The sequence below is a fragment of the Wolffia australiana genome, chromosome 5 (genome assembly GCF_029677425.1).
Source record: "Wolffia australiana isolate 7733 chromosome 5, ASM2967742v1".
Taxonomy (NCBI): domain Eukaryota; kingdom Viridiplantae; phylum Streptophyta; class Magnoliopsida; order Alismatales; family Araceae; genus Wolffia; species Wolffia australiana.
Window position 1 is genome coordinate 6,101,262 of NC_135839.1, and position 138,739 is coordinate 6,240,000.

The following is a 138,739-nucleotide window of genomic DNA, read 5'->3' on the forward strand; positions in this document are numbered from 1 at the left end:
CTCCAGACGTGGCTGACTGATAAGTCAAAATTTAGGGGTTTTATGTCGTTGTTTTGATTCAGACTTAACCAACAATATTTATGAAAATTTTCCACTTAAATACTCTATAATTAATATAGGGCAAGTAAGGGGTCGATCCACAGAGATACATAAATTTAATGTCATAATATTTCTCAAGCTTGGAATGAAGGAAATAAGTTTAAAAGTGAGAAATATAATTTCTGAGATTTTTATACATTTTAGTCAATTTATATAATTCTTTATGATCTCAATTGATGCACAAATACAAAGAAAAAACACTAAAAATATTTTAGACTAATTTTCATAATTTTAATTAACACTAGAAATAGAAAATAAATATTTTCTTGAATTTTATAGAATTTAATTAACACCAAAAACCATTAGAAATATTAAGACGAGAGTTAAATATTTTTTAGATGTAGATGTTAAATACACTGAAAATTTATTATATTAATTTTGGGGATTTTTTCTGATTTTTTTGGAATTTTTAAATGCAGAAAATAAGGAAAATACCTTTTTCCGGCAATTGCCGGCGGCGGACCGGATGGGCCGACAAGCCTTGTGTGGCTCGTATAGGACTGTCCTTAGTGGGTCAGCCCACTAACGTTCAGCCCAATTTGGCTAAGTCAAGACTTAGCCAAATGGGCTAAGCCCTATTGGGCTTGACCCAATATGGTTAGGACTCAGTCAATTTGACTAAGTCCTGTACACTCCAATTTATTTGCCCAAAATGATGGAATTCCAACATAAATTTTTGTAAAAAAATTGAAAGGAAGAATGAAGGATGATTTATAGAGATACTGGAATTTATTTTAGAGAGAGAAATAAATGGTTTTAGAGAGAGAAAATGACTGAAATGAAGAGATAGAGAGAAAATGAAGAGAGAGTGTAGAAGAAGTTTGAGATGGAATTTGAACGTGCAAATGAAGGAGATTTTTATGAAATTTTTAAGGCATGAACTGGGGATATGGATGAAGATCTAGAGAGATAATGAAATGATTCTAGAGAGAGAAAGTAGGGAAAATGAGTGTTTAGAGTGAAAAAATGATGGATTTTAAGGGTAAACGGATGGATGATGACGTGAAAATGGACATCTAGGTTCCTAAACCCTCAATGCAAGTCTCATGAGCCCTCAATGCTTCCTCTCAAGTCTGTATCCTTATATTTTGCTAAGATCAAGCGTTTTTGAATGCAAACAAGAGACGAGATTGAATGAAACTTCAACAAACTTACATGAAGCAGGTTGAACAACCTGGATTCTGAAATTTGCCTTGTCCTGCCGGCCAGTCACTTGCTAGAGCATGTCCATAATGAGGGAAATGAGGCAAAAAAGAGTATTTATATATTTTAAGAATTACTAAAAATACCCCTTTGGGCATTTTCTATCCTCTTTTCTTGCCATTTTGCCTCTTTTTCTCCATTTGTTGAGAGTTTTGCCTTATAATTTCCGGCTTGTTTCTTTTTTAAGGTGTTTGAAGGCCCAATAGATAGGTCAGGTCATGGCCCAATCCCCTCTGATTTCTCTTTTAAAAACCCACAACACCATTTCATCATTTCAGCCCATTTTGACAATCACTAAGCTCCCAAAAGTTCTCCAACTCCCTAAGAATTGTATCTTATAATTCCAGTAAATTTCTGCACATTTGGAACTATGAAATACTCATCAGTAATCAAACTTCTTGACTTTATAGAAGTCAATGAAGTTAGATAAAAATAACCATAATGTGCAAAAGTTGGAATTTCGAACTAATGCATACATATTTGGTTAATTCAAATGATAACATGATAAATTATAAATTAATAATACCAAAAACATATAAAATGTACAGAAATATATATGCATTCAAATAATTCTGATTTTTTGGTTTTAATTTATTTTAAGGGATTTTTTCAGCATCATATTCCTTTTATATACTTTTATGACTTAGAATTCATTTAATAAATATTAATTTATATACCTAAGGTAAAAAATTAAGCCCCCACAGGTTTCCATTTGATTCGATCGAATGGGGACCAATCTAGAGTTTCTCCAATGAGTGTTGACGATGTGCCCCCACGTGGCTAATCTTGATTTCCCAACAGTATCATCTTAATGATTGGCTGATATTAATCATCAAGACTTACTGATTGGATGTTTCCAATCATTAATTGGAATAATCTATTGATCGTCATTTGAAGAATCAAACAAAGACAACTGACGTGGCGGAAGTAAAACCCAAAAATACATTAATAATTCATATAAATGTAAAGCCAAAAATATAAATAAATATATCTTTCAACTTAGAAAAATCATATTTTCATAAATATAATGTCTGAAAATTCATGAAAATTATATTCCAACTAAGATATTATTTTATTGCATAATATCATTATAAGAATGAATTTAATAATTTAGGCTTTATAAAAATCAAATATAACCATAGTAATCCAAATAAACATGTAAATATTTTCATAGTAACCCATTAATAATTTATGTTACCATCCTTGAGCACAAAATGACTAAGAAAAACTAATCTATGTAATGCTTTAAAACTTTGACGCTGCGAAGTGGCAGCATCCACCACATTGTTACTCTGTTTATTTGTGTCATTCACATATGGACATGTGTGCACCATGTTTACACATGGTGCCACTTGTATACATGTATATGCTTTGCACCCACCACGTGTCTGATTCTGGTATTGTTGACTTTTTAAGTAATCAAATAATGTTTAACATATCTTTTTGTTGACCTTTAAATCTCATTTATTGTGAAATAAGTCCAGCCTCTTTTTTCTTGAGCCATGCCACCCCCTGAAATTTTTAAAAAATAATAAAGCATTTTCCATGATTACCAATTGTGGCATCTAAATTTTTAATTCCATAATGTCATCTTTCCAATGATTGGAGATGCCAATCATTGTGAAAGTTGGTGATTCATAGCGGTTTGGTCATATCAAAAGGGACACGTGGCATGGTAGTGATCCTAACTAGAAAATCCTTAATTATTTTATAATATGTTAATTATATGCTAAAATATAAAAATATATTTTCTGACTTATAAAAATAATATATTCATGAATTTAATGTCAAGAAATTCATTAAAAGCATATTTTGACTCAAAAAATAATTCTATTTCAGAATATGACATAAAAAAGTGACTTAAAATACATAAAATCTAAAAAAATTAAAACATCATTATCCTAATAATGAGAACGAGATAACAAGGGAAGAAAAAGGTCAATGGAAACGCGACATATATTTTCTCTCTATATCTTTCTATTTACTCTTCAGTGATTCATTGTTGTCCAGTTCTCAGCAGTCATCATTATTCTCCATTCAAATAAGTATCATCCTTGATGATGATAATGGAAATAAAAAATGGAAGCTTATATTATAACAAGGTCATCTCTGAATGGAAAGCCCTAGTGTGCACCAAAAGGGGAGGGATTGGCAGTCCTTTGGATGACGTATCAAAATAAGTAGAAAAAAATGTTTGACCAATTTTGTCATCATGGGAAGATTGAGTTTTTACTTTCTTAAATACACAAAAATAATATTTATGAACAAATGTTTTGAAGCGAATTCTTTGACTGGGAGCTGTATTTGACTCAGCCTACCAAGAATTGTTGTATCCCAAAATTCTTGGCTTCCTCTTCCTCTCTTCTTCTACATAATGTCTCAAGCACCTCCCATTGATGTTTGATAGACTCTTCCAGTCTATTAGCTTGGATGATGGTCAGCCTAGGTGTGTCTCTTTATATATTTTATATATTATCCTTATAAGATATTATGTGAGCCAGTGTTAGGCCCCTAACTAGGCGGCATTCCTTGCCCAGAGGCCTACGTGCTTATTGGGAAGGTTTGTCCGCATTTTTTTGGCTCACGACATTTTAAGGACTAAGTCATAATGGATAGTGATATCCAAATACCTGATCTATTAGGCCATTTCCACTGTCGTTGGTGATTCACGGCAGCCTGCGCACGTGCCTGTCCACGCCCCTAGCGGGACGGATCAGGTACTGTCCGCGCGTGTTGGGCGTATGGGCTGATCGGCGTGTGCGCGCGCCAAGCGCCGAGCGCCAAAGCCAAGCGCCACGCGCGGGCGCCAGCGCCGAGCGCTGCACGCGGGAGCGGGAAGTGCTGCGCGCGAGTGGGGCACGCGCAGGCCGGGCGGCATGCCGTGGGTGCAGCGCGCGGAGTTGTGCGGGATGTCCCGCAGCGGCCGCGCGGGCAGCGCACGCATTGCGTGTGCGGGGCGCGCAGTAGGGAGACATCCCGCCAGGAGACTAAGGCAAGTGGCGCACAGAGAGCGCCGAGACGGCACAACGGGCGCGCAGCGCTCCTGCAGGTAGTGTTGGGCGCGCAGCGCCCAGCTCGGGGGCGTCGAATGCGGCGGCATCACGCAGACTGCGCGCCAGAGTGTAGACACGGGTGCTGGTGGCGTGTGTGATCGTCAAGGCAGGGGTGGCGTGTGTGATCACCACGCCCGCAGGCGCGCGGTGCCCGGCCCGGCGCACGGCTGAGCGGCAGAGCGGGCGCACTCGCACGAAGCGGCGGCTCTGAGGCGGTGCGCCGACATTACCTTGGCGCAAGGCGCCTCGCCTCGTTCCTTGTAACAACCCTCGTCTTCCCCCATGTATCCGTGATGTAATCTTCAAGATATTAATGCAATGACCAAATTCACTGACGGTGCCTAGCACCACCATTTCCTCTAACCCTCTATGCGATCTTAAGCAATCCCAAGAGCTTACGCTGCAAGAGATCAAGGCGGCTCAGTGTTCTGCCCAAGCACTGAGGCCGGCACACGCCAATTCCGTGCAAAGAGTCCTAGCTCGAGATTTGACCGTGTGACAACTGGTTTCAGAAAACCAGGTTTGTCAAAACTACCCTATACAAATGTATGGATTTACATTATTTAATTCCATGAATCCCTCTGAGAAAGGTTAATGAAGTATTCGTAAAATTGTATTCTCCAATCATCCAGGGTTCAATGAGAGAGAGCAAGAGAGAAAACTAAGGTAAAGTTGGAGTTCTTCATTGATCCTTCTCAACAAGTTTCTTAACATTTTTATCTAAATATCAATGCATAAAACATAGATCTATACATCTCCATTTATGATATTACTCTGACTTTTAACTTCATCTCCGTACAGATACGCATCGGAATTTATGATATTACTATGAATTTTAGCCTTCTTCTTCGATGTATAAAATATAGAGATATACACCTCCATTTTGGGCTTCTTATCCAGGATACTCTGTGCAGCATCTAGTCCTCTTGTACAGACATTCGTACACATATATGCAATTAAAAATTGGGAATTTGTAATAAAATTCTCAACCTTCATGAATAATACTGAGTCTAGTCGTATATAAATGAAAAAAATCTAATAAATAAACTTATACCAAAGTTTCATAATAATATAATGTTTTCTCAAGAGTTGACTTAGAGTAAAATTCAACCTATTTAACTCCACTCTTCTAGTCAGGCCATTGAATCAAGGATGACAGCAGATCAATTTATTAAATGAAGCATCCATATATTACAAGTGATCCATTTCAATGAAGAGAAGACCTAATCAGTAGCCTTCCATTTCTCTTAAAATGTGGACAGTGGTCCATCTACTATCAAAGAAACAATGGCAAAACACTACGATAGACTGGGGAAAAAACACAACTATATGTACTTGGGGAGGCATGAGAATTTGTGAATTTTTTAACACACATGTACCTCAACCCATAAAGTCAATGGTATCCTCTGTGGCTTCTCTGAAAAGTAGAACACTCTAGAATGAGACAGCTAAATTAATTTCTCTCAAAAAAATAACAGTGAACCACAGGACCCGTACGGCGGCAAAGAGAGATGAAGAGAGATAGAAAAGAAGACAAAAATATATGTTAATAGAGAGGGAAGTAACCTCAATCCGGAAAGTATGTGGACTCTTCTTTGGTTTCTGCTAAGTAGAACACCAGATAATGAAAAAAAGAAATGACCCATCCATTAATCTCTCCTAAAACATTGACAGTTAACCAAAATATATCAACAGCAGCGAAGAGAGAGAGAGAAGAGAGAAAACAAACATAGAGAGCACAAATATATGACCGGAGAATCAGTGGAGTAATACAGAACGTAATATAGTGGCTATTCAGCGAACAAGATACACAGCCAGCTGAATTTCAGCCCACTTAAGTCACTTATTCCCTTGTGGGTAAAAGTCACTTAAAAAACATGTCACATGTGGTCCACATGGGAGTTCTAAAAAGAAGCAAAAATACATGGGATACTTATACTACGTGGGGCAAGTACACTACGAGAAACACAATAAACTTCTCTGGATCTTCTTTGATAAGTAAAATACAAGTGAAATGGAAATCTGAATGACCCATCCATTAATCTCTTTGAAAACATTGACAGTTAACCACAATACCTCAATGGCGGGAACGAGAGATAGGTAGAACACAAATACATGTGCATATAGAGATGGATGAAACCTCAATCTGGCAAGTCTGTGATGTCTTCCATGGTTTCTGTTAGATCATCACGGCCCAGTTAAATCCTAGGGATCTAATGGAAAAACTAACATAAAATGGATTTAAATAAAGGCCCAATAAGGGCCCATTAACGGCCCACTAAGGACCCATTAAGGGCCCAATAGTGAGGGGCCCATTTAGGGAATATATTAGGTCCATTAAGGACCTAATATATGCTGGGCCTGATTTATATCGGGCCCAGCCTCCAACAGCTATAAATATAGCTGTTGGAAGTCCTTTTTGAAAAAGGGATCTCTTCTGCAGCTTTTTCCAACGGTCAGTTTTTGACCGTTGGACAAAAGCATTAACCTCTCTCTCTCTCTCTGTGAAAATTTGTATAAAAGGGCATCTGTTTAGTAATAAAGATCAGTTCATTTTGCCCCAATTTCTCTGTCTCTTCTCCACACTCTCAATTCTCTCTGCAGTCCACTATCTCATCTTTTCCTACAATTTATTACAAGGTATCAGAGCATTTCCGATCCTGAACTCAGCAGAATTCAAGAGTGCAGTGTGGTTGGAGGCTTCTCAGAGAGAGTTATCTCCCTGATCCAAGTGCTCCTTGTAGTTTCTTCCCCTGTCTTCCGTCACGAAGCAGGACATCAATTGTGGGTGGCTTTCTCAGAGGATTTCTCCCTGAGTTAGCGCATCTTCAGCAGCTGAAATTCCCTGCTCTTAATCCAAGAGGCAGGCCCCTTCTTTTTGGTGAGAATCTACTCTTATTTTTGGAAATTATGGGTGGCAAAACCAGAACCAGAATGGCGGCAAAAGCAGAAAAGTGGAAGAGCTTTCATCCAAGGCTACTCCCACAGCTCCAAATGCTCAAGTTACTGCCCTCGTCACCGCCCCAGTCCAGACCAGACTTGTTTTGCCCGATTCGGACATGAAGTACAATGGCCTTAACGGCCAAAAATGGGTGACGATCGCTGAGAGAACCCTCAAGGCGATGTACCTGGGCAGACACTTGTCTGATGAGGCGCCTGCAGAAGAAGATCCGCGCAGTGAAGTCTGGGAGTCCGAAGAGGCTCTCATCACGAATTGGATGATCAAGAACATGGAGGATGAACAGCGAGATGATTATCTCCTGATCAGCTGCGTTCGAAACCTATGGCAGGAAATTAAGAAGTCGTGTGCAGAAATGTACGGCGATTTTCGAGTGTATGATCTGCGAGAACAAGAACGTACACTAAAGCAAGGGAGCTTGACGATCTCCACCTATTCTGCACGACTGAAGGCCATTTGGAGAGAGCTAGATGTCCTATGGCCCACAGGTGATAAGAGTTCACTCTCTTACACTAGAGAAGTCAAGTTCAAAACCCTTCAGTTTCTGATGGGTCTGAATCCGGAATATGAGACTCTACAGAGTCAACTGCTGCATAGGGAACGATTCCCTACATTGGCAGAGGCAATTTCTGAGCTTCAAGGAGCAGAGAGCCGGAAGAAACTCGGCACTAAAAATGGTGAGGCCCCCACCCCTACTGCAGCAGCTCATCTAGCCAAGAAGGAGCCGCAGAACACCTCTGTGCCATCTCCGGCACCCCAACATCAGAAAGCAACACCGAAGGAAGGTAATACTTCGGACCTAGTCTGTGGATATTGCAGGAAGACCGACCACATCAAAAAGGACTGTCGGAAGCTGGCGTGGAAGGAAGAACAGATACGGAAAGGCACCTGGAATCCAGGGCAGCACAAGAAGGCCTACGTGGCTAGTGAAGGGGGGGAACCTCTCTCTACTGAAAGAAATGAGGCAGGAAGCGAAATCCAGAAGATGATACAGTCTGAAGTAAGCAAGATTTTGCAGAAAATGAGCTCCGCATCATTGGTACAGTCGGGTAAGCACTTTGCATTTACAACATTTAAGAACACTACGTCAATTTCGGCATCTTGGGTTTTAGATTCAGGGGCGACAGACCATATGTCACCTCACAAGACACTGTTTCAATCCAATGAGATTGAAACAAAGGATCTTAAAGTATTTACTGCAAATGGGGGAATCTTAGAAGTAGCAGGAAGAGGGAATATCATGATTAAAGGAAAGAGATTGGAAGGAGTGTTACATGTACCAGAATTAAAGGCTAATCTTCTGTCTTTAATTCAGTTGGTAGATGATACGGGGTGGCGGTTTATTTTAGACTCTGATTCATGTTTTCTCTGCCTAAAGGGCACCGGGCAGAGGATTTCGTCTGTTAGCAGGAGAGGAGGGCTTCTCTTGCTAGACGATCTATGGGAAGATGGGGAGCAGAAGGTGACCTATGCTGCCCAAAGCGAAGAACGGGTCATCCTTCTCCATAGGAGACTAGGACACCCCTCATTTCATATTTTGAAACATTCACATCCTCAATTATTTAAAGGAATTTCGTTTGAGCACCTTAATTGTGAAAGTTGTCAATTCGCTAAACATAAACGGTCACCCTATCCAAGTACAAATCTTAGGGCCCTCTCTGCATTTGAATGTCCATAGTGACGTATGGGGACCTTGCTCCATATCCGGCTTGGCACATCATCGGTGGTTCATCTTATTTGTGGATGATTTTTCTAGATATACGTGGGTATATCTACTGAAATCTAAGGGCTGAAGTCCCATCTATTATTACTCTGTTCTGTGAAATGATTCACAATCAGTTTGGTAAGAAGGTTAAGAACTTCAGATCCGATAATGCTAGGGAATACTTCTGTGGAGAAGTTAATCAACACATGGAAGCAAATGGAATAATTCACCAGTCATCCTGTGTGAATACTCCTCAACAAAATGGGCTTGCTGAGAGGAAAATTGGGCATATTATGTCATATGCCTGAGCACTTCTATTCCAGGGAAATTGCCCTAAGAATTATTGGGCTGAAGCAGTAGCAACAACCACCCATCTGATTAATAGGACAGTATCAAAAACATTGAATTTTTATGCACCTATTCACCTTTTATCTTCTGAATTTCCAAGTGTTTCTTTGAGAACTAATCTGCCAGCCAAGGTGTTTGGTTGTACAGTGTATGTCCACGTACATCATGCAGGAAAATTGGACCATAGGGCCATGAAATGTGTGTTTCTGGGATACTCCACCACTCAAAAAGGCTACAAGTGTTATCACCCAAGCTCCAGAAGGTTCTTCATTTCATCAGACGTTAAATTTGACGAGTTTCGAATGTTTCATGATGAAACAGTTAGGTCGGATCTCTATCTGGACTCCAGTGAGACAGACATTGAGGATGGTGAGCCCAGCCGAATTCCATCACCGGAACACAGTGAACAAGAACCTGATGAGAGCACAGCTCCAAGTCCGGCTGAGGAGGAGGAATTCCATACACCAGAGGAAGTTCCAAGTGAAGAAATATCCCCTGCTATTGAGGATCATCCAAGTAACAACGGGTGGTCCATTGCCATCAGCAAAAGTGAGCGAAGGTGCACAAAAACTAAACTTTATCCAGTAAGCAATTATGTTTCGTACATTCGGATATCTCCAGAATATAATAGAGTTGTTCAAGCATTAATGACAGTATCGGTCCCGAAGAACGTCAAAGAAACTATGGCCTACCCCGAGTGGAAGAAAGCGATGGATGAAAAAATGGAAGCACTAGAAAGGAACGGTACTTGGGAGTTGTGCCCACTCCCGGCTGGAAAAAAGGTAATAGGCAGCAGATGGGTATTTACCATCAAACATCACTCGGATGGATCAATTGCTAGGTACAAGGCCCGACTGATAGCTCAAGGATACACCCAGTCCTATGGTATTGATTACAATGAGACATTTGCCCCGATAGTCAAACTAAATACGGTAAGAGTTTTGATTTCCCTTGCAGCAATACTCAGATGGAAACTATACCAGTACGACGTAAAGAACGCTTTCTTACATGGAGACTTAGCGGAAGAGGTATACATGGCACCACCCCCTGGATATTCCGTGAGTGAAAGAGCTGAGGATGTATGCCATCTCAGAAAGTTGTTATATGGACTTAAACAGTCTCCCAGGGCCTAGTTTGGTAAGTTTTCAAAGGCCATGATCGCAGCTGGATACCTCCAAAGTGAGGGAGATCACACCCTCTTTATAAGCCATGGTGAGGAGGGAAAATTAGCAGTTTTAAAAGTGTATGTAGATGACATCATTATCACGGGAAATGACCATGAAGAAGTCCAGAGGCTTGAGAAGCATCTTTCCTCATCATTTGACATCAAAGCTTTAGGGCTTTTGACATATTTTCTAGGAATTGAAGTTGCATATTCAAAATCGGGGATTTTACTCACTCAACATAAGTATATCCTGGATTTACTAAAGGAAACAGGAAAATTGGACTGCAGACCATCAGCTACTCCAGTCGATGTCAATGTGAAGTTAAAGGCAGAACAACATGACAAAGACGCCCCAATCGACAAGTCATCATTTCAAAGACTCATTGGCAGGTTGCTCTATCTGAACCACACAAGGCCAGACAGCTTTTGCTGTGAATTCCCTCAACCAGTTCATGAACGACCCACGAGAGTCACATCAAGGAGCAGCAGATCGGATTCTGTCCTACCTCAAGGGTTCTATTGGACAAGGCCTACTGTTCCGATCAGGAGGTGAGCCTAGTGTAGTTCTTTTTACTGACTCTGATTATGCAGGTTCCTTCGAGGACAGCCGATCCACATCCGGCTATTGTAGCTTCATTGGAGGTAACCTTGTTACATGGCGCAGTAAAAAGCAGAAAGAAGTTTCCCTTTCGAGTGTTGAAGCAGAGCTTCGGGCCTTAAAAAAGGGCGTATGTGAAGGCATGTGGTTGAAAGGCATCTTACAAGACCTACATCTATACCAAGGCAAAGGTATGACTCTTCTTTCAGATAGCAAGTCGGCCATCGCCATGGCCAAGAACCCGGTTCAGCACGAACGCACCAAACACGCACGAGTGGCTAGACACTTCATCAAGCAGAGCATTGATGATGGCTTCATCATCCCACAGTATACTCCCACCTTGGAGCAGACTGCAGACATTTTCACGAAGGGGATCCCAGGACCACAATTCCAGGCCTTGGTGTCCAAGTTGGGCATGATTAACATCTATACCCAACTTGAGGGGGGGTGTTAGATCATCACGGCCCAGTTAGGGCCAATTTTACTAACTTATGGGCCTGAGGCCATGTACGTGTAATAGACTAATCCTAGGGATCTAATGGAAAAACTAACCTAAAATGGATTTAAATAAAGGCCCAATAAGGGCCCATTAACGGCCCACTAAGGACCCATTAAGGGCCCAATAGTGAGGGGCCCATTTAGGGAATATATTAGGTCCATTAAGGACCTAATATATGCTGGGCCTGATTTATATCGGGCCCAGCCTCCAACAGCTATAAATATAGCTGTTGGAAGTCCTTTTTGAAAAAGGGATCTCTTCTGCAGCTTTTTCCAACGGTCAGTTTTTGACCGTTGGACAAAAGCATTAACCTCTCTCTCTCTCTCTGTGAAAATTTGTATAAAAGGGCATCTGTTCAGTAATAAAGATCAGTTCTCTGTCTCTTCTCCACATTCTCAATTCTCTCTGCAGTCCACTATCTCATCTTTTCCTACAATTTATTACAGTTTCTGATAAGTAAAAAAAACCAGAAAATGAGAAAATAAACGGCTCATGCATTAATATCTCAAAATGTTGACAGTGGACCACAGGATCATAATGGCAGCAAAGAGAGTCTAAAAGAGAGCAAAACACATATGTGCATAGAGAAGGATATAACCTCACACCCAGCAAGTCAGTGGCGTCTTCTATGGCTCCTTGACCTCTCCCGTGATCTCGAGCGCCTAGAGGGAGATCGCTTTCTCCTCTCATGGTGCTTGGAATGACTCCTGCTTCTGTGGGAGGAATGTTGCTTTGAGTGCTTCTTCTTCCTCTTGGAACCCGAGTCAGAGTGACTGCCAGAGTCGGTGTCTGAGTGAGAATTCTCTGAATCATATCCATCGCTTGCCCTCCGTCGATCAATGGCCTGATCTGTTGCGTTCTGTTGAGCTGATTTGCCCTTGGACGAAGATTCCACCAGCTTCGTGGGATCTCCAATCCCACTAGGTTTCCTTGAGACGGGCACGGATGGATGATCAGGAACTGCTAGCCCTAGCTCTTGTCCCAAGGACTGAAGAAAATCTCCAGCAATCAGTTTGTTTAATGTCGAATTCGCTCCGGCCTTCGACTCTGCAATGGTGGCAGAAGAGTCCAAAGCTTTTTTTTCTCCCTCCTCCCCATCTTCTTCATCATCTGAGAATATCGCCTGTCAAAGAGAAAGAATAATCAGCTTAACAAGAGTCAAACAAAGGAGAAGGAGAGAGGGGAGGGGACCTTGTACAGATCGACAGGCCTCTCAGTGACCGCGGTATCAGGCTCTTGAAGATCTGAAGGCTGAGAAGGGGCCGCGTCAGCGGCAGCCTCCTGCAGCTTAGACTTGAGAATCTCTGGCATGATGATCAAAGTCTCCACCTTGCTTCTTGCTCTGGGAGGAGGTGGCGGCTGCGAGATTCCCATAATCAGTATTTTAAAGACCCACCAGACCAAATACAAAAATAAACGATTTCAAGAAGCCCATAAGAGTCACCTTTCCCATGAACGGGTCGATGAGGTCGAAGCGCTTGCACAGGATGGGAGCAGGCCGCCATTGGAATTCCTCCCTCTTCGGGTAGTTCTTCTCTTTTTTCTTCTCTGCCACAGCCGCTGCATTCTATATCCAGAGAAATCAACAGTCTGTTTACATGGGTTTCCAAGGTAATAATGGAAAATGAGAATGGTATACCTCCTCTTTGGTGCCGCTAGACACAAACTGCATTGCCGCCACTGGTGGCACCAGAGTAGAGGAAGACCTCTTGTTCTTCCCCTGAGACAGGGCCTCAGCAGCAGCTTCAAAATCCAGGCGCTCTCTTGCCCGCTCTGCCTCCGACATGCTGCCGACAACAGAAGAAGATATGGATCGGAGCCCTCCCTCATACTTGTCCTTGATGAACTGCTCAAATCTTGCCTGCTTCAATGGATCATCCCTGAAGGGCTTCTCTGACTCTGGAACGCCCGCCTGCAAAGAAATATCACAACTCTACTCCCAAAGAAGAAGATGATGATGAAGAAAACACAACTTACCAGAGACGAGGGCATGGTGAAGGAGTCGGCGAGGTGGTACTGAAGTTGGACGGGGGTAGTGGTTTCCTCTGTTCTCTTGAGAGGCTTCTCACCAAGGATACGCCCACGAGCCTCCGCAGTGAGCTTCTGGGCAGAGGAGGCAGGAGCGGGGATCAACCTCTGGTGTGGCCGCTTCTGCTGCTCTTCCCACAGCTTCCTGACGTAGAAATCATAACCATTTCCCCCGCGGAGGAAGGAGAAGAGGGGATTTGTCTTGTTTTTCTCTTGAGAGAGGTCTTCGTAGATCTTACCGCAGCGAGAGACCAGGGCCGCAAAGCCCTCGATGAGGATCCTCTGGTCTTTCTCCTCTGGCGGGGGAGCCTCGGGAGGGGGAGGCATATCATCTGTCTTCCAGGGAGCTTGCAGAGGAGTCAGGAACTTGTGATACGGTCGAAATTCTCCCGGAATCGCTGGTGGAGGAAATCTGCAAAAACCCATTATCCAGCATGTTGGAGATAGATAGAAAGATAGACAGGTAGGCAAATAGACAGACAGATGAATGGACAATTAGACAGAAAGAGAAAGAAACTACCTTTCGATGAAGTAATCTACATCAGTAGCCAGCCTGAAGCCGACTAGCACACCATGTTCCTTGTCAGTCAATCTCAGCTTGGAATCTTGTTTGGTTCTCAAGGTTTCCATGGGTTCCTCCTCAACATAAGGTTCTTCAAACTCAAAACCTGAGGAGCAAAGGCGACCGTTTCATTGATAATCTCCAAACAAAGAATGACAGCGATTCGGTGAGAAAGCAACAAATTTCTTGCAGTGAAATTTTCATCAGGACCTAAAAACAGCAGCAAACACTAATAGGGATGTGTAATTTCATCATGTATCTCCCGGAATCAACCATGATTCCATTGCAATTCGGTCCCCGCGAATTACCAGATGAGAAGATATCTTCGTCTTCCACACCAGACTCTTCCAACGCGCCAATTCCAAACCCAGGTGCAGCTTTTCCTGCTGGTGGTAGGGCGATGAAAGATAAATCAAATTAATAAAGTTGAAAACCTTCAAGAGCCACTGGGAGTTTTAATAGAGTTCAGGAGGATGCATGTGGTAAGAGAGAAACTTGCAGTTAGTTGTAAAAAGGCCCCTTTTTGTCCCCTGAGCTTTGCTTCCAAATACCATCGCGGCCTTCCTATCTGGAAGAGAAAAAAAAATATAATATTTATAACTGAATTTAAGACTTACATTATATTTAACGTGTTCTCAAATAGACTCAACCTCTAAACTCTGGTGCGTTTTTAAAAGGGTCAAATCCTAATCCATGCAGGTCTTTCTTAGGCTCAAGAACGAATACCTGAAACATAATTTTAAAAAGGAAAGATGAAAATGGTTTGGATTTCTCGCTAAGGAACACTAAAGGATCATGAAAGGAGTTCAAATCAATTGCCTTCGACAAATGAGTCAAAGTAACCAAGGTAGCTGCTAAGAGCTAAGAGGCTCCCAGAAAATTAAAATCGATAAATATTCAGCATAAATAATATCAGAGATTTTTCTGGGAATTCAAATCCTACACAAAAAAAAAGAATGATATGAAAACCAAATCGTTCAAGTTGACCTTAAATACTGCAATGAAGTTTAAAAGAGAAATATAAGATATTTCTCGCACTGTACACAAAAACCTACAGGCGTATCCTTGTGTATCTCAAAAATATCGACAGATTTAACAGCTCCGGGGTCATCTTCTACAACGTCTGATGTTCCATTGTTTCCAGTGAGAGCAAGAAATGCTTTTCGTGCTTCTCTGCGAGCATCTATTTAAAAAACAGATTTAATTAGTTGCAGGGGAAGTCAAGGCAATATATTCACGCATATCCTACATAATTCTGGTTTGAAAGAGCATATTCCGTATAATATCATAAAAAATCACATATTCATTGAAACATGATCTAGTACACAAACTATACTCGAGTAAGAAGAGTGAATGTAGCTTCTGAAATTAATCTCAACCGTAAGGTTTGAACAAACACCATACCATACAATTTTCCAGAGTGAGAATTTTTTATAGAGTGCCCGTGACGCCATCCCATTTTCATCAACAGCTTCACACCTGTTATCATCATATTTATTTAATTTTTCTCCTATTTCCGTACAAAATGACGATAGGAGAGTAGAGGACAAAAACATACCAATAGAATTAGCCGCTGGTAGAACTATCTCGTCAGGAACTGGACCAGGAATAGCAGATGGTCTAAAATAAAAAATGAAACAAGTAAATCAACGAAACGGGGGAAATTTTGATAAAAATGCTTTAAATAAAGAGGACAAACCTCATTTTCTGATCCTTTTCAGCTTGTTTCCGAGCAACCTCCGCGGCTGTGAAGCCAAAGGTATCAAATTGAGAAGAAGTTTCAAGTCCATGTCCCCCCATTTCCTAAAAATAACAGTTTGCGCCAAATGTTAAGAAAATATGACAAATCATAGTTATCAGAGAAGCAGATCCCGAATATTATTTTTAAAAAGAGACTTTTGGACGTACCACTTTCTCATCATCATCTAAGAAACTATATACGCTCTGTTTCTTTACTTCTGCTCTATTCTTTCGTGAAGAAGTAAAGGTCTGAGGAGTCCAGCCTGAAAATTAAAGTCAATAATAGTTACATATTTTTAAGGAAAACTTCAGCGTCTTAGGTTTTTATAACACTAACCCTCTTTTGAACCGACTGTGTTGTAGTACCCGGCCGAAAATCCTCCAGTAAAAGCACCATGAAATCTTCGCCGTCCTTCCTCATCGGTAACCTGAAGATATCACCAAATTAACAAAAAGTTCATTTCATCAATGCATTAAAGATGAGAAACTTCATCTTGACTAGCATATGAGAGACTTTTCATGCAAAGTGAAGAACATTTTGAAACATGATGGGTTGATGAATTGTTTCATATAGAAAGTACAATCAGAAAAGCAGAATTTCGCCTTAACACGTGCAGAACAATGGGAGAAGTAAACAGTGAAGCCTGATACTTCTCATAATAGAATGGCCAAAATTCTTTTAGGAAGTAATTTCCAGGACATAGAGAGGATTAAGAGACGAGGAAATGAAGAAAACTGGATAAAGAGACGCATTTTGATGGATTCAAATCACTAGAAGCCGGACATCAATGGAAATGATCGTTATCTGAGATTTAATAAAAAGAATTTCTTCAATGAAGGAATCAGAACTAAAAAATAAAAATCGAGTAAGAATGTAAAATGGAGAAACTCGAAATCATTAGTGAATGTCATTTATGAAGTATTGAAATAAATTATCAGGACAAGCGATTTTAAAAATATTTTATTTACAAGTCAAAAATATCAGCGACTGTGTTAAAAAAAAAATCATGCTTTGAATACAAAATACGCAAAGCCTTAGACATATGTGTTCAGCGTTATTTGAAACATGAAACAAACAACGGAGTAGAATGAGTAAATAAGAAAAAAGTTAAGTTTATCAACATACTAAAGATGAGAAACTACATCTAGACTAACCTAGAGGGACTCTTAATTCGACGTGAAGAATGTTTGTCAACATGACTGATTGATAAATTGTTTTATGTAGCAGACATTTTACCCCAAAAAATGCTGAAAAATAAGAGCCAACTGCGAAGCCTGATGATTTTTAAAGTTGAAAGGCAACACTTGCTTTCAGTGCGAGTTTCCAAATCATAAAGAACTAAAGAAACCAGGATGTGAAAAAGAGAAAAATAGAAAAACGAAACAGGGAAAAAAAGAAAACATGACGATTCGAAGAACGGTTCCACAGAAAGTACAACCAGAAACGCAGGAGAATTACACTAAACGTGCTGAACAATGGATAAAGCTAACTGCGAAGCCTGATTCTTTATTTATAATTGAAGGGCAACACTTACCTTCAGAAGGATTTTCCAATGAATAGAAAACTTTAGAAACCAGAAAATCAGAAAATAGGAAAAAACGCCATTCGATGAATTCAAATCACTTAAACCCTTAAATGGACTACAAAAGACGCAAAGCCCTCGAAATCCGTCCATATCGTTTAAAAATAAAACATTAAACCAACAACAGAGAAAAATACAAGGCTCAATGGGGAAAATTCCAAAGAAGAAGGATAGCAACAAAAGAGAGAAACTGAGATGCTCAATATGTAAAACCAACTACGAAGCCTGAAGAATTGTATAATTAGTGGGTCCAAATTATTTTCAGATGGAATTAACAGAACATTGAGAGATTTTAGGAAAAAATCCATCTTTCGACAAATTAGAGACACAAAAGCCCTTAAAAACGAATATTAAAACAAGCAAATCCTTCGAAAACCACCCATCTTCGTCGCTTGATCAAAAACATGAAATTAAAAACAGAACAGAGTACAAGGCACAAGATTAAAAGCACAATCTAAGAAAATAAGAGCTAAGAGCCGACCTCCTGCTTCCAAACAGGCAGACTCCGCATCTGCCCGGCATCCCCAACAGCCTTCCTCTTCCGACGGGACATCTCCTCTTCTCTTTCGATCGGCGTGCCATAGAAGACGAAATCTTCATCGCCCTCGTTCATCTTCCCTCTCGAGAACGCGAATCCAGACACATCCACACGAAGAACTTGGCAAGAACTAAGAACTCCCACAAAATTAATACAAGGGCTTTTTATTAGCGATTTTGGCCCATTAACTTCTTAATGGGCCACCATTTTGGCCTTGTTGGGCTAGTCTTGACTTTTAATGGGCTGGAACCAACCAAAAACCATGCCAAAATAGTGGGTGAATGAATTGATCAGACCATCTCAATCAATCTACTTTTTTTTAATAGTGCTGGATAGATCATCTCAATCAATCTACCTTTTTTAACAGTTCTGGGTAGATCATCTCAATCAATCTACTTTTTTTAATAGTTCTGGATAGATCAGATCATCTCAATCAATCTACTTATTTTTAACAGTTCTGGATAGATCAGACCAGCTCAAGCAATCTACTTTTTCTTAACAGTGCTGGATAGACCATCTCAATCAATCTAATTTTTTTAATATAGCTGGATAGATTATCTCAATCAATCTTGTTTGTTTAGCAGTGCTAGATAGATCATCTCAACCAACCTACTTTTTAAACTGTCCTGGATAGATCAGGGTTAGTGAATGACGGCATTGGTCTCGGTTTAAGCAAAAACCTAAACCCATGCCTCAAGGTCGGGTTGATCTTGGTTCGGTTTGGTTTGGCTCGATTAAACATATTATTTCAGTCTGAGTCGTAGGCAGAATAAATAAGTTCAATGTGATCATTAAATCTTGGTCTTGTTCTGAGCAAAAACCTAAGCCTATACCTAAAGTTTGGGATGATCTTGGTTTGGTTCGGGTTAACATACTATTTCAGGGCATAATAAAATACACGGGGAACATTAAATCGACAAATAAAAATATTAGACTACAATCATTTCCACAAAGTAAAATTGGGATGAATTTTGTATTTTGGAACTTCAATAAGAAGTTAATATATTAGAAAATAGGTTATTAAGTCAATTTTGAAGAACTTAAAGTCCAACTATTAAGAGGCTCCCCTGCAAATGTATCCCCCAGGTTCTACTTGGCATTGTTTTGGTTCACCTTGAGTTCACTTGGTTGTTGAATAATTTACAGGACCTCCGCAAATAATATGGCTCCTCGTGAACCACTGTCAATTATGAACAAGGAAAATCAACTCATGATTATGAGTTAATTCAAAAGGGAGATACTTCTAATGATATAACAGGGACAATTTTCTAAATATTTCCGGATGTATAGATATGTTATGAGTCTGGTTTTGTAACTGAAAGGATGATGAAAAGTTGAGAGTTGAAAGCTTAAACTGAGTTGTTCCACTTGTTGTAACAACGTATTGTTGATGGACCATTTTCTAATAAACCAAATATTTTTGTGAATAATTGCTGGGTAGTAATTTGGATAATTATAAATATCAATTTTGTCGAGTCTCGTCAAGAATGTTCAAATAATCTAATTCTTTGGTAGTTCCTCTGGATGATGCTTCAAAATCTATGGACGACAGAGTGCCGTCATTCAGATATGATGAAGTTCTTGAATTTGTCCTATCAGATTCTGAGAATTGAATAATCGATAATCAATGAAATTAATATACTAAAAGTCTAAAGATATATATTTTATGTAGTTAAAGAGTTCCAGGTCAAACATAGGGAAAATGCTTAATCCATCTTGACAATTCTGGTATAATATATTTGGATAGTTTAGACAATAAAATAAATGTTTTAATTAAGGTTATTGTTGAGGTTTTTGTGTTTTAATGTACATTAAATTAAAATAGTAATCATGACTTTATAAATTAATAAGTTCCTTGAAGTTAAAGGTTTTTGAATGCTTTAAAAAAGTGTTTTAAAATTTTAAGAGCTATTAATATAATTGTTAAAGAAATTGTTAAAATATTCTGTATAATAAAAAATGCTTTTTAAATATTCTGAAAATGTTTTTAAATGTTTTTAAAATGTTTTAAATAATATAAAGGGCGTTTTAGGTTTTAAAATGTCTTTAAAACATTGATTTATATTTTAAAATGTCAAAAAAAATAAATAAATTAAAAGAATTTTTATTGAATGAGAAATGGTTTTTTAATCACTTTTTTTATTTTATTTTGGGTTATAAAGGGCCCAATAAGGCCTAAATGGGCGGAGCTCATTAGCCTTAGTGGCGGACCCGACGGGCGGACTAACTAGTTAAGTCCGTGGTGGGGTCCGCAGTAGAAAGTTTAAATAAAGAAAAAAAACGGGGCGGGCGGGATTCAAACCCGCGACCTCCGCCCTGGCAACGTGGCGCTTGACCAGTGCGCCACGTGTGCACTTTAATATAGAAATAAAATTTCTATATTTAACTCACTTCAGACCCGATAAATCGAATTAGGAAATTCGATTTATTCCAAAGGTCGGGTCCGACAGTTGACTTTCCAAAATTCATTTGTCATTTCTAACAATCATATTTTTTCCGACTTTTGGAATTCCTATATTAATCCTAACTACTTTAATTAGCACTAATTACTATAATTAAATTTTAATTAAGGAAACTTTCTATAAAACTTTGAAAGATCATAAAAAATTAATTACAACTCCTTTTGAGCTTGAATTTTTTTAAAAATTCTCAAAAAATTACAATCTACCCCTCTAGCCCTATAAATACCCCTTCAGAGCAAGGGTTGAGGCATCCACTTTGAAAACCATCTCTCTTGAGCTCCTTTTTGAAGAAGAAAGTGCTCTCTCTTGTGAAGTTCTTCCCTTGCAATCAGTGTGCTTGTGCTTCTCGACTCTCAAGGGAAGTTTTTCATTTTCATCATTCATTCATTTACTGAATAGGGTGATAGTTTCCTCCACAATCATTGAGTTAGTGGTGATTTTTATGAGATTTTGTGAAGGATAGTGAAGGGATTGATATTATTTTTGAAAGTGATTAAAAGGAATTGATTTGTTGATCTTGAAAGTACTTATGAGACAGGTTTTCAGAATTGATCTTGATATCACATTTGAATCTTAGTGTGTTTGATCATTCATACATCATTGAGAGCGGTGATTGACCTTTGATCAATCACGGGTAGCGGTATATCGTTTCTTCCACTAATCTGAACAGGTGTTGAAGATCGAGAAGGCAGGGAGGTGACGTTGGTGGCACCAAGGACTTTACGGTGACGAGGGAAGTGGACTACGAGGAAGAGCTCGTGACGGTCTACCCGAAGGCGATTCGGGGGTGAAGCTCGTGCACCCAAGGACGTGACGTACCATCGGAAGACTCCTCTGCAGAGGCAACTTGGTGAGTTGGGTTAGGGTGCCTTACAATGGAGGATCCTTAGTAAGGTTATCCTGAGTCCTAATTTGGACTCGAAGGGGGGGGGGGGCTTGGATTGACTCGATCACTAGCGGATCAAGGAACCAAGTAAATCTTGTGTTCGAGAGAAAGAAGGTGAGCGACAATCCAAGGAATCTTAAAAGTAATTTAGGCAAATTAAAAGTAGATAAGCTAATTCAACCCCCCTCTTAGCTTCCAACAGTTATAAACCGCCAGCAGTGAGTGAATTATAGGTAGTACATGATTTTTAGAATTAGTATATATTGCAGTAGAATTATAGACAATAAGGGAGTATTAACATTTTTTAGATAGATCAGACTTTGCATAGGAAATCTTTGTTGGGTTACTGTGGGTCAACCAAGAATGGTTAAGCTTTCCACAGTAAAAAAGAGAGAATATTATATTTTTCATAAAATTAAAATAATATAATTCAGTACAGTTGTTCCATTGATTTTTGAAGGACATGTCCGTGGATGAGTGTTTATAATATTTTATGAATAATTATGATTTATACCGGTTCGTGAATTATCAGTACATGTCACTAGTACCCTTGCACTATTAGGACTAACAACGTGTGAGAGTGAGCAAGAATTTATTTTTTCTCATTTCAACTACAACTTTGATGCAAATGACAATTTAATATTTTTGACAGCTTAACACATTGGATTTATTTTTTAGGCACTATTTGAGAATGGAACAATCAATGAAGAAATATTTGACAAATGATATTTAATATTCACAATCAACATGTGATTAAGACCGTAATTTGAGTTGTAGAAATTGCATTTAATGGGCTCCCTATGTCAAAATTTAATTGTGTAACTAGGGATGGGCATTCATCATTCATACACCACCCATCAAACATCGTCTGCCAAAGATGACGGTGACAATGATGACTGTCAATGCTGTGTATGTCATTGTCAAAACATATACGGTATTCTCAATGACGATGGATGGTTGCTCTCATGATTTGTAGTGTACTTTACTAGTAATTTTTGTTTAAAGATTACGTGCTTTTATTCACAAGATCATTGAAATTTGGAGAAAAATCCGATATCCAAATATCAGAAAAAAACGGATCCCGAAAACTTGATTTCCGGTATCAGGTACGGCATTCGTCCCTATACCGTAATCTGATGTTGGTATCTGGACGGGCGATCCCTACCGATAATCATCCATTGGACTCGGGACGAGATGTTTTTTGGATATCGAAAAAGCCCTTCTATGTTGGATACCGAAATCTGATATCCAACTCCGATATCCGATATCATCATCCTCCCGAGAGACGGAGTCGGATGACGACATCGAGACGGATAGCGATATCGGATATCGGTACTGTAGCAACCAATATCCGATATCGTTCTCCAATATCCGATATCGTTCTCCAATATCCGATATCGTTCTCCAATATCCGATATCGTTCTCCAATATGTGGATATTGGAAAAAATGGATACCGGAAATTTGATTTCCGGTAACCAGTACAGCATCCGTCTCGATACCATAATCCGATGTAGGTATTGAGACAGGCGATCCCTACCTAGAATCATCTGCCGGTCTCCGAATGGGATAGTTTTTTTGTCCACGGACAAAATAACTGCCCCGTTAAGGGCCTTGGACGGCGAACGTGACAGTTTCTGCATCCCGTAGGAGTATAGTAGGAGCCTGAGAGCTCCAGCTGGGCGGCGCACATGCTGTGCCACGTGTCAAATTCTAAGTGGCGTAATGCTGATGCATGGTCGGCATACGCACTGCTTCGTCCTAAACGTCAGATGGGACAAGAATGCTTTGGACGGGACAGTTTCGGACGGGACGGGACAAATTATGGACAGGATGACTCGGACTAAACTCTAGAAATTGGGATGAAGAACGGGACGATCTTTGTCCCGTTCCGTTCTTCGTCCCCCTCCTGGACGATTGTGATGATCATCATACAGACATGCCTAGCCCTAAGGATGACGGGTCCTGATCCGGCCCGCTAATATGTTTACCTGTCGGACCCAATAGTGGAGATCTGACGATCTGGACCAATAATATAGCGCCACGTGGGCCGGAGAAAGTATAAATAAAGAATCTCGCCCAATCTCGTTAGCTTTATGAATCTTCCTTTCTTCTACGCTGCTTTCAAAATCTTCTCAAGAACGAAGTTGGCAGATCGATTCCAACTCCGCGCGCAGCAAATTCTTGGAAATTGAAGTCGAAATTGCTTGATTTATCCGCAGTAGCAGTCGATCGCTATCGCTCTGGATCTGCGGTGAGTTTTTCATCTACTCTGCTCTCAGAATCTGCTCAAGAACTAAGTCGGCAGATGTATTCCACCTCCGCGCGCAGCGAATCAGTGGAAATTGAAGTCGAAATCGCGCGATTTATCTGCGGTTACAGCCAATGGCGATTGCTCTCGATCTGCGGTGAGTTTTTTATCTACTCTGCTCTCAAAATCTGCTCAAGAACTAAGTCGGCAGATGGATTCCACCTCTGCGCGCAGCGAATCATTGGAAATTGAAGTCGAAATCGCGTGATTTCCCCGCTGCAGCTGATGGCGATGGTTCTTGATCCGCGGTGAGTTTTTGCTTCTCCGGAAAGTGGAAATTTCTCGGGGCGATGCCATGTACGGCACTGCATTGACGTTGAGGACGAAGGATTCGTTCTACTATCGCCGCCAGGGCGCCGGCTGCTGCGGAGGCGGCTGCCTTCAGGGAACTTCTCTCGCTTCCTGCTGCGCGAGTAAGGGATTCGTGTATTCGTGCTGGTTGAGGCAGGCGTCTTTGATTCGATGGACGCCGTTCAGAATTGCTGTATGTGATGGAAGAGCTAGGGCTAGAGCCCAGCAGTATGCGAGATTGGCAGCTTTGTGGAATGAAGGCCAGGATTTCACGAGATTTCTCGGTCAAATTGAAGGTTTTTATGGTTCTTACGGTGAATTGGTTGGTTATTCTGCTGATAAGAGAGCTGGGATCAGGAGGGATTCCTTGGGGAAGGTAGTTTGCTCCGCGGGAAGGAATTTGAGCTCTTCGTTTTCATCAGGTGATACTGAATCGAGTTACTGGCGCCAGAATGACGAAATTTCAGAAAAGGAATCAAGATCAAGAAGAAGCAACTCGGGTTCTTCATTTTCCTCAGGTGATGCCGGATCGAGTTACTATCATCAGAATGATGGAATATCAGAGAGAGAATCAAGATCAAGAAGGAGATTTTATGCATCAGATGGGAAATTTCGAGCAGAAACGGAAGCTAAGAACAAGGAAGAAGAGAGGGGAGAAGTACGGGATCGTTTCTTCAGAGGGAAAAAGGAGAGTGAGGAAGAGCTGGAAAAACTTTCAAGGAAAACGATTGTTCAGGAAAGCAGTTCTAAAGAGAAAAAGACGTCCGCCATGATAAAAGATGAAGTTTCTGAGGAATTGAGAAAGCAGCGGGCTGAAATTGAGCAGCTGAGGAAAGATTACCAAGAACTTCTCAGAACTACGAAAATAGGAGAGACCCATGACATGAAAGTCTCTTCCTCGAAGGTTGAAGGCCTTGAAGAAACATCTCTGCAAATGACCTTGCTTGAAGAAGTTAGGAGACAGCGCATCGAAATGGAGCAATTGAATGCGAGTTGTCAAAGGCTTATGAGAGCAATCAAGACACAGGAGGAAACCCAGGTAAGAGAATCGAGCTCTGTTAAATCATCCAGAGAATTTTTAGATAGCAAAGAAGAAACTTCAATTATGGTTGGTAAGTCTGTTAAGGAAGAGTTGGTTTCAGCTTCCTATAAAATTCAGGAAGATCATTTACAAACTGGAAGAACAGATATTTCTAGGGCCAATGTCAAAACTACTAGTAAAGTCGATATGCAAAAAGGGGATACAAGTTTTGTAGTCAGCTCAGTTGATGAAGTAAGAAGAAAAGATGAACAAAGGCAGAGCACTAGTACTGTTCAAAATTCACAAGAAATCAAAAACAACGAAAGAAGAGATGTCCTTAGTATCAGTGTTGAAGCTGGCTCCAGGTTCGAGAGAGATCAAGCTACCAGAGTCAACGTCCAAGAACAGAACCTGACTTCAGTGGCTAGCTCTGTTGATGAACAAAGGAAGCAAGTAAAGTATGATCTCCGAGACACTTCTCAAAGAACTTCCGAAGTGGTGGAGACCCAAGTCAGAGATCGGGAAGAAGTTTCAACTTCTGCTCAACATCTGATCAGAGTGAACAGAGAGAAGAAGATTAATGACGATCGCCAAGTAATCATGGAATTAAATCTCAGTGGGGATTCTTCGGGACTAAGTAATATTTCAGGGATCTCTATTAGCAGTGATCAAGATCAGACCTCAACGTTAGTGGGTAAGAAGAGTCAGATTGACAAGGCCGATAATTCAAAGAAGAAAGAAAAACGTCAAACCCAGAAAATTACATCCAGTAAGGATACACAAACTACGTTTGTTTCTGATTCTCAGGACTCGTCTGACACCAGGTTGAAGAGCAAGGATTCTCAAGAGAGATTTAAAATCCTTGAAGAACAAACTGCGTTTGTTTCTGATTCTCAGGACTCGTATGACAAAAGGTTGAAGAGCAAGGATTCTCAAGAGAGATTTAAAGTCCTTGAAGAACAAGCTGCATTTGTTTCTGATTCTCAGGACTCGTCTGACAAAAGGTTGAAGAGCAAGGATTCTCAAGAGAGATGTAAATTCCTTGAAGAACAAACTGCGTTTGTTTCTGATTCTCAGAAATCATCCGACACCAGATTGAAGAGCAAGGATTCTCGAGAGAGATATAAAATCCTCGAAGAACAAACTGCGTTTGTTTCTGATTCTCTGAAATCATCCGACACCAGATTGAAGAGCAAGGATTCTCAAGAAAGATTTAAAATCACCGAAGAACAAACATCGTATGGTTCCGATTCTCAGGAATCATCTATCACGAGGTTGAAGAGCAAGGATTCTCAAGAGAGATTAAAAATCCTTGAAGAACAAACATTGTTTCTTTCTGATTCTCAGGACTTATTTGATGCCAGGTTGAAGAGCAAAGATTCAGAAGAAAGAGTTAAAATCGTCGAAGATCAAACATTGTTTGTCTCTGATTCTCAAGAATCATCCGAAACCAGGTTGAAGAGCAAGGATTCAGAAGAAAGAGTTAAAATCGTTGAAGATCAAACATCGTTTGTCTCCGATTCTCAAGAATCATCTGACACCCGGTCGAAGAGCAAGGATTCTCAAGCAAGACTTAAAATCCTTGAAAGACAAAAGTCTTTTGTTTATGATTCTCAGGAATTATCTGATACCAGGTTGAAGAGCAAAGATTCAGAAGAAAGAGTTAAAATCATTAACGATCAAACATCGTTTGTCTCTGATTCTCAAGAATCATCTGAAACCAGGTTGAAGAACAAGGATACAGAAGAAAGAGTTAAAATCGTTGAAGATCAAACATCGTTTGTCTCCGATTCTCAAGAATCATCTGAAACCAGTTTGAAGAGCAAGGATTCTCAAGCAAGATTTAAAATCCTTGAAAGACAAAAGTCTTTTGTTTATGATTCTCAGGAATTATCTGATACCAGGTTGAAGAGCAAAGATTCAGAAGAAAGAGCTAAAATCGTTGAAGATCAAACATTGTTTGTCTCTGATTCTCAAGAATCATCTGAAACCAGGTTGAAGAGCACGGATTCAGAAGAAAGAGTTAAAATAGTTGAAGATCAAACATCGTTTGTCTCGGATTCTCAAGAATCATCTGACACCAGGTTGAAGAGGAAGGATTCTCAAGCAAGATTTAAAATCCTTGAAAGACAAAAGTCTTTTGTTTATGATTCTCAGGAATTATCTGATAACAGGTTGAAGAGCAAAGATTCAGAAGAAAGAGTTAAAATCGTTGAAGATCAAACATCGTTTGTCTCTGGTTCTCAAGAATCATCGGAAACCAGGTTGACGAGCAAGGATTCAGAAGAAAGAGTTAAAATCGTTAAAGATCAAACATCGTTTGTCTCTGATTCTCAAGAATCATCTGAAACCAGGTTGAAGAGCAAGGATTCAGAAGAAAGAGATAAAGTCGTTGAAGATAAAACATCGTTTGTCTCTGATTCTCAAGAATCATCTGACACCCGGTCGAAGAGCAAGGATTCTCAAGCAAGATTTAAAATCCTTGAAAGACAAAAGTCTTTTGTTTATGATTCTCAGGGATTATCTGACACCAGGTTGAAGATCCAGGGTTCACAAGAGAGGGCAGTTGAGATCATTGATGACCGATCAGCGATTGTTTCTGATTCTCAGGTATCGGACGGCAGCAAGGATTCTTCATTAACTCTGATTCAAGCAGCAAAACAAACATTATCAGATTTTTCGGAGCCCAATTTCCCCAAAATTGAGCTGAATCCGCCTCTTCCTCAAAATCAGATCGGACCCGCTTCTGCAAAATCTGACTCATCCGGGACGCCTACAGACAAAAGTCAACCATCAACCTCTCTTGGTCAACGATCCATATTGAATGTTTCATCTGACACTCAGGCAGGGGATATTCAACCATTCATTGGAACAAAACCGACAGAGGTATTATTGGGAGACCAAAGTCAACCATCTATTGCAAAGAGATCTGGCAAATTTCTATGGAGATTTGTGGCTGATATATTCAGAATTGGGTGGAGGTCACGGGTTGATCCGCAGAATTCAACCGTCAAGCTGGCTGCCAAGAGCTCGTCAAACGAATCCGTGAACAGCGACGCCTGGTTCTCTGGCCAAGAAATAGATTACGAAGAAGAAGGAGATAGAGCAGAGAGAGGGAGATCCACATCGATGCGATCTGAGCCACCCATGCCCATAATTCAGATCCAGCCGTCGATCCCAGACCCACGCTTTGCATCATCTTCCTCGGAAACAAACAGAAGCGAGAGTGGAGATCTTCAAGAACCGGAGACGGCAAACAGAGGGAAGCTACTCAGAAGAAACAAGCAGGTAAAGAGAGAGGAGTTTGAAGAGTGGGAAGATGCGTTCCGACTCGAAACAGAACAGAGAAAGATCGACGAGGTGTTCATGAGAGAGGCACTGGCTGAGGCCAAGAAGGCGGCTGATATGTGGGAGGTCCCCGTTGGGGCGGTTCTTGTCCAGGACGGCAAGATCATCGCCAGAGGCTGCAACCTGTAAGCAACCCGCTCCATCCTACCTATACTTTAATTTAATATCATGGTAGTATTTAATCATGGTTAATTGATTCACGGTTCTGAATTTAGCTTACACGTTAATTCATCTGAAGATTCATGTCACAGAGTCAATGAAGATGGGGATTCATCTTCAGAAGAAGAATTAGATGTCATTTTGAAGGAAAGAAGTAAATTCACCATATGCAAATGAAAATGGGTAGACATGTTAAATATAATAATGAGGTCCTATACTAAATAAAAAAATGGGTACATCAGAAATTTATCTACCAGATGCATAGGCTCGATAGGTATTTTGAAGCTTTTTTAAAATGGGCTTTGTTGATCTGATTTAAGAGTGGAAGATTTGAGGGACTCCACTGCCCATGCCGAGATGATCTGCATCCGAGACGCGTCAACCGTCCTTAGAACATGGCGCCTAGCCGTAAAACTCTCGCCTGAACCTTCTATGTTTTCCTCTATATTTTTAATTAAAAAAAAATGTTTTCCTCTATATTTTCTCACATTCTTCTCTGTACTTGAATCCAGGGAACCACTCTTTACGTGACGTTGGAGCCGTGCCCGATGTGCGCCGGTGCCATTCTCCAGGCCAGAATTGACACCATCGTCTGGGGTGCTCCGAACAAGCTCCTCGGCGCCGACGGCAGCTGGATCAGGCAAGCCTTTCTCTCTCCATAATAGTAAATATATATGACATTTTTTTTAACAATAAATATATATAAATGACATTTAAAAAAAAAAATGACATAATAGTAAATATATATGACATTTTATGTCAATTATTTGTATTTACCATGGGTTCTTGAGCAGATTATTTCCTGGGGAAGATGGGAGAGAGGGCCCAGTTCATCCTTTCCACCCGAAGATGAACGTGCGGCGTGGAGTGCTGGCCACGGAGTGTGCCGAAGCCATGCAACAGTTTTTCCAGTTGCGGAGGAAGAAAAATAAGACAAATCCTCTGCCGCCGCCGCCGCCGCCGCCGCCGCCGCCGCCGCCGCCGTCGCTTATAAGTTATCCAGCTAAAATCATGACCAAGATGCAGAACATCTTCTGCCTGATGGGCTGCATGTAATTTTCCCTGGCGGGGTTTCTCTCTCTTCAATCCGCGTAGATATCTCTCTCTCTCTCTCTCTTCTCATATTGATTGTGTGACTCTTTTTATCCGGAGACACTTGGTAGGATTTTTGCTCTGTGTCCTCGTTCAAGTGCTGATATCGGATAATACGTAAACAGATACAATCAGAATTAGTATCTGATAGGATCTTTGAGGGTAGTTTCGTCATGTTAGCTGGCAGGGGCATTTTGTCATTTAGTTATTGCTGTATTTAGGAGGGCAGCCAAGAAGAAGAAGAAAGAAGTGTTCTTGTCTCCCCTCTCCTCATCTAGGTCTGGTCTCCCTGTCTCCCTCAACGATCCCGCGCCCCTCGTGATCGTCTCTACCTCACGTCTTCAGGCGGTTCGTCCTCGGTCGATCCCTACCCTCTCTGCTTGGTAGGGTTCGCCCGTCCCGATACCGGTATCGGACGGATGCTGTATCAGATACCGGAAAGGGAATTTCCGGTATCCATTTTTTTAGATATCTGGATATCTGATATCGGTATCGGATATCGGTTGCTACAGTGACAATATCTGATACCGATATCCGTCTCGATGTCGTCATCCACCTCCGTCTCAAGGGGGAGGATGACGACATCAGATATCGGGTGTGGATATTGGATTTCGATAACCAAGTTAGAGAGGATACTTAAAAATATAATTAACCGATAAGTGTTCAACTGTTAGAATGGATCAACGTGGGCAAGAGAGTAGTAGGAGAGCTTTCAGATTGAGCCGTTTCGTCCTCACCCCTTGATATCCGTCATCGATATCCGTCTAGACCTAAAGGACAGATATCGACCGATATCCGATATCCGATATCAGACACCGTCCCGGTTTTCTCCCGGATATCGGTTGGGCGAATCCTATCCACCTTGTTTCACCTCTTTACCCTGGGAATTTCTACCTCACCTCGCCCTCTATCGTCCTTTCGATACGAGCCAAGATCCAGGTTCGTATCAATATCCTGTGACAATCTCGGTGAAAAATAAAATCCGGCAAAGTTACAATCGTTGATCGAGTATTACAAAAAAATAAACTTGAGATGTGAAAAACTTACCTGATGTCTGATTAAGTTGCCTATCAGTGGAAGGATCTTATGCATGAATTTGTTTTTTTTTTAAATAATGCATGAAGTTTTCTCTCTCATCAACCCACATAGATCTCTCTCTCTCTCTTTTCTTCTCATGAAAGAAAAAAATAATATAATAAATATGGAAGAAAAACTTGGTTCCTCAGGTTTTCTAATTGTATTACAGTTTTTTTTTATCTCTGATATGGACCTCAATTTATAAGGATCTTATGGTAAAAAGGGGTAAAGAATTTAATGGGGGAGGGGGAAACTATACTTGTGATAAAAAAAACAAAATGCCCTTGATGGGCTAAAGAGACCAAAATACCCCTCAAGGGGTTGGAATTCGCATCAATGAATTAGACTATTGTGATGATAAGTTTAAGGATTTAATGAAATATGTGATTTAATCACTCTCATCACGCAGATCATACTCCTCGACGAGATTAAGGTTGTCCACAAACTTGTGGTACACTCCACAACCTGCACACTGAGATTAAATCTTGTTATTTTCGAAACTTGGAAAGTATCTTCATCGCTTGAAACTTATACATTTGAAACATAAATCACCGAGGCAATAAATACTGAAATTCATTTTGGACGAAGAGAAATTATATACAAAACATGTATTTCGTCCCATTATAACAAATAAACATACTTCCACTTCTACATATTTTGTGCACGCTGAATAATGAAATAATTAAAGAAGGTCGTTCTCCACTTGCCGTCAACATCATCTAAATCAAACGGACGGTTTTCTTGATATTCATTTGGTTTCATCGTTATATAGAAAATTCTGATCTTTGTAGAAATGATCTTGGGGTTGATCACTGATTTCAGGTAATCTTCCCTCTTTTTCTTCAAAAGAAAATTTTTGATCTTTGTAGTGAATAATACCATAAAGTTTGATTTAAAATACGAGATATACCTGCAAGAAAACCGTTCCTCGATCGTAGGCCACACGGTTAATTAACCGCTCTGTCCTTTCTCCACAAGCATTGCAGGTGAACTGGACGAGCAAACTCCTCCTGGGCAATCTTATACCAGACTTCCCTTCCTGCTTCGCAGAAACAACATAAATCAGCAAAAAATAGACAAAAAGAGCAAAACACTGAAAAAAATTGAGCAGAAATACTGTATGTTTATGAGAAATACAAACGAGAGAAGAATAAAAAATGTTAATAATGATTTATTTCAATTCCAAAGAGGAAGTCGTTTGGAAGAAAGAAAATTTTGGCGATACATGGGGAAACATTTTCAGTAAAATTTAATGAAAAAAAATCAATCGTTCGAGGTTAAAGGACATGCCCCTTGAAATATTCTAAAAATTTGAGCTTCGGAATCAAGAAACGGTTTGATCTTGATTTTTCAAGACGATGACTTACTGATTCGCAATTTATGACGATTAAAAACAGAGATATGTACAAGATTTAATGTAATTCAATCACCGTATCGGAGGCCGTTGAAGGGTTGTTAGGCAAAGAATCCTCCTCAGTATCAGCATTTTCCTCTGAGAATCCCAAGCTCGGATTATCCCGGGAACAAGCGGAAATTCGTCGGTTGTACCGAAATTTAATAGAAACGAATTGGCTGAGAAACATGAACGGAAGAAAAAAAAATCAAAATTTAATCAAAATAACGCTGTCATCATTCCACAATTAAAAAAACCCACAAGACAAGTTAACCCAATCACGCTTTCATACAGAACTAATTAAGCAACACGTGATGAACCCTACCGTCGGTTGGATGGGAAGGAGAGAGCCGTAGATGAATTCAATGACTGAGATTTCAGAACACGAAGAACAGGACGAGAATATGAGGTCGGGTTTTGGCAGAACGATGAGCTCATTTCTCGTGGAATTGATGTCGCTATTGAAGACCAAGCCATTAATAATCAAGCTCAGAGAATCGCCGCCCCTCTACAAATCTTGAAGAACTAGAACTCAAGATTTTTGTCAAAATAAACAGATATAATCTTAAAATCACAAAAGATGTATATAAAGTGAGTAAAAAATACTGATTCATGTGATTTTTTTCATATTCCCATTGAAAACATTCTAACCAGGATTATCTCCCTCATGATATGATATGATAGTAAGAAATGGGGCTCCACTTAGTTTTTATGTCAAAAGAAGTGATAGGATAATTATAGACGTATATCAAATACTCATACGCATAATTCATTGGAGACTTTGGTAAAATAAGGGTTAAGCTTAGGTTTAATCTTTCTTGGTTCTAGTAAACTACGTTTATCCATAGGGAATTAAGGCTTGATTTATGATTGAGAATTACTTTGAAGCTCAAGTTCATTTCAAAAAAAGCTATTTAAATACCTTTATTTTGACATAGTAAAACACTACATTATGTACTGTTAGACATAATTTTTCAATACTTAATAAAAGTTATAATATGAATGGAATGACCCACTGGTTTTATCATCACAATGATTTTGGGCAAATCTGGAGATTTTAAGACAGCCCATTCTATCACATTGGTCTTAAAATTTGGAATTAGACTATGCAAAAGAGAGTATTTGATGGTCTTAGGTTCTGGGACAACATCTTGAACATAAAGCTTGAATTTCATTAGCAAAAAGTTTCTCACATTACTTTAAGTGGATATAGTGAAGACAACTGAATGTCAAGGATATTTGATGAGTAATATGAGGAAAAAGACGAGTTAATTCCAATTTGAGGGGGGGGGGGTTGTAATAGCCAACGAAAGATATGAATAATTACTTATGACGAAAAAATTGAAATGCTATCTCCTAAAATGTCAACATGCACAGGAACATTTCAAACATATGAAAAGTAAAGTATTTTTAATTTAAGCATGGTATTTATCAAGGCATACCCACCTTTTGTATGGTTTGTGAGGCAGTTTCAAATTGTTTATACTCCTCATTACACCATTTTTTAACAGTAAAAAAATCAGAGACCATGGCATGACCCACACAGTCGGGATAACAGTATGAAGTAATTGGATCATTCATAAATTTATTCATAATTATTCATGTGATTGTATGACTTTTCTACGATATACAAATACCATTAGTTAAATCAAATAAAATTATAAAACTAAATAGTACTAAATTGCTTGAATGTCTCTTGAATTAATCAAAGTAAACAATGAAAATATTATATTAATTCATATTACCTCTTGTGAGGCCTATCGAAACAGTAACACATATAGGAGGAATCTCCACCCTAACTGTTTCAAGAAGATTTATGATATTGAGTATCAAAATTTTATGTTAGGTTGGCCCATTATCTCTCTCCCTCTCTTAGGTCTATATAAGTCCCTACAATCCTTCATTTTGATACTCAACTATTTCTAGTTATTTCTAGTTATTTTGATACTCAATCTCCACCCTAACTATTTCTAGTTAACCAATTTTTTTAATCTTTGATTCAGTTGGTATTAGACCAAGGTTCCTCCTCATGATGCTCGCCCATACATAATTGCAGAAGGTATGATTTTTGTTAGACACTAGTACTAAATAGAATGGCCTATTAGGGTTTGACGATTAACCACACCCTAAATCATTTTAGAGTCTCCTGTAGATGAATGATTTTATTTTTACGATAACCATTAATGGTAAGGCTTCCATTGGAGAGTTGATAAACTCCATTGCATCTCCCGGAGCATGTTGTGTAGATTGGTACAGGACAAGATACTTGATTATATGTTGCTGAAGTTAATTTATATGGCTAGTCAATAAATATTATTTGGCCATTAAAATTATTAACTAGACTAATACATGGGTTTTTGAATAAGATTTGTGGACTTTGTTGAAGGTACTCAAAGTTTAGGGACTTTTATGAAAAGTATCCCAAATAGTACAAATAAGGAGGACATCCATTTTCAAGTGCCCATGCAAACCACACCAAGTACTCCCCCATTTCTTCTCTTCCACTCTTAAACCTTTCTTTCTAAATTGACTTAATGGAGAGAAGACATGCAATGTTTGAAGAGGTGTTGTCCAAGAGAAGAGCCAATCTTTCGAAGATTGTGTTGAACATGTGAGAGACTTGAAAAAACTCATACCAGGAACTATGTAATTGTGGAATCTGATCTGCACAAGGTCAGGTGATCACTCATCGTTTTATAGCATTAATCTGATTCAATTTAGATATTTTTTTTTCCAAAGGTCATTTGAGATTGTCAATCACAAGTTCTTGAATGCATGCACTAAGTGAATCATGATGAGATCATAATTCCTTTTCAACGGATACTCAAGATGGAAATCAGAATATCGTGATAAAACACCACCATCTAATCCCACATATGATGAGTATGGCTAATCATGTAGCCATTAGTACGTTGACATTATGGATAAATGGTAGGTGTTATTTAGGATTTCAATGAATTGATCCATATGAATCCAATGATATTATATATATTTTTCAGTCATATTAATTCATGTCATAGTCGTGTAATTTTTCCTAAGACCTCAGGCACCAAAGACGCTTTGTGAATGAACATTTGTTTTTGACTCTCACTTTTGTTTTTAACATCATGATTGAAATTAACCTTAGCTTGGATGTGGAAGAAAGTTTATGAAGAGATTGTGTAATCAAGATGGGATTTTCCACCCCTGTTACGATATGACATTGACTCAAGAAAGAAGATGCAGTAATATACTTGGCTGTGACATGAACATCACATGATGTGTTTTTTAATGATTTCTATCACGTATCAGTACTAAGTGGAATGACCATTGGGTTTGGGAGTTAACCATACACTAAGTCATTTGGGATTCTCAAGTGGATGAAGGATTATACACACCACAATAACTGATGATAGTAAAGGTTCTGAGAGAGAGTATACATACTCTATTGTATCTTCTAAATCACCAGGGGCATCTTGGCACCCCAAGGGCAGATAACTCAAACTACTAATTTGGTCAAATTAAAACCTAGGTTTCATTGTTATTGAGATATTAGAAGAGTAAGGTCAAAGTGTTCTAAATCTTGGATGATGAGATTTGGAGGAGCACCAAAGTCCATCAGAGGACTACCTCTATAGAGGTTCGTGTTGTCTTCAACATTTTTACTTATCTTATTTTTTTTGAAAATTTTTTATATTAGTGGAACACTTAGATCCTGAGATTTCCAATCCCTATAAGAAGGTCCCAATTTTCTCGTATAGCATAATTCAGGCAAAACCATCCACTATCTGCTGTTACCCAACTCTTCCACTCGTGGGCCTCCGCCGACTTCATTTTCCCACTACAATTAGCAAAGGTGCCCACAATATTTGCTGCAATCATGTTGACTCAGTCAACATTCTACTGCAACCACAAATTTTGAGTTGACTCAGTCGAGTAGACATGGTCACTCGGTTCGTTCTGTGCGAATGTGTGCAAATTATGCGTTCTGTTCGGTTATCCGAACAGAATAAAATTGAATTCGCATAGTACTTCGCACAGACCCGTGTGCGGTTCGGATTATGCAAAATTTTAAATTTTTTTTTTTTAAAACCAAAATTGATTCTTCCCTCTCTCTCTCAGACTCTCAGTTTCTCCATCGCTCTCGTTTGCCCATTCACACCCTATTCCCGTCTCTCCGTCTCTCTAGTCTCTACTCTCTATTCTCTACTCTCAACCTATAGTCTCTCACTCCATCTCAGAGACAATCTCGGAGGTTTGCCACATTTTAACAGAATCCTCGCCCTTCCTCCTGGCTGATACGCCAGCTCTATGCCAGATTCGCAGCTCCGGCGCCAGATTCGGATGAGGATCAAAGTGGAGGGAGAAATAGGAAGCGGAATTTTTTTCAGATTTCTAAGTTTTTGGTAAGTTTTTTTTTATTTTTGATTTCATTTCGTGTTAGAATATTGGTTGCATTGATCTATCTCCCTTTCTCTCTGTTGATTTCCCTCTCTCTGTGTCTGTTTTATTGTTGATCAATCCCTCGTATTCTTTGTTGATGTCTCTCTTTCTCTCTTTCTATGTCTCTCTGTCTAATTGCTGAACAAATTTTATTGCTAAATTCTAATCCCAACTTTGAGCCTCAGTTTCGATTTGAAGTTTTTTCATTGATATTATGTCGAGTGAAGTTTTAAGTTGAATGAAATCGAGAGGCAAATTTTTTTGAGTAAGATAACTAAGTTAAAGGATGCATGGGTGTGTATTATGAATTTGAGTTTACATATAAAAGTTTGATTGTGATTTGATCTTCAGTTTTTACATAAAGTTCTTTCATTCTATGGTGGAAATAGGGTAAAGACCATTCCATCGAGGATGCTGTGATAGTGATCTCAAGCTGCCTAAGAGATCCATTGGAAAGTAATAACTGTGCATAGTTTCTGTGAGCTTTTGTTGAACACAAATTTGCCATAATGCCAACTGTAAATGAAGTTATATATGATTTTTTCATTGGGGTTTTCCCCCTTTTTCTTCATTGTGCTGCAGGTGCTGTGCTAAAGTTATTTTATTTCATCTTCATTTTTTTGATGTTCAACTCCTGCATCTCCTTGCTGTTCTCAGGGAAATTTCTGTTTATTTTCCTCTGCCCATTCTCAGAATTACTAAATTAGTTTGCATTTTCACATTTAGATCAATTCTTGAAATTTGGTAAGGAAAGTTATTTTTGGCGCAGATTAACTCATTCTAAGGAATCATTTAAGCCAGCTCCAGATACATTCACAAGTTGTCTCGGATTTGACTTATGGATATCAAAGAATAACAAGTATTAGAGCATCAAGAAAGAACATAGAGTGAGACCTTTGTGTTACCACAAGCTTCTGTTAATTAGACCTTCATGAAATTACATGCATGTTAAAAATGTACATAATTGGCATAGCTGCTGTCAAAAGAATATCTATGAAAAAATGTACGTAGTTGGCATCCAAAGGCTGATTCAGCTCTCAAACTGAATCATTTTCCTGCATATGAAGAATCATAGGTCTGACCTTGAATCTGAATGCAAAGAATATGAAAAAGTATAAGCTACTATTCTGAGACATCATCATAATTCTTCAAGGATCTCTTTTTGAAACTTTGAAATCATATTTTCATGGTCTACACACTTCGACAGTAATAGCTTAATGATGTAAGAAATTTTTAAGAGGGAGTGAATTAGTTTTTTACTAATTTTGTGTTTTTTCCTTTTCTGAGTAACGTGGTCCATAAAGTCTTAACACATTGAAATAAAGGAGTTAACACATGTTTTTATTCAGGTTCTGGGAAATCCTTTCTCCTTTCACTGGGCCTTCAATCACAATCCTACCAAATTAGGAGTCTAGGACAATAAATTGGCTTACACAAGCACCTTTAGTTTTTTGAGAAGGTTAACCTCAAGTCAATCTATTTGATCTTGCTTCACGTTCAATCAGTGCTCATGATAAGCCAAAAATAGGGGTAAATTTTATGCAATTTTAAACCCTTGTCGTTGTCAATTTTAGCTTATACAATAAAATTTATAAGACCTCACTTAAGATTCACAATGATGAGTAGAGGTATCGTCCAAGGGAGGCAAGTAAGAAGTTCAATTCGATGATTTTTCGATAATTAGGATTAATTTTATCTTCAGTGAAGATCAAATCAACCTAATTAGACAAGGAATTTAGAGAGGGAGGTAGAAGAGATGAGAAGAGTAGAAGAAATAAGGGAGCTCTAAGTTGAATTAATTGATCCAAATGAAAGTATCAAGAAATTCAATTAGAGGGATTAAGAAGAAAATTTTGATTTGGTTGATTGGTTTTTGTAAGTTTGATGATTCAGAACTAACTACACTATTAGATAATAATAATAATTAAAGAAATTTTAATACCCTAGAATTTAAAGTTTTTTAGAGTTTTCTTTTGAAATGCACTTGAATACCTAGTTAAATCTCTCAATTTCTCATCTCAACCCTAATCAGGGCTTGTACATGCCGCTCAAGCCAAGCGATTTAGAGGTTCAGACCAGAATCAAGAAGAACAATCAAGAAATTGAACTAATTTCATCCACAATGCACCAAAAATTCAAATACAATGAAGGGAAAGGTACCAAACAGGTTGATCCAGGCTGGGGCTCCTCTCTGTCTTGCAGCTGTGATAGAGAACCATCAAGAATGAGCTCCTCCTCTCAAAATTTTGCTTTTATACTTAGGTTACATGGTAAAAATTACCATTTTACCCCTGTTTAGTAATTAATTTGTACAGATCAATGTAGGCTTATTCTGAATGATCCAACCATACAGATAGAAAGAGGGGATTAAGGCGAGCAAATCATAAAAAAATCATCTCAATCGGACTTCAGGATCAAAAGTTATTAATGAATGAATTTAAACCAATTTTAACCATTGGATTTAAATCCATTTATTTAATTATTTCCTTTTGAGACACGCAATGATGTGTCGATTGTTCATTGGCAGATGACACTTGGACTTCAAATGGCGGGTGGAATCTGCGCGTGCCACGTACCCCCCCCTGTCGAAAAATAAAATCAAAAGAAATGTTTAGGAAAGTCATGGTGGTACAAATAACCATGCACCTTTGCATGCGTTTCTCGCAGCGCGGATGAATCCGCAAGTGCCATGTCACCGCCCGTGCGTGTGCGTTGTACACGTCGCACGGGCGGTGAACTTACCTCCCAGCGCTGACCCTCATCAAACGCCGTCGGATGCTAATCTGACTGCGGTGATGAGGCCACGTCAATCGCCCGAAAATCTCTCTAGCACTTTTATAATAAAGTCCTTAAGAATTGGAATTTCCGCCTGACGCCGCTGACAGGTAATCGTGTATATATCCTCAGCGCACTCTCTCTCCTCTGGTTTCTCCTAAAAACATTAAAAAAATATTAAATAATTGCAATAAAACCCTAGAACATTTTAAATAATATCTTTACACATGCAACCATGACCGAGAGCTGTTTTTGAGGGCATCATTGCAACAAAAGTTTACGAAAAGCCCTTCAAAGCTCAAAAATAATCTTAATACTCATTTTTTCCTTATAAATATATCTTTTTTCTTAACAACAATGCATTTATTCCTAAAAAAAAATCTCATAAAAATCCTAGAAAATCCTAAAAAATCCTATAAAATTCTAGAAAATTCACTGATTCATCCCCGTATAAATAACTCTCAAAATTAAATATTAGCTTTCCATTTTCATTCAAAAATAATTATTTCAAGCTCAAATAAATCCCTTAAAATTCATGGAATTAACAGAAAGTTAGGGAAAAATCACAAATCACAAATCACTTGAGAACAGTATTTATATGCAATTGCATGATAACAACCCCATTTTAAGCTCTTTAAATACATAAAATTGTGCTAATAGCATGAAATAAAGACCAAATTTAGGGTGTTATCGCTCCCCATGAGGTTTTCTTGATTTTTATGGACAGCTGATATCATATATCAAAATTTTCGCCATAAGATATCAGGACGGATATTGAAAAGTGAACACTACCTTCATGTCAATCTCAGAAGTTCTTACAAAGTAATTTTTACACTGTTCATAACAGAATTATATTTCTTTAGAAAGCTTTGATGCATATATAAGTTATACTTCCCATCATTTTCCCTCTTGCATATTGACAAACCATAAATTGGGATATACAACAGTATTTATAATTTTTCTTACGAGCATAGAGGAATGGAAGAATACATACACAAGGAGAAAGTATAAAACAAGTGGATTTCAACGTTAAGCTTTTTTCAGAATATTATGTATATTTTAGTAATGAAGTTTAATTAAAGAAATAAAATAGTGAAAATTAATTCAAAATAACTGTAGGAAGTGGAATATTTATTGTCTAATTAACCCATTTTATCAAAATATTATAGTATATATAACTTAGTGAATTTCTAATTAAATACTTTGGCAACACCAGGTTGTAGTGTGAGACGAGATGCAGATTTTTATCATTGTTTGTGGCAATGGAGATGGAGGCAAATACGCGCTGATGAGTGGTGGAGTTAGAGGTGGCATGTATGATGGTAATCACCTAGGATATCGATGATGATAACCTAGGAAAAGGGACAACAACGGGAGCCAAACAAAGAGGAAGGTCACACATACATCGTCGTCACATAACCCACAAGCCAATTAGCGCTTTCTCTTCACGAATCTTGATCTGAACATCGTTCTTTAAATCTGTCACTCTTTGAATGGAAGAACTGATCCAAACAATATATTAAATGAGAAAATTGATGTAAATATGTGTCTGACAAGTCAATCACACATTTCACATCACGTTACACGCCCATTAAAAACTTGTTATTAGGATCATTTGAATTGGCAATATTATTTATTCAATGTTAATGTTACTCAACATCCACTCTTACTAACAAATAAATACTAAAAACATATTTACCAGAGAATTAATACTAATTATGCAAATTCAGTGCAACTCTGTCGCAGCTTGAATGGATTTTATTAATTTTGAGAATTTTGTGCAATTTTTGACTCCATGTGCAAATTTTGTTCACTTTGTGCAAATTTTGTTCAGTTTGTGAGAATTGTTCTAATTGTGAGAATTGTTCTATTTGTGCGAATTGTTCAAAGTGTGCGAATTTTGTTCGGATTGTGCGAATTGTTCGAACACCTGTTCTAATTTTTGCACAAAAAGGAACATAACAACGAACAGACCCCTATGCGGTTCATTTGTGAGTTTTTTTTGTTCGTTTTAAACAAATAGAACAGACGATCATGTCGACAGTCGAGTCACTGACCTTTGATCACCATTGATCAGGTTGACTGGGTTCAAGTGAGAATCAACTTGGCCAACTAATCTATCCCAAACTTGAACCAGGCAACAAAGTGGTTCATCAGCCCTAGACTGGCCAAACTTCACCTGTTGTTCCTTCATGTTGATGTGTACATGCCTGACGTTTGTCTCTTACTTATCCACTCATCAATTTTACCAGACTCCTCTAGAGAACATGTGAAGGTAAACGAGTCAGTGCAAACTCTGTCTACAAAACTCCTAAAAATCTCAAACACTTATTATAATTTATTAAAAAAAAATTAATAATTATTTTTAAATTATTTATCCTTTGGTTTATTTCATCTCCATTAATGCATATAAAATCATTAAAATCCAAAAAACATAAAACATATTAAACAGTTAAAAAGCTGGCTCTGAACAAAAATGTTTACTATTTCAATGGTGGTCTAAGAGGCTCGACCTGTATCTTTTTACTGAATAAGAAAATTTATATTTTTGCAAATCTAAGAACCTTAGAATGAAAATTTTTAAATCAATTTCTGGATAATCATTTCCCAAAGAGCATAAATAGGGGAGGACATCCATTTTAGGTGCCCCTGTGAGCTAGACAAGCTTGTTCTCTTTTATCTTGTTAAGTCCTATCAAAATCCTGCTTTCTATTGAGACTAAATTGTGAGGAGATCCGCCATTATTTCAACCAGTCATATTACAGGAAATGATCAGAAAATCCAATATTTTGAAGACATAAGAATACTTCAAATGACTTGACATTTGAACCACTTGCAGAGACTCATCAACACAAGAAGATACGATCATATGATGATTTGGTTTAATATGTTTTTTTCATTTCATTTCCACTGAATGAATCAATTTTGGATCATCAATCTTGCCTAAAAAAACCCAGCATAGAGTGAGAGAAAAATACTTGATACTAAGTTAATTCATTTGAAGATAAGCTTATGCTCATAATGTAGGACATTTGTTACTATGTACGTGATTATGATCACCTCTGTACCTCCAATTCGATTCAATTTTTTACTAGAATTTTTTAGACTAGTATTATTGCTACAATATGGATTTAATTTAATGTAATACTACAATCATTGTAGCACTGTTTGGACCATCTTTTAAGAAAGTTATCCTCACTAAGCAATAAAATTTAATAATAGCTAAAATAAGAGTTTTTAATCTTTGATGTCCAAGACATCAGAAATCCTACTAAAATTACACATGTACCTCTACTTTCTTTCTCTACACTTTGATTCTTAAAAATCCTGAAATGGAATAATTAATTTTAGTATAATAATTCATGATACATCTTAGCTTTCTCAGAATTATTTTTATTGATTTAAGTGTGATTCCTCAAAATCAGTTTTAGAATATTGCTCACAGGTATATATTTAATAGTTTGTCTAGCCAACTAGTACCCAAATACAATATGATCCACTAACATCTCTATACAGAAATTTCTTAGCACTTGTACAACCTAGTACAACCCTCAATATTATTGCTTGGACCTTGTACAACCTTGTACATGGACTCAGTGAATTGGCTTTAGCTTCATAATCATTCACTCTAAACTTTACCAAAAGTTATTTATTGTATTTCTATTTTCACATTAAAATCCATTTTCATCTTAAAGAGTTTGAAGCATTAGGAAGCATCTCAAATTTACCATAAGATATCTCAAATTTCTTTTGCAAGAGATGGAAAAATTCTTCAAAGATTTAGGTATTTGATAATAAAAATAAGATAGCGTCCATATATATGTGGACTAGTATTAGTCCTTTATCATAGTCTTGATTTTTAAAATTTATTCAACGCTACCCCTGTGAAAAATCTGGGATTTAAGTTAGCCCTATCATGTTTCATGATTAAATGCAGCATGATTTTTTAAATCTTTAAATATGAAATGTTATTCCACATAAATCTCTCAATATATCTACTTCTAGATGCAGTATTCGCAACCATCTGGAGGACAAATCAATTAATGAGCCCCTTGTAAACACCATAATCGACCAATTTGTGCAATAGTATCCCGTATGACCAATTAAAATCTCAAAAGCTAAATGGTTATTATGGGTGGATTGAGAGGCAGTTGGTCCCAGATTGAAAACAAGTTGAATACGATTCTTTTCTTAAACAGATGAGATGGGCTACATAATATTACAGGGCAACGTATGTGATGTAGGACAACTAGGAAAGAAGACGACTATGGGGACGGGTGTGACAACAACGGATAGAGGATGCTGGACGTGTTTGGACAGAGGGATAATACATACCGCGAGATTCACACGATCGAATTCGAAAACCTAAAACTGATGAAATAATGGTGGTGCAGTCCCGTTCCTCGTCGAGGGCACGAGTACTGTCTTCAACCACCGCGACGATGCCGAAGCACCAAATCTAATACTCGAATTCACGTTCGCACGAAAGTCTCACGAAAGGAAGAATTTTGTGGAAAGAAGAGATATTCAAATCAAATCTGACAGTGGTGGAAGAATCCTCGTGGAACACTGGACGAAGAACATGTCGACACCAAAGAGTTCAGGCGTACCTCGGCACCGGAGTGCATGAAGAGGTTGCAGGGAATTCTGATCGTGACAAGACTGGACGATCCGGGCGTTGTACAGCCCACTAGATGAAATATCTGGGCGTTTCGGGCATTGAGCGGCCCTCGTAATGGGACGGCCGGATTAAGCCTGGTTGCTCGATGGCTAGAGTGCTTGGGCGTGGGCATCGATGGCGGGACGATTGACGGGCGCTTCGATTCGGGGTCGCGGATCGAATTGCGGGGTCAATTTGCGGGGGGTCAAAGGGGGAGTCACCCCCTTGCAGGATGCGGGGCAGCGCCCCGACACCAAAACGGTATGCACGACGTCTTGTGGCGGCAATGGCGTCGGGGGCGTGGGCGGTCGGGTTGGAGGCCTGCGCCGCGTCACTTGCGCGACGGTCGATGGCGACGTCGGGGGCGTTGGGTGGCCTAGCGCCTTGGCGGAGGGCAGCCAAGCGCGAGGGCGCGGGGCGGCTTGGCGCTAGGGCGTGGGGGTGGCCTTGCGCTCGGGCGCTGGGCGGCCTTATGCTTGGGCGCGGGCGGGCTGGCGCTAGGGCGCGGGGGCGGGCTGGCGCTAGGGCACTGGGCGGCCTTGTGCCTGGGCGCGGGGTGGCCTGGCGCTAGGGCGCGAGGCGGCCAAGCGCGTGGGCGTTGGGCGGCCTGGTGCTTCGACGTGAGGCAGCCTGGCGCGAGGGTGTTGGGCGGTCTTGCGCTGGGCGCTGGGGGGCCTGGTGCTTCGGGCGCCGGGCGACTAGATGCGAGGGCAGTGGGCGGAAATGATGAGAGAAGAGAGGGTGAGAAAGATAGAGAGAGAGAGACGAAGGAAGAAGAAGAAGAAAGAGGGGGAGGGAGGCCGGCGACGACGTCGACAGCGGCGACAGCGGCGGTAGGGGTGGGGATGGGATAGGGGAGGCTGGGCAATTCTCCAAGAAGAGTTAAAACAAACTCAATTCTTGAATAATGACTGCCTAACTGTTTCTTGAAACAATGGCCTATATATATAGGCCTTGGAGGAAAAAGAAAATACAGCTTAAAGAAATAAAAATAAAATAAAGACGAGCGATGTGACGAGCGACGTGGTTTCGCATCACGTTAGGGGGAAGTTCTGGATCTGCCTTTGGCGACATGTCAGGATGCGTGAGGGGGCGTGCGTGGGTGGAGACGTGCCTGATGTTGGCGTGTTGACTTGATTTGGTGACGATGGCGGAAACTCTTCAGTAGTCGTGTTGACTTCTGACGGTGGTGGTCTGGTGTCGAAGCGTGGACGTCGTCGCCACCAGTATGTTTTAGGTACATGCTATAAATTCATGCAAGATGACCAAATACCAATATAAATTTAACGATAAATTGAAACGAGTATATTAATCTAACATATAAAAATAAATCCTATCTAACTTCTTGATAAATCAATCTACAACATACCTGATCAGCATCGATAAATTTGAAAATGCAATTTAATCTGCATCCAAATTCAGTTTCACTCTTTCTCAGTGATTCCCATATATCTTAGTTCTATGTCAAATAGTCGGAATTATTCATCCCTGAATTATAAAAAAAACGTAAAGAAAACTCAGTAGCACCAGAATGTTAACTATGTTTCACTCTGATTGACCAGATTCATCAGAGAACTGATTAATCTTAATTCAAATCAATATTTTATCCATATAATGAGGACTCATTAGGTATACCAAGTTTCCAGAAACATACTGAAGTAGAAAAAAGAAGAGGAAAATAGAAGAGAAGAGAGAAATGGTGGGAGAGAGGAGACTGGGTCAATAAAAGAGAGAAATTAAAATTTAAAAAACCTAAGATGCTGAAGAGAAGAACTTAAGCTCATATGAAGTCACTATTGTCTCTTCTTATGCATGCTGCATTAATCTTTGTTCAATATCTGCCATACCCAGTATCAATCAATGTTGCTGCCAGCTTGCACTGACGCCAGCCGCTTCTATCACCTAACCATGCCGATGTTAAATTAACTACCAGCCATTCAACCTTGTCTCTAGTCTTCTCTTATCCAATTTTCCATACGGTTCATTAACCAGTGTCATTTAATGTTGGCGAGTGAAATGACAAGGAGAAGAGTGTGACAGCCTTACCTAAGTGGGTCTGAGGCCAACCCATAACATCCTTATCATGCTAGATTTTGGCTTCCTTGATGCCCATTGTTCTAGATCAGCCCACTGATATATGACCCACTTTTCAGATATCAAAGTTGTAAACTTCAACCCATGTGGGAAAAGTTAAAATACGGTGAGATTATATAATCTGGGGTTACTCATTTGGCTTCATTTGGACTTCCAATGGCTTTGGACAATTGACATGGTACTATCAACACGGTACCACCAAGTTGCACTGCATTGGAACCATGTCTGTAACCTAGGCTGAAAGCCTATTCTCTTTTCTGCCAGTAAAGATACATATAGTTTAGCTCTCTTTGTATATTTTCCTCCTTTTATTCTCATTATTATTTGTCTTCATCTACTTTATTATTCTTGTGTTCATGGACTCTAACACCACATGAATATTCAAACATAAAATAGATAAGAAATAATGAATCCATGACATCATTAATTGTTTCCATAATTCCCAACTTCACTAATTCGTCCCCTTTCATAATATAAATGAATATAATACATAATTTTAGAGGTGAAACAAGGTTAATCAAATCAGTAATACAATCATTTTTCACATGTGTATCGGCATAATTTTCATTACATACATGCATGCCTGAAAAATGATAGCGTGCATGGAATTCCTTAAATGATGCAAAATTCTAATGCTAAAATTTATCATGTTTAAATATGATGGAAATGTAAGAATGAAATATATGCTATCAACAATTAAAGGTCAATAATATTGATGGAATCTAACCTAGCTACATGAGTGTAAATATCCATAGAGATGAACATATCCTTGGGGTACCAATAATGTACCTTTAGTACTTCTAATATATCCATTTTAGTTCAACTTATTATTGAAAATCCACAGTCCCTTTGATGGTGTTACTTTGGCACTAGGTTAAAGCTTATCATTAATAATTTTATTATCCAATCATCCTTAATCTTTATCCAATTCAGTGAGAAATCATAAAAATAGATAAATAGATAATAACGAAATAATACTATAGATATAAATTAAAATAAATAATAAATAATAAGAAAAAAATAAAAATGAGGAATTCTATGAGAAAATTGTCTAATCCTTATCCTCTCGCTTATTATTCATATAATCTTCATATGAGAATGGATATCATATTCAGTTTTAGTTATCTTTCCCCACCTCATGGATTCATATTAGCTCCCATAATTAAATTCCACATCTCACCTAATCCACCATCCCCTCATTGCGCTCAATTTTCCTTGCACTCCTTTCTCATTCCGCAATGATTAGGAGGATGTGTACTTTTCTTACTTATGACATTGAATTGGGAGGAATTAGATTATTCTTTAAAGTAAAGATCATCTCCTTGTTTCTACATTAGCAATATTTGACAGCGAATTGTAATGATCTCTGTTAAGGTTTTCACTCCTTTAGTTCAGTGTACTCATTGAGAAGATTCACCACGCACCAAAGTTTACCCATGTAGAGAGTGATGATGATGGTAGGCACGGGATACTTAACTTCAGTCTTACCCCAGTTTTATAGATCATCTTCTCATATTGTTTCTGTTTCTCAATCAAGTTACAATATTAAAATGTTAGTTTCTGAACTCTTTTTGGGATACTTTTACAGTTATTATTACCACTTTCAGTATGTTCTTGGGTTCAAACCTGAGGTCAAACTTTTAAAACTTTCAATTTTTGAATTCTTAATTTTAAATCAAATTTAGTGTTATTCTCTCTATGGATCTACTTGGTAGGTTACTATTAAAAAAATTCAAACTGTAACGTCAGACAAAGCCCATCTAGTTTTATGAATTTAGTTTTAAGGCCTGCCTCACAAAGACCATAGACACAACACCCTCACATAGTTGAACACAATCTACTGGTTCAGTTCGTATATGAACATACAACTATTTATTGAGTAGAACAGGAGAAAAATCAGTTCTAACTACCTGCCTAAAAACAAGCTAGGCCAAAAGGACCATTCAAGACTAAACCCACAATCCAAGGATCTTCTTCAAGAAGAACTACGATGCATAATGCTTGTCCTCTACAAAGTTTTTCTGTATCTCCATTAGTTCTGCAGTTTTTAAGATTTGCCACCAAAAAATGTTGTTTTTCAGTTCTCGTTGAACTCAAAGAACGGCAGTGGAACAGTCTTCCCGGCACGGAACTTGCCAACGTTGTTCAAATGCTCATTTTCCAGCCTGCGAGATACAAACATCTCAAAGTTATTTCCTAACATGCCAAAATGAAACACCCTTAAGTTATCTTTAAATTTTTTTTGGTTACCTGAAGAAGTTCCATAATCCTCGGCGTACAACCTCAAGAGCAGCAGAGACGAAAGCGGCAACTCTGTAATCCAGCCCAGTAATGTTGAAATGAAGGATGCTCTGTAGCCACGCTAACCTCAGTGTCAAGTTCAGACCCTGCAACTTAAAACTAAGTCAATGAGAATTAAGACTGAATTAAGAGCGTAGAAATAGAGGTGATTAAGAGAATACCATGGAGATGTAGTAGACGGATTTCCTTTTGAGCATTAGGTCGTTTCGCAGCCATGGGTTCTTGGAATTGAGCTGCAGTAGCCCCCAGTCCTTCACAAAGTCCCAGTATAGCTGGTAAACTGTGGCAAAGCTGGAGGTGATAATGAAGAGAGAGAACCAGGCCATGCCCTTCTTCTCATAAGTGACTTTGGCGCCTGCAGCAATCATTGATGATACGTACTTGCCAAGGTTGGCTAGGTGGCTTGCTTCCCCTTCATCGATCCATCTTCTTATGCACTGCAATTGATGCCCTAATGTAGTTAGGTGAATTTGATTTTAATGTTTAATGGGTAATCAATATTAGTGATAAGTTTGAATGATTATCTTCCATGTCTTGCATGTAAGATTTAGCCATGGTGTGAAAGTAAAAATGATAAGAAAATTTGATGATTCTTGTAGAGCGTTTTTAGTAGAAAGAAGTTTATAGGGACTGCCAAAGAAGACCAAGGATGTAACTGTTGAGAATCAAGGATAAGAGGTAGACACAAGAGGGAAGAAGAAACAGTCGCACACCTTTTCACAAAGATTCGAAGAAACACACCTTACAAGTGATTGTAGAAGCTATTTATAGAACAAAACATCATTTATGAGAAATGGCAGATAACCCAGATAACACTATATAAGAAGAGAAATATAGCCCAAGAAAAGGTAGAGGGAGAACACTGAACCATGTGAAAAGCACAAGATGCAGAAGGAAATGGAAAGCCTCTTATTCTTCCTTTGTTGAGAACTCCTCCTCCATATTAATGTCTTGATCTTGCTTAACTTTCTCTAAGCTCTCACCTAGATAACCTAGCCTCCCCTTTATGTAGGGTCAGAATATTGTAGAAATGATTTGGGTTCTTTATAAAGATTCCTGAATATTCTTAAGGTTAGGAAACCTTCTAAATAACTCTACAATGTCCACAAATTCATGAAACTTCGAGATATTCAAGAGTAGTCTCAAGGCCAATGGATGACCATTCAACCCTCAACTAAATATTATAAGTTAACCTGCATGGCTCTCCAATAGTATGGGAGGAAGGAGACAGCGTAAGCGAGGTCTCTGTAACGAGTGGTGGTGTTGCAGAAAACGTAGTCTTGATTCTTGTAGCTCCCTGTTATGTAGTAGCACGTGACATATTCCAGATTTCTCAGCATCGGAACCTGCATTACAGGTTTCACCAATACAATATTTTCATCAAAATGGGATGAGCAAGTATAATAATAATAATAATAATAATAATAATAATAACAATAATAATAATAATAATAATAATAATAATAAGCAACGCAAAAGCAGAAGCAGAAGAAGAAGGAGAAGAAGGAGAAGAAGAAGAAGAAGAAGAAGGAGAAGAAGAAGAAGAAGAAGAAGAAGAAGAAGAAGAAGAAGAAGAAGAAGAAGAAGAAGAAGAAGAAGAAGAAGAAGAGGAAGACCTGACTACAAATCTGGTCGGCCAAGAAGAAATCAAACATCTCCACCTGTAACCGTGAGCAATAGCATTTCGTCTTACCCTTAATCATCAGCCACTTTATGAATAGATCAGCATATTTTTACCTTATAGAGGGGAGAGAGGACGATGCACCTTAAAGTTTTAATAAAATGGTAACGGCTCCGCCTGTAGAAGATATTGAAGGGACACAACAGAAGGACCAAGAACATCTGAAAAAATAAATACTTGGGACTACTTAGGCGCCCTATCTTCTTACTTCTTTTATGAAGCTTCTAAAGTTTGAGATTTTCTGATGTTCGAACTATAAAAATAACAAGGGGTAGATGAGGGGAATTACCAGCAGAAGAAGACCAGAGATGACCTGGATTTGGCCGGGGGAGTATCCTTTCAGGATGAGAGAGAGATGAGTGAACATCACCATCATAACCATGCTCATTGAAAAAGAACATATCAAGAAAATATCACTATGTTTTAGACCTCCGTCTGGTCCAAAATCCAAAATGAAGCTGTAGTTTATCGTTGTCTTCCTTAGCATGAAGATGGTAAAACCATAAAGGAACAGGTGCAAGAACATCAGGCTGAAGAGGCTGCATTGAAGAAGAGAAGCATCGCATTCATGCATAATAGATATAGCCATATAAAGTTTAAGGATGATAGAATGAGTGAGAGAGAAATAACGATAGGGAGAGATAGTTAGATAGATAGATATTTAAATTGATAGATGGATGGGGAGAGAGAGAGAGGGAGGCAGAGATAGATTGATTTATTGAAAGAGATAAATAGATGGATGGATAGATAGAGAGAGAGTGACTGAGGGAAAGATAAGTAGATACATAGACAAATAGATAGAGTGAATAGATACATAGATAGTGGGAGATAGAAATAGAGAGGGACAGAGAGGGAGAGGGAGATAGATAGATAGTGGGAGATAAAAAGAGAGAGAGAGATATAGAGGGGAGAGAGCTATAGGATAGAGAGATATAGGGGGGAGAGATGGGGGAGAGAGATAGGGAGAGAGAGAGAGAGCGATAGGGAGGAGAGAGAGAAATAGGAGGGAGAGAGAGAGAAACAGGGGAGAGAGAGATAGGAGGGAGAGAGAGAGATAGGGGAGAGAGAGAAATAGGGGAGAGAGAAATAGGGGTAGAGAGAGAGAAGAGAGAGATAGGGGAGAGAGAGAAATAGGTAGAGAGAGATAAGAGAGAGAGAGATAGGGGAGAGAGAGAGAAATAGGGGAGACAGAAATAGGAGTAGAGAGAGATAAGAGTGAGAGATAGGGAGAGAGAGAGAGAGAGAGAGAGAGAGAGAGAGAGAGAGAGAGAGAGAGAGAGAGAGAGAGAGAGAGAGAGAGAGAGAGAGAGAGAGAGAGAGAGAGAGAGAGAGAGAGAGAGAGAGAGGGAGAGAGAGAGAGAGAGAGAGCGAGAGAGAGAGAGAGAGAGAGAGAGAGAGAGAGAGAGAGAGAGAGAGAGAGAGAGAGAGAGAGAGAGAGAGAGAGAGAGAGAGAGAGAGAGAGAGAGAGAGAGAGAGAGAGAGAGAGAGAGAGAGAGAGAGAGAGAGAGAGAGAGAGAGAGAGAGAGAGAAATAGGGGGGAGAGAGAAATAGGGGGGAGAGAGAGAAATAGGGGAGAGAGATAAGGGGAGAGAGAGAGGAGTTAGCTTGCCTGAAGATAGGGTAGGCAGTCTCCACGTCGCTAGAACTAGATCTCGGGCTGTATTTCCCTTCAATATGGGCCATGATGCAGCACCCGACCAAGAACGAAATAAAAATACCGGTAAATAAGCCTGCAGATTAATAGAGAATGTTAGCTGAAAAAAAACACACAATTCCTTGTAAATTGGAGCTTTCTCTACAACCAGTAAAGAAGCAGAGAGAAAAAGAATCCTTTCTCTGGTTGGGCTTCAGATACTTCATAGCTATCCTTCTCTCCCCCCCTGTAAAGTGTTTTACAAACAGTTCCTCCACTTCATCCATAAGCTTGATCGCCTTGCTTGAGCTGTTGAAGTAAGAACTCTCCACTGCCTTGAGGTATATCTCAATCACTTGCTCTCCAGACACCTTCAACAAAATAATAATTTATAATAATAAAGAGACATTCAACATCAGAAGATCCTAATAATTTTCTACCCTGAAATTAAAAAAAAAGAGAGACCTTGTCGAACTTCTTAAGGATCTTTGCAAAAGCTGCAATGTTCAGATTCCTGGGCGAAGACCCACATCAGTAATTAAAAATGTCATCTGTCCTGAGTTTAGAATGAAAAATCACCTGTACGTTTCTAGATAGTTTAAACCCTTGTAGAGCTCTATGAAAGCACTGCGTATCATCTTCTCTGCACGGCGGAGACTGCCCGTGTTGAATGTAACCATTGAGTTAACTTCTGCAGTTGAGTTCTTGTACTGGCTGAGGAGATCTTCCAAGAGAGAGAAAAGGAAGGAGATGGTTCTTTTTGGAGTTGTGAGAGGGATTTTCATTCTCATATCCTTCCCATGATCTTTCATGCTCATGTCACTGGATGAGATGTTCTTGAATTGATCATCCTCCTTGTCTTGATCCCAGATTGATTTCTCTGAAATGTAAGACAGGTAGTTGGTAATGGTGCTGAGTAAGTGATAAAGAATTGGATGTCTCTATCACATGTATATTAAAGTTTTTTAAGCAAAGAGTCTTCAGAAAGATTTATACGCCAGTTCATCTGCTATGATAGTAAGAACATAAAAGGTGACATTTTTGTGGGCCACTATTAAAAACATAATGACATTCCCTCTTCTATCTTCTCATATTCTACCTACCTACCTTTCACTCTCTAACCGCTTTAGCTGCTTCTCTTCTGTGCCCTAAATCTCTCTGCCCATCTTTTTCTATTACCTCCTTATTTTTTCTCCACATCTCTCTCCCTCTAGCATTTGTTAGCCTATGATTCTTTGTACCCTACTTAAATGAAATTCTGTCTTTAGCCCAGTATGCCTCTCTTCCTCTCTATCTCTGTCCAATGTTTCCTTCCCTGTTATCAGTCTACTTTTATGTATTTATCTCTCTCTACCTCCTATCCCTATCAATCTACCTCAAGATCGTAGTCATGGCTCCACATGCATGGTTTTTCCTCTATTATACAGACAGAGAAAGTACCAGGCAGTGCCCAAGCAAACAGAGAAACGGTGCAAAGAAATAAAAGGTATCAACTTGGGTCTCTGGTTTCTCTCTCTAGACTTACCAGAGGAGATAGAGAACCCACAACACCTCCTCTGTTTCTTCAGCTCTTTCCTTAGCGCAAGCAGGATATCTAACTGTCTCTGTAGAGAATTTCCCCTCTCTAGAAACTTCCCCTCCTGGGCTCTGTAGAACTGGTTCACCTTGTTCAACTGCAAATCTAGCCTGGAGAAGAAAACCTTAGCTGGCTCGGCTGCGGCCAGGTGTTCTTGCAGCTCCGTCTGGTACGTATCTCCCTTATTCGTCGCTGCAGTCTTCTTGTGAACCTGAACAATTTATCCCCCAATGCAAAACTAGCTTTAATAAGGTTCTTTGGTTGGTTGGTTGGAAGAAACGAGCGTAAATCCATTTGATGATGCAAAGAGATTGAGTAGACAGACATATATGTATCCCACGCTGATCAGATATATGTATATATAGATAGATAGGTAGACAGACAGATATATATATAGAGAGAGATAAACAGATAGGTAGGTAGGTAGATAGATAGACAGATATATAGGTGGATAGAGATAGATATATAAGAATATAGATAGATGAATAGATAGAAAGAAATAAAGAAAGATAGATAGATAGATAAATTGGTAGATATAAAGATAGATGGATGGATGGATAGATAGACAGACATACAGACATATAGAGAGATAGATAGCTAGATAGAGAGATAGATTAGATAGATAGATATATTAGATTAGATTAGATAGATAGAGATATTGATTAGATAGATAGAGAGATATATTAGATAGATCGAGAGATAGATTAGATAGATAGATAGAGATAGATTAGATAGATAGAGATATATATTTGATAGATAGAGAGATATATTTGATAGATCGATAGAGATAGACTAGATGCATAGGTAGAGATAGATTAGATAGATAGATAGAGATAGATTAGATAGGTAGAGAGATAGATTAGATAGATAGATAGAGATATATTATAGAGGTAGATAGAGATAGATTAGATAGGTAGAGAGATAGATTAGATAGATAGATAGAGATATATTATAGAGGTAGATAGAGATATATTATAGAGGTAGATAGAGAGACAGATAGATAGATAGATGGAGAGATAGATAGATAGATGGAGAGATAGATAGAGAGACAGCTAGACAGATAGATAGATAGAAATAGATTACATAGATAGAGATAGATTAGATAGATAGATATCGATTAGATAGGTAGAGAGATAGATAGATAGAGATAGATTTATATAAAGACAGACAGACAGATAGATAGATAGATAGATGTAGAGATAGATAGACAGACAGACAGATAGATAGATAGAGATAGATGTATATAAAGACACACACACACACATACACATATATATATATGTAGAGAGAGAGAGAGAGAGAGAGAGAGAGAGAGAGAGAGAGAGAGAGAGAGAGAGAGAGAGAGAGAGAGAGAGAGAGAGAGAGAGAGAGAGAGAGAGAGAGAGAGAGAGAGAGAGAGAGAGAGAGAGAGAGAGAGAGAGAGAGAGAGAGAGAGAGAGAGAGAGAGAGAAATGCCTGGATGATGGGATGGGCCATAGCATGCGGGCCATTGTCGAAGGAGCTGGTGAGGAGATAAAAGATTGGAGAAAGAAGAGTTCGGCTGAGAGAAGGCTGGGAAGGCCTCTTACAAGCCTCTTGCACTTTCTCTAAGTCCTTCTTAAGCTGCCAGTAATCTACGAAGGCCTCCCTCCACTCGGGAACAAGCTGCGCCTCAAACTGCTTCGAGAACTTCATCTCTCTCTTCTCTCTCTCTCTCTCTCTCTTCTCTCTCTCTCTCTCTTCTGCGGAAAAGAACCGTTCGTTCCATATGCGAAGGTCATGGACCGTCTTATACGGTTTTCCGCGTCTCTCTCCCTCTCTCTCTCTCTCTATATATTTCTGTTCCATATCTGGACGGCGCATGATCTAGTTTCTTCCATGACACAGGTATGCTGGTCCATTCTTCTCAAGGACTTTCTATCGCGTTACTCTTTCCATCAGTCTTTCTCACATGTTCATGTTTGATTTATCTACCTATCTATCTAACAATTTACAATCTATCTATAGATCTATTTATCTATCTACCTATCTATCTATAGATCTATATATCTATTTACCTATCTATCTACATATCAATTTATACTCATATCTATCTATCTATATACATATCTATCCATCTATCTATCTATGTACATATCCATCCATCCATCTATCAATCTATCTATCTTTCTATCTTTATATCTAACTATCTATCTATCTATTTCTCCCCGTTTTCTTTCTTGCTTTCCCCCCAGAATCTCCGTCGGAAGAATTGCCGATGACGAGGTATGGTATTGAAAAAAAAATCATCTTGGTTACCTTGATTTTGCTCAAAGCAATTCAAGCAAGTGCACTCCTTAAGTTTACAAAGTTCTTAGGATTCAGGAAAAAGGCAAGGTAACCGAAGACTACAACAAAGTTTGAAAATAAATTCTACTATGATTGTATGACGATGATGATGAATTCATGAATACGACGTATAGGAATGACATAACCAGAGACGTATGTAATCGATATCCTAAGGTTGTAGTGATAGAGTCCTAGATGGCCTTCTCTCTGCCAATAATTGAAATAACCGTCTAAATGGGAGCTTCACTAAGTTTGGATCATGGCGTACCAACCGGTTTGCGTACACAAAACGGAAGTTCCAAAAGCGACCAAGTTCAGATCATCTGATCTTTATTTCTCCTATTCTTAATCTAGCTTGTCGGAGCGTGCGGTCCACGCTACGAATGCCTCGTATGTATTGCTTGTATTCCTACTCATAGGAAGATGTGAGTGAAAACGTGTCTTTTCTGCACACAGACAAATTGGGTGATGGGTTTTTTAGGAAGTCAGGTAGACTCCCACTGGAGAGAGAAAGAGAGAGAGAGAGAGATAGAGAGACAAAGAGTAAGAGAAAGAGAGAGAAAGCGAGACAAAGTGTATGAGAAAGAGAGAGAGAAAGCGAGAGAGAGCGAGAAAGAGAAAAATAGAAAGAGAGAGAGAGAGAGAGACTGACAGAGAGAGAAAGAGAGAGAGAGAGAGAACGAGAGAGAGACAGAAAGAGAGAGAAAGAGAGAGAGAGAGAGAAAGAGAGAGAAAGAGAAAGAGTGAGAGAAAAAGAGAGAGAGAAAAGAGAGAAAAGAGAGAAAAGAGAGAGAGAGAGAAAGAGTGAGAGAAAAAGAGAGAGAGAAAGAGAGAAAAGAGAGAGAAAGAGAGAAAAAGAAAAGAGAGAGAGAAAAAAAGAGAGAAAAGAGAGGGAGACAGAGAGAAAGAGAGAAAAAGAGAGGGAGACAGAGAAAGAGAGAGAGAAAAAGAGCGAGACAGAGAGAAAGAGAGAGAAAAAAGAGGGAGAGAGAGAACGAGAAAGAGATAAAAAGAGGGAGAGAGAGAAAGAGAAAGAGTGAAAAAGAGGGGGGGAGAGAGAGAAAAAAAGTGAAAGTGAAAGAGAGAGAGAGAGAGAGGGAAATGAGGTTTTTAACTTCCAGAAAACGAACTTTGAGGTACTTTCATGAGGGTATAACCTTAATGCCGCTTTCTCTCTCTCTATCGGATATCATCCATCGGATAATTATATATGATAAGTTTCCATGGTGTTGAACTTATTTTTTCTCCTTTGATATTCTTCTCCAGGCTGAATCCATTCCAAATGCCGCTTCAAGACTCGTTCACTTGGAGTATGTTCTCAACCACACATTCCTCGAAAAATCCCTCCAAAAAAGATACTACTAATATTGTAACAAGCTCAAATTCAACGAAATTTCTAAATACACCTATTTCAGTCATGATTCACTCTTAAAATATCTCTCAACTCAGTTAGACTCTATTTTCTCAAATTTCAAAATTTTATAAAATCAGTTCACTCTAGTCAGAAATAGTTTTCTCAATCATTGTAGTCAACCTAAATTATTTCATTCATTGTCTTTGAAGCCAGTTCTCAAATCAGTTTTATAAAAGTATTTTTGAAATGATGCGCTCTTGCTAAAGTTTTTAAAATTTTTAGAATTAGAAACTTGTTGCGATGGATGAATGGGTCATTTACATATTAATAAAATCCCATGTAATTATAATTAAGAGAACCAATAATAAATGACCAAGAAGGATTATGTTAGTCATTTCTATTTTTGAGATGATTTAATTTATTTTTTGATTAAATCTAATTATTTATCAAATGATTGAATTAAAGGTAATCAATAAAAAATAATTAAATGATTGATCAAATGATTAAATGATTGATGCACCTCCAACTTCATTGATATTGTACACATGTACACCTCCATATCTATTGCCACTGACAATTGTAAAGCATGCATCACTCATCCATGCTCCAATGCTTTCTGGTATGTATCCACAGTTGTATCTGCTGGAATTTGCAATGGTCAACCTCATGGATCATTCCATTTCAAGCCACCACCTGTAACCATCACCTGACGCTTTCGTATTGCTAACTAAGGTATTCATTTATAATTAATTTGTATTTTATCCAATAAAATAATATTTAAATTCCCAAATTTATTTTGTGATTTTTGAATAAATTAGGTTACAGAGGAAAATTAATCAATTGAGAATGACTTGAATACATTTTCACTGGTTGGTTTTATTAAATAAGATTTAGTGCTTGAAAATACATATAAAAATAATGAAAAATAAAAATTTAATTTAACATTCACGTATTCTATACTTGCTCCCTATGGATTTGACCCTTAATCATAATGTACTTGTAAGAAAAATTGTAAATATTTTTTTACATACTAGAAGCCTTACAAAGAAAAAAATAGTCCTAATTTTTTATTCATCATCTTAAGAATATGACTTTTCAGGATAGTTATTACCATATATGTTCTCACCATTATCATTTCACATATCCTCGGACTTCATTTTTATGTATCACATGTGCATAATAATACATATGCATTTTAATAATGAATAATGAAAGAGAGGTGGAATGTGTGATTGGCTTAGTGGACACATATAAATCCATAAGTGAATAGCATAGACTTTTTAGAATAAACCCGATGCATCGACTTAGACAAATATTTTAATGATTTCTTCATATTACGCATTATTTCCTATATTCACAGCCATTGGTCGGTACGTTATATATTATTTTCAGTCATCATATGCCCAAAAAAGCACATGAAGTCATATACTGGAGAAATTAGTCAAATTTTGATATACATCACTATGAACGAATTGTCCTTTGACACAATGTGACTCAAACTTGAAAGTTTGAACCTCAAAATTCAGTACACATTCATTATTGATTCTCAAATTATAACTCTCAAAACTTATGTTTGAAAAATATCTATGAGTATGTTTCTTGGCGTAGTAAATATGAAAAGAAAATACGTAAACTAGATGTTAAAAACCAGGTTTCATTATTAAATTTCTTGGCATATTGTTACGGAAACAAACATATAAACATAGATTGTGCGTCTTGTAAGATAAATATGCACACAAGATATGGATCATAGTAATCTCAAACAAAATATAAATAAATAATAAATATTGAGCATCGACCTCATACTACAAATAAATTCTAGAATTCGATTGGTTGGATATTTAAGTTTCGGGAAGCTTATGAAACTGAGTTATGAAAATTGGAAGCTAACTAATAAAAATATTTCCCATCTCATATTATTAATATGGATTTTGTGCACTGAGGGTTATATATCCCTCTTAAGGTACAAAATTATATTTATGAGGTACCTAATTCTAAACCCCAATTTTTTCCCCTTGATATGTAAAACTTATAAATATCATATAAAATATTTAATGAATACTATATACATATCCTGAATATGCAACTTTTGACCTTATCCATGTCTAATACACTATTACCAACCACCTATCCATATAACTTACCTATTTTCCCGATTAGTAAACAAATTTGTACTGTTCAACTTGTGAAAATGTTACATAATATTTCCTCAAATTCGTGATAATAAAATGATTTTTGAACACTTCCAGGATATGTGAAAACATATAAAAAATTACAGACATCACACATTTGAAGCTGGTGGCATGCAACAACTACTTGGAAAGGTTATATATTCATCTTGGCTGAGTTTATAATGATGATGGGGGTAATTTTCTTTACAAGGATTTTTTCCATTCTCTTAATATATCTGGCAGGAAGCATATTCAGGGATCATATCCTTGAAGATATATAATCCCAATAAATAATATTCTGTCAGTTTTTATATCTTTAAATTCTTTTATCTTGTTTATTCAAATTTGAATCTAAAAATGTATATTTACTATTTTTAATAAATTTTCATGCTCGTGTGTTTGGATGGGAGCTTGAGCTCCAAATTTGAAATTTATCCCTCCTTATCCACGTTTTGAAATTCAAAATTATTATTATACTATTTATTATTTCTATAATTGTATTATTATTTCTTAAGACTCATAAAATTTTATCCTATAATTGGATACAAAGCACTTAAACAAGGTCCTGATGGTCTTGTAACAATATATTAGAAAAACGTCTACAGTGATATGGAGGCATGTACAAGACCTTTATTTCCTTAAATAAATTTTCATGCGGAGATGAGAATTTAATATATTTTTATTGTAAAAATATATTAAATGGTCTTGTACTGTTCATATAATTATTCTTTTAATGTGCATTATTCACACCTAAAATTTTTATTTCCATATTCTGAAACTTTCATCTCCTCATGCCTAATTCTATCCATCATGGAGCTAACTTCATGAAATTGGTTACAATAACAAAAAGTCGGTCATGAACCATAAATTAGGGTTTGAAACAACGCTTAATGCTTGTGTTTTATACGACAAAATTTTTAAATTTCCTTACAAGGATACAACAAGTAAGGTCAAATCCACAAAGCAGGTATTTGATACGTGCTTTTCAACTGTAGTCTATACATTTTTTGGTTTTAATATTTATTTGAGTAATTTAACCTAAATTAATAAAAGCAAAATAGTGAAATTGAATTCATAATAATTTTCCTAATTAAAATAAATTATTTCATTACGGAAAATAATAATTTTGTTAATTTTAATAAATTTTCTACTATAAATAAAAATTAACTGCAATTTAAGTACCTCAGTCAGCACCTTGGCAGTGTTAGATGTTGGTTTGGCAATAATGGATGTGGCTGGAGTGGAATGGATGACAGACATTGCGCTGTTTGGTACAGAGATGGAGGTGGATGCATTTTCATTAGCGGCAGAGTTGGAGATGGCATGCGTGATAGTGGAAACCCAGGCTATCAGTGATGATAACCTTGGAAAAAAGATCAAGATCAACCTCATCATCACGCGCCCAACAATGGTGCTTTTTCTTCACATATCTTGATCTGTATGTCACTCCTTCAATCTTTCTCTCTTGAAGTAAAAAAACAGTCGTAAACTCGATTTTGAATCAGCAAATCACTCAGCTAATTGTAATGAAGAACATAATCCAACGGTTCTTTCTCACAAGTATGGGGGTTATATTTATGGATCCAAGATGATGTGTGGGTAGAGGAAGGAAAGATGAAATTAACCTAAAAAAATTCAGATTGAAACTCCTTCTGGATCAATAGATATCATCATTAAAAATATATAAATACATTCAAATGTTATATATTATAACTTATAAAACTAGTTTCTTTATGAAAGTCAAGAAAATATGTTAAATACCATAAAATCATGAAAATTTGGAAATTAATTCTAAAGTGCAATAAATGATTTTAACCATTAAGAACATGCATTAATGATAAATTCAATAAAAATAAGCACATAAAATATAAAATTATTACTAAAAATAGCTTGATATTCATGATTCTCTTAATGGTTGCATTTTGTTTGGTTTTTGGAAAAATTATGCTCCCTTAAATGACCTGTCACACCTACTTAGTATAATGCTCATTAAAAATCATGAGTTCACTTGACCTGTCATATGAGCATCTATCATATTTGATGGAGAAAATAATATTTCATATTATTATAACTTTTTATCTCTAAAATCTCAAAATATTTTTATCTGTATAATCATAAATAGGTGTGCTAGCCAGATATTGGGAAAACAATGTTGTATACATTAATGTAGAGGTCATGAAATACAGGTGATATTGTATTGTCCCCTGATACCCAGAAAATGTCATTGAATTTTCCATTTTCATCAGTAGAGAAAAATTTACAAAGTTCTATTGTGACAATAAGTGTACTTCTTCTGTTTCCCATAAAACCCAAAGATAATGGTCATGATATTATGTCCCATGACAAATATTCTTAATAAAATTAGCTACTTTTAGATATTTGCCATACTTTGTCACCACAGTCAAGCTATCTCCAAATTTACCAATAATCCCATCCACTGAAGCAAAACAAAACATACTGATGTTTTATTAAACAAGTTCAACTCTCAAAAGGTCTTCTCATGACAATTTTTTGTCCACTTATCCTATAAATTAGGAGATGGAGATTTACATATATTTGGAGAGAGAAGGAGAGAGAAGGGGAGAGGAAGAGATTAGGGGTGGGGGGGTTGGGAGAGAGAGTGTGAGAAATGTTTAGAGAGAGATATGGGAAGAGATGAAAGAGAAATGGAGAGAGGAGGGAGGGAGAGAGAGAGATGGGGAGAGGAGATGTAGAAAGAGGCAGGTTGGGTTGCGGGAGCAATTGGGAGAGATGAGAACAGGGAGAGAGAATGAAAGAGAGAGATGGGGAAAGATGGAGAGAGAGAGAGAGAGATAAAGGAAGAGAGAGGGGGGGTTGAGAGCACGAGGAATGATGAGAGAGAAATAAAGAAACAGATAGATGGGGAGAGAGAGATAGATAGAGATATAGGAAGAGATGAGGAGAGAGAGAGGGAAGCAGTGAGGGATAAAGAGATGTGAAGAGGGGTAGAGAGAGGTGGGGAGAGAGGGAGAGGGGGGGTGAGGGAGGGAGATATAGATGTACTCATATACATACACATATATAGATAGAGCGATGGGGAGATAAATTAGTAGAGAGGTGGAGGGAGAGAGAGACGGGGAAAGAGGGAGGGAGAAATAATATAGATTGAGAGATAGAGATCGAGAGAGGTGCACAGAGATGGAGACATGGAGAGATGGGGAGAGAGGGAGATGAAGAAAGAGATGGAGAGAGAGATGGGGAGAGAGGGAGATGAAGAGAGAATGAGATGAAGAGAGAGAGATGGAGAGAGAAGGAGGCGATGAGAGATAGAGGAGAGTGAGGGAGATGAAGAGAGAGTGATGGAGAGAGGGAGATGAAGAGAGAGAGAGGGAGATGAAAAGAGAGAGATGGAGAGAGAGGGAGCTGGAGAGAGAGGGAGATGAATAGAGAGAGATGGAGAGAGAGGGAGATGAATAGAGAGAGATGAAGAGAGAGGGAGACGAAGAGAGAGAGAGGGAGAGAGAGGGAGATGAAGAGAGAGAGAGATGGAGAGAGAGGGAGATGAAGAGAGAGAGAGATGGAGAGAGAGGGAGATGAAGAGAGAGAGAGATGGAGAGAGAAGGAGATGAAGACACAAAGATGGAGAGAGAGGGAGATGGAGAGAGAGAGATGGAGAGAGAGAGAGTTCCCTTGCCACCTGGTAACGCGTGGCTAAAAAGCCCACGGGCCCAGTTTACTTGGCGTTCCAACGGGCTCCTCCTCCCTTGTCGGAGACGCCCCCAACTTCCATCTCTACCGTCCATTCCCATCTCAACGGCCATAATTCCCCGTCGCCGTCTACTTTTTCTTCCAACTCGGTCAACGCTCCGAGTCACCGACTCGTGACCCGGCCCGCTCACGCCTATCCCTCCCCCCCCTAAACGATGCCCTAGTCGAAAGATAAGGACCATGGATCCGACGGCTACGATAAATAATAAAAGGGAACACCGATCCGACGGCTCACAGAGCCTCGGGCGCGATTACAAGAGCCCTTCTTTCGGGAGTTCTTCGCGGGACTGGGGTATAAATACCTCGATCTCCATTCAGCCAGGCCTTAATTTCTAAGTTACAAGGCTTGTTCTTCCTCCCCGCTCTCAATCTCTCCCTTCCTCGGCGTTTTCTCCGCCGTTTGCAAGACGAGAAGGCCGCGCGATTGCAGATTACCACGGCGAAGACGAGAATCTCATCTTCGAGCGCGTCGCTTCGTGAAACAGTTGTGAATTTTGCGGTGGTTTTAGATCCTTTGGGAGGAACAAGAGAGGTTTGAAAGGGTCGGAGGGGCTGTGATCGGCTGTGCCTGCTACGGCGTCTACCGCGGTAAGATTTTGGCGGTTCGGAGGAGTACTCTTCGTTTTGGAAGGTTGGTTCGTATGAGGAAATGAAAAGGTCTCGTGAAGATGGTCACATGGCCTCGAATATGAAGTGGCAGAACTCTTCCCGGGGGGATCCGTGAGTATCTTGTCTTTTTTTTTGCGTTCTGGCTGTTTATTTTCTTTTTTTTGTGAGGGATTGTTGTCTGGTTGTTCTTCTGTGGCGTGCTTGGTTGGTATTTTGCGGCACGATGGGGTAGATCGAGGTTTAGGTGTGTTTGCATCGGCCGATTTGGTTGAATGTTGAAATATGAAATCAATCTTTTGTCTCTGTTCATCAGTCGCCTGTTTTGAATATGTTTGGTCTCTGTGTTTGTTCGGTTTTCTAGGTCAAACAAGGGGACTCATCTTGAACGGATAACTCTAGAAAAAATTGGGATATTGATTTTTCATATTTCTCTTCTTGCGACCTTGCATCTAAGCGCATCCGTAGATCTCTTTTCTTGTTGTCAAGTATACCGTTTCTTCCTTCAATTTTAGATTGAATTGCTCCATTACATGAGATAGTGATTTGAGCGGCGAAGCGTGAACATTACACTCTTCGTTGGCTATAATTTTCTGTCGCAGCATGCAAATCGAAACAGAAACATAATAAATGATTCAGTTTCTTCATGCTTTTCTTCGGTTTGAACCAAGAGTTCTTTGGCGTTTTCCAAAGGGTTAAACTCAGGAAAATGGCTTGTGCTTCTTCATTCCTTATTGTAATCTTTCTTTTTTTCTTGTTGGTAAATTATTACTAAATTCGAAAGATAGTTCTCTGATTGAATATGAAATCTGTTCATTACGCTGCTAATTTTACTGTTCTTGATCGTAAAAGGTCGGGGCAAATGTCTGCGGCCACTGCTACTACCGGCAGTGGTACGCAGAAGCTGACAACCAACGACGCTCTTGCTTATTTGAAGGATGTGAAAGAAATATTTCAGGACAAAAGAGAAAAATACGATGAATTTCTCGAAGTTATGAAGGACTTCAAAGCACAAAGGTCTGAAAAATACGATGAAATTTGTTTTCTTCCATCTGTCTTCCCTTATTTCTTTCACATGAAACATTTCTCTTGTTACCACGCAGGATAGATACAGCAGGCGTTATTGAGAGGGTAAAAGATCTGTTCAGAGGGCACCGGAACTTGATTTTAGGTTTCAATACTTTCTTGCCCAAGGGATATGAGATCACCCTCCCTCCGGAAGAAGAATATCAACAAAAGAAGCCTGTTGAGTTTGAGGAAGCCATCAATTTCGTAAATAAAATAAAAGTAATAATTAAAACAATAATTTAATTGTTTTTTTATCTTTCACGTGGCTTCTATATTTCTCATTGACTCCTAACGTTTTTTCAGACACGTTTTCAAAATGATGAACACGTGTACAAGTCGTTTCTGGATATTCTTAACATGTACCGGAAAGAAAACAAAGGCATAGGGGAAGTTTACCAGGAGGTACGCGGATTCACAATTTTTTTCCGATATTTTGGCAGTGAAATTTCAGAGATTAAGATTTTAATGTGTTAAATTGTAGGTGGCGATTCTGTTTCACAATCACCGGGATCTTTTGGAAGAATTTACTCATTTCTTACCCGATCAAACGACGACAGGGCCCAATGCTGCTGCTGGGAGAAGTTTTCTGCGACGAGAGGAGAAGAACTCTGTCATAACCCCTGCAAGACATGGGCTGCTTGATAAGGTGTTATACTGTTTCCATTGTTTCTTTTCATTTTGTCAGCCTCTAAATCAGCATATATTCTCATTTTACTTCTTGGCTTTTGGATTGGCCTCCATACTGTTCATCATTTATGTCATGTCACTAGTCAATATGATGCCCTCAATGATGATGATGCCAACTCGTCATCATTCATCCATCATCATTGTCACTAGTCAGTATCAGGGATGTCAATTCGATGAAGGGGCAATTCTCCTCCACGGGCTGTCACCTGCTTCTCATCCTTGTTCAAGATGACAGGATGATGGCTGGCCATCACCCACATATTTCTTCTGACCCAAGATGGTGATGATGATGACAATGCTGATGACGATGACGATGACAAATATGTGATCATCATGTTCATCTTCTTTCGTCCATGATTCAGATGACGATTACTGATGACGAAGATTATTGGATGATTATGATGACTTCGTCGTGGGATGGAAAAAACTATTTTATGGTAGTCTTGAGATGGCAAATATTTTCAACATTTGGTCTAAGATTATTGGATGATTATGATTATTGGATGATTATGATCCACCAAACTTTCTAAGACTTTAACCTTTCATGTATGTGTCTAAATGTATGATAGCAGAACTTTTAGCAGTGATTTTTTCAGGGAACGATTGCTTACATTTTATTTTGTCATATACCAGAGGGAAAAAGGATATACTTCTCATGCTGACCGCGACGTCAGTGTGGACCGCCCAGAGCAAGAGCATGACAAGCACAGAAAGCGTTCTGAGAAGGAAAGAAAGGATGAGAGGGAAAGAAGAGAGCGTGAACGGGATGACAAGGATTTGGAGCATGATATCAGGGAGACGGAGAATGCCCACCGAAAGAGGAAGTCCTCACGGAGGGTTGATGATTCAGCAGCAGATGTTCCTCATCTTGCCGTCGAGGGCGGTGAGAATTTAGGAGCTTACTCCTTGACAGCTTCTTCCTATGATGACAAGAACACCCTTAAGAGTAAGAACTGTGCATTTGAGGGACTTGTGAAATTAATAGATTTGAGATGGGACTCTTCATTAAGTGTCTCATTCTTCTTTATGATTATAATTCTCGTTTGGGGATTGTGTTAACGAAGTTTACTGTATTTTTCAGCTGTGTACACCCAGGAATTCAATTTCTGTGAGAGGGTCAAAGATAAGCTTAACGCTGATACGTACCAGGAGTTTTTGAAGTGCCTCAACATTTACAGCAAAGAAATCATTAGCAGAACTGAATTGAAAAACTTGGTAAGATTGCATCTTTGATTTATAGTTTTTGTGCCTTGAGGCTCTTCAGTTTCTTTCTCTGATTCTCAATCTGTCTAGGGTTCTGCTCGTTAATTATTTCTTTTTTTTCTTGATTTCTCTGCATCATTACAGATTTTTTCTATTTCCATGAAACCTGGCTGTTTGTTCTTCTTCGCACACAAAATCTCCTTTTTTTCAATTTCTGGAAATTTCATATGCACATATGTTCAATAACTATTACTTGCTGCTCTCAGGTTGTTGATATTCTTGGGAAGTATCCCGATCTCATGGAAGGATTCAACGAATTTCTGTTGCACTGTGAGAATATCGGTAAAGTTATCTGGACGTTTCTTTTCTCAGACGTGGGCAACGTAATTTTTAACATTTTTTCTCTACATGCAGATGGATTTCTCGCTGGAGTTTTCAGTAAAAGTATGTGGCATTTCAATATCTTTAGATTATTTAAATATGACGGCACTGGGTTTTGCATTAAAATTTTCCATTTGCAATGAAGGACATACGGCAAAGCCTGTCAAGGTTGAGGACAAAGACAGGGAAAGGGAGCGTGAAGCTGAGAGAGAGAAAGATAGAGATCAGGAGAGAGAAAGAGAAAAAGACCGGGAGAGACCAAAAGACTCTGCCGTTCATAAGACTCCTTCAATTGTAAAGGATAAGTACAACTGGGCCAAACCCATCTCAGAGCTAGATCTCTCAGCTTGTGAACGTTGCACCCCGAGTTACCGTCTCCTCCCCAAGAGCGTAATGCAAATTTTTTTTTAAATCCCTTCTCGTTCCATTTTGTTAATTTTGTTTCATCTCCAACCTAAATTCTTGTTCGTGCAGTACCCGAGTCCCAAAGCCAGTAACAGGACTGAGCTTGGGGCATCTGTGCTTAATGATTTTTGGGTCTCAGTTACCTCTGGTAGCGAGGACTACTCTTTTAAGCACATGCGGAAGAACCAGTACGAGGAGAGCCTCTTCAGATGTGAAGATGACAGGTAGAATTCTTATTTTATAAAAAAAATTGAATTCATTTTAAAACTTTGGCTCCTGGATTTTTGATCCTCAGGTTTGAGCTCGACATGCTACTGGAGTCAGTGAATGTGACCACCAGGCAGGTAGAGGACCTGCTGAAGGCGATGCATGATAACACAATAAAAGTAGAAAGTCAGATTCGCATTGAAGACCACCTCACACGTGAGACCGCAAAACATAAATATTTGTGCTTTGCCCTTATTAATTCTTATCAATATTATTTTTGGCCTATACAGCTCTGAATCTGAGATGCATAGAACGCTTATACGGTGACCACGGGCTGGACGTTATGGACATTTTGCGGAAAAACCCCGGTCTTGCACTTCCTGTCATTTTAACCCGTTTGAAGCAGAAGCAGGAGGAGTGGTCCAGATGCCGGGCAGACTTCAACAAAGTCTGGGCGGAAATTTATGCAAAAAATTACCACAAATCTCTTGATCACCGGAGTTTCTACTTCAAACAACAGGACACAAAGAACCTCAGCACAAAAGGTATTTCTGCCCTTTTCACGTAATTTCTTATCTTATCCCCAACTAACTACTCACTATTCCTGCTTATTTTGCAGCATTATTAGCTGAGATCAAAGAAACAAATGAGAAGAAACGGAAAGAGGATGACGCGCTCTTTGCCATTGCAGCGGGGAACCGACGACGAATTGCGCCAGACATGGAATTTGGGTATTCGGATCCAGATCTCCACGAGAACTTATACCAGATCATCAAGTATTCTTGTGGGGAGATCTGCTCGTCTTCCGATCAGATGGACAAGGTTTTGCGTGTCTGGACCTCCTTCGTGGAGCCCATCCTCGGCATCCCGCCCAGGCCCCAAGAACCTGAAGACACTGAAGAAGCCGTCAAACCCAAGCATGTTTCCAGTAAGAGCAACAACAACACAAAGTCACAAGATGGGCCCCGAAGCCCACGTCCCGAAGCCCATCCTGCAATGTTGAACGCCAACGAGAGCAAACAGGCTGAAGAATCAAGCTCTTATAGGGTACAACACTCGGCCAATGGAGATGCAGCTGAGAAAGAAGATCTGCATCAGACAGTCGATGAGACGTCAGGAGCTGCAATCCTGACGGCTACTGCTGAAAGAGTCACCGACAATGGATCAACCGCCATTAGACTTGGCCATGATGCAGTGCATTCTTCGGAGGTATGTCCGAAATAATCATTGGCATTCAAAAAGCCTGTCATCATCATCATTTCTTTTTCAAAAAAAAATCTGTCATCACCATCATCTGCAGCTTTAATGGTGTTGGCGATCATGTCATCACCATCCGCAGCTTTAATGATGCATGATGATGACGATTTCATCATTCTCTCTTATCATCTGAGCAAGGTTAACAATGGTTGACATTTGCCATCTTCAGAATAAAGATGGCAATCGTCAACCATTTGCATTACGCTGGCAATCATAATATGAGATGACAATGATGGCAATCATAATATGGCAATCATAATATGAGATGACAATGATGAAAATGTTGTCATCTTCATCGCATCCTGGTGAGGATGATAGATGGGGATGATGAGTTCTGGTAGTCTAAAATTGGTTGCATTTTGCTCGATTCTTTATAACCTTAAATGTTTTTTTCCTTCTCCAGGGCCTGGGGGCGGCGACGAATGGCGGGTACCATGACAAGTACAAGGGCGAGAGAGAGGAGGGGGAGCTGTCACCCAATGGGGGGGACTTTGAGGAGGACAACTTTGTGGACTTCCAAGGTGTGGTGGCGGCGGAAGCCAGCCCTACAAATCCAAAGTCCAGGGACGACGAGGACGAGGAAAGTGCACACCGGTCCTCGGAGGACAGTGAGAATGCATCGGAAGCCGGGGAGGTCTCCGGCACCGAATCCGGCGAGGAGTGCTCCCACGAGGAAGAGGACGAGGCCGACCACGACGGGAAGGCAGAGAGTGAAGGGGAAGCAGAAGGTATGGCAGATGGCCATGACGACGGGGACGGCACTTGCCTTCCCTTCTCAGACTGCCTCTCCCACTCTGTCAAACCCCTCGCCAAGCACGTGCCCTCCGCACTTCTACTCGCCGCAGACGATAACGGGTCCCGGATCTTCTATGGCAATGACTCCTTCTACCTCCTCTTCAGGCTCCACCAAGTAGGGGCAAGTTTTCCTGCAGTCCACCCATCATCTTTTTAATTCACCCGTAATTCATTATTCGTCCTGGTGTCTTGGCAGACTCTGTACGAGAGAATTCTCTCGGCCAAGATGAACTCCTCTTCCTCGGAGAAGAAGTGGAAGTCGTCGTCCAAGGACCCCGCCGTCTCGCCCAACCAATACGCCAAGTAAATAATATTTATTACCTTTGGTTTTCCCTGTTTTTTTTTGTGTATGGTCTTGTAATAACTTCGGTCTCTCAGGTTTATGGCGGCCCTCTACAATCTCCTGGACGGTTCTTCAGACAACGCCAAATTTGAGGATGACTGCCGGGCGATCATCGGCACCCAGTCCTATGTCCTCTTCACCCTCGACAAGCTCATCTACAAAGTTGTCAAACAGGTATATATATTGATAAATTAACCCCCAACCCCAAATTTTTATGCCAAAGTCCTTGGAATAAATTATTGTTCCGACTTGGAATCGGCAGCTTCAGGCCATTGCGTCGGATGAGACTGACAGCAAGCTTCTCCAGCTCTACTCCTACGAGAGATCGCGGCGGCCTGGGCAGTTTGTTGATTTAGTCTACTATGAGAATGCCCGTATCCTCCTCCACGATGAGAGCATCTACCGATTCGAATGCGTGCGTTTTATTTAATTATTATTCATTTTTGAAATAATTTAATGTCATCTTTTATATCTTATTGTTTATTTTGCGGCAGTCGGTGGCACCAAGCCGGCTCTCAATCCACCTGATGGAGCAAGGGCACGAGAAGGCTGAGGTCCCCGCCGTCTCCATCGACTTGAACTTTGCCTCCTACCTGTACAACGACTTCCTCTCTGTCGTCCCACACAGGAAGGACCCCCATAACGTCTTCCTCGTAAGGTAATTATTTAATTTATATGTTCTTTCAAAAACAATTATATAATTTATATTGGACCCCCATAACGTCTTCCTCGTAAGGTAATCATATAATTTATATGTTCTTTCAAAAAAGAATTATATAATTTATATAGGACCCCCATAACGTCTTCCTCGTAAGGTAATTATATAATTTATATGTTCTTTCAAAAAAGAATTATATAATTTATATAGGACCCCCATAACGTCTTCCTCGTAAGGTAATTATATAATTTATATGGAATCTCCAAAAACTGCTGTTACAAAGGCTTGTGGACGGATGATGGTCCACCATCCGTCCCGTCCCTTGCCGTCATCAGTCCTAACCTCAGAATGGAATCAGGTTGAAAGCCTTCGTATTTTCTGACAGATGACGGATGACTGACCAAACGGCCATTCCGTCCCGTTCAATCTGTCCCATTTTAATAATGTCGGGGTGCCGCAGGAACAAGAGGAAACGGATCAACGGCGACGAGGACTCGCCGTCGTGCAAGGCACTGGAAGGGATTCTGGTGGTCAACGGACTAGAGTGCAAGATATCCTGCGCCACCTCCAAAGTTTGTTTATCTTTGCCTTGACCGTTGACTTTCCCGGTCAACCTCGCTGACTTGGAGGGTTTACCTGCCAGGTGTCTTACGTGCTCGACACGGAGGACCTCTTCTGCCGCAAGAAGCGGAGCATCGTCTCGAACTCCGACGACTCGACCAAAGTCCAGCGTTTTCACCGCTTCCTGGCCAGCGCCTGACGGTGAGGACTCTCTTTTCAACCTCGCTTTCTCTCTCTATCTCTTGTCATGCTTTTGAAAGGACAATGACCTCCCCCAAGTTGCTTTCCATACTTTAATTTCTCTCTTTCCTGCCTGAGCTGGCGTGGCCGTGCGGCGGGGTATCGGCATGTAAATATGTAAGACAAGTGCTGGTGCCTTATTTACTCCTTCCCCATTGTTTTTTTTTCTTGCATTCTTTTCCATCTTTTATGAAAGTTTATTGTAGTGTTTGCCGTCGTACCAGATGAGGACGAACCGTCATTGTGTGGGATCGAATTTGATGGATCAAAACTGAATTTGATTTGATCTGATCGAATTTCTCGATGGAACACTGAGATCAAATCAAGACTGATGTTGAGATTTGATTGATTTGATTTCAATAATCGTAGCCCATCGAATGGTTAATTGAACTGTTCGATTAAGTTCGAACAGTTAAAAAAATGGCTGAATATGATTAAATGCATGATGTAAATCGGGTGGAATAAAGTGCTACCATACTTAAATCTCCATATTTTATGAGAGAAATGTGATTCACTGGTACTGAAGTGCTACATCGACGAGGATGATGTCTCCTGGCAGGTCTGATGGGCTTTCTGGTTTATCACCTCTATCAGTTCTTGTAAATATAGTGTTTATTTGGATTCTCTGTCAAGAAACACTGCCGTTCACTTCCGGACGTTTCGCCTTCTTCGTTGATTGTTTGTTGCGAACTCGGAAGGGGCTTTTGATTTAATGTAGGTGTGTTCACAATGATGTTGTGTGGTTTCATCATTCTCTTTACAGCATCAAACTAAAATTTTATCTTCGCAGCCGACATCATTTCCTCTTAATTCCTCAAACGCCAGTTATAGTGATTGCGAATCTTCGTTGTTTTCTTCTCCAGTGCATCATATTCCATGCCTAAAACTACAAAAAAACCCATCAACTAATCGGAAGTTATCTTATGTGTGTGAGAGAGGTTAACATATTTTATTATATGTACAGTTTATTTATTATACATATTTTATTTATTCTTTCAATCAAACAATTTGTCCAATCCGCTTTGAATCGGATTGAATTGGCCTGGGTTATTTGATTCAAACATTGGACAGGATGGATCTGGGCGACTGAGGATCAGACTGGATCAGTCCAATGCTCGATCTGATCTAACATTTGATTGATCAGATAAAATCCCTAATCCCTAGAAATTATGAAGTCGTCACAGCTGCTCAGGCAGTGGACTATGATGATAGCATGATTTGGATTAAGATGCATTTCATTTTCCTCAAAGATTAGTTATTGAAAGAATTGGGAACTAAAGATTGAATATGATAGACAATGGTATTTTTGGTCAGGATGGCTAGAAGAGAAAGCCACCAGCCAACGGAATATTTTTACAACAATAATTACAACTGCACAATTAAAGTAGATTTAGTCTGGCTGACTAATTAGATCCGGCCATTGGGCCTGATAATCTTGTAATAATAGATAATGGATTTGCTGATCTCATCTTATCCTTGAGCGTTACTGAGTAGGGTCTGGTCCGAGTTTTTAGCAAAGACTTATATTTTACCTGAACTTTGGTACTGTTCTGGTTTGTTCTTATTTGGTCCTGCTCTGGTCCAGACCCTTCCCCGTCTGGTCAGGTTGACTAGTCAATGTAAAAGTCAAAAGTATATCAAATTTATGGTCTTGATTATGTTAAATATACTCCACATCAAGAGGGTCCCTTGGATGGTCAAATATATGCTGGCTACTCTGAGCTCACTAGAAACCTCTCTGACCAGTTGGATTTGATATTTTGAGAATTTTATAAAAAAGTAATTAAGTATTTAATAATATACATCCAGTTCCAGTCCGGTGTGTCCCTTTGGACCTAAACCTCTTGGACATACCAGCCCACCGTCAAATGGAGGACCTACGGTTCTACTTCAGTCCAGTCAAACCGGTCATCGGTCCTAAATGTCTAACCCCAACAGCAAGGCCTCCAATCTGTTCAGGTTTCAGCATAAACGTGACACCTACGCACTTAGGCTTTCGCATTCCAAGGTCAGAAAGGATGATGGTGATGGCGGGTCCCTTTGGTCCGAAATGTCCAACCCTAACTGCGAGGCCTCCAATCTGGTTGGGTTTACGCATTAAAGTGACACCTACGCACTTAGGCTTTCGCATTCCGAGGTCAGGAAGGATGATGGTGATGCCGGGTGTCCTCGGTTCTAAATGTCCAACCGTAACGGCGAGGCCTCCGATCTGTTTGGGTTTACGCATTAAAGTGACACCTACGCACTTAGGCTTTCGCATTCCGAGGTCAGGAAGGATGATGGTGATGTCGGGTGTCCTCGGTTCTAAATGTCCAACCGTAACGGCGAGGCCTCCGATCTGTTTGGGTTGCTGCAGAAACGCGAAACCTACGCAAGTAGGCTTTCGCGTTCTGACGTCAGGTCGAATGACAGTGATGCCGGGTCCCCTTGGTCCTTAATACAGTTCTGGATCATCCTGGACGTGGATGAAGGATGGGACAGGACGAATTTTGTCCTGTCTGACGTCTGGATGTAGTGTAGAGATGAAGGACGGGACAAAATTTTCGTCAGACGGTACGAAAATTGTCCCGTCCAGTCCTCACGGGACGAATTTTTGCCTCGTCGGGGGAAAAAAGGTCCCCCTCGTCCTAGATGGAAAAAAACCTGTTATATATATTTAATATATTAATGTAGATTTTTCTAAGTTTTTTAGGGAAATACAGAGGAGAGAGAATGCAAAGGGACATATGTACAATTATTTCTGAGCGGCGTCAGTTTGCGCACGCATAAAAATACAGGGACTCTGATGCAAATTGTCATAGTGAGGCCATGTGGCTATATGTCAACCATCAGATGTGGATACGGCGGTTTTTTGTCCAGATTTGTCCATCCATCGTCCGAGACCTCTGGACGGACGGTTTTTTCATCCCACAAGATGAAAACCATCTCGTCCCATGGTCCCCAGCGCAAGTTTTCGTCCCAAATTTTGTCCAAACCCTTGGATGGGGTGATTTTTTCATCCCGGGACGAAAAAATAGTCCCGTCGGTGTCCCTGCACTTTAGTCCTAAAGATACAACCGTAACGGGGACACCTAAGCGTAGGCTTGCGCGTTCTGAGGTCAGACGGATGACGGTGACGCCATGTCGTCATCCGTCCTAGAGAAACCGCCTGTGATTGGTCCACGTCAGCCGGGGGAACCGTATAAATAGAAACGAACAAACGGCCTTCCTCTCTCTGGAGATGGCCATGCCGGTCGAAGCTGCGCTAATGGCGAAGTCTGCGGCGGCGACGGCGGCGATGGCGGCGGCGGAGGAGGAATTGGCGGCGTCGCCGTCGTCGTCTTCCGGTGAGGAGGCGGCGCTGCTCGGCGGTGGAGGAGCGTCGCAGAAGAGGCGGCGGAGGACGGCGACGGAGGCTTGCCAGGCTACTTCACTGTCCGCTCCGCCATCGCCGTCGCGGCGGCCGTCCTTCAGCCGCGATGTTGGGCATGCGGCTGCCGAGACGTTCTTGCTCTCCCATCTTGCCCTGACGCTCCTGCAATACCTTGGGTATGGATCCTGATCCTGATCTGTTTGTTTCGATTGTGTCGAAATGATGAATTGTGTCGAAATGGTGCGTGGTTTAGTTTTTGTGCTTTGGTTCGCGAAATCGGAGTGATTTTCGGCGCGCTGCATCGATTTGTTTAATCGTTCGGGACGGTTGAAGTTTGAATTACTGTACGAGGCCTGTTTGAACTTTTATTCTATCAGCTCCTGCAATACCTAGAGTATGGATCCTGATCCAGATCTTTTTGTTTCGATCGTGTCGAAATGATGCGTTGTTCAGTTTTTGTGCTTTGGTTCGCGAAAGTGGAGTGATTTTCGACGTGCTGCATCGAATTGTTTAATTCGAACCGGACTGGTCTGCTTTGAATTTTTATTCCATCAGTCGCATGCTGCATGGGTTGGTGAAAAAAAATTCGGGCGAGTCTCCATGGTTGCTCAATTCTCGCCTTGAAATCCAAGTCGACGAATTTACGTCAGAAAATTCGTCTTTTTTGAGTTCGATCGCTCTATCCTTTCGCATTATCTTTGCCTCTTTTATTCAATTTAAGAAATTTTACGAAGATTTCAGGAATTATTGTCATAAACCTTCGAAGATTTTCATGTTTAATCCGATGTTTAGTTGATCTGTTTTTCAGGGTCGGCTACAGATGGATCGCAAAATTTGTCGCTCTTGCTTGCTACGCAATACTGCTTCTCCCAGGATTCTTACAGAGTAGGTACCGTCCAGCTCATGACATTATTTATGTCTTTTATCCGTTTCATTTTATCTTTAATCGTACTTCTTTGCTGCCATAAAATTTCCCATTATTGCAATAAGTGAAAAATATATGCGCTGAGGGATTTCGATTTGGTTTATACAGTTGGCTATTATTATTTCTTCTCATCCCAGATACGGAGAAGTATAGTTTACGGGGAACAACCGAGAAACAGGTATAGATCATAAGGGAAGAAGCAAATAACAATCTGTTGAAATAAATAAAACTCAATGTGCCAACCTGATTGGGTGTGTAAATATTTTTTTAGGTTGGATTTATATCTACCAAAAAATTCGGAAGGGCAAAAACCAGTCGTCGCTTTTGTAACTGGTGGAGCATGGATAATTGGGTGAGAAGGAAATAATGACAACAATAATAAATCAAAATTCTAAGGTTTGATTTGATTAATCAATATTTTTTCCTCATTAGCTACAAAGCGTGGGGTTCTTTACTTGGAAAGCAGCTGGCAGAAAGGGACATAATAGTGGCATGCATTGATTACAGGTAATTTCTACTTTGGCTAAAGATGCTTATTCATTTTCCTATGTTTGCACCCTGGTACATTCTTGACTATTATTTTCCATAATATCAGAAATTTTCCTCAGGGAACCATTCGCGACATGGTTGAAGACGCGTCTCGAGGGATCTCATTTGTGTGCAATAATATTGCTGATTATGGAGGAGATCCGAATCGGTAAGAAAATCACTTGAACACTATGAACATGGATTAATGATGGTGCATTTTTTTTTGGGGAAACTAGAGTTTTCCTTTTTATTTTTCTTGTAGAGTTTACCTGATGGGGCAATCGGCCGGGGCCCACATTGCGGCATGCGCTCTACTTGCCCAGGCAAAGAAAGAATGCGGTGAGGGAGAGTACTCTGATTGGAGCATCTCACAGATAAAAGCCTACATGGGTATCTCCGGCGGGTAAATTATTTATTTATTTGAATTATCTTGTTTAACTAGAATTAAATCATCGTCAAAACTGTTTTATTTATGAATTCAATGTTAGCATCATTTCTAATTACCTGTGTTTGACCAATATATTTCTGACATTGGCATTAGAGGATATTTGACAAAGGAAAAATGCATACATTATTTGGTTGGTTAATTTTATCTCCGGACTCAAGTTTAAGTAACTAACATCTTCAATCAAATCATTCCACGCAGGTATAACATGCTGAGCTTGATTGATTACTTCCATGGACGTGGCCTGTACAAGTCACTATTCCTCAGGTGATTATCGTCGCCTCCAGTTTTGTGATCTTATAATCTAATGCAAAATATAAAACCAATACTTTGATGATATTTGGGTCATAATCCAGCATAATGGAGGGGGAACAATCGTTGCGCCGCTTCTCCCCCGAGCTCGCATTGCAGGATCTAAACCTCCAATACGCTGCTCGTCTCCTTCCCCGCGTCGTTCTCTTTCATGGTACTGGAGATTATTCCATCCCATCCCATGCCAGGTCCATCCATCTCATCTCCCCTCAAGAACATATTTTAAGTTTTATTTTATTGTTAAAAAATTTTAAGTTTTATTTTATTTTATCTAATTCGATATATAGAGGTGGAAAATACATTTTATTTTATTCATTGCGGTGCAGTGAAGCATTTGCCGATGCGCTTCGCCGGGCCGGAGTGGAAACCGATCTGATTCTTTACGAAGGAAGAACTCATACCGACCTTTTTATTCAGGTGAAAGATTCAATCTTCAGATAAAAATCCAAAATTTAGAATTATTTTAAGTTTCTCTCTCTAGATGGTTTTTGAATTCTGGGTGAGATGCAGGACCCAATGAGAGGAGGGAAGGACGAGCTGCTGAGAGATATACTTTGTATTATCCATGCTGGCGATCATATCGAGCTTGCAAGAGACGTCGCTGCCCCTCCCGGCCGCCGCCTCGTCCCTGAACTCATGATCCAGCTCGCTCGACGGGTCAGCCCATTCTGACCTCTCTCTATCTCTGTATATTTATCTATCCCATCATTCTCCATCCTACATCCATATTTAATCACATAAATCTCTTTATCTTCATTTCTAGGCCTGCGTATTTCTTCTGCTTATCTCACTATTTATCTATCTATATTTTAATTTTGATGCCGTTTCCGTTCTTATCTCAATCTCAATCTACATCTTTGTCTCTTGATAAGTCTGTCCCTATGCATATGATTCTCTCTATATAATTATATTTTTTATTCATATAATTATATTTATTTTCTATTTCTAGGTCCGTACATTTCTTTTGCTGCACTATCTCTATCTGTATCTTTAGGAATCAAAATCTTTGATTTTGTTGTTGCCTCCGTTCTTATCTCTATCTTTGTCTCTTCCTGGATTCCTTCTCTACCCATCTCCATATTTGTATCCATATCCACCTCCATCTCTATTTATGAATCTATCCCTCGCTGGGCATGCATTTCATCGTGGAGGAAACATCGTAATTTGGAATAGAATTTTCATATAATATATATATATTTCTGTTCTTGAGAGAGAGGGTTTTTGTTTCTGTTCGTAAACAAGTTGGACAAGAGGGGGTATCAACGGGCCCATCTCAGGATTTCCGATTTCATTAAAATATTACGTGGAAGTTTATATGATTATGTGGAGATTATTCTGGTTTTGGCTAAACCGGTGGGGGATCAAAGTTAGGTCACATATGCCATCGCTTTCTTGCGATAATCTCTTTTATCTCGCTCCGTTTCTGGAACTCTCTGTCCCTTTCTATAGCTCTCTCTCTCTATCTCTCTCTCTCTATCTCTCTCTCTTCTATAATTCTTTCTCTATCATTCTATAAATCTTTATCGCTCTCTTTCTATAATTCTTTTACTATCATTCTATAAATCTTTATCTCTTTGTATAATTATTTCTCTCTTTTTCTATGACTCTCGCACTCTCTCTTTCTATTACTCTCTCTCTTTTCTATAATTCTTTCTCTATCATTCTATAAATCTTTATCTTTCTCTTTGAATAACTATTTCTCTCTTTTTCTATGACTGTCGCTCTCTCTCTTTCTAGAACTTTCTCTCTCGCTTTCTCGAACTCTCTCTCTCTCTCTTTCTACAACGCTCTCTATTTATAACTCTTTCTCCCTTTCTAGAACTCTCTCTTTCTTTCTAAAATGCTCTCTCTCTCTCCCTATAATTCTCTCTTTCTTTCTAAAACGCTATCTTTCTTTCTCTCCCTCTTTCTAGAAATCTCACTTTCTTTCTTATACGCTATCTTTTCTCTCCCTCTCTCTCTCTCTTTCTAGAAATCTCACTTTTTTCTAAAGAACTATCTTTCTCTCTCTCTTTCTAGAAATCTCACTTTCTATCTAATACGCTATCTTTCTTTCCTCTCTCTCTCTCTCTCTAGAACTCTTACTTTCTAGAACTCTAACTTTCTTTCTAGAACTCTCCCTTTCTTTCTAAAATGCTATCTTTCTTTCTTTCTCTCTCTCTCTCTCTAGAACTCTCACTTTATTTCTTTTTTTTTGAACTATCTCTCACTTTATTTCTAAAACGCTAATTTTCTTTATCTCTCTTTCTACAACTGTCTCTCCATATATATAAACATTTCTCTCCATCTCTCTCTTCTCCTTTGGTAACAGGGTCTCATCTATAGCTCTCTCTCTCCATATATATGTATACATAAATTTCTCTCCATCTCTCTTCTCCTTCGGTTACTATCTCTTTATATATCTCTCTCTCTCTATATATATTTATAACTTTCTCTCCATTTTTCTCTCTTCTCCTCTGGTTACAGGGTCAATCTTCCTTCTCTGTTCAGCTGATATCTCTCATCGATGTACTCTTTTTGTCTCACTAGACTGTCCGGTAGGTCCACTTGCATATCCAACAATAATAAAAGGCAGTAAAATCCCTCTCATCTCTAATTTCTCACTCTTTATGTAAATCACATAACACTCTGTCTCTGTCTCACACATAATCTGCTGGTCTCTGTCCTTTTCTTACATATCCCTCACGCATGTCTTGGCTCATATCTCTCTCTTGATCATTTCCACCCTTAAATCCTCCACATTAGACATAGTTGTTTAGTTCCTTATGTGCGAATTTGTGAAAATTGTTCTTTCTGTTCGGTTTTTCAATAAGAACAATATCAAATTCGAGTAGATCATCGCACAGGCCCGTGTGTGATTATATTGTTCGCTTTGTGCGAATTTTGTTCTAATTTTGCTCGAATGTGCGAATTTTGTTTGAATTTACGAATTTTGTTCATTTTTGCACAAAAAAAGGACAGAACAAAGAACAAAGCCCTGTGCAGTTCTTTTGTGCAAATTTTTTGTTTGTTTCAAACAAACAGAATAAAACAACCATGTCTACTCCACATATCTCTCTTTCTACCCCTTTTTAGTGAGTGAAGAATAGCTAGGCATCTATCCTTTGTTAGTCTCTCTCTCTCTGTCATCTCTCTCTCTCTCTCTCTCTCATTTCTCTACTTTTGGTAAGGGTTTTGACTAATGGTATCTATAATTTGTCTCCATTATACTCATCCTCAGCATCCATCATCCAAAAAAAAGGAAAATGACGCCGACTCTGACAATGCAACAAATAAAGCTAATGTGCAGAGTAACAACATAGAATGATGGAAAAACATTTGCATTGGGCTATACCAGGTTGACGATAAGGATAAGTATATTGTTATTCTTGAAGCTAAAGATGACAATATCATTCATTTTATGTAAAATGTTTATCAGAATGGCCTCTTTTATTAAGTCATTGAATTCAGTAATGAAAATAGAAAGTTCACACACATAATGGATGAGTGAAAAATATGTTATTGAGAGGAGATTGAGGGATTGAGAAAAAGATGAAAGAGAGAGGAATAGTTTTGTAGAGAGACTAGAGAGAGGTTTGATAAATATTAAAAAGAAAGGGAGGGAGGAAAAAGAGATAGTTATATTAAGGGGGAGTAGAGTGCATAAATTGGGAAATAGAATACAAAACACAAATGGAAGAAAAAGAGATGTAGGAAGGTTGAGAGAGAGAGTAAACATGAACTTAGAAGCAGAGAAAAGGGAGATGTAGAGTAAGTAGAAAGAGATGTATGAAGATACTGGAGACATAGGAAGCGATTTATATAGAGAGACTATATAGCGATTGAGAAAGAGAAGAGCAAATAGAGAAGAGAACGTGTGGAAGAAATGAGAGATAATTGAATAAAGATGGATGTCAGGAGTGGGCGGACGAGAAATTGAGAAAGAGATAATAGAGAGAAACATGAGATGGAGTAGGGAGAAAGAATGACGAATAGATGAGAGAGAAAGGAGGGACAGTAGGGAGAAAGAATGACAAATAGACGAGAGAGAGAAAGGAGGGAGAGTAAAGAGAAAGTCTGAGGAAGTGATAAGAGAGATAGTATAGGGAGAGAGATAGAGACTGTGTAAAGTAGAAAAAATTCAAAAATTCCCAAAATCCTCCTGGGGGAGGACATGGTTTTCTTCCAATAAAGATTACCCAATGCTGAAAAGATGTGACAAATGGATACGGGTTACCCTTTGGGCAAATATGAAGTTTTTTGGTTTTCTTGACAACCAGGTTTAATTCATTATTATTCTTGTGTGATGTTTATAATGAAAACCTGGAATATGTGCAATGACTTACTAAATTATTAGGTTATCATAATCCAAATATCACTATTCTATAAACATGTATTGTTCACGTTTATGTGTGATTAGTGCTTGAGATGAACATCAAACTATCACAAAAGAAAGGCATTTTAGGATCATCCTTATATCACAAATATGGGTGATCTTATGACCATATAAACACTAAGGATAAATGATAAGGCCTGTTTATGAAAGAGTTCATTGAATTGATATGTTGCTAGACCTAAATTCAACAAGTTGATTCATGTTATGATCGCACATATGATCTTTTGACCGGAGACGCCAACGCCATTGTAGATGGACTATTATACTTTGACTATGGGATATGAGCTTCTAAACAGGGGGATTCAAATAAGTCTTAGCTTGGATGTAACAAGAAGTTTATGAACTTGATGTAGATAAGCAAACTCATGAGCTTTCAATTGACATGATAATGTGATGGAGAAAAAGAAATATCAACCACAAGAGACTATAAATTCGGCAGTTTTAACAATGTAAAAAACTCTAGTCAATTGTCCATTTAATATCCCCCTCAATGAATCGAATCAGTTTTATGAAGATGTTAATATGATTTGTTGATTGCATGCAATGTTTTGACTGGTGATTGTTAGATGCTGAGGGCATCCAGCGGGTTTGCAGCATAACATAATATAGTTTGTGATTTGGATGTTCCATTGGTAGATGAGGCAACTCAAGGAGTATTCACTAGTTTTCAGAACATTGGCCATACCTAATATTTTAAAAGCATATTGGACTTGTGTAAGGTACACACTTGATGATTGACGAGGACGATTAATGCCCAGGAAGTGATGAGCTAGACCCAAAAGCCAAACAACAGAGGTGGTAATGAGAGGAGATAATGTTCGCTACACCTTGGGGGATCCCATCTGAGAATGAGAATGCCGTCCACAAACACAAGCGTATCAAGAAAAACTGTAGAGGTCAATTTAAAATAGATGGAGGGATCATTTTGAGAAACAGAGGACCCAAGAGAAATTAGACAAGAGCTTAGTCTATTAAATCAAGCTTCAAGAGGTTTTGACGCCACAAAGAGATTTGCAGAGGTGGTAGACGTGTGAAAGCAATGTTTGGGAGATAAAGCTAGGATGTTAACTATAATGTTTCATTTAGATCCCTATGAAAAAATAGTTGTAAAAGTTGAGCTAATGAATGTCCCATTTGTAGGATGCTGCGAGCTCCAAACGGATGCGAAAAGTTGTCATTTTGAGAACTGGACTAAATGTTTCATGGTATATGTACTGAAAGTTTGGCTGAAAACTTAAGTTGAGAGACATGCTTTGCAATGGTTGAGGGTTCCATCACTACTGAGATAAATATGGAAGATTTACTTGCAACCAATGAGTTTGGTATTCAGAGTGGGAACGAGATTGCATTCGTGATTATGTAACAGGGCATCATATTCAGATTGCATGGCTTGACAGTTCAGAGGATGCTGAAGGGCTTGTGAAGCAGACGAGGGTTTCGGAGGATGTTGAAGAGATGCAAGATGGCATGAAGGCATATGATGTTTTGGAGGTTTGTATATATGCAAGGCACATACCTAAAAGAAGGACCGATAATATCTGAGGCTGTGGAGGGTGGTGAGACTAGTGGAAATGGGTTTGGATTCGGAGGATTAGGGGTTAAGAGGTCAAGAAGAATTGTGACAGTTGGAGACGAGGCTGATGGAGAGTTGTCTCATGTAGTTTGAGAGAGAGAAAATGAGAATTCAAGTCAAGAGAATGTTGTTGTCCCTAGAATGATGGGAGAGTGAGGTAAAATCTAGGCTCTAGAGACATCATACATAATGTATTTAAAAGGGAATAGGGACACATCAAATGGCACGTCATGAGATATAAGCATATGAGATGGTAAACGCTATATCCCACGATGATATTTTGTTCAGAGCGTGAGTTCAATTGGGTGGCTGCGTATGCCCTGAGATTTGGGAAGCATATACAACTAATATTCTTTAAAAGGCCATAATTGGGTGATTGTGAGTACCTCATATGGAGACTTTTACAAGAGGTGTGTGGGCATAATGTGATGATGTGACAATGGTTCCTTTCAGCAGTGTCATTTTGCTGAGGGATGTGGGGGTAGGAGATACAATCCTAAATTCCTTGTGGGCACAGGTGTTTATACAATGAACAATATTTTCCGCTGTACTCTGATTGAAAGGCCTCTATTTTAGAGCTGGATTTATGAAACTTGATAAAGGTATCAAGAAGATCACTTTTCTTCTTGAGTGGGTAGAGCCATGTATACCTGTTCTACGCGTCAATAAGAAAGACATAATATGAAAAAACTACATGAGAGTGCATACGATGGGACAAAAATAAGTCAAAATAAATGAGTTTAAGCAGTTTTGAAAAGGTGTGAGATGGGACAAAAAAAGGATAGATGTTTCTCCATTGACACAACAAGAGGGACAAACATGGTGTCAAGGCATATCAGATAAAGGTACCCCAAAACGAGAAATGATAGTTATCAAAATACGGAAGCAAGGATGGTCAAGTTTATGATGCCTTGACGAGCAGCTTGTGCGCCCACATTGACTGCCGGAGGAGGTAGGTGGTAAAGCTTGTCACTTGTTTGGGCCTAGAGAAGCATTATCCTGGTCAATCAATCATTTAAAAAACAATGACGAGGTTCAAATTTTTCATACACATTGCTGTTTACAGTTGTCTAATGGATAGTATTTTTTTACAATGAACATTTAATATATTAGTTAAGACAAAGACATTGTATCTCTATACTAATTTGGTCATGCAGTTGGAGGAGATATGCAAACCTGATCTGTTGCCGACCAATCCTAGTTAGGGCTGATGATGGTAGATGATTCAGGCAGGAGAAGTGACATGATGAGTTGCACCACTATCAAGGTACCAATGTGGTGTAATCGGAGAAGAATGTATTCCAGGCAGGGATGCAGGTGTTGAGAGATTCAGATGTGGAGATGGCAGCCTGGTATTTGGATTATTGAATTTTGGATCCATTTGTCCTTGTCTTGGCAAATACCTATAATAGCAGATGTCAGCTTTGTGACCAATGCTCCAGCAGATTTGACATCTTGGACCAGTTCTATAATGTTGATCAAGTGTTGCTGAGGAACCATCATATCTATTCCCACCACTGGAGTGACTTCCTCTGCTTAGGCTGTCCTTTTGCGTAGTTTTAGTTCTAGTATGAGTCTGACTTACATCTTCTTCAAACATGAGCATACTTTCCTCAGACCGAAGCATATCAATGATAGTATTAAACGTAAGTGGGCCAAGATTAATGTTGATGCTGGTACGAAATGCTTGGTACTTGCGCCCAAGCCCACGCAGGAGGACAAACTTTAGAGTACGCTCATTTACAGTGCAACCAGCAGCATCTAAAGCTGAAGAAATAGTGAAAATATCTTGTACAAAATCCATTACCCTTGATTCTGAACATGAAGAAAACTCTCGCTTGAGTGTTCTCCATGTGTCAATGGCAGTGATGCAGTTTTGGATGATGGGTTGAACTTCTTCGCTTATGGAAGACAATAAAATGGACAAGACAGCCATGTCCTCTTTCCACCATGGGTGTTCAGGATCTGGGTACATGGGTGCATATGATGGTCTTTCATGGGTGAGATGTTTTTGAAGCCCTTGCTCTTGTAAAATAGCTTGAATCTGCTGTTGCCATAGTGGGTAGTTCATCAATGTGAGCTTTGTTCCCACATGAGACAAGCCATCGACATGATCGGTTCTTGAGGCTCTTGGAGATCTGATACCATTATTAAACTAGAAGAAGAATCGGAAGAGGAGATACTGGTAGAAACAGAGGATGAAGGAGAGATTCAGCGAAGCTCTTGGATGAATTTATGGGAATGGATATGAGGAGATTTATCTTTAGTAATTTTACACTGATTCACGTCCACGATGAAAGAAAGTTCTAGATTGAAAGCTTGTGACTGTCGTACTGAAAGGACGTGACTTTGCTGTCGTACTGAAAGGACGTGGCTTTAAAACTGACGCTTAGACGACGAGGGTGATTGAGTGACGCTTCGTTTTCATGCCAGGAAGACGGTCTACCCTTCACGAGAGTACATGCTAAGCTCGAGCTAACAGTAAGTTATGGGGGAATTATTGGGCAACAGTAAGCTATAGTTTGAAGGGATCACAGATTTCTAGTCTGTTGCAACAAGAGGTGTCTTAAATACGTAATGACGTTGCATATCTCGTAAAACTGTAGGGAAACATAATTCTTTTTCATGCTAACTTATGTATGGTTCAACTACGCAAGTTGGGCCAGGGCAAGACATCAAATTATTGATCACCTGTTACGTCCTTGCTCTAAATTCAATAACTATAATTATTTGCATCGAAGAAAGAGTTGGAATCATTGTCTGCCACTTAAGAAAGTAGAGATATATAACTGAGCTTCTTAAAAGGACTTCTCCATTTGATCACGAAAATCGTTACTACTAATAGCTCGAGCTTGCTTAGTAGGCTGGTAATAATACATGTTTTAGTGGAGAGATATGGAAAAAACGAAGAGGAGGAAGCAGCGATAGAATAGAGTAGAATTTTAGGAACCCATCGTTAAGACAATGCCTGTTATCTCAAACAGCTAAATTTTTGCATGGAATCCCGGAAGAGGAAAGAAGATAGAGTCTTTAAGGTGGAGCCTGCTGACATACGTCCACCCAGATGAGAGAAAGGCACTATCTTCCATGGTAATTTTTTTTCAAATTGGTTCGTCATAATGTAAATTAGTATCGCTTTCAGACAAATAAGAGCGAGACAGAGAGGGAGAGGTTGAGAAAGAGAGAATGATAGATTATGTCAGCTGCAAATGAGTCCATGAACTGCTATTTTGAAACAGATCCCCCTCACGCCTCAGGATTTCGAAAGCTCAGAATTTTTTGATTGTTTTCGAATTAAATAATCAGTTAACCCCTTAGAATATTACAATCAGAATCAAGAACGAGTCTGTGAACTGCTACTTTGAAAGAGATATCCTGGCTCACGCTGCAGGGTTGTAAACTCTCAGTATTTTTTTACTACGGAACGGCATAGTTAGTTAACCTTTTGAATATTGCCATCAGAATCGGTCAAATTGAGAGATAGATTGAGAGAGAATGGATGATAGATGATGTCTTCTGCGAGTGAGTCCATGAACTATTTTGTAAAAGATTCTCATGACTCACGCTGCAGGATTCTAAATTCTAACATATTTTTATTTTGTTAGCGAAACAATGAGTTAACACGTAAAATATTAACATCATAATCAGAAAATTCAGTAAAGAGAGTGGAAGAGGGAGGAGAGGCTGTGCTTGAGTTTTTTTTAAAGAGATATCTTGACAGACCTTGCTGGTGGTTTCCATAGAAGATTAATATTACCTCTTGATTTTGACAACTCGAGAAACGTTCTCACCACGCATTCATCTGGGGCCAGAACTGCCTAGATTTTGACTTTGCATGTACATGTTGGTTCTGTCTCTTTGCAATAATATGAAGCGCATGTCAAGGTCATTGATTAAGGATAAGGACAGTGGAGGGACCATAACTTCTGACCTGGAGTGATGAACGTCTGTGGAGAAATCCATTATCTTCATCAGATGGAAATGTTAACAAGTCTTTTGTTCACCACACAAACAGAGCCACAGCTCGGATGCATGAATTCTCATCAGGCCCTGAAATGTAAGTTTTATCTGATATTGTGATACCCTACCGGAACTTTATTGTGATACCCTGCTAATTTATACATTGAATACCACTAGAGTTTTACCCCTCCTTCATAATAATACAGTCAAAACTAGAAAAAAATAGGAGTTTACTTTATCAAGAAGGGAGAATCTGAGGCAAGTCCATGGAGATCAAAAGTAATTTTTCCATGTGACACGACATCAACATGTATTCCATGGAAATGAATGAACACTCAAGCTGATCGCATCACAAGAGAGAACTATCTACAGAAGAAAGCCCATTGGGTAAATATATATTAGGAAAGCTGACATCTCTAGTTTTTATTAGTCACCAAAAGTTATAATCATCACAGTAATCCAAAAGTTTTAAACCCATCAATCTAGCTGGTACCAAGTATTATTGGTAAAAACATTTGTGTCGTGTGCTAGGATAGTGATTTAGAGCTAGCCAAATGGTTGGGTGGTGTTTCCAAAGTTCCTTCTGAATAATGTAGATAGCACACAACTATATGATATTTGTTTTAGATCAGTTCAGGCACTTCATTAGCTTTAACTTCTAAAGTCTGTCCACATTCACAAGAGTCTTTACAAATCTTGATATTTTTATGTTGAGACAGCCCAGACATTCCTCATTAACTATTGCATTGAGTCTTATAATATCAAATGTCTAGGTTTCTCCACATCATTCATACCCAAGATGTTAGAAAGGAAATTCACCGAATTCTCATAAAAATTATTTTGGAACCAGATGATGGATATCATAAATTGTGATCTCACTTTAACTGCTGTAAATATTTTCTTTCTAAAAACTAATTTATTTGGAATCATTAAGTTTGAATTTTTATTATCTCCAAGGGTGTTATGCTCAATTTACATCTTTCAACAACTTGAAAAGCATATGTTATTTACCACTTTTACCCTCAAATATTGTTCCTATAATTATGGGTAAATTTCTTCTTTTTATTAACCCTTCATTAGTTTCATTTTTGGCACATTCGATGTACCTTGAAATGTCATTTAAGTTATATCCTTAATAATCCACAAAAAAGAATTATGATAAAAGCTCATGAAGCCAATTTGTTTTCATATGAAACTGATTTCCACAAGTATAGCTGTGTGTAGTTTGAGCAAACAATTAGAATTTAAGTTGGTGCTGGGAACTCAGTTTCCAATAAATGTAACAATCATATATTTGGATTTACATTTATGAGCTATATATATATATTTGTGAATGAATTACAAGGAATAATACAAGAAATATGGGTTAAGGAGATATTTAAATAAATAAAAGAACCAATTGAGTCCTTATTTGTAAATGAATTTATTTTATGATAGCAACTCCAATTGACTACCCTGAAGTCAAGTTTATTATTCTAATATTTATTCTTTCAATTTAATCATGTATTGTGAACAAATATGGGAGAAAGGTAGTAGATCGTGTAAAAAACAGAATTGAAGAAGGCCCAATCCAAAAAAATAAATGAGAATCCATTTTTTGAATCTTGACTGATTTCAGATCTGGAATCCATAAATGATGTCCAAGGCACTACCACAGAAAAGAAGGAAGCCCGATCCATAAGGCAAGTACATCAAAGGCTCAGTAAAATCCATTCAAGGGTGCCTAAGTCGTGGTCAAAGGGTTGCCTTAAAATGTGGATTTGGAGCAATAAAATTTGAGCCCCAAAATGGGGAACGGATTCTCCTTTTTCTTTTGGCAATCACAGATGAATGTATTGATGGAAATATATGTGGCCGGCAAGCCAATCACACATTCCGCATCTCGTTCCATATTCATTAATAGAACATATTCATTATAGTGCACGTGTGATGCTCATAATGAAGTCCATGAATACATGATCGGACTTAGTGAATTATGATGAGATCGTAATACGGAGATCACTAGTCTTTAAGCATGTGTTCTAAACATTCCTATTCAAAGGATACGCGAAAAGGACATCAAAGTATCCGTATAGAATAGCACTATCTAGCCTCACTCATATGATGAGTATGGCCGGTCTCGTAGCCATTAGTGTGGCGACACTAAGGATAGATAGTGGGTGCTCTTTAGTGGAAAGAGTTCACTGAATTGATCCGTACGAATCCCTGAATGGTATTATACCGAACTGTCAATCAGGTTGATTCATGTCACGGTTGTGTAAGTGGTCCTTAGACCTGAGACACCAAAGACGTCTTGTGGACAGACAGTTGTATTTTGGTTATGGCCAACGAGTCTCTAATCATGGGATTCTAAACGGTCTTAGTTCGGGTGCATCAAGAAGTACACGAAGGCGATTGAGTGGTCAAGATGGGATCGTCCACCCTCGGTATAAGAGGTGACAGCTCAAGGAAGACGATGCAATGAAGTCCTTGGCTAAGGCAGTGAAATATCAGAGAAGAGTTCTCCGATGATTTCCGAATGCATTAGTACTAACTCGGATGACCGATTAGGGTTTGACAGTTGACCATACCCTAAGTCGTCCAAGGCGCGTCAAGTGGATGAGGGATTATACATACACGATAACTTATGATGAACAGGTTCCACGAGTGAGTCGATACACACTCCTTTGTATCTTCTAGGACATGAGGTGTAGCTTGGCACCCCACGTGTTGGAGTCTCGACCTATCGATTGGGTTAAATCGATCCGACGTTAATTAATCTATATGATGATATAGTTAATTAATTTGGAAGGCCAATAAAGGTTATTGGGCCGTTGGAGTCGTTAACTAGACTGATACATGGGCCTAGAGGGTCACATGAAAATGGTCTTTTGGACGTTGGAAGATATACTTAAGTTTTGGGGGTTTTTATGAATAGGGGAAGGCCCTGAACAAAATTCACCCAGGAGAGAATTGTTCAGGGGCCTTTCCCCTTCTTCTCCACTCTCCCCATACCCCCTCTCCATCCCTGATGTGATCGGGATGACGTAACAACGCCGACGGAGAAAGAACAGGGCTCGTCAACGAGAAGGAGGAGATTCGACGTGCCGAGGACCGCGTGGATACGTCTAGAGGCTGCACACTTGAGCAGCTCGACTCGTCTCACTCTGGGATCGAAGAAATCACGAATCAGATTCGTGCAAAGGTATGCCGTTTCAATATTTTTGTTGATGCCGTTCGATTCGCAAAGAGTCTTCCGCTGCGCATCGTTTTGTTCTGTTCATCCAAGTCAAGGCCTCTAGAACCCAACATGTATGACGTGCACATTACTACCCTAAGATCCATTCTTAGCTCTGTATTCCAGGTCATGAGAGGGGAGGGGAGAGACCAATATTTAACCATTTTTATCTTCTCTCTCATCTCCATCTTGGACTTTCCCCAGAAGTTACTCGCCTAATGAGACAGCTTGTTACATATATCTATCACGTTTAATATTTTTGGAACACTATCTTAAGGAGGCTGATATGATAACCATATCATCATATGAAAATCATTCCATCCAATATTATAAACCAGTTTGTATTCATCTTATATGTGTTCCCCCTTCATTCATCAATATGCATTAGTATATTATATAATATTTCCCACCTTGTTCTAGGCCAATAAGTGGCAGTTTCTCTTCATAGCATTTCATCATTCTATTACTACCTCACTAGATACAATGCCTATTTTTATTTATCACTTTAATTTTATTTTATTAACCTTCTTGATGCTTTCATGATATCTTATTGGTCTTTTATCATTTATATATACAAAAGCCCATAAGATTTTTCTTAAAGATTATATTTTAGCAAATACAGTGACGTATCGAAAACTTTGTGTAATAACATGGATTAAGTTTGTTACATGGACGATTTAAACTTCATTTCAAAATTTAGGTTTTTTGACTATAAATATAAGTCATAATATTCATTTTAGTCACATTCATCAAGATGAGACTTATATAGCTTTTTGATAGATGCATTCTACTATATACATTTCTCATCTAATTATGCCTCCATTCCATTCAAATTGCAGGTTTAAGTAAATAAGGGTTCAAAACACTAGCATAAGCTATAAAATGATTAATGTAGTATTTTTTCCATTTGAATATAATATTTATATCATAATTTATTTTTCTTAGTATAAGTTTTGCATCATTCAATGTGTTACCTCCACTCACGCTCCAATAAAAAGCTACATTATTAGATATCCTTCTATAATGTGTGTGTGTTGTAAATGTTTGTGGTGTCATATGTAGGGGTTTAGTAATGTTTTCTGACTGCTTGGTCCACTATAATGAATTATGAGTGTCATCTATAATGTTAAACTGTTTTATTCCTAGAGTGATACTTAGTACGATAAACTAAGAACTATTTAAAAATAATTTTGTGATTATATACAATATAAATCCTTAATATTTGAAAATTTTTGTATATCCCAAAATTAAGAACTTTAGTGAAATAGTTTGAGGGAAACGGGTAGAATGTACGCTTATCCATGAATCTAAAAGTTGGGATTTTTTTAAATGAATGCAAATCCAAAATAAAAATAAAAGTTCTAATATTTAATGATTAAATAAAAATTCATAGTCCAACGAAACTAAGATACACCATCAAGACTTATAATATATCTCACTAAAAGTTAGGAAATGGGATAGTAGCCTTTTTGACTCATATTATGCTAACCTCAACTCTTCTCCATTATTAAAATGACTTCTCTTTATATAACATGTTAGTGTAAGGGTTAGGCTTTGAAAATATGGTGAAACAATGATAGAAAAGTATTGATAAATATGCACCTTATTTATTATAATTTTGGCAATTTTTAAATCTTCATGATACTATGGTTATAAAGTAGTAGAGTTAAGTGAGGAATTGAGAGAAAGGGGGGGGGGGCGTTTGCAAAAAAAATGATGGATACAAGAGATACTAAGATATTGATGAGGATAAAAGTATATGAAAGATATTATTTATTCTATCCATTATAAGATAACGATATCGGATAACAAAAAAAATTTCCGTTCGTTATCTGTTATGATTCTATCATCCGTCATCATTCCAAGTGTTAAAGGTATTTTGTGTTTCGTTATCCAATATCGAGAATGGATATCAGATTATAATAACTATGTGTGCATTGGGCCAGTAGGCATATCACACATTTTATCAGCCCAGTACGTGTTTCCTACAAAAAACACATACCTGTGTGGTGACATGGTCTTGTGTTAGGGCTTGTGGAGCTTCTGGTGGAGCTGTTCTTCTTCAGATTTCACTTGTGGAGTTGCTGGTGATGGGTTTCGATGGGGAGCTGCTGCTGATAAAGCTGATGTGAGATAACCGTCTGGCAGTGGTGTGAGAGAGGAGTGAGGTTTTGTCAGAGCTGCAACGAGGATTCTCTTTGCCTCAGGTATGTTCTGGTAACCAGCAAAACTTTAGTCATGGAAATAAGCTTTCTAAGCATCTACAATCTACGCACATCATCAATTCAGCCTAGTTGAATATTGACTTAATTGAAAGATCCACACGGTTGACCTTATTTGGGTATAAAAATTAAGAGGGATTTCTGTATATAAAATTCCAATACACAATATAAAGTATATACAATGGACATCCTCTTGATTTGGACCAGTGATTATTCTCAATTGTGATTGATATCAAGAAATCAAATGGTTTGATCTGATTGTGGAAGTTGATCTGAGCACTATCCAATTGAACATTAGCTTAGTTGATGATATATTTAGAATCAATGATGGCGCGCAACAGCCAGAGTCCCCAGAGACATCTTTGAAGATGCCATTATCATCATCAGCACCTTCGCCGGTTGGCGTTCAACCCAACCGTCATGCCAGGGTGACTGTGAAGAGGCCCGGGTTCAAATACCCTGGGTGAAAGCACGTTCGTGATTGTTCAATTTTTTAGTAGTATTCTGTTTGTGTGCTCGTCCGTTGTTTTGTTCACTGCGCCATTGTCTATTTCGTGTTTTTCTTTGCTTCTTTTATTCTGTCCGTCGTCCATCATTTGTGTGTTGTCTTTTATTTTATTAGTTATTTGGACATCCCCCCACCCCTTTAATGGACCCCCCCCCTTTAGGGCCCATCTTGACTCCCCCTTTATAAGGGAGAAGATGCGCCCTATGTCAGACAAACATGTTGTTTATCGTCCTACATTTTGTTGAGAAATTCAGGTCTTGCCCACAAGTGGAAGAAGAGGAGAACGAGGAAGATAGATGAGGGCACACACCATCCTAACCCGCCGTAGGTGTCATCTGAGCTGCCGTCACCGTCGTCGACTGCCTGCCATCGCGTCCAGCAGACCAACATGCCAAGGCGCCAATGAAGACACCCGGCGTCGACATCCACGGTGAATTGTGCTCATTTTTATCATGTTTTGATTTTCTCGTCGTCTTCGTTAGTTTCATTTCATGTTTTCAGACTCGTCGAGTCACCTTCGTCGCCGCGCGATGCATCCGTTGTTTTGTCCGTGTGTCTTTGTCATCGTGTCGGGAGGGGCCCTTAGCTGTTTGGACCCCCTCCCTTTCCCCCCTTTTATTTTTTGTTTATTTTCTTTTATTTTTGTAATGGGGGGCCCATTTTATAAGGGCCCCCTTAATGGACTTCACCTTCTCCCCCCCCCCCCTTCCCTTATGGGTCCTCCTAGGGCCCATTAATCTCCCCTTATAAAGGAAGAGGGGCGACCTAGGAGAGCCTGAGTCCAGGAAGAACAATCGTGAATTTGTTGTGTTTCTATCTTGGACTCACCCCTTGAGAGAAAGAAACGAGGGGGAGTAGAGAAAGCAGGAAGCAAGCATTGGAGAGGAGCATCAGGAAGAGGGAGGACGAGTCCTCAATCCTTCCCTCCTACGACACAGTATCAACCCATCGCCGGAGAGTCCTGCACCCCGCCAACTGATTTAGATGCCACGACCATCGTTGATTATCCCCTCAGGGATCTCTCGATCGGCGTGTGCCGTACGGCTGCCCGCGGGAAGCGACCCCCCCTAGGAAGCACCCTTCCAGTTAGGGGGTGTCACATTGCCCTTTGGCGCCGCTAGCACCCTCAGGAGTAGACAACGGCCATCATCAGTCGCGCTGGTGAGAAATCCTCGTCTCTAATCACCAGGTGATCGTTGTCGGTCAGGAGACGGAGTTGACTCCCGTTTGTTGGTTGACCCGAATCGCATATCCTCCAGTTGCTCGGGTCCACCTGCGGCCCAAAATCACCACCCGGTGACACTCATGCTGTTGTGCCAACTGCAGTCAATTGTGCATCTTCACACGGGCCCTGCTTGGTCATTGATCACGGTGAGTTTGGTCGCATATTTTTGCCCTCCGAAGCCTAAATGGGCTTGTCTTCGCCGGTTTAACTCCCAAATCAGCATGTGCCACCTCACGGGCCCTGATTCTCCAACAATCTTGGTGATTTAGATCGCCAATTTGACCCTTCTGTCGCCAACCCAGGGTTACTGAAGCAGGCCGAGCCGCAAGTCAACCGTGGACCAGCACTAGGAGCGGTTGACCACCGACCAAGGTGAACCTGACCGCCTAAGTTGGCCCCTACGTTGCCAATCCCGGGATTGTGGAAGTTTGCCCAACCCGCGCTCGACAAGGGTGCCCTTGATGATACGGACTATGCCCACTTAGGAACCCAGCCGGCGTGTGAGCATATCCAACGCTGCCCTCCTTGCATCTCCTCCCACCTCTGTTAATAGCTCCCGCGCCGCGTCGCTAGTCGAGCATGCCGGTCCTCTCCGGCCCCTCTCCACTCCATCGCACCCGCACGTGTTGCGGAAATTGATGAAGATCCTGCACATGAGCCACGCATTGACATCTTCTCATGTTTCCCGTTATATTACCTTTTGCAGTATACTTTTGATCGATTCCACCGCGCTTAGGCTAAGTAGGTGAGAGAGGAAAGTGAGAGCAAACTACGATAATTGAGCATCTTTACCAGTACAGACGAGGCCATCCGTTATGCGCGGGCACCTACGGATTGATTCCATTTGGCGCCGTAGTCGCCTTCGTCCAGATCTGACGAGGCTCGAGAGGCCACCGTCGCCATCAACCGGCGACCCCTTCGGAGCTCAAAATTCAGCATCTCCATCGAGTCAGGGCTTGCGAGTATTACACGTAGGACGCATTCATTTGCATCGTAGTTACATCACTCGCTTAGGGTTTTATCCGTTGGACGACGACACTGTCGATGTCCGACACCCCTGTCTAGGTACCGAGCACTCGACTCGGTGCCAATCGGATGACGTCCTAGATGACATATGGCATCAAATTGGTATCAAAACATCGTCACGATACCCGCACGAACGACGACACTGATGGCATCCTACATCAATAGAGGGTGGTCGAAGAGAAAGGTCGGGAAGGACCATCCACGTCAGACAAATTCTTGTGAGACAAACGGGTTCGAGTTGCTGCTGGAGTCATTGTACAATTGGGCGTCTTAGCCCGTGACAGGTCACCGGGTTCCACCATCGAGTCGTTTATCCCTCCCGCAGGTAACGGACCGCGCCTCAACTGCCAGTTCGCCCGCCGCTTGAGTCATCCGACTCTGCGGTCAACGAACCCCATTCGGTTGTGTGCAACACCCACCTGCCCTTTGGTCGGCGTCCCAGCCTTGAAAACTGATCACCTGACATGCATCTGACCCATCAGACACCAGAGTTCTCGGTGACCCCCTGTGTAGTCGTTGTCTCCTACCGGTTGGAACCCAGGTAAGCGGGTCCACACCCCTTGATCAGCTGGTGCAAGGTGATCCCGTGTGAGAGTGGGGTTGACCAACCGTCAATCAGCCATCGGGTGTTCTTCCACTTGATCGTGAGGAGAATGGCTGCTCAGAGACAACACTGCGTGTGTTTGCACCCTTCTAAGTCAACCTCGATCTTGTATGCGATAGAGTCAGGTTGACTCGGCCATCCGAACTTTCCCACCGACAGAGGGAGTCCTGTCCTATTGTGACGCCCCTCACTGATGGTTGAGGTGACCACCCACACTCGACTCTACGACCCAGCCGTCTCCAGATTTGTGGGGCTTGTGACGAGCAACCGGCTTTGCCGTCAACCCGAGCCAGCCCTCAAAAGGCTGCCAGTCTCTCTTCCCTCGGCTTCTCACCTCCAAGCCCCGCCAACCGCTCTTGCGCCCCATCACCAGTCGAGCCGCGCCGATCTCTCTCTAGCTCATCCCTGTCCACAACCCGCACCGATAGAGCTGTTGGACGGATGACGTTTCATCATTCGTCTTTTTAATTTTTGTTATTCATCATCGTCCATGACGTTGGACGAATGACTGAACAGAGGATTTGCGTCATTCATCATTAATCATCTGTCATTCGTGACAAATGATAGATGACAAAAATGATGGACGAATGACGGAGATAATGGATGACTATTACAGATGATGCCCAGTGCCGTAGCCAACCCCCCCCCTTGCCACAGCCGCCCAACCCCGTCCCAGGCTCGCCGCCGCTGCCCAACCCCACCACCCCAACCCCGTCCCGCGCTCGCCGCCGTTGCCCAACTCCCCCTCCCCAAATAGCACTCGCGTTGACACAGAACACGCGCAATCTGCGCAACACTCCCTCGGTTGCCTCAAGGTGAGTGTTGCGCACCCAGCACTACCCGCGGGAATGCCACGCGTCCGTATGCTGCCTCGGTGCACTCAATGCGCCACTTTCCTTAGTCTCCTGGTGGGATGTCTCCCAACCCCGCGCCCCACTGCCCGGGCGGCCACTACGTGGCACCCCGCACAACTCTGCACGCTGCACCCGCGGCGCGCTGCCTGGCTTGCGCGTCCCATGCCTGCACGCAGCACTTCACGCTCACGTGCGGCGCTTGGCGCTCGCGCGAAGCATTGGCGCCCGCGCGTGGCGCTTGGCGCTGGAGCGCAGCGTTTGGCGTGCGCGTGCTCACGCATGTTGGCCTACGCGCCCACCACGCGCGGACTTCTCTTGATCCGTTCCACCTAGGCGCAAAGGGCACGCACAGCGTCCGTAGTGTATCACCACATACGGGGGCGATGGCCCAAAAGATCAGGTTGGGCATCGCTACCCTTAGTGCATGTAGCAGTAAATAAAACTCAGTCCTTAAATGTCGTGAGTCTCACGCAAACACACCCTCCCAATAAGCACGCAGGACTCTGGGCAGGGAATGCCGCCTAGTGAGGGGCCTAACAATAGTAGCAAGCAAAAACGTATCCAATTATCTGAAAATATGACTTCTATTCTACAAAACCTTCTTGAAAAACGTAGGGATCCTAGAGCTCCTTTGATCAAGTGCGAGATAGGGGGAATGGTTTTCTCCAAATCTCTACTTGATTCAGGAGCGAGTGTTAACATTTTACCAAAGGCCTTATATGATAAATTTCAGTTTGAAGATTTAGAACCAACTTTTTAGAAGTGGAATTAGCGGACGGGTCTATTAGGCAACCTTATGGATTGCTGGAAGATGTAGTAGTTAAAATAGAGCATTTTTATTTTCCTGTAGATTTCATAGTGGCTGATATGAAAGTTACTGAAGATCTTAGGAATACCCCTATCATCTTAGGGCTAACTTTCTTAGCTACAACTAGAGCAAACACAAATTGAGAGAAAGGGGTTGTTGAGTTAAAAGTTTGAAAATAGAAGGTTGAAATAAACGTGTCTAGGCTAATGAAATATCCAGAAAAAGCTTGTGAAAAAGGAAGAAAAGCGTTGTCTCCTTGTTTTAGGATTTCCTACTTTCCTAGAATTACAATTTTGCCATCGCGACAGGAGAAAAAAAGAGAAACCTTCGGCGGCTCACTCCACCGGAGTATCCCGCCGCCACCGTGATTCACCAATGTCGTGCCTTGTCGTCGGTTGCTTTGTCACGCCCTGTCGCACCGTGATCAAGTGCGAGATAGGGGGAATGGTTTTCTCCAAATCTCTACTTGATTCAGGAGCGAGTGTTAACATTTTACCAAAGGCCTTATATGATAAATTTCAGTTTGAAGATTTAGAACCAACTTTTTAGAAGTGGAATTAGCGGACGGGTCTATTAGGCAACCTTATGGATTGCTGGAAGATGTAGTAGTTAAAATAGAGCATTTTTATTTTCCTGTAGATTTCATAGTGGCTGATATGAAAGTTACTGAAGATCTTAAGAATACCCCTATCATCTTAGGGCTAACTTTCTTAGCTACAACTAGAGCAAACACAAATTGGGAGAAAGGGGTTGTTGAGTTAAAAGTTTGAAAATAGAAGGTTGAAATAAACGTGTCTAGGCTAATGAAATATCCAGAAAAGGCTTGTGAAAAAGGAAGAAAAGCGTTGTCACCTTGTTTTAGGATTTCCTACTTTCCTAGAATTACAATTTTGCCATCGCGACAGGAAAAAAAAAGAGAAACCTTCGGCGGCTCACTCCACCGGAGTATCCCGCCGCCACCGTGATTCACCAATGTCGTGCCTTGTCGTTGGTTGCTTTGTCACGCCCTGTCGCACCCCCCCCTCGTCACGGTGCTCAGCAGTCGCTGCACCGCCACACCCTCCTCCAACATCCGCCTCCTGTGGCCCTTCCCTAGGTAGGCGGCGCTCTACGCCTGCCCCCATGTCGTTGATCACTGCAGCGCCGCTGACTACCAGCACGCTCTGTGCCTCTGCGCCCTGCACCGCCATGCTCCACGTCGCAGTGTTCCCTTGCGTTGACGCCTACTGCCACACCACCACACCCGCCGGCGCTTCACCAACCACGCTGCGCGTGCTGTCACGGTTCCCCTGTGCCCGCCGTTGCGACGGCCCGTGCCTGTTGTCGCGGCCACCCCAAGTTGCCCATTCACGATCGCTACCCATCTGCGGAGTGCCCGTCGCTCTCGACCTTTGTCCTCGCGTGCCCCACCGCCAGTGGTCATTAGTCGTCCACCCGAGGACTGTTCACCTTCCCGCACTGTCGCTGATCAGCCGATCACAACGTCCTCAACCGATCTCCTGATCCTCCTCCCCATCGGTGGTTACGCCCCCCCTCGACTGATCAACGTCCTCGAGCCCAGGCCCGCAGATCAAACAGCTCTTCCCCTATATTTTCAATATCATTACCTCTTTCAGTGCCGTCCTTGCGTGCACCCCTGCCCTGCCAGAAATGTTTGACTCATAGGATTAGCCACCTTATTGAGGGGTAGGATTTCTGTTCTTTGTGTCGGATTAGTTTCATTCTCTATGATTCATGTCGGATGCATGTGGACAGTATTTGTCCCCCCCCCCGTTGACCTTCAAGCCAATTTATCGGGTCATTGGGAGCTTGATCGCTACCCTAAACCCCCTCGTGTCGTCATCTGGTGTACACCCTATGTCAGCAGTTGTCCGACGCGTCTTCTCATTGGATTTAATACACCTTCATATTTCATCCTCCAACATGTCCATTTTATCTCCTTCTCCCTGTGGTATAACACGAGCCGCTCAATCCCGCCCTGTCGTGTTACATCTGCTAGGCAGCCTTGAGGATTGCTTCACATGTTGTTCCTTTGGCTAAGTGGCCTCGAGATCTGCTTTGCTAGATCTGAAACTCAGAAACTCCTGATCTCTAGGTACCCTCACCCAGGCGGCCTTGAGAATTGCTTCACTTCTGAGCTTGCTTTGAAATCATCCGCCGTCACCGTCAAGCTAATAAAAATAACTCCAAGTCCCCTACGCTAATTTTGCTTCTCTGTTTGGATAATATTAAAAATAGTTAAATATTTTCAACAATTTTTAATCAAGATGAACATGTTGAAATCTTCAGAGGATTTTCAAATTTTGAATGGGCAATTTAATTGCCCGACCCTGTCTAAAAGGTCAACGGAATAGTGGGTTCTAAGACCAGATTGACTAAATCAATGACTTTAAGGACATAGTCCTCAAGCAAAATTGTTTAAAATAATTCATAGTGTTTATGTTTTTTTATTTTTCTGCCATATGGGAGAATACACCCTGGGAAATGTAAACAAATATCCGAATCTCGGATATCAATCTATGGATACCGATTTTTGGTATGCTTTTCAAATATCCTGATATTAGTTTCTAATAACCGGATATCGGATTTTGATATTCAGTACTGGCATCTGTCATGACCTGAACTATACGATAGCAGTCCCCATGTCCGACAATGGGTGGATAATCATTATCCATGTTATATCTGATATCCATCATTGAGCATATGAAATCATCTCAATTTCATCTGGATGTCCCATATTGGATATCAGACAGATATCGGATAGCCGTACACTCGTTGCAAAGATAAAAATGCTGGTCTTAGGTTCTTGGCTATGTAGCTTAGATTTTATTACTCTTCTTCTCTATATATATCATCCGAAATGAACTTAGAGAATATATAGAGAAAGACCATAAACAGGGGAATGGTCTTTGGGTCAGTCCAGGAGGCCACAATTGGCAACAATGATCTTGGAATAGGGCCTGTTGAAGCCTCTTTCCGCCACCACAGCTCTCTTGTCTCCGATCAGCTTCGCCACCCTGTGCAGAAAGAAACATCCTGCCAGTTCTCATTTTATCTGGAGAAAGAGAGATGACAGAGGGAAGGAACAGGAAGATAATATGAGGGAAAGAAAGAAATCGATGGGACAAAGAGGGCCAGAGAGAAGAGAGATCGACAAGGGACAGACGGGCAAAGAGAGAAACCAGCGATAGATACAATGGGACAGAGAGATGAGAAGAGAGGCGTAGGAGAAAATTAAAGCGATCCGTATAGAAGATAGAGAGAGATAAAGGGTTAGAGAAGACGAGTGATCGTCATATTAGAGCAATGGAGACATGAAAATAGGGAGGACGGAGAAGAAAGAAGAGATACGGTGAAGAGAGATAGAGATAACGAGGAGACACCGAGAGAAAGAAGAGAGAAGAGGGACAGCGCCAGAGAGCCAGAGAGAAAAACGGAAGAGAGACAGCCAGAGACAGTGCGAAGAGAGAGAGACTCAGAGAGACATAGCTAGAGAACGAAGAGAGAGCGAGACAGAGATAGAGAAAGTGAGAAAGCTGGAGAAGGGAGAGAGAGAGAGAGAGGGAGAGGGAGAAAGCTAGATAACGAAGAGAGAGAACAAAAAGATAGAGATAGAGAAAGAGAGAGAACTAGAGAACGAAGAGATGGAGAGAGAGCCAGCAAAAGAGATCGAGAGCCAAAGAGACAAAGATCTATAGAAATAGAGAGCTAGAAAACTTAGAGAAATTAGAGAGAGAGAGAGAGAGAACTAAAGACCGAAGAGAGAAAGCGAGAGCGCTAGAGAACGAAAGAGACATAGAGATCCAGAGAGAGAACGAAGAGAGATCCAGAGGGAGAGAGAGAGAGCTAAAGAACGAAGAGAGATAGATCCACAGAGAGAAAGAGAGCCAAAGAACGAAGAGAGAGATCCAGAGGGAGAGAGAACGAGCTAAACAACGAAGAGAGATAGATCCACAGAGCGAGAGAGCCAAAGAAGAAAGAGAGAGTGATCCACAGAGAGAGAGAGCCAAAGAACAAAGATAGAGAGAGGGCTAAAGAAAGAATAGAGGGAGAGACAGAGCTAGAGAACCGAGAGAGAGAGAGAGAGAGAGAGAGAGAGAGAGCTAGAGAACGAAGCGAGAGAGACCCAGAAAGAGAAAGAGCAAGAGAAAGAGAGAGAGCTAGACAACGGAGAGAAATTAGAGAGAGAGAGAGAGAGAGCGCTAAACACGGAAGAGCGAAAGAGAGAGAAAAGAGCGAGATACCCATCAAAGAACGAAACAGAAAAGAGAGAGAGAGAGAGAGAGAGAGAGAGAGAGAGAGAGAGAGAGAGAGAGCACAAGAAGAAAGAAAGAAAGAAAAGAGACGATAATCACCTAAAGTAAGGGGAGGACGAGTTCTCCTTGACGGTCTCCGCAGCCGCGATCCTCTCCGCCACTTCCCTCCCCTCCACCACTCTCCCCACCACCACCACCTCCCCTTCCTCCCCCTCTGCCAACCCCCCGTCCTTCACCACGATCACAAACTCCGTCCCGTTCCGTCCCCCCTCCGCCTCCTCCACCATCTCCAGCCTCCCCTTCTTCGCCACCAGCCTCTTCTTCTTCTCCCCTCCTCCCACCAGCAACCCCACCGTCCCCTCCGCCAGCCCTTCGCCGGCCTTCCCCGCCAGCTCCTCCCCTCCCCCGGCGTACCCCGCCACTCCACCGTGCTCCACGTACCCCGGCAAAACCTTCGTGAAGGCCTTCCTCCTGTAGCTCGCCCCCGCCTCCCCCTTCACCAACGCCGCGAACCTCGCCGCGCCGGGCTCCGCGTTCAGCCCCACGACTATCCTACCCGCCGGCTCCCCGTCTATGGCTATGTCCAAGTACGCTCTCCGCGTTATCTCCTCCGCCGCACTCGCCGGCGGCGACGCCAGGAGAAGCGGCAGGACCGCCCCGCCGACGCCGAACGAGCGGCGGGTCACTGGCGGGGCCGCCGGGGGGAGATGCGCGCGCAGCAGCCCCGGCGATAGCATCGTCGTCCGCCTCTCGCTTCACGCTGAGACCCCGGATAAGAAAGAGACTGGATTATCGCTGGATCGACGGCCCAGATTAATCCTCATAGAAAAGGCCCGGTTTTTTTAGTTGTAGCCCGCTCCCGTCAAGTGTAGTGCAGAATTGTCCAGGATGAGGGTAAGGATCGTCCCGTCCTCCGTCCCAATTTATTAGAGTTTCGTCCCATCCATGGTTTGTCCCGTCTCAAATATTTTTGTACACTTCCCATCCTGTCCTACGTCCCAATTTTTAGAATTTTGTCCCATCCGTAACTCGCCTCGTCACAAATATTTTCGTTTACGTCCTGTTACGTCCTACGTCCCAATTTTTAGAATTTTGTCCCATCCGTAACTCGCCTCGTCACAAATATTTTTCGTTTACGTCCTGTTACGTCCTATGTCCCAATTTTTAGAGTTTTGCCACATCCATAACTCGTCCCGTCCCAAATCTTTTAGTACACGTCTCAGCCTGTCCTACGTCCCGATGTTTAGAGTTTCGCCCCATCCATAGTTTGTCCCGTCCCAAATCTTTTTGTACACATCTCATCCCATCCTGCATCCTGATGTTTAGAGTTTCGCCCCATCCATAGTTCGTCCCGTCTCAAATATTTTTTTACACGTCCCATCCCGTCCTACGTCCCAATGTTTAGAGTTTCGTCCTATGTCCCAATTTTTAGAGTTTCGTCTCATTCCTAACTTGTACCGTCTCAGACATTTTAGTAAACGTCACATCCCGTCCTACATCCCAATGTTTAGAGTTTCCCCCCCATCCATAGTCTGTCCTGTCTCAAATAGTTTCATACACGTCCCATCCCGTCCTACGTCCTACGTCCCAATGTTTAGAGTTTTGTCCCATCCATAGTCTGTCCTGTCTCAAATAGTTTCATACACATCCCATCCCGTCCTACGTCCTACGTCCCAATGTTTAGAGTTTTGTCCCATCCATAGTCTGTCCTGTCTCAAATAGTTTCATACACGTCCCATCCCGTCCTACGTCCTACGTCCCAATGTTTAGAGTTTTGTCCCATCCATAGTCTGTCCTGTCTCAAATAGTTTCATACACGTCCCATCCCGTCCTACGTCCTACGTCCCAATGTTTAGAGTTTTGTCCCATCCATAGTCTGTCCTGTCTCAAATATTTTCATACACGTCCCATCCCGTCCTACATCCCAATGTTTAGAGTTTTGTCCCATCCATAGTTTGTCCTGTCTCAAATATTTTCATACACGTCCCATCCTGACCTACATCCCAATGTTTAGAGTTTCAACCCATCCATAGTTTGTCCCGTCTCAAATATTTTTGTACGCGTCCCATCCCGTCCTGCGTCCCACTGTTTAGAGTTTCGGCCCATTCATAGTTTGTCCCGTCTCAAATATTTTTGTACATGTCCCATCACGTCCTACGTCCCAATATTTAGAGTTTCGTCCCATCCATAGCTCATCCTGTCCCAAATATTTTCGTCCACATCCTGTCCCATCCTACCCAAGACATTCTTGCCCCTTCCGATCTCCAGGTTGAACCAATGCATGGGCCAACCGTGCATCAGTATTAGGCCACTCAGTCCATCTCTAGGTGCATCGGCCAAGTGGATAAAGATCGTCCTGTCCTACGTCCCAATTTTTAGGGTTTTGCCCCATCCATAGTTTGTCCCGTGTCAAATATTTCATACACATCCCATCCCATCCTACGTCCCAATTTTTAGAGTTATGTCTCATCCATAGTTCGTCCCGTCACAAATATTTTCGTCCACGTCCCATCCCATCCTCCGACCCAATATTTGGAGCTTCGACCCATCCATAGCTCGTCCGGTCCCAAATATTTTCGTCCACGTCCTGTCCCGTCCCGCCCAAGACATCCTTGGGCCTTCTGATCTCCAGGTCGAAAGCATTAGGCCACACTCAAAATTTGCCACTAGGCACTGCAGGTTCATTGGCCAGGTGGAGCTCTCAGGCTCCGACGTGCCTCCCACAGGACACAGAATACCGTCCCGTTCGCCGTCCAAGGGGCCAGATGGGGCAGTTATTTTGTCCATGGACAAAAAATAGTCCTTTCCAGAGATCGGAGGATGATTCTCCATCCCGTCATTCCTCCAAACTCTTGGCCGGGATGATTTTTTCGTCCATGGCCGAAATAACCGATAATGGATGGTTTCTAAAGCCAAAATAGGCCAAGTCAGATTTTACAGAATAATCCATAACATCATCGTCTACCTCTCGCTCCGTGCTCGGCCTATGATAAGAGATGGATTATCGTTAAATCAACGGCCGAGATTAATCCTCACAAAATGGCCCATTTTTTAGTAGTAGCCCACACCCTTCAAGTCCAGCTCCTTCTCCTCCACGTCGCCGGCCACGAAAACAATTCGCCCTTTAAGAAAAAACAATTAATCGGGGGAAAGTATTTTGATTGGGTGGAATAAAGAAGAAATTAGTACAGTCAAAAAATGGGGTGTTTACCATCTCTGCGAATGGCGACCTCCCTTATGCGCCTGACTAGGCCGGTGATCGGATCGCTGAAGACCTTCGTCTCCAAGTTCCCTTCCACATAGATTATTGCCCTGATTAGGCAACAAAAAACCCAGATATCATATAAATGTAGCCATCATTTCCCCATCGTCTAACAGCAATGATTAACACTGGAATTAAAGACTGAAAATAAACCGGGTTTGATAGATCGGCCAACTGTTTGTTCTCCGAGGTACGTATAAGAAAAAACCGCAAATAGACTGAACATAAACTGGGTTAACTAGATCAGCTTAGTGCTTGCCTTCCAAGGTCCCTCCTGATATCTGGTAACTGGGGAAGAAGCGAAAAGACTGAAAATAAACTGGGTCTGATAGATCAGCCTAGTGTTTGCGCTCCGAGGTCTGTCCAGATATCCGTTATCAGGGAAGAGCGCAAATAGACAGAACATAAACTGGGTTTGCTAGATCAGCCTAGTGTTTGCCCTCCAAGATCTGTCTCAGTACCCGTTACCTGGTAAAAGCGAGACAGATTCAGATGACGATATCGGGACTGATATCATCATCCAGCGGATGGCGGCAGATATTGGTACAAGATATCGGATTGAATCCGAAATTTGACAATCATGTCCCATGTTGAGATGTTGTGAAAAAAATTAGTATATAAAGCCCTCGGTCATATTTTTGATCGAGCTCATGATGACCTGAGGGCACTAAAGATACGGGTCGGTTGCTTACCCGAGTAAAACAATATAAAGCATTAACCCAAACTATAATCAAAATTAGAAGTCGGATGTCAGCCGGTCTGTTATCAAATACTATGCATGTGGAGGAGCAGACACTTTAAAGATATCAGATATCATACAAATTCGTCAGCAAGTAAGGTGACCAAAGGGGTGAATTAAAGTAACTATGATACTCAACATATATAACCATCTACAATGAACCCGCGAAACATCGAGAGAGCATGATAATGTAGAAATTTGGCATGTCTCAAAATTGTCACTATTTTGGATATTGATATGACATGAAAATGGATACTACAGAGTGAATCTTACATTTACAATCGTTATAATGCATTTCTTTACGTGTGATATGTTTTTCTCAAGAAAATGTAAAAGAAGGCAATTTAACCAAAGAAATAAGCCCACATCAGCACAAGAGGACTAAGAGGGTCAACAAACCTATAAATAGAGACAGGGACAGACCTACAGGGTGGGAAATTCCGAGGTTCCGTCTACGAGCATGGGAAAAGGCTGGAGAGCAGGAGAAGCAAGCGTTCAGAAGAAGGATCTCGCGATCCTGGCTCGTGTTATCTTCCATTCGTTCCCGCTGAATCTACATTGTACACATTTCGTACATTTCTCTCGTTCTGCAATTGTCTCGTGTAACGATCGGATAAAGATCTTCTCTCCGAAGACAGAATAAGATCATATTTCGGATTTCATTATCTTGATCTTATCAATGTGATCTGACAAGAGGACTAACTGCTGATGGATGACTTCTGAAGCAAAATCGGCCATTTTGGATTATTCAAAAGAGTCTCTTCAATCGAAATTGAACACATAAGATTTTTTTCACCGATTAACACATAATATTCTTAATTGCATAAATTCTTATGCTTATAAGGCGACCACAAAAACGAATTAGACGTACCTAAGAAGATCATCATGGGAAAAAGATTGACACAGATAATGATCTGCTACGTGTTGAGATAGCATGTAACTGGAGGATTTTACATGAAATACTTTTTCAAAATTGTAACCAACGACGATACCACATGAACATGCGGCACACACAAGCACCATAATTCAGTTCTTGATGTGATCAAACAAGAGGTGTGTGTAACTGATGATGGATGATTTCAAGAGCCAAAAACGGCCAACTCGGATTTCACAGAATCATCGAAAAATCGAAATTGACGACGAGGGGAAACGCATTCTACACAATAGCAAATTGAAAGAAAAGGATTTTTTTTCGAGCATTAAACGAAGAAAATCGATCAGATGGAGAACACTCACCCTGGTTTCATGTTCCTGAGCGCAACATTGCCAAGCTTCTCAGGGTACACAGCCACTCGGTGCCACTGAATGGCACACCGATTGGCATAATCCCTCGGATCTTCGTCATCCAGCGGCCTCCGATTGTTTCTAATCCCCCCCGTACCCAACGAGAAAAGCGTCACCGGCCTCCCGCTCTTCAAGAACTTCTGCACCGGTTTCTGCCCCACCTTCCCCACCAAAATAGCCTTCCCGAAAATTCAAACGAAAAAATTGACGAACATTGATAAATTCAGCCGTGTATCAAATCCTTTTTATTAAAAAAAGGCATTAAATTGAAAAAAAAGAAGAAACCCTAGCTGGAAGAACATTGCACAATTCAGAGAATCCCAACCTTAAAAACCCCTTGTTCGAGGCCGTTTTCCAGAGGCCTCTGAACGAAGAGGCGTTGCTGTTCCGGTGGATCGATCCCTGCATTGTCGCCTTCTCCAAGCTCTGCGTCGCTCGCAGAGGAACTGGAACTCAAAGAAAAATTACGACCGGAAAACTGAATAGGGAAGAAACATTGGCGAGAAATCTGCAATCTTTGACGCAAGGCGCGGAAAATCGCTTGAGAAGAAGCAGAGATCGTAGCCGCTGCAGCCGCCATTGAAGACCTTCGAGCTCGAGGAAGAGGCCACGTCAACCCATCTTCCTCCCAAAACCCTCGCCCATGCTTGAAATTGAAGAACCCTTCCAAGCTCAAATCTTTATATAGTTTCTATAAGCTCCGCTAGAGCTGGGGAACGGATGACGTTTCATCATCCGTCCGCTCAAAAATCGTCATCCTTCATCGTACGGGGAGACGGAGGAATGACTGAACGGTAGGGGACGGCACGTCCGGGACGTGACGCCCGTGACGTGATGGGGCGGATGACGATCCGTGACGAACGGTGACGTGACGAAATGTTCGTCACGTCACCGTCACGTCACGCGTCCGAGTATTTTCAAAAAAATCCGTTACGTAGCCGTCACGCGTCCATGCATCGTCGTTCCGTCACGTCACCGTCACGGTGACAGCGTCACCATCACCTGTGACCGAAATAATAATATTTATTTTTATTATGTTAATAAACATAGTCGAACCATAATATTATTTGTTTTACTATGTTATTATTTATAATATTTATTTTTTTTATGTTAATCCGTCACGGCCGTCATCCGTGACGGACCTGTCGTCACATCATGCGTCCGGGGTATCCCATCACCGTCACGTCACAGTCATGTACAGCCCGTCACGCGTGACATCACCATCACGCATCACGTCACCATCACGCCCCATGCATTCGGTCACCGTCACCGTCACGTCATCCGTCACATGTCCGTCACATCTCCGTCACGGTGACGTGTGACGTGATGAATGACGTTTGCCTATCCCTACTAAATGGAAGTGCTATCCGTCATACTTCATTTGTCATCCATCATTTGTGGCGAACGACAGATGACAAAGATGATGGACGAAATTTGGCGGATGACGGATGCCTTTTTTCATAATTTATATAACATATTAATTAAAAACTCTAAGATGATGAGAATGTATGTCGACGACGAGAAGGTAAGCCCGGGGTAAATTGGCTAGAAGGTTCCCGCCAGCAGAGCTCGTCTATGGTGCAGGCCGTGGAGGAGACGGCGCTGCCTGGCCGGCAGAGAGAAGGTCCACCAGTGGATGTCATGGGCCTCGGTGCTGGCCTGGGTGGCAGCAGAGAAGCCGACGAACATGAAGTTGTTAACAAAGCAGGAGAGGTCGATGGGGAATTGATGTGACACGACGAATGGGATCGAGCGTCTCGTGTTACACCACTCGACGACGGTTACAAACACGATGAAATGAAATGAGATGTAGTGTCTGTTTAGAGAATTAACGAGAAGCACGAAGGAGGTCAGATGATCATTGGCGTAACCAGTTAACGACACGGAGGGGTCGTGACACGATCACGCTCCCAATGATCCACGTGATCAACTCGAAGGCCGACAAAGTGGGGGACAATTTTCTTCCGAGAGAATTCTGGGATTTCTCAGGGCAGTATAAGATCACTCTAAGGGCAGCCATAGAAATTCAGAGTCGGCTGCAACTCCGCTGAGTTTTCTGCGAGCAGTCCAATGACGTTCCAATTGGGAGAAGAATTCACAGGAACCTGGGTAGAAGAAGCCAAGGATAATGACCGTATTCTTCCACTATTTTCTTCAAAGAAACCAAATCTCTGAAGTACGAGTGGGTTGCGAAGACCTTCAACACAGACGACAACTCCTTCCAAAGAAAAAAATAACTGCAACTTCTAATACTCAGATTTGGTTCTTTTCAAAACAATCAAGCATCAAGTCTGTTTCCCACGTCCCCCCTTCCCCTTTTCTTATAGAAGAGTTTGGCAGTTAAGAGACTAATGGGTCCATTTAAGGGAAGCCTATTAGGCTTCCCTTAAAAGGGGTATTTTAGGTGGAAAAGAGAAGTCAACCTTTACTCTTCTTCTTCCCCCTAAAATGTAAAATTAAAACACAAACAACAAACACGACACGACGGGGGGAGGCATGTACTCACGCAGGAGGGGCCTCCCGACAATCCATAGACGACGAAAAGAAAAGAACACAAAGACACACGACACGAAGCAAGACGACGCGAATGCCGCTTCTCAAACCTGATAGTGGAAGTGTGGGTTCTTCACGTCGGCTCGAGCTCCGCAATTGGCTGGTGACGAACCTGAGGGCAATTGACTAGGTGGTCCTCCATCAGGAACGTTAAAAAAGCCCCAATCCTTCATCTAAATGCCCGTTATCCGTTCCCATTTTTTGAACAGACGCATGATGGAGTGGAATTGATGAGGACTTGTGACGATGATGAAACTATGACGAATGACAAATCGGACGAAAAAGGTTCCAATGACAAATAATGGAATGCAAGTCCGTCCAGTGCCATTCCGTCCATTGGAAAATGTCATCCATTTTCGTCCAACAGCTCTAAGCTCTGTTGACGGATGATGAACAAAACGGGACGGTTTCCAGTGACGGAAAGCTCTGTACTGAATGACTCCCCAAACTTACCCTAAAATTATTTTATAATATTTTTACTTATAGTGATAATATTCAGTGTTATTATATGGTTTATATAGTTGTTCCAGTGTGAAAATGCTTGTACCCACTGCCACTGTAGATTGAAAGCATGATTGTCGTCCCCTGTGTGCTCAGACTCATTCCTCACCGTGTCATTCTAATGAAACCCCAAGAGAAAAAAATTACTCCCCAACCAAGAGCGCGACCCATGGATACACCCTGATCAGTAGTGAAGTTGGTTTTGTCATGCGTGATGGTAAAAACCTAGGCTACTGATGATGAGTACCTGGGAAAAATAACAAAAATGTCTAGGTCTGTGATTTTCCCTCTCAAGTCTTGATCTCAATGTCAATCCTCCACTCCTTTGCTCTTGGAATGCAAGAACAGACCTAGACAAGAATTTGAATGAACAAATTGCTCTTAATCATTGATAAGAACAAAATAAAAGGGCACACTTGGTACAATGATGGAGGGATCCCTTTACAGATCAAAGATAGTGGATTATAGAGTTGAGAAAGACAAAACTACCCTCAAAATCTGAAGTTGAAGTTGGATCATACCAAAATGCCAACAAAATGAAAAAAACTGCAAAAATTCAAAACACTTATTCATTATATTTAAATGAATTCAGTCATATATATTTTGCCTACTCAAATTAATGTCACAAAGTCCATAAAATACTAGAAAAGAGAAAAAATAAGAATATCTTTCTGAATTTAAATATTCTATTTTAGTTATGAATTTAATGAGAAATTCCATAATATTACTAGAAAATCAAGAAAAATACAATTTCATTATAAAAATATATAAAACACTGTAACAATAATTAAATAAATCTAAATATCTTTCATGATTTATAGATATATTTTAATCATCAAATTAAAGTCAGAGAATTTTGTAAAAAGATCAAAACTCGAGAAAATAATGACTTCATTCTAAAAGTGTATGAAATACTTTTAAGCATTAATAACATGTAGTATGATCATTTTAATGAAAATAAACAAACAAATGCATGTCATTACTATTATAAATATCATCTTATGTGTAATTAGTGTTCGCACCTTTGATATCCGTCTAATATCTGATATCAAAATAAATGGGAGCAGTTTTAGATATAGGATTCTGAATAGATATCAAACATCCATCAGGTAACGCGTATCAGGATATTGACACTAGATATTGTTAGCCTTAGGACATAGTGGATGCCTCTATTGGACCTCAAGTATGATATCCAACATCTAAATCCAATCTCTTGATATGGGATATTGACACTCGTACCCAAAATTGGCATCCGGATTACGTATCTGATATTAAGATATTGATTTTTAGACAACAGGTAGTCCCATATGGAAAAAATTTAAGTTTACAATAGTATAAATTCCTTTTAACTTAACTGTGTTGAAAAAAAGTCTTGTGCATACCATTTGGGAACTACTAAATGCATGATGGGCTCATATTGGGTTCCGCAATTTGTAAAGTCCTGCCCACTTTCTACTAGGACAAACTACGTTTAAAATATTGAGTGAATTATCAATTATGAAAACCTTTAAGAAAATTTATAAATTCTCAAACATACTATCTATGAATCTCTCAATAGCTGAGGGTGGCATTATAAATTATTTAAAATATAGTTTAATGCCTATGTTGAAATCTAAAAAATGAATATCTGACATTAATATCTGATATTGTCATCCAACCCTTAAGAGGAAGATGGATGCTAGTATCGAGCCATATAACAGTATTAAATATTAGTATTGTTGCGACCAATATCCAATATTGTCATACAGTATCCAGATTCAGCATAGACAGATATCAGATAGCCCATGTCTGAGATCTAGTTCAGCATCCTTTTGGATGTCATCATCCGACATCAGGCTTGAGACAGGTGAACAAAATTTGTGATTATCAATTAGTATGATCGATCACAGGGCCATCAGTGCGGAGACACTAAAGATAGATAGTTGATGCTCTATGGATCACTAAATGATGTTATACATAATTTTAGTCATGTTGATTCATAACATGGTTGTATAAGAAGTTCTATACATGAGAGATCAAAGACATATTGTGGACGGATGGTTGTGCTTGATTATGGCCGATGAGTTCCTAATCGTAGAATTCCAAACCATCTTAGCTTCGATATAACAATAAATTAATGGAGGTGATTGAATGATCAAGATGGTATCATTTTACCCTTAGTATTGGAGGAGACAAATCAAGAAATATGATTCAAGACAATAAAATGTCAGATAATTGTTTTCTATTGAGTCCAAATGAATCAAAATTATTCAGGATTTTTTGTATTATGGTTTAACAATTGACCACACATTAAGTGACCCTAGGAGTGTTAATAAAAAGGTGAATTATAAGTACACTATAACTAATGGCATTAAGGTTCCAAAATAGAGTTGATATACTTTTATGTATCTTATAGAGCGTGAGTACTTTTCACTCCATGAGGAGACAACTCAATCTATCAATTGGGTTGAATTCATTATTAATTAATTAATCTATATTTTCATATTTTTTAATTATAATGTTAACTAATAAAAATTTATTGACTTTCAAAGTTATCTGTTAGACTTTTCATGGTTCTAGAGGGTCACACACAAATAGTCTTTAAGACTCCAGAATATATACTTAACATTTAGCAATTTTTTCAAAAAAAAACATTTTATGTATACATAGGAGAAATCCTTGAACAAAATCCCTCCTAGAAGAATTCTTCTGGTGCTCATGCTTTGTCAATTCTCTCCCAGATGCCTTACCTTTTATATAGGATCTGTTTAATGAAATGATTAATTACAAAACTATGACGTGAGTCAACTTGATTGACAGTTTGGTAAAATACCATTCAGGGATTCATACGGATCAATTCATTGAACTCGTTCCACTAAAGAGCACCCACTATCTATCCTTAGTGTCTCCACACAAATGGCTATGGGACTGGCCATACTCTTCATATGAGTGAGACTAGATAGTGTTATTCTATCCGAATACTTTGATGTCTTTCTCGTGTATACTTCGAATAGGCATCACACATGCTTAAAGACTAGTGATCTCCGTATGACGATGTCATCATAATTCACTAAGTCCGATCATGTATTCGTGGACTTAATTATAAGCATCACACATGCACTATAATGAATATATTTTATTAATGAAGATGGAATGAGATGTAGAATGTGTGATTGGCTTCCCAACCATATATATTTCCATCACATACATGTACATGATGATCTTGATTTTTAAAATATTTTTTTTCTGATTCAATCACATCCCCATGATAAACTCAAAATTATGGTAAAACTTATGTCGTTGTGAATTTGAGTTTGATCAATAATATTTATAAGCCTTGACTCATGAATAATTTATCTAGATAGAGATGCGCAAGGGTCATATCCAGATGGAACAATTATTAGGAAAATAGTTCTTTTGCATGGTGAATTATATAAGGTGAGAAGGATTACGTATAATGTAAATGATAGTGAATAGGCGATAACGATCGAGTAATCTGAAAACATGGGACGAGTATCACACTAGTAATGGATTATAAGCAAGAGAGTAAGGCTAGTTCTTAGGGTGATGGAAGACATGAACGGTGGTGGTGAGATGAGATGAGAGTTAATGATAAGATAGTTGATTCAGAGTTTACTACTTTAGGGTTTAATCTAATATATGAGAGTGGGAAGATGGGACAAGACACAGCATAAGACGTGGTGATCGAGGATGTGAAATAAGGTAGAATGAGGAGTGATATGCAATAAGAATGGTTGAGGTTTTCTTAAACCAAAAGGGAGAAAACACATCATGGAATCATGATGTTGTAGATGACACCAGAAGTGGATGATAGACAATGATAGATAGGAAAGATAATGGATGTGCATGGATGTTGATGATAGATGAACTACCTAAATGTGTTGAGGAACAATCAATGTAAGCAAGAGGGTGACCTTACATCTTTATGTTCCGCTGGGATCAAGGTATCTTCCTCATGCAGATCAGTCTCCTCACTTCTCTGTTGACCCTTTCCAAGATCTAGAGACCCCAAGAACAACCTTCATGGACCTTCAAAACTTCACGTTCTTTCAATTTGCCTCTCTAGGAGGAAGTGAGCTTAAAGACATTTTTTAAAAATATTTAACAATAAAAGGGAGCATTAATAGACTCAATAATACGATGACAGAGGTCATAAAGAAGAAGCTACCCTTAAAATTTCAGCTCATTTGGACTCCTGGATTCTCAATCGTTGATTTGATCTAAATATTCTCTCCTCATCCTCATCACCACCTTCACACCACGTCTAGGGTTGTTGGCATTCAATGCTAACGATTGAAGATGATGAGTAGCCCAGATTGTTCCACGTCTTCTCTATCCATGGCTGTCGTGGCATCACACGCCTTTGAAAGAAAAAGACAAAAGATAATAAAATAAGTAAATAAATGAAAGCATGTATGACATGGCAGTGTGTCAGCGTGCTTCATTTAACAACTAAGAAAATGACACATGTGCACCATGTGTACACATGCACAACAATGTACACGCGGTGCCATGTGTCTCGTGACACGTGGGTGCAGCAACAACTTTTGGCCATTCATAAAAAAAGAAGAAAAATATTTTTATAGGTTTCCACTCCTTGGTCTCCATGTAGCATCTATAGCAAAAAAAGGAAATTCTTTTTTATAGTTCGACATAATCGTTTATTGAGAAAGCTGAGCAAATAAAGCCGTTATAAATAAATGCCATTCAGTGAAAATATTTTTGTAACTCTTATGGCATCGTTTATTGTGATGCCATGAGAGTTTATGTTAATGATTGAATGATGTCAATCACTTACTAATTCCCAAATATCAGTCTATAATATGACATCCCAAAGGGTCCCTTATAGGCAGTTCTATAAGCCCATAATGCATTGGGTAATTATTCACTCCAATCTTCACCCTCCAACTATATCATCTTTTTAAGAATCTTCTTGATTTCTCTGTTGCTAACTTCAACCTGACCATTGGCTTGGAGATGGTAAGAAGTTCTCATCCTATGATGAACCCCGTACTTCTTAAGAAAAGACCTGAAATGTCAGTTATTAAAATGTGATCCACCATCACCATCACCATCACTTATGATCACTCTAGGACATCCAAAACAAGAGAAGATATTTTGAGTTTAATATTTAATACTACTTTGTGACAATTTTTCCTTACATTTCAAACAATTCTTTAAAAAAATCAAAAGAATCTCTAAATAAATTCGGCCAAAAAACCCACATTGAAGAACCTTAGAAGTTGTAATTTTGGAAGAAAAATATCCACCACAAAATGATGAATGACAACATTCTTAGATGCTTCAATGTTATTCTTTTGGCACACATCTCTTCAATATTTGGTCTACATCAAAGTGAAGAATTTTCCTATAAATAAATTTGAGCTTCCCTAATAATTTTCGTGTTATGTGTTCATTAATAGAGCACTTGTGATGCTTATAATAAGTCCATGAATACATGATCTGACTTAGTGACTTATAATGAGATCGTAATATGGAGATCACTAGTCTATAAGCATATGTTCTAAATGTTTGTATTCGAAGGATACTCGACTAGGACATCAAAGTATCCAGATAGGATAACACTATATAGCCTCACTCATATGATGAGTATGGCCATTTTCGTAGTCATTAGTGTGGAGACGCTAAGCATATATAGTTGGTGCTCTTTAATGGAAAGAATTCACTGAATTTATCAGTGAATATCCCTGAATGATATTATATCAAACTGTCAATTAGGTTGATTCACATCACAGTTGTGTAAGTGGTCCTTAGACCTGAGACACCAAAGATGTCTTTTGAATGAACATTTGTACTTTGGATATGACCTGCATGTCTATAATCATGGTATTCTATATAGTCTTAGTTTGGATGCATCAAGAAGTTCAGGAAGACGATGGAATGGTCAAGATGGGATCATCCGCCTTTAGTATAAGAGTTGATAGCTCAAGGAAGATGATGCGATGAAGTCCTTGGCCAGGGTAATGAAATATCGGAGAAGAGTTCTCCGATGATGTCCGAACACATCAGTACTAACTCGGATGACCAATAAGGGTTTGCCATTTGACCATACCCTAAGTTGTCTTAGGAGGGTCAAGCGGATGAGGGATGATAAGTTCAAAAATACGCGTTATATGTTGTTATTTTTGGGTTTTTTTGAACTTAAGCAATCATATTTATTTTATCCCTTAGTGTTTAAGTAAGGGGTCGAACCCTGGGAGGCGATAAGGAAATTCTTTTTTCCTCAAATTAGGGATTAGCAATCTAAGTTTTAATAGCTATGATTTTTTACCTTTTAATAGATTTTATGATTAGTTAGAAATCCTTGATAATAATTACTAACTAATCCCCTACTAGATTGTTTAAGTATCCAATGGATCTTAGATTTTTAGGATGTGGGTGTAACAAAAATCTAGATCAACAGTTCTCTTGAAGCGTGCTTTACTTGTTTATTTAACCTGAATACTTAATTCAGATTGAATAGTTTTTTTTTTGTATTCACTAAGAAATTAGTTAGAGAAGAAAATTGATCCCAAACGTTATTACCAATATTTTTATAAGGGTTGATCCAAATTTTATGGACTAGAGACCGTAAGGTAATATTTTCTAATGATTTGCATTTTATTTTAATTTTTTCTCACGTATTTTGAATGTCAAGAGTATTTTTATTATATTTTTATTTTATCCTAATTTGTTAGAAATTGTAAAAATGTCCTATGATAGCAAATCATCAATATGATTCACGATTTGCTGATTTTCAGAAGCATGAGCCTGAGTTTGATGATCTAAGGGACAAATATGTTTCGAAATAGGAAATTTATAATCAAATAATACTAAATGATTTAGAAACGACCAAAAATCTACGAATTAAGACGACTAAAATCAGAAATTAAGAAAAAAAATGGCAAACGGGAATGAACTATGGCTTTTGAAAATTTGAACGCGAAATTAATTGCAGAATGAATTCAAAGGGTGCCTAGGAATAACAGGAAGAGATTATGGCTCTGTTTGAGGGGAATTCGCGCAACGAACAACACCAAATTTCTGCATATTTGAAGATTGAGTCTGGGGAAAAGCGGTGGCCGGATCGTCGATCTCGTCTTCAAAATTAGTTCCAAATCGCTCCAGGAAGGGTCTTGAGTCTTCTAGGAAGGTAGGCAATCCTTCGTAGAGCTTCAAAATCAAGAACGGGAAGAATAATTTCATTTTTTTATTTTTATTGCCGCGGAATCGGAAGAACAGTTTCTTCTGATTCTGTTAGAACTGTTATCATTTTCGTGTTGTACGCTGGGCGTACAACGCGACGCGATTGCCGCTTTGTGCCTTCGCGTCTCTCCCTTCCATGCGCGACACGCATGGGATCGCGTACGTGCGTGTCACACACTGAGGGCGTGGACTCTTCTCTTGATTTGCTTGTGCGGTGCTGCGTGCGGAGCACGTCGTTCGTAGGCCCTGCGCCACTTGTAGATAGGTGACCGTTGTAACTTGCCCAATAAGGGCCAGTTTTTTTTTAAAAAAAATTTTCCAATGGAATAACACCTAAAAAAAATCCTAAAAATATGTATTAATACCTAAAAAATGATTTTATTATTTTCTAAAGTTCGTTTTATTTACTTCTTTTCTTTTTATTTATAGAAATAGGTCAATTAATCATTTAATTTCATTTAAAATTCATTTAACAAACATTTAAAATGCATTTATTGACCTAATTATTTATCAAACATATTATTTGACTGAAATCTTCTTTTAAGCAAAAATCATGATACCATGCATTGATAATTAATGTTTTTATGCATTAAAAGCCCAAAAATATGATGAAATTAGCACTTATTTAGCTCCTATTTGCATGTTATCAAGGGATTATACGAACACGGCAACCGATGATAAACATGTTCCATGAGTGAGTCGATAGACACTCCTTTGTACTTTTTAGAGCACGAGGTGTAGCTTGGCCCTCCAGGTGTTGGAGACTCACCCTATCAATTGGGTTATATCGACATGACGCCAGTTAATCTATATGATGTTAATTAATTTGGAAGGCCAATAAAGGTTATTGGGCCACTAGAGCCGTTGACTAGGCTGATACATGGGCCTAGAGGGTCACCCCAAATGGTCTTTTGGACCTCAAAAGATATACTTGAGTTTTGGAATTTTTTAATGAAAAATACCCACTTAGTATAAATAGGGGAAGGCCCTGAACATAATTCACCATGGCCGTAATTGTTCATGGACCTTCCCCATCTACCTTCTCCCATGACTCCTCTCCATTCATGATGCAATCGCTACATCGTAACGATGATGACAGATATTGAATGGGGCTCGTCAGCGAGAAAGAGGAGATTTAGCATGCTGAGGATCATGTAGATACATCTAGAGGTTGCAAACTTGAGCAGCTTGATTCATCTCTCTTTGAGATCCAAGAAATCACGGATGCAATCCATGCACAAGTTTTTCGTTTCATATTTTAATAATGTGGTTTGATTTTGGTATGAGTCTTCCGCCACATGGAATCCTCATCCTCATCCAGAGCATGGCCTCTAGAACCCACCATACCATTCATCAGGTCTGTCCAGACACAAGACAATTGACTACGTGGGCAAACCATGCGATTCTTCTAATGCTCATTAGGAAAAGTTTGAGAAATAGGTGTTGCGTTGTTGATGTGTAATCTAGATAAGTGATCCGCAACAAAGTTTTTGGATCCACATCTATCTTTTATTTCAATATAAAATTCTTACATAAATAAAATCCATATAATTAACCTAGGTTTTGATACTTTCTTATTCATCAAATATCTAATAGTGGCATGATTAAAAAAGCAACTATTTTTCTACTTAATAAATACAATCTAAATTTATCTAAATAAAAAACAATAGCTACCAATTCCTTTTCAGTTGTAGTGTAATGTACCTGAGCATCCACTAAGGTTTTGCTAGCATAATAAATGGTCCGGCTTCTTTTGGATTCGTTGAAGGGAGACTCTAGTCCAGTGCTTGTAGAATTGGTGCTTTCACTAGAACCTTCTTCATCTTCATGAAAGCTTTCTTTCGTGCATCGTTAATTTTAAATTTTGCACCCTTAACCAATAAATTGGTCAATGGCTTAGAAAATTTGGCAAGATCTTTAATGATCATCTATAGAAGCCGACATGTTCAAGGAATCATCTAAGTTCCTTGGTGTTGGTAGGAATTGGAAGGTTTTGCATCACTTGTATTTTGGCCTTGTCCACTTTGAGTCCGTGGTTGCTGACTAGATGTGCCAAAACTATTCCATCTTGAACCATAAAGTGGAACTTTTCCCAGCTGAGCACTAGCTTTTTCTTCACATATCACTAAAGATCCTTCTCTAAGTTGGACATGCATGCATCAAAATCGTAAACAAAAACAGAGATATCATCCATAAAAATCTCTAAGCAATCACCCACTAAATTTGAAAACAACGCACTCATGCATCGTTGAAATGTGGTGGGAGTGTTACATAATCCAAGCAACATTCTCCTAAATGCAAATGTTCTGAGCTGGCAGGTAAAAGTAGTTTTCTCCTGGTCTTCAGGGTGAATTTCAATTTTATCATACCTTGAATATCCATAGAGAAAACATAATAGTTTTGACAGATCAATTTTTCTAAAATTTGGTCAAGAAAGGGCAAGGGATAGTGATCTTTCTTGGTCTTCATTTAGCTTCCTATAATCAATACATAGTCTCCAAATAGATGGTTATCTAGTTTGGATCTCTTCTACTTGCTTGTTCTTGGACACGGTTATTCCTATTTTCTTAGGAATTACATGCTCCAGACTAACCTGAGGATTATCACAAATTGAAAAAATAAGTACAGCTTCCAACCATTTCAAGGCTTCTTTTTCAACTACCCGCTGCATGATAGGATTTCATTTCCTTTGACACTCCCTAGTAGGCTTAGCAATCTCATCAGTAAAGATTCTTTGAACACAAGTATATGCACTATTTCCCTTAAAAAAAATCATAAATTCACCAATCGATAGTAGATTTATAATTTATAAGCATGATTAGCAATTTAGTTTACTAAAGAAATGACAATGATGATGATATATTTAAAGATGTATGACAGAAAAATCATTGTTCTCTCCTAGGAATGCATATTTAAAGATGTATGATAATGGTTTCACTTTAATAGAACAAACATTGGAGTCAACCAAGAAAATATCCTCGCAAGCTTTGTCAGGATATTTCATTAACCTAGGCATATTAATTTCTGCCTTATATTTTCCAACTTTCAATTCAAAAATTCCCTTCTCCCAATCCATGTACGCCCTAGCCGTGGCTAAAAAAAGTCAGCCTGAGATGATGGGGGTATTTTTGAGATCCTTAATGATCTTCATGTCAGCCATTATAAATTCTACCAAAAAATGACAATGTTCAATCTTTACTACTACATCTTCCAACAATCCATAGGGTTGCCTAATAGACCCATCCACTAATTTAAGTTATAGAAGGATCTGTTCTAAATCTCCAAATCAAAATTTATCATACAAGGCCTTAAGCAAAATGTTAACGATTGCACCTAAATCAAGAAAATATTTTGAGAAAATCATTCTCCCTATCTCAAACTTGATTAAAGAAGCTTCAGGGTACCTACAACTATCAGGAAGGTTTTGTAGAATAGAACTCACACTTTCAGATAAATGGAATATTTTCTGCTTCCTACTTGGTGTACACATAATTTTCAAAATTTTAGCATACGAGGGAATGTGTTGGCTTGCTTCATTCAAAGGAATCTATACTGTAACTTGCTTAAAAATTTCAAGAAGATGCTCATCTTTAGCACTTGGATTATCTTTAAAAGTATTCAAAGCATCAGGAAAAGTAATGGTCAGCACAGTCTTTAGGATCAGGTTATATCCTCAAGAGAATTATCTGATTCTTATACTTTGTTCAGGAATACTGGGAATAACTTTTCCACTTCTCAACTTAGAAATGCATGCATGGTTTTACGATGATTTTCACTAGTTAAATGACTATCAATGGAATGTAAATTTGTACTATTAATTTCAGGCTGAGTTTGGATTCAACCTTGTTCATGATTGTGGGAACCTTTTTTTTCTAGCTTACCTTTTTATTTATAGTTTGTCCTTGCCGCTGGCTCTTCTCTCTTACGCTCCATCTCCTTCTTGAACTCTTGCATCATTCCCAAAATTGAGCTTGCATTTGTTTCATCATGTCTTGTTTTTCTGCACATTCCTATACAGTTCATCATAGGATGGGTTAGTGTTGGGTTGAAAATATTTCTGTGAGCACTGTGGGTTGAATTCCTTTATTCTTGCTGTTGAAAATATAATGGGTTAGATGGATAAGACATCCTTTGCATGTTAAGCTAATTGTATGTGTTATCTCAAGGATTCCAAGAATTTTGTCCCATGGATCTATTCGTCCTTGACCTATCGATCTCGATAACTTGTTCATGTAAAGGGCAATGTACTTCAACATGATCGGCATAACTAGGGTTTGACATTTTGGACTGGGGACATATCAGACCGGACCGAACTGGGACCGCCGGTCCCGCATTTCAGGTTGGACCGGTTGGTCGGGCCGGATCCGAACCGATGGTCAAACTGGATAGGGACCTGATATTAATTAATAGATAAATTCATTGTTAAAAATAAATTTATTCATTTTAAGCGTGATAACATGAATCTATGACCATTTTTTATCCAAAGAAACATGCGAAATAATGTTATAGCTTCCATAATATCAATATGATATTCATTTCATCATTCACAAATACTTGATTCGTGCCCATCTCACTACGAAGGAGCTTATAGATGTTGAAACTTCTATGTGCACTATCACTGGTAAGAGACTATATTTTACTAAAATAAGGGTATGGTATCATAAATGGACATCATAAATTGATGCCATTTTATTTTTTTTTACATGGGAAGAATTGAGTATTTAAATTGTAGGTGAGTAAGATACATTAAATAATAATATTACTTTATTTTTTGGTCTTGTATTGTTCTAAATTTATCCCCAATTCTTCCCATGTAAAAAATAATCTAATAAAAAAGACAATTTAAATACTCTAATCATTGTAGTCAAAAAAATACCTAACCTATAAATAAATTTTGTGGTTTTATAACTTAATTTCTAGATTAATTTTAAACTGAAACTAAATTAAGCAACATCAATCCATATTGTAGTCACCAAAACATAACTCTGACATAAGTTAATTCTCATCCTTTCATCATTCTCAGGGAAATGAAAAATATCTCACCGTTTGATCATATGTGGATCATGTTGGTGTTAATGAATTCCACTTAAGGATTTAATTTATTATTTGTAAATTTAACATTTTATTACATTGATGCTGGTTTTCTCCCAAGTTTAGTATATATATATATTCAAAGCATAAAGTTTAGTATCTTTATAAATTCCTAAATAAACTGAAGTTTATTTCTATATATGTTTCATACGAATTTTTTAGTTAATTTTTCTTATATTATTTAAATATGATATTAAAATTAAATTATATATGAGTTATACCATCAAGTGTATCACAAATAACATCTTTTGAAGTACTAGAACTAGAAATTTACTTAAAAGTAAATTCACGGGCATAGATAAATAAATATAAGACAATGATAACCCTATCAGGTGAAAATGTAACTGTGACATTTGACATACTTTGATTTTAAAAGATTTTAAGAAAATTTATATTTTATCAAAATTTAGGAACTGAATAGTTTGGAAGTTTATTTTATTAGAAATATGAAATATCTTGAGAAACTTATTTATTGCTAGTCGAAGTTAAATCATTCAAAAGTCTGATTTTCTCTCCCCTATTTATATGTGACAGATTGCCAACACAACATGAAAATTTTGAAAGAATGCAAAAGGTAAAAAAAATCTTTAAAAGATTTTAAATCAATTCAGTCATATGTATTTTGTCTTATAAAATTATTGGGATTATAGATTTAACTTCACAAAATTCCATAAAATTATTAATCATGAAAAAATACCAAAAAATGATTATCATTCTAAAAAAATCTACGAGTATTTAAATATATCAAATTCCATAAAACATACCAAAAGAAAGAAAAAAAATCATTCTTAAACTATAAAAACCAATTCGAATATTAAATTAAATCCAACTAGATATGTATTGACCTATAAATATGTTTTAATCACTAATTAATGTAAAAAATATTGTGAAAGTACCATAAAATTGAGAAAAATCAAAACTCCATTCTAAAAATGTAACATATTATTTTAAATGATTACATATATGACGTTCATTTCAATGAAAAAAATATAAATAAACACATAAAATTACTATTAAAAATAACATGAAATTTTTTATTATGAAGAAACAAATTAGATCACATAGCCATTTATGTGGAGATACATTGAGATATTTGATGTTCTTTGGGGAAAAAGTTCAGTGAACTGGTCCCTATGGACTCCTAAATGATATTACGACTAATCCGCAATCATGTGTAACATGCAAAGACCTATTGTAGATAGACAATAGTTCTATAATATGATCTATGAGATCCTAATCATAGAATTCCAAATGCTCTAGGCATGGAGGGATTAGTGTATGTGATCGAATGATCAAAGATTGTTTTCCCTTAGCATCGGAGGAGACAACTCAAGGAAGATAATGTGAAGAAGTCATTCACCAGTTGATGGTGCGACGCAGCCCAAGCCCCCAGGAATGTCTTCAGAGACGTCGCCATCGTCATCGACATCAACGCCGGTTTGCGTTCAGCCCGCCCGGCAAGCCAAGGCGATGGTGCGCACGCCCGGATTCAAATATCCCGGGTAACGTGCATGTTATCATCATTTTGTTTCATCGTTTTCGTCCAAACTTTATCCGCGTTTATCACATTTTCCACCGCTGGTATTATCTCTCGTCTCTCCTTTTTCTTTCATCTCTTTCCCCCATCAATTGTCCGTTGTAGTGAGGGGAAATCCAACCTATAAGGATTTTCCCCTCCACCCCACTAATGAGCCTACAACCCCCCTTTTTCTTCCTTTTTTTGCTTGTTAGGGCCCATCTATGTTCCCCCTATAAAAGGGAAAAGGGTGGGCGCTCTAAGAACCACCCTTGACTTGTGTTTTTTCTAAGTATCATTGAAGTTGAAGGGTCACGATCCAAGAAAGAAGGGAAGAAGGAAGATGAAGAAGAAGGAAGAAGAGAGAAGAGCCGAGAAGGGAAGAATAAGATCGGAGGGCAAGGAGGAAAATGTGATGCAGGATGACTAGATGTGACGGAGCTAGGTGATGATGGGAACTGGATACTGGACGACTAGAGACGATGGGATTACCTAGAGGGTTTGCAAAGCTCTAGATCCTCTATGAGCTGATAGGCTTGCTCTAGGGTGGCTGCTTTTCGAACAAGTAATTCAGTTTTGAAGTAAGGATTCAACCCTGTTCTAAAATGGGAAATGATGACTCACGGATTCTCCTCAAAGCGACATCTCATATAATATTCCTCAAATTGGGTTATATACTCTGAGACGGGTCGTCTACTTTGCTGTAATTTATGCCATTGATCTAGGAGGTTATCTAAGTATGCGAGGGGAAAATATTTCTCACGTAACTTATCTTTCATTTGGGACCATGTGTCAATCGGTGCCTCTCGTCGGTTATAGATAGAAAATTCAAGGTTCTCCCAAAAGATTTTGGCTTAACCTCCTAACCTCATCTCAGCATATTGTACCTTTTGCCATTCGAGCATATCGTACCACTTGAAATAACTATTAAGCTTAGACTCCCAATCTAGATAATCTTTCAGGTCCTTAGATCCCTCATTATATGGAACATTGACTTTGACACTCCTTTGAATCTGCTACCAATGATTGTCGTGATCCAAACGTTGGTGATCGCGAGGTGGTGCCCGATCCTCGGGAGGATACGTATCATCTAGTTCAGTACGATTCCCATTCCAACCTCGGCGCCTATCGTTAGGCGGATAGGGATCATTCCACGGGGGATGATTCCTATCACGATCTAGGATCCTCTCCTCTTTTAGATAGTAATCATCACGGGGAGGATGATTTCCATCTTGTACCAGGTTTCTATCCGCACGTGGATAGGGATCATTTTGCGGAGGACTATTCCTATCATGGCCCGGGGTTCTAAGCTCATGTGGATAGAAATCGTCTCGACGATTCCTATCATGGCCTGGCATTCTATTCTCAGGAGGAATCAGGTCGTCTCATTTGGGATGATTCTGATTACGACCATCGGATCTATTCTCGGTTTGAAAGGGATCATCAGGTCCGTGGTGATTTCTGTCGTGATCCTGAGGTCTAGGTTCAGGAGGGTATGGGTCTTCGTGATCACGGCAATGCCTATCACGACCTCGATTCTCTAATTGATAAGTTTGCTCACTAACTACAGTGATAGAATTGGTTAGACGGTTGTCCATGTTGGTTAATCGTGTATTTACATCACAAAACCATTATGGACAGAGTCTAGCGTGCGGTAAACATCCCCACGTGAGGAGGATGGTGGAGCGGGTGGAGACGAATCTTGGATAGGGACAAAAACCTCACGACTATCTAGGGATGGTTCATTCATTGGAGCGGAGACGCGTTTGCCTGAACGCAGATGCATGCAAGATGTGATAATGAATGAATGACGTCTACAACTGCGGAGTAGGTAGGTTGACACATGTTAGGCTCTAATACCAATTTGATGCAGGATGACTAGATGTGACGGAGCTAGGTGATGACGGGAACTGGATACTGGACGACTAGGTACGACGGGATAAAACAGACCACAAATCACATGATTGAGTTCGTAAACTAAATCCGGTGAAAATACTGATGATGCAGCTCCTCTCCTCGTCGAGGGCGGGAGTACTGTCTTACAACCACCTTAGCGATGCAAAGCACCAAAATCAATAACTTTGAATGGGTAATCGCTAGAAGATTCAAAGGCCTATTCAATTTATTCGCTTGAAGATTCAAAATCCAAATCTAATCCGAAGGCGGTGGATGAACACTCGAAGAATACTAGACGAAGAACACAGCACCAGAGCGTGTAGAAGTACCTTGGCACTCAATAGTGTGTGAAGAGGCTGTGGGGAATTCTCAACGTGTCGTTGGCGGGATGAATGACGTGCACTTCGAAAGGGTGTCGCAGATCCAATTGCGCGGTCAGGGGGTCAAAGGGGGAGTCGCCCCCTTGCGGGGTGCGGGATAGCGCCCCGACACCTAAAACGGTATGCACGGCGACCAGTGGATGCGAGGAAGTCTGGGGGCACGGCAGGCACGGGCTGGTGGTCGGGGACCCTGTGGGCACAGGCGGAGGGGGTGCAGCAGGCTTCTGCGCGGGCGGATGCCTGTGCGGGCGGGCGGCCTGTGCGGGCGGCCTGGCGGGCGGGCGCCTGCGCAGGGCGGACTCTTGTGCGAGCGGCACTTGTGCGGGGCAGCCTGGCGCGGGGCAGCGGCCTAGGGCACAGGGCGGCCTGGGCGTGGGGCAGCGGCCAATGGCGTAGGCGGCCAAGGAATAGGGGCGTGGAGGTCGGACCGCTGGATGCGGGCGGCCGGGGCGCAGGGCGGTGGCAAAGGGCGCAGTGCGCGGTGGAGATCAATGGTGTCGGCGACCAGAACGAGACGAGGAGGATGGGGCGAGTCTTCCAAGAAGAAAAACTTAAATTCTTGAAATAAGCTTGCTAAGTGTTCTTTTGTAACATTGGCCTACATATAGGCCTTGTAGGAAAGAGAAAATAAGAAATTAAATAACCGTCAAGGTCGAGGCGGCGTGTCGACTCATCACGTCACGATTGGTTCTGTAGTTGTCGTTGGCGACGTGTCATGACGCGGGATATGTCCTGCGTAAGTGGAGGTCCGTTTGGTATGAGGTGTGTCTACTCTGTCGCCCGTCTCTTATTTCCTTCAGTGCACTTTCGTGTTGCCTCCTCCGCGCTCGGGTTAGAAGTAGGTGAGAGGGACAGGTTGAGCGAAAAACACGAGAATACAAGAGCGTCTTACCCGTTTGGTACGAGTCGGGCTTGCCCATCCTGTGAGAGCAAAACCAGGCGGAGTTGCTCTGTTCGGCACCGTAACCATCCTCGTCCCCCTCGGACGAGGCTTGAGAGGTCTAACCTACCACCACTGGGCGACTCCGTCGATTCCCCGAGAGTCAGAGTTCACCGTTAGTTGGCACTTGCACATACCATAGTCTGCCACATCATGCATCTCATTTTAATTTTCTACCGTTAAGATTCACTGTCGGACGATGCCGCACTGTAGTCCGATGCCTCCATCTTTCATCGGCACCGAACTATCACATTCGATGTCGATCGGACGATGTCCCGGCGACGTCTGGCATCACCAATGCAAATGGAATATCATAGAAAAATTATTTGATGATTTTTCCAATGTATCAAATTTAGTTGGGATGATTGATTAAGTTTTAATATTTAGCCATACCTTAAGAAGTAAGATGCATGCCAATGAAAAGATGGATTATACATACACTATAACTAATGATAGTAGAGTTTCATAAGAGTGTTTTTATGCTCCTATGTATCTTCTAGAGCACTGGCTGTAGAATAACACCCCTTGTCGCGACAACTCGACCTATCAATAGGGTTAATTTGTTCATTAATTAATTACTCTATATGTTTGTATTGTTAAATTATAATGTTAAATAATAAAGGTTATTGGGCCGTCATATTTCTCAACTAGACCATTCATGGACCTAGAGGGTCACACTTAAACAGTCACACCCTTTGAACCCAACAACCAGGCACTCTTAAATCAGAGCCCATGATTAGGCATAGAATGATGTATATTCCTCAATATCATTTTCATGCTTTGACACATTTCCATAGCTTGTATGGTGGCGCGATGTTCTACGTGAATCCACGTTGGAAGGACATCATACAAAAGCTATACAATTATGACTTCGATATGGTTTTATTCTAATGATTTTCCTTTTCACACTTTATTTTTATGATTAAATCACGCAAATACATATGTTTATAAAATACACACAAAAGAATAAGTCTTCACCTTCACATCAAATGTATTTTTTTCTCCATCAAAATGTGCAGTAACATGCATGGATGTGTTGGCCGTAAGGATACATTTATTGTGATTTTAATCATATGATCTTCTGCTTTCTCTCCTTAGCTCTAAAATAAAGTTATTTCTCTAACTTTTTGGGTTGATAATATCCTAAATTCGTTCTCAATTTCTCACCTGTAAAAAATCCCATAAAAGACAATTTAAATTCCAAAATCATCACATACAAACCTACTACTGATTATAAATAAAATTTGATTGTTTTTTAATAAATCAATTGTCTGTAATAATTTTAAGCTAAAACAAAATTAGACAACATTATATCATAGTATTTTCACCAAAAAAATAGCTCAACACTTTATGTAAATCTTTTTCGCAGAAATGAAAATTCTCTCATTTTTATTGTATCATATGCAGATCAAGTTTCTGTTAATGACTTTCATTGCAGTATTAAATTAATTGTTTACAGATTGAAAATTTGATTACATTGATGACAGTGTCTCTTCCAAGCTTGCTATCTTCAAATCCTAGAGTTATATATTCATATGGAAGCTGAATTTAATTTTTATCTCTGTTTCATACAATATTTTATTTATAATTTACTTATACATTTTCAAAACACATCTCAAATATCATGTATATTTTGAATTATTTATGATTTGTACCATCTATCATGAATAGTATTTTTTAAGCACTAGACTATAAAGTTATCGTGAGTAAATTTACGGCTTTAAAAGACAAATAAACTCAAGTCAATGATAATCCTAGCTAGCGAAAGTGTAAATATGATGTGTAATGTCCTTTGATTTTAAAATATTTTCAAAAGTGGCATCTTTCAGTCAAAATATATGAACTGAATATTTTCGAAATTTTATTTTTTAGAAACATGAGATATTTTGAAAGAGATTCATAGAATTTGCTAAATGATTATTGCTTTGTTATGCAGGAACTGAATTTTAATAAGACTTTTAAATGATTGATTAAGATACTTTTAATATGGAGTATCAGTTGGTACTTTTATTTATATCAACATTTTGAGATGCACGTACTCCTATAAATTATAGAAATATTGTAGGCAAAATCATAGATCAGGAATTACTAATATTATTTTCTGGTATTGTTAATTGAAACATACTTGTAACAGAGAAAATGATAGAGGGAGAGAGGAGTGGAGGAGGGGGAGAGACAGGGAGAAGAAGAGAGACAGATATGGAGAGAGAGAGCTAGAGAGAGAGAGAATAAGAGGGAGATAGAGCTAGAGAGAGAGAGAGAGAATCAGAGGGAGAGAGTGTGTAAGAGAGAGAGCTAGAGAGAGTGTGTAAGAGAGAGATAGAGTAAGAGAAATATAAAGAAAGAGAGGGGGAGAGAGAGATGGAGAGATTGAAAGATAAAGATAGAGAGAGGGAGTAAGAGATAGAGAGGGATAGAGGGAAAGAGAAAGAGAGAGAGAGCTAGAGAATAGGAGTGAATAGGAGAGAGAGAGAGAGAGAGATAGAGGGAAATAGAGCGCGAGAGAGAGAAAGGGAGCCAGAGGAAGGGAGTGAATATGAGAGAGAGAGAGGCAGAGAAGGACATAGAGGGAGAGAGAGGGATAGAGAGAGCTAGAGAGGAGTGAATAAGAGAGAGGCAGAGAAGGACAAAGGGAAAGAGAAAGAGAGAGAGCTAGAGAGAGAGGGAATAAGGGGGAGAGAGGGAGAGGAATGAGAGAAAGAAAGAGAGGAAGAGAGGGGGAGAGAGCGGAAGAGAGAGTTAAAGAAAAGTAGAGAGAGAGAGAGAGAGAGCGCGAGGAAGAGAGAGAGAGAGACCTTGAGGGAAAGAGATAGAGAGAGGGAGAGAGAGAATGAGAGAAAGAAAGAGAGGAAGAGAGAGCGGAAGAGAGAGTTAAAAGAGACGTAGTGAGAGAGAGAATGGAAGAGAAAGAGAGAGACCTTGAGTGAAAGAGACAGAGTGAGGGAGAGATAGAATGAGAGGAGAGAGGAAAGAGAGAGAGAGAGAGAGAGGAAGACAGAGAGTGCTATAGAGAGAGAGAGAGAGAGAGAGAGAGAGAGAGAGAGAGAGAGAGAGAGAGAGAGAGAGAGAGAGAGAGAGAGAGAGAGAGAGAGATGAATAGTTGCCGTCCACGGCGCTATTTATTCAAACCAAAGTGACGGAAAACTAATAAAATTTCCTTTATGGTGGACGGTTGTATGATGGCGAGTCGAAAACAAGGGCCTTGATTGCAAACTAATACGGCAATATCAGTCAGGAGAGTAATGAAACGGCTTTTCGCGCAAATCGCCGAACGAGGCCAACGAACGATGGAGAAGAGGCGAACGAGGCGATATCCGGGAATCAACGGATGGAAACTGACGAGAGACTTACAATCTCATCGCGTGGTTCCATCGTGACCGTCGATGGCTGGGGATCCGGCTTGCCGTCATCCTTGGGCGTCGACGAGTAATAACAAGCGTACAGCACAAGCTGTGCCGAGCTGAGCAGGGTTCCAAGCCCGTTGGGTATCTTCATTTGAAACCGATCCGACGTATAAGATTAGATCACGATCACACGATAAGATAAGATCAGGGAGTTCGCTTACGGTGATAAAGATGTCGAATTTGATGAGCGCGTAGAGAGTCCAACAGATCCCGTTCAAGAGCGACGCCAGGGAGAGCGTGAAGGGCATGTACTTGACGCTCTTCGTTCTGATAACGAGCCTCTGCCGTAGAAGAGTGTATTATCAAGAAGAGAATCAGGGTTTGAGATTGAGAATCGTGATCTGATTGATGAACTCACCATGGCTGCCAGCGGCGCGGCGTACATACATATACAGAAGATGACGCACATCACCCCTACGATGAGCGACCTCTTCTCGTGTGTCTTCGCTCCCAGCAGAACTCCCACTGAGACTGCCGCCACGAGTAGTAGCTCAGCTGCCACCACTTTGAGAACCATCCGCTGTCAACGGTGTCCAAGAGAGTGAGAAGTAATTGTTAAAGTTTAATCTTAACCAAATGCCGTCTCAGAAGACCAACTCTTTGATTTACGCGTTCTTAAATCTATATTGAGTCTTCCGAAGTTCATGCATCCATTAGAATCCATTATCTTTCAACAGGAAAAACTAAGTTTTAGGAGATTATTAATTAATCTTATGAAAGGAGATGAAGAGTAAAGAACTATATGTTCTCGAATCTATGAAAAAAGTTATGCGTTGGGAGAGATTAAAGAAGATCGGCGAGAAGGTTACCCTGCCTGAGGCGGTGGAGTAAAGAACGAAAATAGTGAGGTAGGCGGCTTGGAGGAGGAGGCCGGCGCCGTTGATGGTGATGACGAGGAGACTGTTGGGGTGAACAATTGGAAGACCGTAGAAGACCCACATCATGCAGTTGAGAAACGTCGCTAGGTAGGGCACCGGCGAGAAGCCTTCCACCGCCTTCTTCTCGCATATTTTTAGGAATGTCGGCCTGAGACAAGAGGAACGCCAGTGCTTTGAGTCCGCCGTTAGATCCAAGATCTCCGGCAGATGTTAGCCAACGAGTCGACAGATGGACTCACAGAGGAGAGAGAAAGAGTCCGAATGATATCACGTTGCCTGGAGAAAGTGGAAACGAAAACTAGTCAGAATCACGAGGACTCCGAAACCGAAACTAGTCTGAATCGCCTGGACTCCTGCTCTTAATGCAGGATCACACTTCAGGAAATTTCTCAGCGTCAGTATCCGATAAGCAGTTGCAAAAACAGAATACGATTATCAGCGGCAGAACAGAAGAAACAGACAGCATCGATTGAATACGATTATCGGCTGCAAAAACAGAAGAAATAGACGGCGGCGATTGAATACGATTATCGGCTGCAGAACCGAAGACGCCGACGGCGTCGATTGAATACGAGTAACATTTGCAAAAACAGAATAAACAGTGCGGCGATTGAATACGGTTAACAATTGCAAAAACAGAAACCACAGACCGCGTCGATTGAATACGATTATCAGTAGCAAAAACAGAACGAATAGTCAGCGTCGATTGAACAGATTATCAATTGCAAAAAAAGTAGAAACAGTCAGCGTCGATTGAATACGACCCATTTCCATATCCGCGATACATCGCTTATCAGATCGAATCACCAGAATGACACAGAACAAAATCGACTGGAAAACTACAAGAAAATCAGCAAAATCGAGGCATTTCGTGATCGAGCACCTGCGATTCCTACAATACTTCGAGCAGTGTCAGCTGTCACCATCTTCCTTCACTTTCCACCTCCGCGAACCTTCGCGACTTCACTTCGAACCTGAGAAACCTGGAGAAGACGAGGTCAGCCATGAAAGAAAGAGAAGGGGGGGTTTATATAGGCGATGATACGGTCCTCCGCCGGCCTAACGCGCCACGTTGTTAGTCGCGCTATTTACGAGCGCTTCGGCGGGCGGTGCACTGACCGGAGGCGCCAGGGAGGTGTCCTCACTCCCGCTTCTGTATTGCGTGCATGGAAGAAGCAGACCGGCGGTTATTCCTGACCCGCATTAGCCCCTCGTTTTTTATTTATTTACCTTTTGTGCCATCCCGGTTCGAACCGGCTGGGCCAGTCCTGTCGAGAGAACCGACCCGAAATGGAAATCTCGCACGTGACGCGGGCCATCCTACGAGCCAAACTCGAAAATGCGCCAATTTGAAAATTAAAATTGATCATCTTTTCGGGTTTATAGTAATTCATTTCTCGGAATTAGTATAATTCGAATTTGGATTTGGCGGGAAATTGGTTGACGTTTCTTGCACACGAAAGAGATCGACCTCTTCTCTGCCGGTCGCGGCGATCTTGGCTGAAGATTTACTAGAAGCGGGGAGTTCGTCTTTCAGAAGGTTCTGTGGAAGGATCAAGGTAGAGGATGGAGATGTTGTGGTGAATTTCTCTTCAATTTTTATTTTTATTTTGTTTTCTGGGATGTGTTTGGGTGGATCGGATGCGATTTTCGCCCTGTCGTTGTCGCTTACGTCTTTGCTACTATTGATCAGAAGGCACTGGCGATGTCAGCATCTCATCATAAGACAAAACGGTTTTCATTATTTCTCGTTCATCAGAAAATAGTTCGTTATCGTGTTTTTCTCGAGAGTTTCTTGCGCTCGATCTTTTCGGGATAGAGTGGGATTTGCCGTGGAAGTGTGAGGAGTTGACGTCATCATCTTCGTTTTTCTTCGCGGGCAGAGGTCGTTTCGCATGTCTCCGCTATTGTCAGATTACGTCGCCTAGAAACTTTTTTAAACTTTGCGTCTGTTGTATAAGGGATGTGATATTTTAATCTGATTCCCTAGTTTGTAGCAAAATTCGAGTTGGAAGTTTTGTTTTCAGTTTTTTGGAAGAAGAACAAATTTCGCCTCGATAAGAAACAGAGCAGCGGAATAATCTGAAGACGAATTACCTTACATAAAATTTGCAAAGTTGGGATCTGATATTTTAATCTGATTCTCCAGTTTGTTATTAAACCGAAACAAGAATGAACTCAACCTCCTGAAATACAAGAATTGGAGCAGCGGTGTACGAAGAGAAAGAATAAAATCAAATTTAATAAAAAAATTTAAACTCCCAAAGAAGGAAGCGGCGTTCAGACAGATCCGCTGCCGCTAACCCCCTCTTCTTGTAATCTTTCGGTCATTACAGGTAGGAGAATAAAGAGGAGAAGATATATTCAACACTCACAGGTGATTCCATTGCTCTTTAATCCTTCCGTTTTTATTTAATTCAATAAGCAATGAATTCCAGCTCCCGGTTGAAGAAACGAAGCACGACGGTCGAAGAGGAAGAGAAAAAAATCAAATTTTTAAATAAAAAAAATTGTGAAGCTCCCCTACGGAAGAGCAATATACAGATTCAGGTACTCACATAACTTACCCTTGCTCTTCTGACCTTTCAACTATATCAGGTAAGAAAAAGGAAAAAAGATAACCTCAACACTCGCAGGTGATTCCGTTGCTCTTTAATCGTTCGGTTTTCATTTAATTCGATAACCAATGAATTCCGGATCCGGGGATAAAGAAACAAAGTACGAAGGTGGAAGAGGAAGAAAGAAAATCAACTTTTTTTTTTAAAGTTAAAGCTTCCCGAGCGGGGAGCAATCTACAGAGTCAGGTAACCCTTGCTCTTCTAACTTTTCGACTATCTCATGTAAGAAAAAAGATTAACTCAACACTCACAAGTGATTCCATTGCTCTTTGATCGTTCGGTTTTCGTTAAATTTGATAACCAATGAATTCCAGCTCCCGGGATAAAGAAGAAAAGCACGACGGTGGAAGATGTAGGAAAAAATATCAAATCTTTTAAATCAAAAAATTTGAAGCTTCCCGAGCGGTGACCAATATGCAGATTCAGGTAACCCTTGCTCTTCGTACTTTTCAACTATCTCAGGTAAGAAAAAAGATAAACTACGCACTCGCAGGTGATTCCATTGCTCTTTAATCGTTCAGTTTTCATATAATTCGATGACCAATGAATTCCAGCTACCGGGATAAAGAAACAAAGCACGAAGGAGGAAGAGGAAGGAAAAAAATCAAATCTTTTAAATAAATAAATTTGAAGCTCCCCAAGCGGGAACCAATATACAGACAAATGCAGCGCAGGTATTCACATAGCTAACCCTTGCTCTTCTTACCTTTCAACTATCTCAGGTAAGAACAAGAAAGAAAAAAAAAAGAGGCGCAGAGAAGAGGAGCTCACGAGGATGGGTAAAGAGAAGTACTGTGCACCTTCTGCTTGGGGTTAAGGCCGGTATGGCGACCGGACTTAGCCTCCCTACGGGCGGTGAACCCAACGGTGGTGACTCTAAGCGACCTCTGCCTTACCATCTGGCAAAACTCCGGATCCTCGCACCGCCCTTCGATCCTCATCCACTGGATCATACCATGGTACATGGGGAAGAAGCGCATACGTATCGCTGCGTACGCAAAGTACGGGATCAGGGTCGCCACCACGACGAACAGCGTGACCAGCCAGTAAGACGTGGCCGGGGCCAGCGCCTCAGAGAAGACCCGGTACGCCGACGTGGATATGCTGGGGGTGATGGCCCCGTACGCCAGCAAGAAGAGATACCACGTGGCAATGCTGCCCCACACGAAGACGTGCTGAATCAGCGTGAAGTAGCTGATGGAGATGGCCATCTGGCAGTTGACCACCCAGACCACGCAGGTGTACATGATGGCGCCGAAGAGGTCAGCGCTGACCACCTCGCCTCCGCTGCGGAAGGCTTGGTGCTCCAGCGCCACCGAGCAGAAGAAGAAGATAGTCAACGCGTTGATGACCCCCACCAGCACCCACCCGATTATCCGCCGCCACCGGAACAGCACGTTCTGCACTCCCTCCTGGTACAGCATCGGAAACTGCATCCGTTTCCCAATCCGTAAGTAAACCTGCTTTTTACTTTCTTTTTTCTTTCCTAAGAATATCATCTTTCGCTTCAACTATCGCCATGCCATCATGGGTCATCGTCCTCTGTCGTCCTGGCAAATGGGTTTGCCCTTGATGACAAAAATCATCCTGGCCAAAGGGTTTGGTATATCATGATGACATTGACGACAGGAGGACGATTTTTCCATGATGAAAAAATCGTCATCATCGTCGTCTCTCGTCCTTGCTATAGGGTTCGGCACGTCCTGATGATGTTGATGACAGGTTTACAGGATGTCAGTCATTGTCAACCACAAGAGAGTTGTCAAAGTCATCTGTCTATTTGGGCCATCCCGTTCACGTGGGCGATGTCATCAGCCCTTCTGGGCACTACATCAATGTCATCGGTCAACGTCGACTAGGTTTGTTGAAGTTGACGTTGAGGATGACATTGATGTGAACCCTATCTTGCCAGGATGACGATGAAGATGACGATTTTGTGTCATCTGGCTGTCGGCCATTTCTGAACCTCGTTCAGAGGACTAGAGAAGACGGTGAAATTGTCATTGTCATTTATCTAAGGATGACAAAATTGTGCCATCACTCAAGCTGCAGACAATGACCATGGCGATGAATTTTTGAGGACGATGACGACTTTATTTCATCATCCGTGATCTCGGTGGGAATATTTGTTTTTTCTTCTGTACCTTGAGGCAGTAGCGGGCTGAGACGTCCTGGTCAAAGACGCCAAGGGCAATAGCCGGGAGTGAAGTGAAGAAGACATTGTAGAAGGCCATGAACCAGTCGTTGTAGGCAGGCTGCCCAGAGAAGGAGGTGTAGGCCTCGTACAAGAACAGTGTGAAGCCAAAAGTGATGTTCTTGTAGAAGAAGTAGCATATCTGCAACACCAAAGATAAGGTCATTTTATAAATTCTGTAGTCTCTTTGAGATCTGACTAATCCAATTCTGAATCAACGTGAGTTTTGTTACCATGCTGGAAAGACGGCGATAGCACCAGTGGCCGTGGACGAGGAGGAGGCGCTCGAGGAAGCGGAATTGGGCGATGGCGATGTCGCTGGCCATGACGGCTTGCATGCCCTCGAAGCCGCTGATGCCGATGCCGATATCGGCCTCCTGCAACATGCCCACGTCGTTTGCGCCATCTCCAATTGCCAGCGTTGTCTTCCCAGTGCCGTTCTTGACCAGCCTCGTCACCAGAGCCTTTTGCTTTGGCGATGACCGGCAGCAGATCACCGAGGCACATCCAACGGCCAGAGAGAGGAACATATTGCTGACCCCGTCATCCAACGCGTAGGCCAAGGATTTCCCGTCGATGATCAAGGCGTAGGCATCTGTGCTGGACCGGGCCAGGTACGACATTCCCTCTCTTATTTGCTGGATGACGTTCATCTTTGAGGCCTTCGATATGGCTGACTTGTCTCCTTCCTTCTCCAGAGTTTTGATCTCGTCTGAATCCAGGGTTATGACTATCTGCTTCATGCCTTCTCTCAGGAGGCTGCAAGCAAAACCAATGTTGATGGCTGTCTCCATCTTGTCTCCGGTGAGCACCCATATCTTTATCCCCGCCTGCGCCAGCTTGTCGATGCATTCTGGCACCTGGAACCACCAAATTGGGATCATCATCATCATCATCATCATCGTCATAATCATCATCATCATCATCATCATCATCGTCATAATCATCATCATCATCATCATCATCATCATACCCCGTTCTGTAGTTTGTCTTCGACAGCGGTGGCGCCAAGGAGGATGAGGTCCCGCTCTATCAGGTCGGCGGCCTCGTCGATCCTGTCGTCCCGGTCGGCGCTGACCGAGTTCTTCGCCATTGCAAATCGCTTGCTGAAGGTCTGGTATTCCTCCTCGCGCAGCTCACGGTAGGCCAGGACGAGGGTCCTCAGGCCCGCATCCGCATACTCCTTCATGTGCTCCTTGGTCTCCACCTCAAACTCTCTCCCCGTCTTTCCCAGTCTCTCGAACATCACGCTGACCAAAGTGAAAGCAGGTCCATCCAAGTCAACACCAAGAAAGAAATTATAATCAGAAGGAATCAAAGGAAGGAAGCGAACTTGTCAGCGCCTTTGCTAAGCAGGAGAAGCTTGCCCTCCGGGTCTTTGACTATGACGGACATCCGCTTCCTGGTGCTGTTGAACTCCAGTATGTTCAGCAGCTTGTAGTCTCTAAAAACCCAGGAAAAAAAAAAATTATTAACGATTTTCTTTGGATTAATTCTCTTTCGGTTTGAACCATGGCAGACCTCTGCTCGAAGCGACCAGAGGAGGGATGGAGCTCGTTGATGGAGATGGTGGTCTGGGTCCTCTGGAAGAACTCGAAGCCCAGCTCCCTGGCGGCGATCACAAACGCGGCCTCGTCCGGCGACTCGGCCTCGTACGTGATCTTTCCGGACTCGTCCGAGTCAGGAATGGCCGTGTGGCAGATGGCGAGCAGGCGGAAAAACTTCTGAATCTCCAGCACGCGGGGCTCCCTCACCCAGGCGCCGGCGCTGACCCTCTCGTCGAAGAAGTTGAACCCTTTGACCTTCTCCCCCCGGGAAGAATTGACCTCGCCGTTGACCCCTCTCTCGTCTTCCCTGGCAGGCAGCGGCGAGCCCTTCTTCCTGGCCAAGGCGCGCTCCACCTCCGTGACCCCGCGGCCGTAGGCGGTGCCGGCGACGGAGCACTTGATGAACTCCATGGAATTGCAGGTCAGCGTACCGGTCTTGTCGGAGAGGACGGTGTCCACCTGGCCGAGCTCCTCGTTCAAGTTGGAGGTCCGGGCGTGGGCCGGCTTGTCCGACTCGGGGCAGTACATGTCCACGTCCTGGTTGATGAACATGCTCTGCAGGATCTTGCAGATCTCGATGGACACGTAGAGCGAGATGGGGATGAAGTAGCTGAAGAGGAGCAGCGCCGTCAGCGCGTGGAACGCCGCCGCCGCCGCCGCCCGCCGCGGGTCGAAGAAGACTTCCGTGGCCTCCGGCCTGAGGTACCACCTCCTCTCGCCGCTGCCCGGCTTGTCCTGGGCCGTGTATATCCCGAAGAAGATGGATCCGATTGTGGCGATGAGGCCCAGCAGGGCGAGGAGTGAGTAGATGATCTTGTCCATGCGGCGCTCGATCTTGCTGCGCTTGGAGGGGGGGTCGGTGGCGTTCTGCATGACCTTGGTGTCGTGGCCGGTGAAGACGACGGCGCCGAAGACGTAGTCGGTGTTCCTGAGCTTGGAGTCTCGCAGGAGTATCTGCTGAGGCGAGAGCGGGAGCTGCTCTTGCTGTTGCTGAGCTTGGGAGTGGGAGTCTAAGTGCATGGTGCCGACGAAGGTGTAGAGGCTGGCGTTGGGGTCCTCGCACTTGACCAGGGCTCTGAAATTGGCGAAGTCTGCGTCTTCTTGCAGGGAGGAGGTGGCGTCGAGGGCTTGCTTGAGCTTGAGGTTGGTCTCTCCGTCGAGGTTCATGGTTTCGACGTAGCAGACGCCGTCGTCGTAGCTGGAGGAGAGGAGGACGAGGTCGGCGGGGAAGAATTGGTCCTTGTCCACCTTGACCACGTCGCCGACTCGGAGCTCCTTCCACTCTTTGCCCACGAACTGGCCGCCCCC

General features: G+C 40.5%; 10 protein-coding genes and 3 long non-coding RNA genes across 23 annotated transcripts in view; 6 read left to right on the forward strand and 7 right to left on the reverse strand.

The window, feature by feature from the left end:
- Positions 1-5,508: 5,508 nt before the first annotated feature.
- Positions 5,509-18,201, reverse strand: TGH (SWAP (Suppressor-of-White-APricot)/surp domain-containing protein). Of its 4 annotated transcripts, XR_013581429.1 has the most exons (18): positions 18,024-18,201; positions 16,297-16,387; positions 16,128-16,222; positions 15,919-16,022; positions 15,778-15,839; positions 15,624-15,698; positions 15,275-15,402; positions 14,870-14,945; positions 14,719-14,787; positions 14,528-14,605; positions 14,178-14,325; positions 13,607-14,069; positions 13,269-13,541; positions 13,074-13,196; positions 12,821-12,988; positions 12,228-12,752; positions 5,922-6,014; positions 5,509-5,772 (listed from the first exon to the last, which is right to left on the reverse strand). XR_013581429.1 is itself a non-coding variant. In XM_078574982.1 (17 exons), the coding sequence occupies exons 1-16, from the start codon at positions 18,153-18,155 to the stop codon at positions 12,243-12,245; spliced, it is 2,595 nt and encodes an 864-aa protein (XP_078431108.1). In that variant the 5' UTR covers positions 18,156-18,201; the 3' UTR covers positions 5,509-5,772; positions 12,228-12,242. The 4 variants fall into 4 exon arrangements, 3 of the variants coding, with proteins under 3 accessions (XP_078431108.1, XP_078431107.1, XP_078431106.1); XM_078574982.1 differs by lacking the exon at positions 5,922-6,014; XM_078574981.1 differs by lacking the exons at positions 5,509-5,772; positions 5,922-6,014 and adding an exon at positions 6,086-6,531.
- A 5,315-nt stretch (positions 18,202-23,516) lies between these two features.
- TADA (tRNA arginine adenosine deaminase) lies at positions 23,517-29,730 on the forward strand. Of its 3 annotated transcripts, none has more exons than XM_078574880.1 (6): positions 23,521-23,680; positions 23,758-23,834; positions 23,912-28,522; positions 28,877-28,964; positions 29,069-29,196; positions 29,351-29,730. In XM_078574880.1, the coding sequence occupies exons 3-6, from the start codon at positions 24,033-24,035 to the stop codon at positions 29,610-29,612; spliced, it is 4,968 nt and encodes a 1,655-aa protein (XP_078431006.1). In that variant the 5' UTR covers positions 23,521-23,680; positions 23,758-23,834; positions 23,912-24,032; the 3' UTR covers positions 29,613-29,730. The 3 variants fall into 3 exon arrangements, 2 of the variants coding, with proteins under 2 accessions (XP_078431006.1, XP_078431007.1); XM_078574881.1 differs by having other exon boundaries at positions 23,960-28,522; XR_013581420.1 differs by lacking the exon at positions 28,877-28,964 and having other exon boundaries at positions 23,517-28,522; positions 29,351-29,489.
- A 1,262-nt stretch (positions 29,731-30,992) lies between these two features.
- Positions 30,993-32,683, reverse strand: LOC144703103 (Zim17-type zinc finger protein). The gene is made up of 4 exons (XM_078575197.1): positions 32,444-32,683; positions 32,156-32,297; positions 31,636-31,764; positions 30,993-31,197 (listed from the first exon to the last, which is right to left on the reverse strand). Exons 1-4 carry the CDS (start codon positions 32,593-32,595, stop codon positions 31,114-31,116), a joined length of 507 nt encoding a protein of 168 aa, XP_078431323.1. The 5' UTR covers positions 32,596-32,683; the 3' UTR covers positions 30,993-31,113.
- Positions 32,684-48,019: 15,336 nt separating this feature from the next.
- On the reverse strand, positions 48,020-55,102 carry PHO1;H1 (EXS (ERD1/XPR1/SYG1) family protein). Its single transcript, XM_078575791.1, has 13 exons — positions 54,716-55,102; positions 53,210-53,471; positions 52,264-52,564; positions 52,150-52,198; positions 51,854-52,055; positions 51,661-51,781; positions 50,341-50,590; positions 50,108-50,212; positions 49,987-50,031; positions 49,564-49,716; positions 48,532-48,807; positions 48,320-48,456; positions 48,020-48,234 (listed from the first exon to the last, which is right to left on the reverse strand). Exons 1-13 carry the CDS (start codon positions 55,100-55,102, stop codon positions 48,147-48,149), a joined length of 2,376 nt encoding a protein of 791 aa, XP_078431917.1. The 3' UTR covers positions 48,020-48,146.
- On the forward strand, positions 54,986-59,222 carry LOC144703590 (uncharacterized). Its single transcript, XR_013581563.1, has 4 exons — positions 54,986-55,126; positions 56,834-56,877; positions 57,555-57,653; positions 59,171-59,222. It is a non-coding gene; the product is annotated as an uncharacterized LOC144703590 (long non-coding RNA).
- Positions 59,223-66,269: 7,047 nt separating this feature from the next.
- LOC144702879 (paired amphipathic helix protein Sin3-like 4) lies at positions 66,270-71,405 on the forward strand. 2 transcript variants are annotated; one of them, XM_078574882.1, is made up of 15 exons: positions 66,270-66,397; positions 66,652-66,727; positions 66,800-66,829; positions 66,912-67,156; positions 67,241-67,395; positions 67,467-67,594; positions 67,669-67,923; positions 67,998-68,587; positions 69,039-69,551; positions 69,627-69,733; positions 69,809-69,947; positions 70,036-70,188; positions 70,268-70,431; positions 70,892-71,003; positions 71,075-71,405. In XM_078574882.1, the coding sequence occupies exons 2-15, from the start codon at positions 66,685-66,687 to the stop codon at positions 71,189-71,191; spliced, it is 2,751 nt and encodes a 916-aa protein (XP_078431008.1). In that variant the 5' UTR covers positions 66,270-66,397; positions 66,652-66,684; the 3' UTR covers positions 71,192-71,405. The 2 variants fall into 2 exon arrangements, with proteins under 2 accessions (XP_078431008.1, XP_078431009.1); XM_078574883.1 differs by lacking the exons at positions 66,270-66,397; positions 66,652-66,727; positions 66,800-66,829; ... (3 more) ...; positions 67,669-67,923; positions 67,998-68,587 and having other exon boundaries at positions 69,410-69,545.
- A 3,026-nt stretch (positions 71,406-74,431) lies between these two features.
- On the forward strand, positions 74,432-77,554 carry LOC144703213 (putative isoprenylcysteine alpha-carbonyl methylesterase ICMEL2). Of its 2 annotated transcripts, none has more exons than XM_078575332.1 (11): positions 74,432-74,760; positions 75,393-75,469; positions 75,618-75,687; positions 75,781-75,861; positions 75,942-76,016; positions 76,105-76,206; positions 76,300-76,440; positions 76,684-76,749; positions 76,839-76,948; positions 77,121-77,211; positions 77,305-77,444. In XM_078575332.1, exons 1-10 carry the CDS (start codon positions 74,453-74,455, stop codon positions 77,168-77,170), a joined length of 1,080 nt encoding a protein of 359 aa, XP_078431458.1. In that variant the 5' UTR covers positions 74,432-74,452; the 3' UTR covers positions 77,171-77,211; positions 77,305-77,444. The 2 variants fall into 2 exon arrangements, with proteins under 2 accessions (XP_078431458.1, XP_078431457.1); XM_078575331.1 differs by having other exon boundaries at positions 74,433-74,760; positions 76,839-76,982; positions 77,305-77,554.
- A 22,470-nt stretch (positions 77,555-100,024) lies between these two features.
- LOC144702988 (Cyclophilin-like peptidyl-prolyl cis-trans isomerase family protein) lies at positions 100,025-102,214 on the reverse strand. Of its 2 annotated transcripts, none has more exons than XM_078575037.1 (2): positions 101,522-102,214; positions 100,025-100,221 (listed from the first exon to the last, which is right to left on the reverse strand). In XM_078575037.1, the coding sequence occupies exons 1-2, from the start codon at positions 102,157-102,159 to the stop codon at positions 100,218-100,220; spliced, it is 642 nt and encodes a 213-aa protein (XP_078431163.1). In that variant the 5' UTR covers positions 102,160-102,214; the 3' UTR covers positions 100,025-100,217. The 2 variants fall into 2 exon arrangements, with proteins under 2 accessions (XP_078431163.1, XP_078431162.1); XM_078575036.1 differs by having other exon boundaries at positions 100,025-100,183; positions 101,522-102,212.
- A 2,094-nt stretch (positions 102,215-104,308) lies between these two features.
- On the reverse strand, positions 104,309-107,356 carry LOC144702986 (Nucleic acid-binding, OB-fold-like protein). 2 transcript variants are annotated; one of them, XM_078575034.1, is made up of 5 exons: positions 107,033-107,356; positions 106,660-106,886; positions 104,944-105,043; positions 104,634-104,734; positions 104,309-104,544 (listed from the first exon to the last, which is right to left on the reverse strand). In XM_078575034.1, the coding sequence occupies exons 1-5, from the start codon at positions 107,285-107,287 to the stop codon at positions 104,448-104,450; spliced, it is 780 nt and encodes a 259-aa protein (XP_078431160.1). In that variant the 5' UTR covers positions 107,288-107,356; the 3' UTR covers positions 104,309-104,447. The 2 variants fall into 2 exon arrangements, with proteins under 2 accessions (XP_078431160.1, XP_078431161.1); XM_078575035.1 differs by lacking the exon at positions 104,944-105,043.
- Positions 107,357-129,807: 22,451 nt separating this feature from the next.
- On the reverse strand, positions 129,808-132,127 carry LOC144702881 (bidirectional sugar transporter SWEET5-like). Its single transcript, XM_078574885.1, has 6 exons — positions 131,956-132,127; positions 131,312-131,348; positions 131,004-131,220; positions 130,553-130,714; positions 130,356-130,475; positions 129,808-130,279 (listed from the first exon to the last, which is right to left on the reverse strand). Exons 1-6 carry the CDS (start codon positions 131,996-131,998, stop codon positions 130,112-130,114), a joined length of 747 nt encoding a protein of 248 aa, XP_078431011.1. The 5' UTR covers positions 131,999-132,127; the 3' UTR covers positions 129,808-130,111.
- Positions 132,128-132,470: 343 nt separating this feature from the next.
- On the forward strand, positions 132,471-134,153 carry LOC144702883 (uncharacterized). Of its 2 annotated transcripts, XR_013581423.1 has the most exons (4): positions 132,471-132,631; positions 133,409-133,449; positions 133,511-133,622; positions 133,709-134,153. It is a non-coding gene; the product is annotated as an uncharacterized LOC144702883 (long non-coding RNA). The 2 variants fall into 2 exon arrangements; XR_013581422.1 differs by having other exon boundaries at positions 133,511-134,153.
- A 132-nt stretch (positions 134,154-134,285) lies between these two features.
- The window catches only part of LOC144702880 (ATPase E1-E2 type family protein / haloacid dehalogenase-like hydrolase family protein), a 5,618-nt gene continuing 1,164 nt past the window's right edge, over positions 134,286-138,739 (reverse strand). The window contains exons 2-7 of the mRNA XM_078574884.1: positions 137,406-138,739; positions 137,218-137,328; positions 136,858-137,134; positions 136,118-136,744; positions 135,835-136,026; positions 134,286-135,120 (exon numbers count right to left, since the gene is read on the reverse strand). The exon at positions 137,406-138,739 is cut by the window's right edge and continues 39 nt beyond it. Coding sequence (XP_078431010.1) covers positions 134,458-135,120; positions 135,835-136,026; positions 136,118-136,744; positions 136,858-137,134; positions 137,218-137,328; positions 137,406-138,739 — 3,204 coding nt within the window. The 3' untranslated portion in view covers positions 134,286-134,457. The remainder of the gene's footprint in view (positions 135,121-135,834; positions 136,027-136,117; positions 136,745-136,857; positions 137,135-137,217; positions 137,329-137,405) is intronic.
- The window catches only part of LOC144702882 (uncharacterized), a 3,404-nt gene continuing 3,326 nt past the window's right edge, over positions 138,662-138,739 (forward strand). Inside the window, exon 1 of the long non-coding RNA XR_013581421.1 lies at positions 138,662-138,739. This exon is cut by the window's right edge and continues 62 nt beyond it. This is a non-coding gene — a long non-coding RNA (uncharacterized LOC144702882).

Bases quoted from the DNA above. Each gene is read 5' to 3' on its own strand.
- TADA (XM_078574880.1), top strand. From the start codon at position 24,033: ATGTACGGCACTGCATTGACGTTGAGGACGAAGGATTCGTTCTACTAT. The intron at 28,965-29,068 runs GTAAAACTCTCG...ACTTGAATCCAG, and splicing joins TTAGAACATGGCGCCTAGCC to GGAACCACTCTTTACGTGAC. The intron at 29,197-29,350 runs GCAAGCCTTTCT...GTTCTTGAGCAG, and splicing joins GCCGACGGCAGCTGGATCAG to ATTATTTCCTGGGGAAGATG.
- LOC144703213 (XM_078575331.1), top strand. From the start codon at position 74,453: ATGGCCATGCCGGTCGAAGCTGCGCTAATGGCGAAGTCTGCGGCGGCG. The intron at 75,862-75,941 runs GTGAGAAGGAAA...TTTCCTCATTAG, and splicing joins GGTGGAGCATGGATAATTGG to CTACAAAGCGTGGGGTTCTT. The intron at 77,212-77,304 runs GTGAAAGATTCA...GGTGAGATGCAG, and splicing joins ATACCGACCTTTTTATTCAG to GACCCAATGAGAGGAGGGAA.
- LOC144703103 (XM_078575197.1), bottom strand. From the start codon at position 32,595: ATGGCTTGGTCTTCAATAGCGACATCAATTCCACGAGAAATGAGCTCA. The intron at 31,765-32,155 runs GTGATTGAATTA...TCTGCGAAGCAG, and splicing joins CTTCAACGGCCTCCGATACG to GAAGGGAAGTCTGGTATAAG. The intron at 31,198-31,635 runs GTATATCTCGTA...ATTTAATCTCAG, and splicing joins GAGGAACGGTTTTCTTGCAG to TGTGCAGGTTGTGGAGTGTA.
- LOC144702879 (XM_078574882.1), top strand. From the start codon at position 66,685: ATGGAAGGATTCAACGAATTTCTGTTGCACTGTGAGAATATCG. The intron at 68,588-69,038 runs GTATGTCCGAAA...TTCCTTCTCCAG, and splicing joins ATGCAGTGCATTCTTCGGAG to GGCCTGGGGGCGGCGACGAA. The intron at 69,552-69,626 runs GCAAGTTTTCCT...GTGTCTTGGCAG, and splicing joins TCAGGCTCCACCAAGTAGGG to ACTCTGTACGAGAGAATTCT.
- LOC144702881 (XM_078574885.1), bottom strand. From the start codon at position 131,998: ATGGTGACAGCTGACACTGCTCGAAGTATTGTAGGAATCGCAG. The intron at 130,715-131,003 runs GTAACCTTCTCG...CACCGTTGACAG, and splicing joins ACTCCACCGCCTCAGGCAGG to CGGATGGTTCTCAAAGTGGT. The intron at 130,476-130,552 runs GTGAGTTCATCA...CTTCTACGGCAG, and splicing joins CCGCGCCGCTGGCAGCCATG to AGGCTCGTTATCAGAACGAA.
- LOC144702986 (XM_078575034.1), bottom strand. From the start codon at position 107,287: ATGGCGGCTGCAGCGGCTACGATCTCTGCTTCTTCTCAAGCGATTTTC. The intron at 106,887-107,032 runs GTTGGGATTCTC...ATTTTCGGGAAG, and splicing joins TCGAACAAGGGGTTTTTAAG to GCTATTTTGGTGGGGAAGGT. The intron at 104,545-104,633 runs GTAAACACCCCA...TTTTTCTTAAAG, and splicing joins GGTCGCCATTCGCAGAGATG to GGCGAATTGTTTTCGTGGCC.
- LOC144702988 (XM_078575036.1), bottom strand. From the start codon at position 102,159: ATGCTATCGCCGGGGCTGCTGCGCGCGCATCTCCCCCCGGCGGCCCCG. The intron at 100,184-101,521 runs GTGATTATCGTC...CTTTCTGCACAG, and splicing joins TCGTCCTCCCCTTACTTTAG to GGTGGCGAAGCTGATCGGAG.
- TGH (XM_078574982.1), bottom strand. From the start codon at position 18,155: ATGAACGAGGGCGATGAAGATTTCGTCTTCTATGGCACGCCGATCGAA. The intron at 16,388-18,023 runs GTCGGCTCTTAG...TGATATCTTCAG, and splicing joins TGCCTGTTTGGAAGCAGGAG to GTTACCGATGAGGAAGGACG. The intron at 16,023-16,127 runs GTACGTCCAAAA...TGTTATTTTTAG, and splicing joins TAGATGATGATGAGAAAGTG to GAAATGGGGGGACATGGACT.